Raw genomic sequence first — 144179 nt, forward strand, 5'->3', positions numbered from 1 at the left:
CAGCCTGTCACATATATGCTGGTAATTACATACAGAGAATCAAGGACTCCTAAGCAGCTGAACGGTGACATTATATTCGGACAGAAGAGAACCCAGCTGACCATACTCGAGGTCTAGATGTTAATGGCTTGCACAAATCAACTTTGCTTAAAGGCCCTACTTTCTTAAGTAGAAAAGATCTAACAGTCCCTGAGATGAATGAATTGAGTATCACAGCAGATGACCCAGAATTAATAAATACAAGAGTGCTTGCCACCACTTCGAGAGAAATACCCATGCAACTAAACTATTAAACTATTTTTTTCGGATAGGTCTAGGGCTGTAAAGGCAATCATGATACTGAAGTTAAATAAGCAGTTAAATAAGCAGCAAATTATGTCTCCAGTGGAAGCCAAGCAACTAGCAGTATTAACAATAGTGAAGTGGGTTCAACATGATGCATATTCTAAAAAATAGATTTCTTACAACGTAATGACATGAAGGATAACTCATCAACAGTGAACAAGTCAAATGATTTGTTTTCACTGAACCCTTATGTCATATTGCCTCAAACCCTGCAAATAGAAGTGTGCATGGGAAGAATCGGTATGCATTGCCGTGTGATAACTAAAGGTAACTGACAGATCATACCTGCTTACAACTCTAGAAGGACAATTGTAATCTACCAGGTGTGCTTGTGATTTACATAACAAAGTATGCTTGCAACTGACTGCCTTTGTGAGACAGCTGCTAGCAAGACCACATTCTGATTGGCTCACGTGGAAACCCACGTGGTGTTCCTGAATCTGAGCCATCTATAAATAGGCTATACTGAGGATAGTTGTGGTCCACCATTTCAACCGATTACTATGTGTGTTGTTGCTGCGATATTGTGGGACAAATAATACAGACTTTAATCTTCATTCTGTGGGACTTGTATGAGCTGCTCTGCAATCTGCTGCTATCAGCGGTGCCCTCCAGAATAACAGCAATCATCGGTAAGCAAGACTCCTGTATTTCTTCGCCGCTGTGTTGCAGAAGCCATAGACTGTCATCATTTATTCATTGTATTATTCTGTGTTATGTTTCTTCTAATTACTTTGAGAGGTATTAAAACCAGAAGCTTGATATTTTGGTGTGTGTGTATTACAAATTTTCATTTCCAGTACTATTATCGTGTCTACCCTATTCTAGCAGCGAAAATGGTGCAAGAACCCCCTGTCCAGTGGGATTTCTATGGATGACCCCTCTCAATTTCACAGTGTATGGCTTGCTTATTACTATTGAGAATGGCGTCCACAGAACTCACACTGGACTAGGGGTTCTTTCACTGCTCTGAAGAATCATTGATGACATCAAACTTTGACCTCTTCTTGCTTCTCTTTCACCTTATTAATATTTATTTTTTCATCACTATGTAAATTTGTAGGATGTCTTTTATTAAATTTCTTACATGTGCTTCGAATCTGACATTTCTTAGACACATGTCCAATATTCAAACAACCAAAACAATGGCCACCCTTTTCTCTGAGTCTTGCAGCAAAGGTATAGCATTCTTGAATCATGTGTCCTCCCTTGTGGCAGAAACGACATTGTTTGCCACTCGCTGTAGGTTCAGCATTGGTTGACAATGTACTTCTGTCAGTGTTACTTTGTCATAAGATTTAGCGCTTCTTCATGGTCCCTATCGCTTGATAACCTCAATGTCTCAACCAAGGTTAATGGTTGCAAGCAATATTTGCTTCTTCTCGCATGAAGAACACAAATCTTTCAAATGAAGGTTACTTCAATCATGCATCTTAGTTTCATAAACTATACAGCCCATCTGTTCACAAGCCAATCTGGTAGTTTTTGTCTTACTTCTAAATGCTTGTGTCACTGCAAATGGATTTTCGTATCTTTTCTCCAAGACTGCCCTGGCTTCGTTATAGGCATTTTCACTTCTAAGGATAGAACATTCTGCTATACCTTCTGTCGCTGGACCACCCAAATATCGTTTCAAATAGTGAATTATTTCATGTGGAGGTGAGCTTCTAGACTCAATCAGAGTAGTGATAGATGTAATCTAAGCAGGAAACGCCAAAGGGTCTCCAGTAAATATCACTGGCTCTTGTGCAGGCAGCCATGGATGCTGCAAATACTGTGTCTTGAGCTCATCTTCCTTCATAGCTGGATGGAATTCATTGAATGCGGAATATGACTGCATGCTCCTCACTCACGGATAGTTTCACTGGGGGTGAGCTTGGAGGCTCTGTTTTCACCGTGGATTTATAGAATATTTCTTTACTTTCTACTCTACTCTACTCCCTGTCTTTGGTAGTTGTATCTGATGGCATGTAGCTCACCTTTGGTTATTTGTTCTTCTTATTTTCTTATCCTACTTTGTCTCTCCTCTCTCTTTCCTCTGGCTTCGACACCAGCTTTATGACGCATTTCAGCAGCTGTTTGGCTTCTACTTCAGCTTGCAATGTTGCTGCTCTAGCAGCCGCTTCTCTACGCATTCAGGTAATGCCAGATGATTTGGATCTTTGTGAAGAAACGAAACTACTCGATTTTCTGCTTCGTGTATGGAATAAACTACTGAGCGACATCACACGTTGATAGTCTGCTTGTCCTATCAAATCATTTGCATATGTGACCATATCTTGAATATTTTCGGTCCATAGCAAGAAGTATATCCTCTACTGGAATGTGATCATAAACTTATAACCTATAAACTCAGTTGAGAAATATGTTCATAATACCCAAAATGCTGCTTATAATAGCAGTGCAAATATTAATCTCACAGGTTCTAGCAAACAAAATTTCCAATTCCACAAAGAATTGCTGTAAAAATAGGTAAAACAGGCAAAGTTAAATATAGGTTTCTGAAGATAAAAGAATGTTTGCATAAATACATGTACCTGAAAGAATAACAAAATACAGCGTTCTTATATTGCCAGAGTTCAATTACTGTTAAACACAAAAATGTTCACACTATTCTTTCATAACAGCTAGCAATCTAGCACACCTCCCAGTCGTGGTTAGTGTAGGTCATATCAGGAAAATGTTTAACTGTTACTGCACTGTATTGTCCAAGGGAGTTCTTGTTTTTTGCTAGTATAAACCGTATTCTTGTGTCTTCATCGTTTCCGTGTTTTTACTGTATCAGCTAGAGTTTTATCGTAATAAAGGGTCAATAGCGGTTCCATATACCGATGTTCAGGTTTATTTCGAACTGTAATAAAGAGGATGAATCAGAGCGTTCGTTACAAACGTTGCTTGCACTGTCATATAGCGTATGCAATTTCAGCGTCAATAGGCATCCAATTTTACACCATGAACACCGTAAGAATTGTGAAATATAACATAATATAGTGCTGAGTGCACACATATGCACCTTACATGTTCGAAAAGTGAAAACTAGAAATAATTAGTAATTAATTAATAATTAGTATTTTCAAACAATAAACTGTATATTTCCAAACAGCTAGCAAACACTATGGTGTTGGGGATTCATTTTGCAGGTCACTTCTGTAGACAATGCTGTCTATCATGAACATTTTGCAAACATCGCAAAAATCATACTGAGTGCACACTTATGCACCTTACATGTTCAAAAACTAAAAACTAAAAAGCACACGCAAAATTGTGGCAATTAGCCGTCGCAATGACAACAATAATTATGAACACAAAATGCGGTTCAAAAGAAACAAACAATACAGCGGAAAAGATAACACTTTGATTTGATGATACTGTGTAAGACCGTATGTGAGCCGTCGCGCTGCGCATGTGCGAGGTATATGGGTCTCATATAAACAAAGATGGCGACTTTGACTGTTGCGCTGATCAACGAGTACAAAGTGAGACGTTTCCAAGCTTTAATTAGGTAATTTTCATGTGATTGGAAGGTATCGAAATAGTTAACGGCGGTAAACAGTGCATAACGCACCCAGATCAAACCTCATACTTGTGATTTCCATGTGTAGTGCGCATTGGATTGTGGGAAAATCAATGTTTATCAACACAAATTTCGCACATGCGCAGCGCGACGACTACCGCGCTTTAAACTTTGACCAGTGAAACTCTGACAAATATGAGTGTACATAACATAAAGTTCAGACACTTCTAACTAAGGCCTCTAGTATCCGCCACTTGGATCTAAGTTCACTTTACCAAATCCCAAGAAAATAGGAATCTATAGCTGTTGTGAACAACCAAATGACGGTACTAAATGAACGCGTCATAATACATGCATGCAAAAAGGCGTTGTGTCGTCACCGGAAGCGCTGTCCCAGCACAAACCTGTGTCATATGACGCCTTACTAGCCGATTTTGGCTAAAATTCCGCTCCGCCGCCTCTTTACAACAGTGTTTATACGCGGAACTTGATAATATTTTTTCCAATTTAAGTTGTTTTTCAATCACGTATTTTAGTGAAATATTGTTCAGTGAACGAAATATTTATATCATTAATAATCCAATCTTCGAAACAACAGAAACTAACACATAATAACGATAATCAAATTTGTTTTTGAAGTTCGAAAGTACTTGCGTAATTTCCGGTTTCAACTAGTTCGAAAATAGAATGCCCACCCTCACGTTTCCCATTTTAGATCTGTATCCCACTGAAATTGGCAGTTATTGATTTTAATGCTGAAAATGATTACTCGTATCCAAGTAAATTTGGGATATTTCTCGTGTTGTAGCCACGCCCACCTATCCTGAAACGGTCGACTGTTTCCGGATTTCCGACTCTCGCCGAAATTGCGCCACCAAATGCCAAAATGTCATTCAGTATACTTTTAAACGATATACATTTTTCAGTCGGCGTTTTTTTTTTTTTTTTTTTTTGTCTATTTTCTTTTTTTGAGAGAGAGACAGAGAGTTTTTAGATGTTGTGTTGTGGGCAGTTGCAGTGAAACATATAGTCATAGTGTAAGTATTCACACGCTTCTAATCGATCCGAAGGTGCGACATCAGTGGACGAAAGCCACTTAACCTCAGATTCAATTTTTGGAAAAACTGTACTGTCCTCGTCCATGAAGAAAACAACTAGGTTTAAAGAGAAACGCCGACAACATAAACCTGGCGCAACACTTTTGAAAGAAATAGATTCCGGACCATGATCACCGAGGCGGATTTCAGAAGAGAGAGAGACGTCCGGCAAGTGTTTCAAATGAGTTGACTTTTTTGTGATCCTGATTATCGTTTTATAGAGACCATTTAGTCCCTGTTAAGTAAAAGGTAGCAATAATGTTGACAGTGACACGAAAACGAAGCGCCGGACAAATTACACAGCCCTTGCACACTGCTAATTGTTTTCATTTTCGAAGGCTAACAGTTTCTGAATTGTTTGGTGGTTTGTGTTGAATGTCAAATTCACACCTCTGTTCTTTTTTTACCTCCATGCTTGCAGCTTGATCTGCGTAATAATTTCTGAAATAAGAATCCGGGCTTGGTCAAGGTGTTTCCACCAAATTAAGTTTTAATATGATGTTATAATTATGACAATCACGCCATGTATCACGCTAACTCGAATCCACTCTGAATTTATCTGTATGTGTGTCGATCTCGATTATTTTTGTTATCCAATTAAACGCCGATTTTAACGCACTTGCCCTCGTCGTGACCCGACGCGTTCACCTATTTCAACAAAATTCCAATTTATTTCCACGCGGCTGTCATTTATTTAGTAACTGTGATTTGTCGTTTTTTAAATTATTTTATAGTGATCACTATGGTCTAATGTTTAGAATGTCAAAATATGTTCTCTTTTATTTTAATTTTGAAAGTTTTACTCAGACGATCGTACAAACGTGCGCCGCTGACGATCACGGTGACCAGCTACACCAGAACGAACATATCTCGCATCTAACTCAACCCCATGCAACAAAAATTGATACTATGTGTTCATTATGGTCCATTCCTCCTCGAGGAACAAGTACATAAGTGTAAATTTAGTCAAAGACGAGAAAACTGCAGAAAAAAATTGCTTTATTTACACGTATCGGCAATGCAAGCTGCCATGCGACTTCCCCCTCTGACGTCACAAGGGGAATTTCTGTATGCAAATAAGAAGCTAATGAGGAGCCTCGTTTTAAAATACACAAAAATAAAGTTGCCGTAGATTGAGTTTAAAACACATTTTTTCACTTAAAAAAATAATTCATGCTTAGAAACTTAAAAAAATAATAATATTTATGTATCAATGGATAATTTTAGGCGTGAAAATAGCAGCCATTTCACAGGCACTTTAACGTGAAAGTTCACACATGGAACGCCTTCCGAACCAGACTCTAGCAGCGTAAACTTATTGCAAATTTGAGCAGTTTGTTCTTTACAGTTTTCTAAGTTTCATTTATCATTATTTAGTAAACAGACCCATGAAACTATTTAATATATCCGTAAAATACGTGACAATCGACGATTGACTTCGAAACGTTCTAAATTTCGAACAAACTCCCGACACACCTTGCGCGATATGCGTCAGATCGGTGTAGAAGACGCCGACCTGCAGCGTCAATGTGCAAAAAGGTCAATGCAACAAACTCAAGTGAAAATACAAAAACGAAGCGTCTATGCAAGCTTCAACACAGAGGGCGGACAGCACACGTCTTGGTAATTCCTGTCAGTCTGCTACGGCAGAGACACTGTATACAAGTTTAAAGGTGTTACATGTACATATTCAACCAAGCAATAATACTTCACTTCATTGGCATATTAACCATTTTTTCTTATCTCATAGGCACATGTGGCCCAATAATTAAGCATAACGCTTTCATGCTATTCAATCTTTTGTCAATTAGTAGTTTCGGCTCAACATTAACGATGTCAACACATTTTGTTTTCCATCAGAACATCTACTGTTTCATTACTTACTCGTTGTGCAACACCCAAATGTCAGTAAAATCCTGCCGTGAAACCACGCGTTTTTAGATGCAACTTAGTGTTTATATTATTCAATTGTAGGTGTGTTCTACTTTAATATCATAATTTTATTTATTATAAAGCTGAAAATGAGAATTATAAACAATTAAAATGCAGCACATAAAGATGAGTTAAAGACATTGGTGATAATCAACCCATCGAGACATAGCCTTGTATAGTTGTACTTGAAAGTCCCCCCCCCCTCGACCATCCAATATGTATGCAGAGGTACGCTGAAATTATATATACAATACAAACTCAAACTATCAAAAGAAAGTACCACTCTCATCAGTATTATATTTACGAAAAACAAAATAATTTAATTAAAAATTAATAAATAAATAAATAAATTGATCAATTAAAATAAACGAGCAGAGTAGCATCCATTTTAAAAACAAGTTGACACTTCTGACCCCTTGGGCTTTTGAGTGTCCTACATTTGAGATTCCGAAACGTCAACTCAACCCAACAGATAGTTATGCATGCTTGAATACCTCATTTTCTGTACAATGCGAATAATACCTTGAATACCCCCAACTGACCACTACAATAGGACAGGGTCATGCAGACGTGTCATCTAGGTATATCTGGTTTAAGTCAATGTCGCAGTTGGCAAGTCATACAAGTTGATCATTTATTTAGCCGAGGCCAGGATGTAAGTACTATGAATATATTTATATTTATAACATAGAAACACTGACTAATTTTAATGATATTGGTACAGGATTGTTGTTGAGAGGTGACAAATCGATTAAAGTTGTCATGTTGTCCTGCAGACAAGAATGTGTGGCTTGTTTGTCTGTCTGTGAACATGTCAGATAAAATGACATTGAAAATACTCATTACAGTGGCCGCCTTTCCTAAAAAACAAATGATTATATTCTGGGAGAGATACGAATTTTGAAGTTGTTCATCATCTATAAGCAAAATAACTTTTGCATAAGTTATGGACAAATATTCTTCTAATGTTCAGAAAGGGTTGCGACAGATTTTGGAAGAAAAAAAAGATTTGTTGGATGAATTTATTTTAGAATGCCTTTTATGTTTTGCTTGCCTTTGTAATTCAGTGTAAATGTTAGAATAAGTTGCACTCAAGACAAGGACAACTTGATTATATGTAAGATGCTAATCTAGTAATTCTAGATTTGTTATTTTGTCTGTGAGCAAGATAACTCAAGTGATGAACACATATTTGTTGTTTTTTTTGCAATCTATAGCTTTTGTGAACAACCAAATGGCGGTACTAAATGAACGCGTCATAATACACGCAGGCAAAAAGGTCAATGCAACAAACTTAAGTGAAAATACAAGTCCATGCAAGCTTCAACACAGAGGGAGGGCAACACACCCATTGGTAATTCCTGTCAGCCTGCTACGGCAGAGACACTGTATACAATTTTAAAGGTGTTACATGTACATATTCATCCAAGCAATAATACTTCACTTCATTTGCATATTAACCATAATTTTTCCTTAACTCTTAGGCACATCATTCGATCAGTAATATATTTACGGAAAAAAAAAACAATTTAATGTATAAATGAATAATTAAATAAATTGATAAATAGCATCCATTGTAAAAACGAGTTGTTTACGTTTTATTTTATTTTTTTGGCACTTCTGGCCTTGAGCTTTTCAGTGTCAGACTTCTGAGCTACTGAAACGTCAACTTAACCCAATAGATAGTTATACATGCATGAATTCATTTGCTGTACAATGCGAATAATAGCTTGAATACCTCATTTTCTGTACAATGCGAATAATAGCTTGAATACCTCATTTTCTGTACAATGCGAATAATACCTTGAATACCCCAACTGACCACTAAAATAGCACAAGGGTCACGCAGGGGTATCATCTAGGTATATCTGGTTTAAGTCAATGTCGCAGTTGGCAAGCCATACAAGTTGATCATTTATTTAGCCGAGGCCAGGATGTAAGTACTATGAATATATTTATATTTGTAACATAGAAACACTGACTAATTTTAATGATATTGGTACAGGATTGTTGTTGAGAGGTGACAAATCGATTAAAGTTGTCATGTTGTCCTGCAGACAAGAATGTGTGGCTTGTTTGTCTGTCTGTGAACATGTCAGATAAAATGACATTGAAAATACTCATTACAGTGGCCGCCTTTCCTAAAAAACAAATGATTATATTCTGGGAGAGATACGAATTTTGAAGTTGTTCATCATCTATAAGCAAAATAACTTTTGCATAAGTTATGGACAAATATTCTTCTAATGTTCAGAGAGAGTCGCGACAGAGATTTTGGAAGAAAACAAAATTTTGGATGATCAATTTTAGAATGCCTTCTATGTTTTGTTTGCCTTTGTAATTCAATGTAAATTTTAGAATAAGTTGCACTCAAAACAAAGGACAACTTGATTATATGCAAGATGCTAATCTAGCAATTCTGGATTTGTTATTTTGTCTGTGAGCAAGATAACTCAAGTGATGAACACATTTTTTTTTTTTTAGGAAACGTTGCACTTGAGACAAAAAAACAATCAATTTGTGTTCCACCCCACTCCATCATAAATAATTAGTATTTCCAAACAATAAACTGTATTTTATCTAACTGCTAGCAAATATACAATGCAACCTAAGCCAATTGGAATATATCAACAGTAAAGTTAACATGAGTTACACAGCTGTGACTCAAACCTCACTCAATATATGAAATTTCTCTACAATTAAGTGTAAACAAGCAATAAAATGTCTCTTTACAAATATGAGTATAAAAGCTACTACTAGTATTCAATACTATGCTCTGTGCTAGTATTGTCTCGGTCAGCTGCGAACTGCATGCAACTCCTTATATGGTAATAGTTTAATGACATCACAATGCTTACCAATCACAACGCGACATGCAATAAAACAACTTGCGTAGAAAAGTAGCAAATCAAAGGTTCAACATAAGTCAATGAACATGAAAGCCAGTGCACATCAAACTGAATCAATGGAAACCAGCAACCATGTTGTTGACATATTTTCCGTTCAATTTGAGCGAGTGTCTAAAATTCGTGCACTGGCAAATTCAATTTTATATCTGATTTTCTCCCAAAAATTACATTTTGTAACTAAGATTCGACACGAACAATATCGCGGTATTGCGAGGATCGAAATCTGTACTTGCGCCACCTGAATGCCCCAGCACAAGCAATGTGCGCCCAATTGTTGTACCATCATTCTGCGTCATATTCTGTGCCTTTATTCTGCTCCATCTATAAAATTGAAACTTGGCGTCATTCTGGGTTCAAACTTTTAAAAATATGTGTTCAACTTGAGCGAGTTAAACACTTTTAATGAAAATGAAAAACCGACTTTTGTAAGCACTTACTTACTTTTACAAAGCCTTTTTAAAGTTCCTGCAACCCAACCACTGAGCATTTCACAAAAAAATTCACCTGGCGGATACAATGAAACAACACTCCGCCGAACAGACATTACATGTGGTGTAGTAATACAATGTTACTTCGAGATTCAAACTTACCTTGAATTCGATAAACAATTCATGCGACATTTGAAAAAGAGGCTCAATTTATACAGTACTCAATTATCATGAATTAACGCAAAAAATCGTGAACTACATTATTTATGTTAAAGCGCGGCAGTCGTCGCGCTGCGCATGTGCGACATTTGTATTGATAAATATTGATTTTCCCACAATCCAATGCGCTTTTCAAATGGAAATTACAAATATGAACTGGGCGCGATTTGCACTGATTACCGCCAGTGACTTTCGATACCTTCCAATAACATGAAAATTACCTACTAGTAATTAAAGCTTGAAAACGTCTCAGTTCGTACTCGTTGTTCCGCGCAACAGTCAAAGTCGCCATATTTGTTTATATGAGACCCATATATCTCGCACATGCACAGCGCGACGACTACCACGCTTTAAATACACTATTTATTATAAAAAACATAAATGTAAAATATAATAACTATAATAATTATAACAACTAATAGCTTGTGCAGAGACGAAAACTAAAATTCAACATTTTCTTACATCAACAGTATTGTTATATAGTATAATACATTGAAATATTGTTCTGACAATATTTATTTGTTAGAAAATCCAAGAAGATACATAATACTTATGTTTTTTAAAATAAAACATGTTTTTATTATTTTAAACAATACGTGACTGTATTTCTGTTATCGATTTATTCAGGAAACAATAGGTATGATTCTGAAATGTAAGTAGAAATAATGGTCCCCTTTTAAGGCTGTGCATGAACAAGGTTATTGATAACCAGACATAGCAGAACAAACTCAGTCATACAACCAATTTAGTTAAGTGTGGAATTGATTGGCATGTTTATTTTACAGAAACCATGAAAAGCCTACAAGTGTGGAGTTTATTGTTCAGTGTTTTGCTGGTGTTAATGCTTGTCACTGAGTCTACTGCTATAACAGTACATCGTCGACGAGCATCAATTAATAAGCTGAATAGGTACGTTGCACGTTCAACCGATACCTGGTATCTTTATTTACTGGGAATGTACAACTGTCAACAAGATCTTAAATAACATTTCACTTACTGTTATACATACAATATCAATCTTAACCAGACAAATTATCATTTCACTCGATTTTCATTAGCAATATTGGAATGCAAATGCTAATTGCTATAGAAATTTCTATTTCTCAAATAATTTTCTAAAATGACAAGGATTAGTAAGATTACAACAACATTAGTTCACTAACAATTTTGTTCAACTTAATATATATAATATATCATTTTGGTCTATTTTCGAATATTCAATGGACTAAACTGTTTCATTTGGTCGTCGGATTTATTTTGCTGCCCCACCACAGTAAATTGAGGCAAAGCGTATACTAGATGCAGTGTATCAGGTTTTTTGTGATTTACCAAAGTACCGTTTTCGTATTTACCATTTTTCACACTCAAAATATGGGTTTTCAGTACAATATATAGTTTGCCCGACATTTAATTAACTTGTGTATACCAACTTGAGCAGGCCCATTAAAACACCAAATGCGACAACATGATCGTATCCTTACGATCGCATACCTGGTTTCAATTTTCGAATATTCACATTGTGTGTACGTCAAGTCATTCATTAAATGGCGCCACCACGGGTTTACTGGTAGTTGTGGTCACTATAGATATGTTTTAAAACTCGACACAGGCGCTGAACACGCATTCTTATCAAATATCAATATAATCTATGCTTGAAGTATTCCTTAATTTCGGTTAAATCTAATGTGAATTTTCATATTGAAGTCGTCACCTGCGCATGCGTCAGATGGCCATAGCGTGTCATTGTTTACAAATAAGCGTCTACCCATGAGCCTTTGCGTTTTAGCGTGCGTTGTTATCGTCGTTTGGGACTGAATTCCCGCGCGTGCGCTGGTGACGACCCTCCCGCTTTAGGTAGTCATTTTTTGTAACATTATGGATAGGTTTACTAGGTAGAGTGGTTTCGTTGACCAGCCTCAAATCCCAATTGTAGTAGCAAAACATATGCTCCGCTCATTCATACATGGCGTGAAAGAATAGAGAAACAATACTTCAGTATAGGTTTACACAATTCACTAAAAGTGTTAAGGCATGTAGAGTGCCTCTCTCTAAGACAAAAAAAAGGAACATAAGAGTATCCTTCATTGCATAGGATTGACAAAAACTACTAAAACCTGCAGCAAGTGTGTGATGGCGTCACAATCCGACAAATGAACGCATACTTGGATCTCAATTAAAGAATATGCACTGTCTGGAATTGTTTAAACATGTACAATGTCATAGACATTTTTGAATATGATATTAAACATTAGAAAATAGAACTATAGACCAAAATCTGTCTGCTTGGTTGGCTACCCAACCCTAACACCTAAGAGTCAGACCAATCAGAGAACAGTTTGCTTGCCGACAGGTTTTTTTCGACAAATCAAATTTGGCCTTGTATATATGCTTTGAATCATCTGCAAAATTGAGTTTATTCAAGTTTATATAATAAGTGGGATGAATATAGTTTGAAATAGATTTGGCCGTTAGGTTAGCCTAATTGGCAAGTCTGAAAAAATTAAATGTCAGACTTTCGTGTAATTTATTTAAAACTCATTACCGGTACTGAACTAATGTTAAATACAGAATATAAAAAATATTGAAAAATACAAAGAGGCTAAGAAATAATATCACGAATCGTATGTTACACGCTAATCATAAATTGCTTGGCCGTCATGTACTGAGGATTATATCAGTACATGAAGGGAATGAGTCTAACAAATTGGATTCTAAATTCTAATTTAAAGTATCTGAATAGGAATATTTGTTTGTTTGGTTATTTATACACCTTTTTTTTTGTCATTTGTTTTGTGGGATTAGATTATTGGAAGTTCGATTCTTCGTTTGGTTTTCTTCATATTTCTACTAAATAAGCATTTCCTGAGCTTTTGTTTTTGACAGACTGACCACTCAGTCATTCACTCAATTAATATGTTTTTCTTAAATACAGAGCTGATAAAATAGATGTCGGAGAAGAATATCCACACTTGCATAACTTGAGACAGAAGAAAGAAGCTGTTGCCAGGAAAGACCTTTATGACATGCTGGATGATATCAAAGAATGACACTGAAAATGGATATCTTGGTCTTATTATATTATGCAGACCTACAGTTACTAATCTTTATGTAAACCATTACAGTCATATGAATGTTTAATAATGAAACCCGACACAGCTAATTGAAATATTGATTTGAGTAAATGCTAATAACCAAACTAAAATAATTCTTTAAATGAACTTGTAAATGTAATTGTGCCAAAAAAATAATGAATAATTTTCGTTGTCGTGTATGTTTTATCTCAGCTAATCTGATAAACGTTTGTTAAAGTTTTAAAGAAGAACTGTGTCATCATTCAGTGTCACTTGTTTATATGTACGTGTATGTGTATATAAACCATGTTCTCAAAATTGTTTGTCAATTTCCAAAATATCGTATATTATATTTAGACGAGGAAGAAACAAATCTTTAAATTTCTTAGGGGGGGGGGAGAACGCTTTAATCAAATAATCGACCTGTAGATGGTGATTTATAGCCTGTAGTGGTCAATGCCAAACAGAACTTATTGAAATACCTTGCGATGCAAGATTTTCCCACTATTAACGATCCTCTATAACCCCATACACAGAGGGGAGAAGCTAAATCCCTGCTGTTAAAGATATCAGATATAAAATATGATATCAAATTCATGCATCTAAATATGACTAAAGTGAGAAATAAAAAATCTCACACAATTACCTGCCAGATTTTCATGACCCACGATATAAATTGTGACATAGGACAAAAACTGATAATTGACAAAGTGTCCGTACTCATCAACCCAACATATAGGACATTGATACACTGGTCATATATAAGATTCCTCAGTGATTATTAAAGGATGGTTGTCGTCAAGCCGCAACATAAACAAAGCGTGTAAAATACATTATTTGTTCACATATACGCAGACGGAAAGAATTCGAGACACAAAACTCGCTGATGGGATAAACTATTACAAAATTGCTGAAAATATTAGAACAATGGTTGCAAATTGCAAAGTGTTATTTTTACGTCAATAGCCACTTTACGAAATGCGCAATACACATGAGCTAGTATAGACGTTTGACTTTTTTAAGTTAAAAAGTGGATGTGATAAGTTTTCAAGCTCGTCTCCATTGATATATCTACTGTTTAGTTACTTACTCGTTGTGCAACAAAATGAGTAAAATCAACCCATCGGGACACAGCCTTGTATAGTTGTTCATGGAAGACCCCTACCCCAATCACCCGGATTACAACCTGTTTGTAGAGGCACACGCTGAAATGATATATACAATACAAAAAGTAAGTACTACTTCGATCAGTAAATATTTACGAAAATAAATGAAAAAAAAATAATTTAACAAAAAATTAATAAATAAATTGATAAATAAACGAGTTTTATCCATTCTAAAAACAAGTGGTATCAATGACTACTACTGAGAAAGTGATAAAGACTCGGACATAATTCCATGTGGTTAAATTCAACCATGACCAGTAAACTGACGAAAAAAGTCACTAGAAACAGTGTGAGCCGCGATCAAAGCAAAATCGACTCAGACAGGGAAGACCGTTGGGGAACATGATATATGCATTAATACTGAATGCCTAGAGCATACGAAAGTCGTCCACGTAGAGTTTGCTAAGTGTTCAACTTCAGGTTAATCGTGCAGCCCGGAAGCATGGTGTCATGGCCTCTCTTTTGCAACCATTTGTAAGGGTAGATTTTATTAGATATAATAAACTTCACAGTTCATATCATTTTTATGTGGCTTATATTTATTCAGAACAATTTATTTTCATTTTATTTGTTGGCACTTATGACTGTGAACTATACACAAAGGATTACTGATTCATCTATAGAACAATCAATGCGAATCATAGCTTGAATTCCTCAACTGACGACTAAAACAGAACAAGGTCATCTGCAACGTCAACTCTACCCAATTATGCTTACATGAATTCATTTCCTGTTTCATCTATAGAACTATTCTTTACAATGCGAACAATAGCTTGATTATCTCAACTGACCACTGAAACTTAAGACAAGGTCATCTGGACGTATGTATATCAGTTGTAAATCAGTGTTGCAGTTGGCAAGCCATACAAGTTGGTATTTTTTTTAGCCGAGGCCGAGATGTAAGAAACACTGAAATATTTGAAGTATATTAAATTTAGAGATTGTTGTTGATATCGATTAAAGTCTGTCTTGAGGACAAGAATTTGTGGCTTGTTTGTCTGTATGTGACACGTTAGTTAAAATGTCGTTGAAAATTCCCATTACATTTCGGGAGTGGTTGCCTTTCACAAGGACAAACTGATTATATTCTGGGTGAGATAAGAATGCGGAACTTTGTTCGTCATCTATAAGCAAGATAACTCAAGAAGTTATGCACAAATATTCTTCTAATATTTATAAAGGGGTGTGGCTAAGGGAAAACAACTAGACGTTTTGGATGAATCAATTTCAGAGTGCCTTCTATGTTATCTATGTTTGCCTTTTTAATTTGATATAAATTTTAGGATGAGTTGCGCTTATATGTGAGATGCTAATCCAGCAATGTTGGATTTGTTATTTTGTCTGTGAGCAAGATAACTCAAGTGATGAACAAATATTTGTTATTCTTTTTAGGAAGGGTTACATCTGGGAAAAGAAAAACAGGTTATATATAGCTTTCTGAAATGAAACGATGAAAGTATGTTTGCATAAATACATGTACCTGAAAGAATATAAAAATAAAGTGTCCATATATTTGTCAGAGTTCCATTTCTGTTATAAACACAAAAATGTTCACACTATTCTATGTTCATAACAGCTAGCAATCTAGCACACCTTCCAGTCTTGGTTAGTGTAGGTCATATCAGGAAAGTCTTTAACTCTTACTGCACTGTACTGTTCAAGGGAGTTCTTGTTGTTTGCTAGTGTCAACTGTATTCTTGTGTCTTCATCGTTTCGTGTTATTACTGTATCAGCTAGTTTTAACGTAATAAAGGGTCAATAGCGGTTTCCATATACTGATGTTCAGGTTTATTTCGAACTGTAATAAGGAGGGCGAATCAGAGCGTCCGATACAAACGATGCTGGCACTGTCATATGGCGTAGACAATTTCAGCGTCAATAGGCTTCCGATTTTATGTGTGCACACATATGCACCTTACATGTTCGAAAAGTGAAAACTAGAAATAATTAGTAATTGATTAATAATAATTAATAATCAGTATTTCCAAACAATAAACTGTACATTTCCAAACAGCTAGAAAACACTATGAAAACTATGGTGATGGGGATTCATTTTGTAGAAAAGACGGAGAACCAGATAGTATACATACTTCGCGTCAAGTCAAAATAACTCGATTGGTTGAATCAAACCGTGGGAGTTCCGTTTTTATCAGAGGAGTTACGACAACAATAATTATGAACATAAAAGGCGGTTAAAAAGAAACAAACAACACAGCTAAAAAGATAACATTTTGATTTCATGATACTGTGTAAGACCATATGTGTGTGCATCAAATGCATATTTACCAAGGTGGGACCAGTAAAACTCTGATAAATACGGCTGTACAAACAAACATAATCATAAAGTTAAGATACTTCTAACTACGGCCTCTAGAACCCGCCACTAGGAGCTAAGTTCACTTTACCAAATCCAAATCCCAAGAAAATAGGAATCTATAGCTGTTGTGAACAACCAAATGGCGGTACTAAATGAACACATCATAATACACGCATGCAAAAATGTCAATGCGACAAGCTCAAGTGAAAATACAAAAACGAAGAGTCCATGCAAGCTTCAACATAGAGGGCGGACAACAAATCTCTTGGTAATTCTTGTCAGTCTGCCACGGCAGCGACACTGTACATAATTTTAATGGTGTTACATGTACATATTCAACTAAGCAATAATACTTCCCTTCATTTGCATATTAACCATTTTTTCTTAACTCATAGGCACATGTGGCCTAATAATTAGGCATAACGCTTTCAGGCTGTTCAATCTGTTGCCAATTAGTAGTTTCGGCACAACATTAAGGATGTCAGCACATTTTACATCAGAACACCTACTGTTTCATTACTTACTCGTTGTGCAACACCCAAATGTCAGTAAAATCTTGCTGTGAACCACGCGTTTTGAGATGCAACTTAGTCACGGTAAGTGTTTATATTATTCAATTGTAGGTGTGTAATATCATAATTTTATTTAATATAAACAATAAAATGCAGCTCACAAAGATGAGTTAAAGACATTGGTAATAATCAACCCATCGAGACATACCCTTGCATAGTTGTACTTGAAAGTCCCCCCCCCTCGACCATCCAATATGTTTGCAGAGGCACGCTGAAATTATATATACAATACAAACTCAAACTATCAAAAGAAAGTACCACTCCCATCAGTATTATATTTACGAAAAACAAAATAATTTAACTAAAAATTAATAAATAAATAAATTGATAAATTAAAATAAACGAGCAGAGTAGCATCCATTTTAAAAACAAGTTGTTTACGTTTTATTTTGTTGGCACTTCTGACCCCTGAGCTTTTGAGTGTCTGACTTCGTAGCTTCTGAAATGTCAACTTAACCCAACAGATAGTTATGCATGCATGAATTCATACAATGCAAATAATAGCTTGAATACCTCAACTGACCACTACAATAGGACAGGGTCATGCAGACGTGTCATCTAGGTATATCAGGTATAAATCAGTGTCGCAGTTGGTAAGCCATACTAGTTGATCAATTTTTTAACCGAGGCCAGGATGTAAGTACTATGAATATATTTATATTTGTAACATAGAAACACTGACTAATTTTAATGATATTGGTAGAGGATTGTTGTTGAAAGGTGACAAATCGAATAAAGTTGTCATGTTGCCCTGCAGACAAGAATGTGTGGCTTGTTTGTCTGTCTGTGAACATGTCAGCTAAAATGACATTGAAAATGCTCAACACAGTGGCCGCCTTTCATAAAAAAACAAATGATTATATTCTGGGAGAGATAAGGATTTTGAAGTTGTTCATCATATATAAGCAAGATAACATTTGCATAAGTTATTGACAAATATTCTTCTAATGTTCATAGAGGGTCGCGACAGAGATTTTGGAAGAAAAAAAATGTTTGGATGATCAATTTCAGAATGCCTTCTATGTTTTGTTTGCCTTTGTAATTCAATGTAAATTTTAGAATAAGTTGCGCTCAAAACAAAGGAAAACTTGATTATATGTGAGATGCTAATCCAGCCATTCTGGATTTGTTATTTTGTCTGTGAGCAAGATAACTCAAGTGATGAACACATATTTATTGTTTTTAGGAAACGTTGCACTTGGGACAAAAAAACAATCAATTTGTGTCCCACCCCACTAGTCATACGCCATCATAAATAATTAGTATTTCCAAACAAAAAACTGTATATTATCTAACAGCTAGCAAATATACAATGCAACCTAAGTCAATTGGAATATATCAACAGTAAAATTAACATGAGTTACACAGCTGTGACTCAAATCTCACTCAATATATGAAATCTCTCTACAATTAAGTGTAAACAAGCAATAAAATGTCTCTTTACAAATATGAGTATAAAAGCTACTATTCAATACTATGCTCTGTGCTAGTATTGTCTCGGTCAGCTGCAAACTGCATGCAACTCCTTATATGGTAATAGTTTAATGACATCACAATGCTTACCAATCACAACGCAACATGCAATAAAACAACTTGCGTAGAAAAGTAGCAAATCAAAGGTTCAACATACCGTAAGTGAATGAACATGAAAGCCAGTGCACATCAAACTGAATCAATGGAAACCAGCAACCATGTTGTTGACATATTTTCCGTTCAATTTGAGCGAGTGTCTAAAATTCGTGAACTGGCAAATTCAATTTTATATCTGATTTTCTCTCAAAAATTACATTTTGTAACTAAGATTCGACACGAACAATATCGTGGTATTGCAAGGATCGAAATCTCTACTTGCGCCACCTGAATGCGCCAGCACAAACAATGTGCGCCCAATTGTTGTACCATCATTCTGTGCCTTTATTCTGCTCCATCTATAAAATTGAAACTTGGCGTCATTCGGGGTTCAAACTTTTAAAAATATGTGTTCAACTTGAGCGAGTTAAACACTTTTAATGAAAATGAAAAACCGACTTTTGTAAGCACTTACTTACTTACTCTTACAAAGCCTTTTTAAAGTTCCTGCAACCCAACCACTGAGCATTTCACAAAAAATTCACCTGGCGGATACAATGAAACAACACTCCGCCGAACAGACATTACATGTGGTGTAGTAATACAATGTTACTTCCAGATTCAAACTTACCTTGAATTCGATAAACAATTCATGCGACATTTGAAAAAGAGGCTCAATTTATACAGTACTCAATTATCATGAATTAACGCAAAAAATCGTGAACTACATTATTTATGTTAAAGCGCGGCAGTCGTCGCGCTGCGCATGTGCGACATTTGTATTGATAAATATTGATTTTCCCACAATCCAATGCGCTTTTCAAATGGAAATTACAAATATGAACTGGGCGCGATTTGCACTGATTACCGCCAGTGACTTTCGATACCTTCCAATAACATGAAAATTACCTAATTAAAGCTTGAAAATGTCTCAGTTCGTACTCGTTGTTCCGCGCAACAGTCAAAGTCGCCATATTTGTTTATATGAGACCCATATATCTCGCACATGCACAGCGCGACGACTACCACGCTTTAAATACACTATTTATTTATTATAAAAACATAAATGTAAAATATAATAACTATAATAATTATAACAACTAATAGCTTGTGCAGTGACGAAAACTAAAATTCAACATTTTCTTACATCAACAGTATTGTTATATAGTATAATACATTGAAATATTGTTCTGACAATATTTGTTAGAAAATCCAAGAAGATACATAATACTTATGTTTTTTAAAATAAAACATGTTTTTATTATTTTAAACAATACGTGACTGTATTTCTGTTATCGATTTATTCAGGAAACAATAGGTATGATTCTGAAATGTAAGTAGAAATAATGGTCCCCTTGTAAGGCTGTGCATGAACAAGGTTATTGATAACCAGACATGGCAAAACAAACAGTCATACAACCAATTAAGTGCGGAATTGATTGGTATGTTTATTTTACAGAAACAATGAAAAGCCTACAAGTGTGGAGTTTATTGTTCAGTGTTTTGCTGGTGTTAATGCTTGTCACTGAGTCTACTGCTATAACAATACATCGTCGACGAGCATCAATTAATAAGCTGAATAGGTACGTTGCATGTTCAACCGATACCTGGTATCTTTATTTACTGGGAATGTACAACTGTCAACAAGATCTTAAATAACATTTCACTTACTGTTATACATACAATATCAATCTTAACCAGACAAATTATCATTTCACTCGATTTCAATTAGCAATGTTGGAATGCAAATGCTAATTGCTACAGAAATTTCTATTTCTCAAATAATTTTCTAAAATGACAAGGATTAGTAAGATTACAACGACAACATTAGTTCATTAACAATTTTGTTCAACTTAATATAACCTAATATATATCATTTTGGTCTATTTTCGAATATTCAATGGACTTAACTGTTTCATTTGGTCGTCGGATTTATTTTGCTGCCCCACCACAGTAAATTGAGGCAAAGCATATACTAGATGCAGTGTATCAGGTTTTTTGTGCTTTACCAATGTACCGTTTTTCGTCACTTGCACATTCGTCACATTATATCACTTGCCCGACATTTAATGAGCTCCTGTGTGAAACACCAAATGCGGCCAAATGATTATTTAAATTGTATCATTACGATTGCATACCTGGGATATATTTTTGAATATTCAGATATTTCCTTGCATGTACGTTGATTCATTCATTAAAGGGTGCCACCACGCGGTCACTGACAGTTCCCGGCGGCACAGAGATGTCTTAAAGTTCAACAAAGCTTTAGACACGAATTCTTACTGAATATCAATATTATCTATGATTGAAGAATTCTTAAATTTTGGTGAAATCTAATGTTGGCTTAACAACCCTAACAGTCAGACCAATCAGAGAACAGTTTTTTTCTATGTATCAAATTCGGCCTTGTATATATTGCTTCGATTCATCTGCAAAATCGACGTTATTCAAATAAATCTAGACAAATATAATTTGAAAAACATTTGGCCGTTAGGTCAGCCCAATTAGCAAATTGAAAATAATTAAATGTCAGACTTTTGTATAATTTATTTAAAACTCATTACTGAACTATTGTTAAATACAGAATATAAAAAATAGTAAAAAATACAAAGATGCTAAAAATATCACGAATAACATGCTACACGCTATTCAGAAATTGATTGGCCGTCATGTACTGAGTATTATATCAATACATGAAGGGAATTAGTCTTACCAATTTAATATTAAATGTACTTTAAATAATATTTCGTTCTAATTTCAAATTATATTCGAAGTAATAGTATCCAAATAGGGATATTTTTTTTTATTTATACACCTTTCTTTGGTCATTTATTTTTGTGGGATTGAATTCTTAAGTTTGATCTGATGGCTCTTCGTTCGGTTATCTTCATAATTCTACTAAAAAAGCATATTCAGAGCTTTTGATTCTATAACTGACAGTCAATCAATCACTCACGAACTGACCCAACCCCAACCAACCAACTATACTCGCTTACTCACTCACTCACTCACTCATGTTTTTCTTAAATACAGAGGTGATAAAATAGATGTCGAAGAAAAACACTTGGGTAACTTGAGACAGAAGAAAGAAGCTGTTGCCGGGAAAGACCTCGATGACATGCTGGATGATATCAAAGAATGACACTAAACATGGATACATTGTATCTTGGTCTTATTATATTATGCAGACCTACAGTTACTAATCTTTATGTAAACCATTACAGTCATATGAATGTTTAATAATGAAACCTGACACAGCTAATTAAAATATCGATTTGAGTAATTGCTAATAACAAAACTAAAATGCTTCTCTAAATAAACTTGTAATTGTGCAAGAAATAATAAAGAATGATTCTTGTTGTCATGTAGTTGTTAATAGTACTTTATCGTAAAACCTTTGATGGATTGTATCGTACACATACATTTATTGTTAAAGAGGGCTGAGGAATAACTTGGATTTGTTTTAACATATTTAAATTTTAAAACAAAAATATTATTATAGTCTAATTCATCGTAAAATGAAAATAATGTTTTGTATGGAACCTAAAAGAATGCAGTACGTATTGTTACCTGTACGTATAGGTAGATTCATGATGCAAGCACTTTAGATTTTGATCCCTAAAAGAATGCAGTACGTATTGTTACCTGTACGTATAGGTATATTCACGATGCAAGCACTTTATATTTCCCACTATTTCATTAAATTAACATGTCATTCCCATTGCCTCTTTAGCCCCATATGCAGTATGTCTATTTTTTCCCTTTATTGAGTATTATCACCGATTTTTCCCCAGTGGAGTGATATACCAGGCAAATCTTATGATGGTTTGTGAAACAAAGAAGTGTGCAGATGCAAGCAAAAATGTTATGTCTCTGTGCCATGTTTGATTGAAAATGATTTATTTATGTCTGAGAAATGAGGCTAGATGAAAAGAGTACAATCTACACAAGTCCCTGGTTTGGGCAAATGTGTAAGACAGGAATGTTACTGATGATATCGTGAACACACTTTTCAATCAGTCATTTGAAACTTTTTTTATGAGCAAATCTGCCTGGTATCAACATTTATTGAATTTCCTCAGCAACAGAAATGTGGTGAATGCAAATTTACAAGAAATTCATAGTTCTTTTTGCAAAGAATTGATATTTTGGATGATTGAAGTCTTCATATCTGGATTTTTGTCTCTATACAGTGAGGTCCATTTTGGTATCACCACAGATTCAATAGATCTATAAACACTGTAAAGGAAATTACATGCAAGCAAGCTAACAAGCGAAATAGCTCTGCTGTCTTTGTCTTGTCATTTTGTTGTTGTAACGGCAATTACAAGCGTTAGATGTTATTGCTAAAAATCTCATTAAGGCAATTGAAAATACTATTTTCTTACCACAAATATTCACCAAAAATAGAGAATTTAAGATATTGCTCACCAAATAAACAAATCTGACAAAGCTCCACCCAAGGTACCTGTCATCATTGATGTAAAAGCTAAAAAAGTTTTGATCGATAAATATCTGCGAAAAATACAGCAAACTATCGTAACAGCGATAAAAAATGTGTACAATCTCGCCATCAAATTTCTGTACTAGAGATACCAGTGGGCACATGTATATAATACTAGAAAGTCAAGGATACAATGTAGTTTGTGGTGATGTATTCGCTTCATCTTCTGGATATTCTTGGAAAATATGACATATCTTCTCTTTATTCTGCAGTCTCCAATTCTTTGCAAACTCTGGGAAAAACTCAATCTAGGAAAGCACATACCAGAAGCATGCACAAATTCAATTACTAGCATTAAAGATGGAAATCAAATAACAACAAGCAGCCTGTCGGCTGAGATAGCTCCGCTGTTAGCAATACACATTTCAATTAAAGAACTGAAGATATCATTAGAAAATGTATAGTATCAAAGCAATCGGGCTTGCTGTTTTCACAAAGAAGTTGAAAATATCACTTTTTACCAAAAATGACAAAATTATTCACCAAAATTAGAGAATTGAAGATATCAATAAATTTAATAATTGTGTGATGTCCTGAGAATTCACTGTGGATGGAATAACATACTTACATTACAAAATAAGTTGATAATAGGTGTTGGTATAGACTTGGTATGAACACATAAATCCAACACAAGCTGCATTAAATGAACATTCCATGGTTGGTGCACTAAATGATTATCTGGAAAAAATTACAACATTTTTAACTATTTTTACATACATGTACACTTCCATACTTTGCCACCATTTTTCAAAACAATTAATCTGTCATCTTCGATCAAAACTTGATAAGTTAAACTCTACTGTAAAGTACTTTATTTTCACTTTGAATTTACTTTTATTATTTTCACAACAGGGAAGAAAGAATCAGCGATCAGTGAATGTACAGTCAAGTAAAAATACCTTTTTTTTCTATATTTTACATTTAACTCATCAAGTAACAGTGAAAAAAAACTTCATACAAAACAGCCAAGAATTAATTCCAGTTAAAATAATTATTATACAATACACTGTCCAAAAGTTTTATTATACCATTACAGTAAATTTGAATAAATTACATAGTCTATGTTACCTGAAATAGTATCTGATATAGTTAAAGTCTTGCACAAATACACAGGAACTCTGCGACATATTACCTAGTCATGGTATTCATGTATACGTATATTCATAAAGGCATCAACATTATGAATCTCATACACACACATGTTATTGGATAAAGGTCCATCTACTTGTACTAAAGCATGTCTGAACTGAACACCAAAAGGACTTTGAGAATTGCTCGGTATAATTCTTTTAATTAAAAAAAATGAAAAGACTATAGTGTTTCGTATGCACATTTTTTAAAAATTGTTTGGTTTAGACAGGTTACAGTGTTTAGTTTTCTACAGGTTTCTAATTTACACATTACAAGTATTCAATTTAGACAGATTTAACTACTTACTAAAATCTGTGTCTATATCTGAAGTATACTTCAATAGATGATACAAACAATCAACACCTCTGGACTGTAATAACTCATTATTCTAAAATAATACAAAACAAATTTATAGTCAGTGTTAATAAGTAGTAGTTAATCAAAAGTTCTACGCAAATCATCCAACTTACTGGTAATATACTTATGTTCAATAAAACATTTTGAATGTTAGTAAAAACAAGTAATTGTATTACAAGGTTAAAAAATACATAACATGAACAGTTTAAGAGCATATCAGAGATATGGCTCCAGTTGGCCATTTTAGTCCAATCTGAAAAACAAAATGATGACCATTAAGGTTCACTAAAGTTTGATAAGCCAAGTTTGAATTGGTTCATGACCAAGATCCAGATCGGCATTACAGAAATTAAAACAAAATGGCTACCAAAATCCAACCGAAAAAAATGATGAAAAATCATTATGAAAAACGTCTATACACAAACAAAATTTGATGAATTCATAACATTAAATTGGCCGCCATTAAGCAATCTTTTATTGGATTGCCAAATACATGTGCATATGTGTGACATGATACATATGGGTGGGAAGATGGTTACAATTTTAAACCCCCCAAAAAATAATCTTTTCTGAGGTGGTCCTCGAGTATAAGCCCACCCCCTAATTTTCCTGATTTTATATGTTCAGGCCCCTGGGCTTATATTCAGGGAAGTACGGTATGATTATATATATAATTGAATATGATCATTCAAGGCATATCACAGTGATATGGCTCTGGAACAGCATTTGTTGAAACAACTGGCCACCAATCAGCCATTTTGAATCAAATCTGAAAAACAAAATGACATTCATCAAAGTGCCATAATGATACACACCTGCATAATATACAGAGTACATATGGACAACCAATATATACCAGTAAAATACAAGAAGTATGGGCTAACCAATATAAGCCGACATAATATACAGGATATGGGGAAACCAATATATGTATACATAATATACAGGGTATGGGGCAACCAATATATGCATACATAATATACAGTGTATGGGGCAACCAATATATGCATACATAATATACAGGGTATGGGGAAACCAATATATGCATACATAATATACAGGGTATGGGGAAACCAATATATGTATACATAATATACAGGGTATGGGGAAACCAATATATGTATACATAATATACAGGGTATGGGGAAACCAATATATGTATACATAATATACAGGGTATGGGGAAAGCAATATATGTATACATAATATACAGGGTATGGGGAAACCAATATATGCATACATAATATACAGGGTATGGGGCAACCAATATATGCATACATAATATACACACCTGTATAATGATATTTTGTAGTAGAATATAAAGTTGTTGTAGTTGTTTTGTTGGTATTGGTAATCTGACATCTCTATCAGCAAGCTGTGATCTACAAGTGCTTCTGTATAGATGTATTATATTGCTTTTACAACCCACTGAGAGCATTGCAATCCAAACGTGCAGGGCACATGCTGAAAATAAAACTTAGAATGTAAAGAAGATGTACACTGAGAGAATGCTAGTATGATTGATATTTCATGCAACAAGGCTACTAAACAGGGATGAGAAATGAGAATTTTAATTTTCAGCTGAAAGTAAAGTAGCCAGTGTCAGAGAACCGTAGTTGATCAAATCGTTACAATACAGACACTGCGCCTTTCCCGGGACCTCGCACTTGCTGATGAAGTCACTCAATTTTTCAGTTACCACTTGATTTTTCTCCCAATTCGCACGGTCAAAGTCACTTCCTTGTCAAGCCATCGATCTCTCGCAACAAACAATAAAATGGCGCCGTTAGCGAAAAGAAAATGACAGCTCTTCACTGATTGGCCCATCAGAGCAAACCCAGCCAATCATGTTTAATCGTTACATATTACTTCGAACACTTCAAAACCACTTCGGATTTTACGATTGCACTGATGAAAAGAGTCGCGAACATTCTACATTGGAGACATCGTGAGTTGTCTCCCTTCGACCATACACTGATACAGGCCTCTTGCAGCCGACAACAATGACCCAACAGCATGTTTACTTCCGGTGAATGAACAAGATTTGTATTCTTACCCCCCCCCAAAAAAAAAAATTTGCTCCTCGAATTTAGAAGTTTCAGAAAATCGATCCCTAAGGCTTAGAAAATTCTCATCCTTGACTGAAAACAGTGAAAATAAAGTCTTTTTTTCTCTACAGGACAGTGATTTGTAATGTTACAAGGATGAAGTAATAGACAATAATCTGAAGAGAACTATAAAAAAAATTGTGTTTACATACCTTGGACCAATGTAGGATGTTGTCCGCTGACCAACTTGATCAGATGTTCAAGACATAATGATACCATCTGTTCTACCTATTGAATAAACAATTTTCATACTCTGAATCACTTTAATTTTGTTAGCATCAAAAAATACTGTGTCATGCAAAGGAATTTATTTTCACTGAAGAAATAGACAGAATCATCCAGTGTACAAGTCTGATCAATATAAAAGCAGTCGGGCATATTGTTTTGAAAACAAAAATTAATTATTGGCTCTATTCAAGCATTCATTTTAAGCCTAATCCAATTATAAAATAATTTTTTGTTAACTATCACAAAAGAAAATCTACATCTAAAATGTCACATCTTTTCTCGAAATTTGAGCAAGACCTGTCTATTTGGTCCAAATACTGGTAGATGAAATAAAAATAGGTTAACCCAAGTTTTGGCAAGAACATTTTTTTTATTTACTTTGCATGCCATCATTTTTACAACGAAAAATTTGGTCCAACATTTTTCACATTTATATGACTATTTTTTTTTTATACTTTATTCATTATTTTTTAACCAAATTAAAATAATTTCAAAATAGGTACATGTCTTGATCAATATTTTTGTAACAAGGTGAGACAAAAATTATGCAGATTTTTTTTTTGGTGGATGATGACAGAAGATGACTCAATTCTATCAACAAGGGGAAAGACATACCTGTGACTTGTACTGGTGCACTAGTTTTATGAGTAATGCTATTGTAGTTAGGGATGTACACTGATAAGATGGCAAACTTTCTAACTTAGACCAACCTTCTATTAGTCTAATTATATATCTATTAGATAGTATCATTGATATTACTGTAAATAAAAACATAGACATCAGTTAACATATATTAACTTTTGTTGCAAATGCAGCATCACTTTTTTTTTTTAAATAAATATTTGTGCTTATAATAAGGAATCGTCTTGTCAGAGTAACTTAGCCAAAAATCCAATCTGAAAGTTTCTGCGTTTGCGAGTTAAATTTCCAAAACCTGATAGGCACACATTTTGCAAATTTAATCCAATTCATCAATAGAGGGCTCTGTGCAGTGGCTAAATATGTTAGAGGGGGACAATCAACCCAAACATTTTTTGCTAGTATGGCATTATTTTTTTGGTAGGTGTAAGTAGAAATTGTCATTTACCTGGACTATCTGATTGCTTGGTGGCTTGTATTAGTATAAAATTAAGATAATTTAAAGAATGAAAATGAACTTCAGTCTCAATATCATTGTCAGCATTGAACAGTTTACAAACTGAAAAAAACAAGAAAAGTAACACTGCAAATGTATACACACACCATGCAAAAACATCTTATTGAAACATCTCCATAATAGTAAATAGGACTTTTTTTCCTCAATTGCTAATTTTCTTGACAAGTTGCATTCCCATTTTCTATTAGATGCAGAACATCTCCTACTGATTATTGTGAGATCATCTTCGAAAATGATAAAATGTGTTGCTATAGCAACAAATCCTGAAATGGTTACAGCAAGAGACCATCACTATGAGCCACTATTCTGAATGAGAAATGCTTACAGCAATGGACCATCAACATGAGCCACACTTCTGAATGAGAAATGGTTACAGCAATGAACCATCGATATGAGCCACCATTCTGAATGAGAAACGGTTACAGCAATGAACCATCAATATGAGCCACTATTCTGAATGAGAAATACTTACAGCAATGGACCATCAACATGAGCCACACTTCTGAATGAGAAATGGTTACAGCAATGAACCATCGATATGAGCCACCATTCTGAATGAGAAACGGTTACAGCAATGAACCATCAATATGAGCCACCACTTTGAATGAGAAATGGTTACAGCAATGAACCATCGATATAAGCCACCATTCAGAATGAGAAATGGTTACAGCAATGGACCATCAACATAAGCCACCATTCTGAATGAGAAATGGTTACAGCAATGAACCATCAATATGAGCCACCATTCTGAATGAGAAATGGTTACAGCAATGAACCATCAATATGAGCCACCATTCTGAATGAGAAATGGTTACAGCAATGAACCATCAATATAAGCCACCATTCTGAAAGAGAAATGGTCACAGCAATGAACCATCAATATGAGCCACCATTCTGAATGAGAAATGGTTACAGCAATGAACCATCAATATGAGCCACCATTCTGAATGAGAAATGGTCACAGCAATGAACCATCAATATGAGCCACTATTCTGAATGAGAAATGGTTACAGCAATGAACCATCAATATGAGCCACCATTCTGAATGAGAAATGGTTACAGCAATGAACCATCAATATGAGCCACCATTCTGAATGAGAAATGGTTACAGCAATGAACCATCAATATGAGCCACCATTCTGAATGAGAAATGGTTACAGCAATGAACCATCAATATGAGCCACCATTCTGAATGAGAAATGGTTACAGCAATGAACCATCAATATGAGCCACCATTCTGAATGAGAAATGGTTACAGCAATGAACCATCAATATGAGCCACCATTCTGAATGAGAAATGGTTACAGCAATGATCCATCAATATGAGCCACCATTCTGAATGAGAAATGGTTACAGCAATGAACCATCAATATGAGCCACCATTCTGAAAGAGAAATGGTTACGGCAATGAACCATCAATATGAGCCACCATTCTGAAAGAGAAATGGTTACAGCAATGAACCATCAATATGAGCCACCATTCTGAATGAGAAATGGTTACAGCAATGAACCATCAATATGAGCCACCATTCTGAATGAGAAATGGTTACAGCAATAAACCATCAATATGAGCCACCATTCTGAATAAGAAATGGTTACAGCAATAAACCATCAATATGAGCCACTATTCTGAATGAGAAATGGTTACAGCAATGAACCATCAATATGAGCCACTATTCTGAATGAGAAATGGTTACAGCAATGGACCATCAATATGAGCCACCATTCTGAAAGAGAAATGGTTACAGCAATGAACCATCAATATGAGCCACCATTCTGAATGAGAAATGGTTACAGCAATGAACCATCAATATGAGCCACCATTCTGAATGAGAAATGGTTACAGCAATGAACCATCAATATGAGCCACCATTCTGAAAGAGAAATGGTTACGGCAATGAACCATCAATATGAGCCACCATTCTGAAAGAGAAATGGTTACAGCAATGAACCATCAATATGAGCCACCATTCTGAATGAGAAATGGTTACAGCAATGAACCATCAATATGAGCCACCATTCTGAATGAGAAATGGTTACAGCAATAAACCATCAATATGAGCCACCATTCTGAATAAGAAATGGTTACAGCAATAAACCATCAATATGAGCCACTATTCTGAATGAGAAATGGTTACAGCAATGAACCATCAATATGAGCCACTATTCTGAATGAGAAATGGTTACAGCAATGGACCATCAATATGAGCCACCATTCTGAAAGAGAAATGGTTACAGCAATGAACCATCAATATGAGCCACCATTCTGAATGAGAAATGGTTACAGCAATGAACCATCAATATGAGCCACCATTCTGAATGAGAAATGGTTACAGCAATGAACCATCAATATGAGCCACCATTCTGAATGAGAAATGGTTACAGCAGTGAACCATCAATATGAGCCACCATTCTGAATGAGAAATGGTTACAGCAATGAACCATCAATATGAGCCGCCATTCTGAATGAGAAATGGTTACAGCAATGAACCATCAATATGAGCCACCATTCTGAAAGAGAAATGGTTACAGCAATGAACCATCAATATGAGCCACCATTCTGAATGAGAAATGGTTACAGCAATAAACCATCAATATGAGCCACCATTCTGAATGAGAAATGGTTACAGCAATGAACCATCAATATGAGCCACCATTCTGAATGAGAAATGGTTACAGCAATGAACCATCAATATGAGCCACCATTCTGAATGAGAAATGGTTACAGCAATAAACCATCAATATGAGCCACCATTCTGAATAAGAAATGGTTACAGCAATAAACCATCAATATGAGCCACTATTCTGAATGAGAAATGGTTACAGCAATGAACCATCAATATGAGCCACTATTCTGAATGAGAAATGGTTACAGCAATGAACCATCAATATGAGCCACCATTCTGAATGAGAAATGGTTACAGCAATGAACCATCAATATGAGCCACCATTCTGAAAGAGAAATGGTTACGGCAATGAACCATCAATATGAGCCACCATTCTGAAAGAGAAATGGTTACAGCAATGAACCATCAATATGAGCCACCATTCTGAATGAGAAATGGTTACAGCAATGAACCATCAATATGAGCCACCATTCTAAATGAGAAATGGTTACAGCAATAAACCATCAATATGAGCCACCATTCTGAATAAGAAATGGTTACAGCAATAAACCATCAATATGAGCCACTATTCTGAATGAGAAATGGTTACAGCAATGAACCATCAATATGAGCCACTATTCTGAATGAGAAATGGTTACAGCAATGGACCATCAATATGAGCCACCATTCTGAAAGAGAAATGGTTACAGCAATGAACCATCAATATGAGCCACCATTCTGAATGAGAAATGGTTACAGCAATGAACCATCAATATGAGCCACCATTCTGAATGAGAAATGGTTACAGCAATGAACCATCAATATGAGCCACCATTCTGAATGAGAAATGGTTACAGCAGTGAACCATCAATATGAGCCACCATTCTGAATGAGAAATGGTTACAGCAATGAACCATCAATATGAGCCGCCATTCTGAATGAGAAATGGTTACAGCAATGAACCATCAATATGAGCCACCATTCTGAAAGAGAAATGGTTACAGCAATGAACCATCAATATGAGCCACCATTCTGAATGAGAAATGGTTACAGCAATAAACCATCAATATGAGCCACCATTCTGAATGAGAAATGGTTACAGCAATGAACCATCAATATGAGCCACCATTCTGAATGAGAAATGGTTACAGCAATGAACCATCAATATGAGCCACCATTCTGAATGAGAAATGGTTACAGCAATAAACCATCAATATGAGCCACCATTCTGAATGAGAAATGGTTACAGCAATGAACCATCAATATGAGCCACCATTCTGAATGAGAAATGGTCACAGCAATGAACCATCAATATGAGCCACCATTCTGAATGAGAAACGGTTACAGCAATGAACCATCAATATGAGCCACCATTCTGAAAGAGAAATGGTTACAGCAATGAACCATCAATATGAGCCACCATTGTGAATGAGAAATGGTTACAGCAATGAACCATCAATATGAGCCACCATTCTGAATGAGAAATGGTTACAGCAATGAACCATCAATATGAGCCACTATTCTGAATGAGAAATGGTTACAGCAATAAACCATCAATATGAGCCACCATTCTGAATGAGAAACGGTTACAGCAATGAACCATCAATATGAGCCACCATTCTGAATGAGAAATGGTTACAGCAATGAACCATCAATATGAGGCACCATTCTGAATGAGAAATGGTTACAGCAATGAACCATCAATATGAGCCACCATTCTGAATGAGAAATGGTTACAGCAATAAACCATCAATATGAGCCACTATTCTGAATGAGAAATGGTTACAGCAATGAACCATCAATATGAGCCACAATTCTGAATGAGAAATGGTTACAGCAATGGACCATCAATATGAGCCACCATTCTGAAAGAGAAATGGTTACAGCAATGAACCATCAATATGAGCCACCATTCTGAATGAGAAATGGTTACAGCAATGAACCATCAATATGAGCCACCATTCTGATTGAGAAACGGTTACAGCAATGAACCATCAATATGAGCCACCATTCTGATTGAGAAACGGTTACAGCAATAAACCATCAATATGAGCCACTATTCTGAATGAGAAATGGTTACAGCAATGAACCATCAATATGAGCCACAATTCTGAATGAGAAATGGTTACAGCAATAAACCATCAATATGATCCACTATTCTGAATGAGAAATGGTTACAGCAATGAACCATCAATATGAGCCACAATTCTGAATGAGAAATGGTTACAGCAATGGACCATCAATATGAGCCACCATTCTGAAAGAGAAATGGTTACAGCAATGAACCATCAATATGAGCCACCATTCTGAAAGAGAAATGGTTACAGCAATGAACCATCAATATGAGCCACCATTCTGAATGAGAAATGGTTACAGCAATGAACCATCAATATGAGCAACTATTCTGAATGAGAAACGGTTACAGCAATGGACCATCAATATGAGCCACCATTCTGAAAGAGAAATGGTTACAGCAATGAACCATCAATATGAGCCACCATTCTGATTGAGAAACGGTTACAGCAATGGACCATCAATATAAGCCACCATTCTGAAAGAGAAATGGTTACAGCAATGAACCATCAATATGAGCCACCATTCTGATTGAGAAACGGTTACAGCAATGAACCATCAATATGAGTCACCATTCTGAAAGAGAAATGGTTACAGCAATGAACCATCAATATGAGCCACCATTCTGAAAGAGAAATGGTTACAGCAATGAACCATCAATATGAGCCACCATTCTGAATGAGAAATGGTTACAGCAATGAACCATCAATATGAGCAACTATTCTGAATGAGAAACGGTTACAGCAATGGACCATCAATATGAGCCACCATTCTGAAAGAGAAATGGTTACAGCAATGAACCATCAATATGAGCCACCATTCTGATTGAGAAACGGTTACAGCAATGGACCATCAATATAAGCCACCATTCTGAAAGAGAAATGGTTACAGCAATGAACCATCAATATGAGCCACCATTCTGATTGAGAAACGGTTACAGCAATGAACCATCAATATGAGTCACCATTCTGAAAGAGAAATGGTTACAGCAATGAACCATCAATATGAGCCACCATTCTGAATGAGAAATGGTTACAGCAATGAACCATCAATATGAGCCACCATTCTGATTGAGAAACGGTTACAGCAATGAACCATCAATATGAGCCACTATTCTGAATGAGAAATGGTTACAGCAATGAACCATCAATATGAGCCACCATTCTGAATGAGAAATGGTTACAGCAATGAACCATCAATATGAGCCACCATTCTGATTGAGAAATGGTTACAGCAATGAACCATCAATATGAGCCACCATTCTGAAAGAGAAATGGTTACAGCAATGAACCATCAATATGAGCCACCATTCTGATTGAGAAACGGTTACAGCAATGAACCATCAATATGAGCTACCATTCTGAAAGAGTAATGGTTACAGCAATGAACCATCAATATGAGCTACCATTCTGAAAGAGAAATGCTTACAGCAATGGGCCATCAACATGAGCCACACTTCTGAATGAGAAATGGTTACAGCAATGAACCATCGATATGAGCCACCATTCTGAAAGAGAAATGGTCACAGCAATGAACCATCAATATGAGCCACCATTCTGAATGAGAAACGGTTACAGCAATGAACCATCAATATGAGCCACCATTCTGAAAGAGAAATGGTTACAGCAATGAACCATCAATATGAGCCACCATTCTGAATGAGAAATGGTTACAGCAATAAACCATCAATATGAGCCACCATTCTGAATGAGAAATGGTTACAGCAATGAACCATCAATATGAGCCACCATTCTGAATGAGAAATGGTTACAGCAATGAACCATCAATATGAGCCACCATTCTGAATGAGAAATAGTTACAGCAATAAACCATCAATATGAGCCACCATTCTGAATGAGAAATGGTTACAGCAATGAACCATCAATATGAGCCACCATTCTGAATGAGAAATGGTCACAGCAATGAACCATCAATATGAGCCACCATTCTGAATGAGAAACGGTTACAGCAATGAACCATCAATATGAGCCACCATTCTGATTGAGAAACGGTTACAGCAATGGACCATCAATATAAGCCACCATTCTGAAAGAGAAATGGTTACAGCAATGAACCATCAATATGAGCCACCATTCTGATTGAGAAACGGTTACAGCAATGAACCATCAATATGAGTCACCATTCTGAAAGAGAAATGGTTACAGCAATGAACCATCAATATGAGCCACCATTCTGAAAGAGAAATGGTTACAGCAATGAACCATCAATATGAGCCACCATTCTGAATGAGAAATGGTTACAGCAATGAACCATCAATATGAGCAACTATTCTGAATGAGAAACGGTTACAGCAATGGACCATCAATATGAGCCACCATTCTGAAAGAGAAATGGTTACAGCAATGAACCATCAATATGAGCCACCATTCTGATTGAGAAACGGTTACAGCAATGGACCATCAATATAAGCCACCATTCTGAAAGAGAAATGGTTACAGCAATGAACCATCAATATGAGCCACCATTCTGATTGAGAAACGGTTACAGCAATGAACCATCAATATGAGTCACCATTCTGAAAGAGAAATGGTTACAGCAATGAACCATCAATATGAGCCACCATTCTGAATGAGAAATGGTTACAGCAATGAACCATCAATATGAGCCACCATTCTGATTGAGAAACGGTTACAGCAATGAACCATCAATATGAGCCACTATTCTGAATGAGAAATGGTTACAGCAATGAACCATCAATATGAGCCACCATTCTGAATGAGAAATGGTTACAGCAATGAACCATCAATATGAGCCACCATTCTGATTGAGAAATGGTTACAGCAATGAACCATCAATATGAGCCACCATTCTGAAAGAGAAATGGTTACAGCAATGAACCATCAATATGAGCCACCATTCTGATTGAGAAACGGTTACAGCAATGAACCATCAATATGAGCTACCATTCTGAAAGAGTAATGGTTACAGCAATGAACCATCAATATGAGCTACCATTCTGAAAGAGAAATGCTTACAGCAATGGGCCATCAACATGAGCCACACTTCTGAATGAGAAATGGTTACAGCAATGAACCATCGATATGAGCCACCATTCTGAAAGAGAAATGGTCACAGCAATGAACCATCAATATGAGCCACCATTCTGAATGAGAAACGGTTACAGCAATGAACCATCAATATGAGCCACCATTCTGAAAGAGAAATGGTTACAGCAATGAACCATCAATATGAGCCACCATTCTGAATGAGAAATGGTTACAGCAATAAACCATCAATATGAGCCACCATTCTGAATGAGAAATGGTTACAGCAATGAACCATCAATATGAGCCACCATTCTGAATGAGAAATGGTTACAGCAATGAACCATCAATATGAGCCACCATTCTGAATGAGAAATAGTTACAGCAATAAACCATCAATATGAGCCACCATTCTGAATGAGAAATGGTTACAGCAATGAACCATCAATATGAGCCACCATTCTGAATGAGAAATGGTCACAGCAATGAACCATCAATATGAGCCACCATTCTGAATGAGAAACGGTTACAGCAATGAACCATCAATATGAGCCACCATTCTGAAAGAGAAATGGTTACAGCAATGAACCATCAATATGAGCCACCATTCTGAATGAGAAATGGTTACAGCAATGAACCATCAATATGAGCCACCATTCTGAATGAGAAATGGTTACAGCAATGAACCATCAATATGAGCCACCATTCTGAATGAGAAATGGTTACAGCAATAAACCATCAATATGAGCCACCATTCTGAATGAGAAACGGTTACAGCAATGAACCATCAATATGAGCCACCATTCTGAAAGAGAAATGGTTACAACAATGAACCATCAATATGAGCCACCATTCTGAATGAGAAATGGTTACAGCAATGAACCATCAATATGAGGCACCATTCTGAATGAGAAATGGTTACAGCAATGAACCATCAATATGAGCCACCATTCTGAATGAGAAATGGTTACAGCAATAAACCATCAATATGAGCCACTATTCTGAATGAGAAATGGTTACAGCAATGAACCATCAATATGAGCCACAATTCTGAATGAGAAATGGTTACAGCAATGGACCATCAATATGAGCCACCATTCTGAAAGAGAAATGGTTACAGCAATGAACCATCAATATGAGCCACCATTCTGAATGAGAAATGGTTACAGCAATGAACCATCAATATGAGCCACCATTCTGATTGAGAAACGGTTACAGCAATGAACCATCAATATGAGCCACCATTCTGATTGAGAAACGGTTACAGCAATAAACCATCAATATGAGCCACTATTCTGAATGAGAAATGGTTACAGCAATGAACCATCAATATGAGCCACAATTCTGAATGAGAAATGGTTACAGCAATAAACCATCAATATGAGCCACTATTCTGAATGAGAAATGGTTACAGCAATGAACCATCAATATGAGCCACAATTCTGAATGAGAAATGGTTACAGCAATGGACCATCAATATGAGCCACCATTCTGAAAGAGAAATGGTTACAGCAATGAACCATCAATATGAGCCACCATTCTGAAAGAGAAATGGTTACAGCAATGAACCATCAATATGAGCCACCATTCTGAATGAGAAATGGTTACAGCAATGAACCATCAATATGAGCAACTATTCTGAATGAGAAACGGTTACAGCAATGGACCATCAATATGAGCCACCATTCTGAAAGAGAAATGGTTACAGCAATGAACCATCAATATGAGCCACCATTCTGATTGAGAAACGGTTACAGCAATGGACCATCAATATAAGCCACCATTCTGAAAGAGAAATGGTTACAGCAATGAACCATCAATATGAGCCACCATTCTGATTGAGAAACGGTTACAGCAATGAACCATCAATATGAGTCACCATTCTGAAAGAGAAATGGTTACAGCAATGAACCATCAATATGAGCCACCATTCTGAATGAGAAATGGTTACAGCAATGAACCATCAATATGAGCCACCATTCTGATTGAGAAACGGTTACAGCAATGAACCATCAATATGAGCCACCATTCTGATTGAGAAACGGTTACAGCAATGAACCATCAATATGAGCCACTATTCTGAATGAGAAATGGTTACAGCAATGAACCATCAATATGAGCCACCATTCTGATTGAGAAATGGTTACAGCAATGAACCATCAATATGAGCCACCATTCTGAAAGAGAAATGGTTACAGCAATGAACCATCAATATGAGCCACCATTCTGATTGAGAAACGGTTACAGCAATGAACCATCAATATGAGCTACCATTCTGAAAGAGAAATGGTTACAGCAATGAACCATCAATATGAGCTACCATTCTGAAAGAGAAATGCTTACAGCAATGAACCATCAACATGAGCCACACTTCTGAATGAGAAATGGTTACAGCAATGAACCATCGATATGAGCCACCATTCTGAAAGAGAAATGGTCACAGCAATGAACCATCAATATGAGCCACCATTCTGAATGAGAAATAGTCACAGCATCGAATCATCAACATGAGCCACCATTCTGAATGAGAAATGGTTACAGCAATGAACCATCGATATGAGCTACCATTCTGATTGAGAAATGGTTACAGCAATGAACCATCGATATGAGCTACCATTCTGATTGAGAAATGGTCACAGCAATGAACCATCGATATGAGCTACCATTCTGATTGAGAAATGGTTACAGCAATGAACAAGTCATGAATGACACTGCCTTCGCTAGTTGTCATTCTAAAGTTGCATGGACATAAATTGGCAAACATGATTTCTATGGCATTTTCAAGTTTATAGCACTCTCCATCCAGGTCAGCATTATTCTCAGCAAGGAAACCAGATAGCACCAAACCAGTACAACAGGTAAAATGACAAGGAAGTATACAAATCAGATCTGCAAATATGTAGAGTCAGTGTTGTGTCTGTTTAGATAAACTAGTTTGTGGCCCTGGATCAGTTTCAATATCTCTAATAAGGACAAGATTACTTCTCATACGACAATGATACAAATAAAGTGCAAAAATCCAGAAGAAAATTACCAAGTTTTTATTATTATACATTAATATTAACAAATCGTGTGAAATTGTATGTACAGAGAAAACACATATTTATGCTTTGGTTGACAGAACTTCTCAAAGTAAAAAATAAAGGACCTGCGAAACTTTATACAATTGTCAGACACGCAGTGAATAGTACCGATATGTTTTTGTAATACATGTAGTTCCAGTGCCTTTGCTTTCTGAGAAAAAAATCTGGCTCTGCACCTGAAAAAAAAAAAAAAAGAACATTTAGTCCAAAGTAAGCAGAGGTTGTAGCATATGTGCTCCCATTGGCTGTTAGATATAATTAAAAAAGATATTTGAGTCTTTTTAGTACGAAAAAATATTACTTAATAAATTTATACCAGCCAGAAAGAAATTGCAGTTCACACTGTACTATTTTAAACATGTTCTACCAAAGTCTAGGATGAACTAATTCAACAGTTTCCACTCTACAAAGTTGTCAAATTAATATTCACAGGATTCTGCAAAAATAAAATATTAAGAATGTGCAAAAAGCCAGAGTACTTGTGCCGAAAATTTCACTTGAGCTGAACCAAATGGATGCCAAGCTATCAAAAGTAATAAAAAAAAACTATTGAGAAAAATACAAAAAAATACATTTAATATAAAAGCAGATAGAAGTGCATAAAAAACTAATCAGCAGAGGTAGTGATCATGTAACCTAAGTGTACCGGTATGTCAAATTTCCTTTGAACTGGATTGCATTGTCTCAGATTGGCTGCTAATTTGCATATTAATTTGCATACTAATTAACATATTGTAGTTGTATTATATAAAAAATAAAAATATTATATAAAATAATATCCGGAGTTTTTAAAAAAAAAATGAAATATTAAGTCAACATCATTAAAATTGAGGATTACGTGAATTTGACCCCCTCCCTAATATTATTTCACATATCCCTTAAAAACATGGCCGCCGTTAAATCCATCTCAATCGAGGTCCGTAATTTATTTTCATGCTCATAATGGAGATAAATTATGGTAGCTAAACATTGAAATTGCCACCCTGACTTCAGTACCGAAATAAATAGCTGATTCCAGTGATTGGGAAAATGTGTCTCTGTTGACAGAGGTTCGATTTACCGATAAACTTCCAACACCGCATGGAGCATCATTGGAGGTCCCATTCACGAGTGCGTTATTGCGTTATTGGTATAATATTTACTTCAAAGGTAATTTAAAAGTGATGATAGATTCATTGATATTGAATTACAGTACTTTTCAATTTCATTATTGCTTTCAAGCAGTCACAGTTGGCCGAACTTGACTTGTGTTTTCTCGATAATTCTAGTCTAATGTGTTGTCACGAAACCAAGTTTCTGCTACAGTTGAACACCGGAAATAGCAATCGTACATAACAGAATCACGATCAGCGTGTTCTAAACTTTTACGTTTTTATTATTCCAGTATTTTATATGCCAAACGTTATTCCCAAGCCTCCTAAATGACGAGATAGACTTTCAATTTACACGTTTCATAACCAGTTCTTGAACTAATAGCAGGACTGTTTTTCTGGCAAAGTGTGACCAGCACTGTGCGATCGCGAGTTTCTCACCAAAATTAGGACACAAAAGGATAAATCAAAGTTCATAATAAGTACCATAAGCACAGTTTCTTACCTTTGAGATAGAATTTAATCTATGTAAGCCTTGTGCAAAGAAAGATACAGTCCGGAATAAAATATCCTCAGACGAAATCGCCGCCGATTTCCTCAGTGGTTGGACTGGCGCATGCGCAATACGGTATGCCAGTTCTCTTGCGAGATGTCGTTAAAACTCGGATTTTTCCAGCAAATTTCGGCATTTGTACTAGTGAAATGTTGAAAATCACAGAAAAATACAATGAAACTTTGGCGAATCAAAAAAATACTTGGCGTGCATATGTATGGCATTGAGATATACATTTGCACCAATTTGGAAAAAAATTGGACAGAGCATATCAAAGTTATAAGAGGTGAAAGACGGACGGACGGACGGACAGAACCCAATCTATAAGCCTTCGGCAGACTTCGTCTGCGAAGGCTAACCATCGATATGAGCTACCATTCTGATTGAGAAATGGTCACAGCAATGAACCATCGATATGAGCTACCATTCTGATTGAGAAATTGTTACAGCAATGAACCATATCCTTTAAAATAATCTTTAACATATGCTGAACTGCTAGGGTTGGACAGAATGCAGTAACACACACTGAACTTCCTGTGTACAACAGTAGAGCTACCCCACCCAAACATTGAGCTGTTATGTTTTGTTGTTGTTACATAATAATCTCAATTTACATATACCAAGAGAATGTTGACATACCGTGATAAATCAATTTGATGTTACTAACATCTGCTGGTAGTAGTTGTTGGTCACATTGATGATACATCTTTATCAATAATGGTAATAGTAGTTTAATATGACCTATAGTAGTAAAACAATTCAGAATTATAACAAACCACCATCCACACAAACTACACTCCTTGTGTTCAATGCAGCATTCAACATGGAATGTAATAAGAACCATTGGCATATATTTCCATCAAGGTGTTCACAGACATTTGCCCTGTTAAATAGGGGGCAACATATTTGTCACATTTGTTTCAGATGAGTTTCATAATTATTGATTTGGACATAATTTTTTTTACCCTGCGTGAAATATCTTTCGAAGAAAACCTGTCTATCCATGTTAATTAATGCATTAATTCATGAAAAATAAATAATAATAATAAATAAATAATATTCATTAGAATTTGTGACAACCACAAATAAGTGATTTGTTCACCACATGTTACCAAACAAAATATTGAGATATGAGACCCTTGGCTCATAAATCACTGTTTACGCACATTGTATATGTTTGACCCACTTTTGAGTGACAAGTAGTTCAGGGATCATGTTTTTATCTATCTTATGTGAACAACAGCATAAAACAGAAACATATTGTAAAAGTCAAGGAAGTCTTGTACAGTGCACGTTTTAACCTTTTCACTAACAGACTTTCTTGTCCAAATTTTTCTGCACTTTAATCTGTGAGCCAACAGACAAAAGTTCAGTCAATTTTCAGTTTTTTTATTTTTGTCCCAACCTTCGGAAGGAATAGACAGACTATAAACAGGACTATTTTGTGAATTTGTGATGAAAAAAGGGAACTAGGTAAAGGTAAAGCAAAAAGGTAAAGGTAGCAAACTAATTTTAATATCTAATTCATAAGAATTATGATTCCACCAAATAAGTCCTAATTAAAATTTAACAAAATTCAACAAAAGCCTAACAATACAGAGATGTTATAAATTTGCTGAAGTTACCAATGTTACCAATATATATATTTGTGAGGTGACTGGGGTCACATATCTATTGTTTCTATGTCAAACATACACAATTTGAGAATACTATAGAGTAACACCCAGAAAAGAAAACATCACAAGATTGAACATACCTGTTTTGGGTTTAGATTGAAGTATCATTCTTTGTAAGACATCAGTTAGTCTACTATTTAGAAGACTGAATGTTTCCACCTCAATGGTTTTCATAGACAGAAAGTCTTGCAATAAAGACACAATAATCTCCACAGTGTCATTAACACAATCAGTCAGTAATTCCTGAACAGATATAAAGTATAGCTCAACCTAAGCTCCACTCGCTGGTTTACCAAGACGATACAGTTTCTTTCAGAGGAGATACATTTTTGTAAGTTAACTCATTATGAAATTCATGATAACTGAATTATCTCACCATTCATTTCTTTGACATTTTTTGCTGACATTCAAAGCGGGAGAGTCGTCACCTGCGCATGCGGGGAAATTGAGTTCCAAGCGATGTTAACAACACACGCTAAAAATGCAAAGGCTCATGGGTAGATGCTTGTTTGTAAACAATGACACGCAATGACATCTGACGCATGCGCAGGCGACGACTCCCTCGCTTTAAACTTTTTTTCTAACCAAATCATTATTATCATGTATGAATCAAAAAAGGAATGTCAAATTTTCTTTACGGTGATAATAAAGTATTCTATTCTACAGATGCAGTTTAATGCAGCAAATACCAAAACTGAAATGTCAAATTTCATTTCTATTCATTAAACAGCTTTCACTCAACTGACTTAGCTTAGCAGGTACCTCCAGCATTGTATGACCCTACGTGTGTATTATGATTTATGTAAAATTAAACAGCCAAATTGCTTGAAAGTTTTAAACCTCAAGGTAACACTAAGTACAGCTTGAGAAAATTGATATAATAACCACTCATGGCAGTGCTGAAAATGTTGGCAACTTACCAACAACACTTGTAGGCATGTTGGGTTAGAAGAAAGCAACTCTTTGACTAAAGAGAAATCAGCACCATCTTTAGATTGAATTGTATTCAGCCACAACTCTGTCTGCAGTAAAGAAAAGATAAAACTAGCATTTAGTTAACAATAAAGAGGGTTTAATTCAAGTTCATGTTCTTAGTAAATGTATTAAGCATTGAAGAAAAAATATCTACACACTAAATAAAATAACAATTTGTAAACAAATTGTAATATGAGGTTATTACGAGGATACCGAAAAGTATGCAGGAAGACAGTACAGCGGGAGTATCGACCATCATGCAGCAGAGGTCGGTGCAACGGCATACTGTCTGAATTCATACTTTGCGGTATCCTCATAATAACCTTATTATACATCTTTCCCTCCCTATGATACATCATGGGAATGCTGAAATCCAAAAAGTTTAGAACAGAATCAGCAAACTTCTTTGTGTGGAGTCCGGTCAAAACCGTGGGTGTTTTTATTATTAGAGGACGCTTATGCGCGTTATCATTCCATATTTGGAATTCGCATTTCCTAATATGGTAAGATGAAAATACCCCGTAAAATACCGCAAAATTATGGCACATCTATGGCACATTATTATACATCTTTCCCTCCCAATGATACATCATGGGAATGCTGAAATCCAAAAAGTTTAGAACAGAATCAGCAAACTTCTTTGTGTGGAGTCCGGTCAAAACCGTGGGTGTTTTTATTATTAGAGGACGCTTATGCGCGTTATCATTCCATATTTGGAATTTGCATTTCCTAATATGGTAAGATGAAAATACCCCGTAAAATACCGCAAAATTATGGCACATCTATGGCACATTATTATACATCTTTCCCTCCCAATGATACATCATGGGAATGCTGAAATCCAAAAAGTTTAGAACAGAATCAGCAAACTTCTTTGTGTGGAGTCCGGTCAAAACCGTGGGTGTTTTTATTATTAGAGGACGCTTATGCGCGTTATCATTCCATATTTGGAATTTGCATTTCCTAATATGGTAAGATGAAAATACCCCGTAAAATACCGCAAAATTATGGCACATCTATGGCACATTATTATACATCTTTCCCTCCCAATGATACATCATGGGAATGCTGAAATCCAAAAAGTTTAGAACAGAATCAGCAACTTATGACTTGTGACTTATGGCGTTACGGTGACAGATATATAATAATAATATATATCAGTGTATGATTTTATGTTTATTGAATTGCCTATAGCATGTAGTGTGTGATATCAGTAAAAACCAACCAGAGAACAAAGAAATACTAGAGTATGTACACTTCTGATGACAGTGTCGGTATAAATGAATTGGTGTTTTTGCCAGCTTTATTCATTATGAAATTAGTTGTGTGTGAAAGTTTTTCACACTTGAAAGTATCAAACCAAAAAAAACATTGCCATCAATGTTTTTTTGGAATATTTCAATGTACTGGAAACTGATACAGAAAAATGTTCCCATTGTACCCCACTCTAATCCTAACTCCAACCCTCACCCCAAGCCCCCAAATCATTTGTATATGCCCCTTTAAATAACTATAGGTGTCCTCCGGAGGGGTTAGTGTTAGGGTTAAGGTTAGAGGGTGGGAGGTACAAAAGTATATGGGCCTGAATAGGTATTTTTTCTGCTGCCTGCTGGTATGCCATGCATTCATTATTTGTTTTTGGGTATATTTTTTGAGTTTTTGATTCATTTCAATAAAAGAATTCAATTTAAATTGTATCTTTTATTTTGATTCTACATAAGGTATTTTCAGCAATCAACCAACTATGCTTTTTGCATTAATAATCTTGGTGTCCATACTTACTAGTCTTTTGGTTAGATGCAGGGGAATAATTGGAGTAGAGTAACACCAACATAATACATCTGAGTGGTGGGTAAAAACAGCAGAGATTTCAGATACCCGATTCAATCCTTGGATTAACAAAGCACACCCTGAAATAAAATGGTGTGTAATAAACTTGTTATTGCACCCTCTAGTGTTCACCAAATGTGTTTACATTGTTTTTACATGCCGTGCACTTAAATTGCATATCGCATCAGTTGCATACCCATAAAACTAATAAATCTTTGCTTCTACAAAATAATAAAAATTAAAATATATAATCTACTAGGCAAACAGAAAAAAAAAATGAATGCATCATTACATAGACACATGCAAGCCAAAATATGTTTGTAAAATTTAAATACATCAAACTCTCACAGATCTATTTATGCTAATTTTTACATTTATTTACAAACATAAAATGCATGCGATTCTAAAAAAAATTAATACGGTACTGCTGTAATTCCTGTTATTATTTAAGCACACATACAATATTGTGTCTATTTTCACCCTGAGTTTTGACTTACCTTCAGTAGATGACTCTACTTGAGTGACATCATAGGAACCAGCAAAGAGAAATAAAACAAACTTTATCGCATATAATGGTAGACTTGAGATATCAGCATGGTTTCGTATAAAGGTTTCCAAGGCATCAACTAAGGAGTCTTTATCAACCAACCTATATATGGCAATGGGATAAAGACTATTCATTTAATCACCATGCTATATATAGAATAGAATAGAATAATGCTTTATTACATCCTTAATGAAATCTGACATTTCAGTTTTGGTAATTGCTGTATTAAAGTTTTTTTGAAATAAACTACAATCAAACTACACGTACAATACAATAATAGACTTCAAATAAACAACAACTAAATCACACTGAAAATATAGCACAACAGTACATTAATTAATTATCATCTTTTCTTTTCTTATTTTGTAGGCTTTCTGTATGTATAAGACAAGATGGTTCATATTATTATATATAAGACAAGATCGTTCAGCGTGTTTGAAAATTACTGTCACTGCTGTATTGTTTTACACTCCATAACGATAACAATCCAGAAAAGTTGTTGACTGTTTTACAGGACTGAAACAGGTTAAACCATTGTTACAAGAACCCAGTGTTTGGCTAAATATGAAAGTGTATTAAACACAAACTCCTAGTTTTGCTGAATTATAAGAACATGGCGTATCAACAGAAAACAAGGAGAGTATATATATAAAGAAACTGTTAAAGTTATATATTACCTGTCTCCATGGAGATAAGCTATGTATAAAAGTGAAAGAGACACAATTTGTTCTGATGTTATTCCAATGCTATCTTGTTCTAGATAACGTAGTAAATCTTCAACATTTCCTGAAAAAAAAAATAGAAGAAAAAGTTAAATAAACATGAGCCTGTTACCATACACATTAACGTCAAATTCTCTTCATAAGAAAACCATTCTTCATTTTGCAGAATTTTACCGTGGCTCAAATCCTTTTTTCAGGTGAGTTGGAATTACAAAAATTTTCGTAGTCATGTTTGAAGATGCATGTAACAAATAGTGTTTTAATTATATTCAGTCATAATCACATAATAAAGTAATTGCAATCACAACACTCTTACAAATCAATTCATGTATACAGACAACAATCTTGAGAAAATGATGATCAGGGGTTTCATTAAGAGCCGGTCGCCGTCCATATGGCTGGCTACAAGCCCAAATTGGCCGTCTACTTTCTGTTCCCTGACTGCCAACACCGGGCTCACTGCAGCGCTTTGCACTGCCGAGGGCCTTTGCATTTTATTTGTTGGCCTGTTGTTACAGGATGATGGCCTGCTATTAAATGCATTTGTGAAACCCCTGAATGATGCTCAGTTGCCATGCCAACCAAATAATATGAGATCATGATTGGCATGATGGGTGGAAAATAATACATACCTGTCAATGTAGGTAAAGTAATTTGTAATATAGGTATGATATTCTCAATATCTGGTACACTTTGATCATTCAGTAATTTACCACACAACAACAGAAGAAAACTGTTCACTGAACTCTCCAGACTGTAAAAATAAACACAGATACTTAGTTTTTGGTTTTCATTGCTGAACAGTTTAAAAAGAAGATAATAAACCTATTTTATTTTAATGATTATAAAAAACACTTGCTTAAAACATGCACATGCTGTTATTAATATGACATAGTCCCTGTCAGTTATAAATATTATAGTTTATGTTCATTATGTGACAAAACAGTAACATTTCCATAACTTCACATTTGATTAGACTACTAGTAATGTACATTTACAGTATTTTTCAAAGTAATACTAAGTAAAAATCTACAAAAGGCCTTTTATAAGAGTTACTAACCCAGTCACTTCTTGATATGTTAATTTTATGTCCATGGTTATATGGAGAAAAGATGCTGAAACTGACAAGTTGACAGAGCAAGTTACTATTTTGGATGTCTAACTATTCCCCCATCCCAAGATATGAGTGAAAACAAACTTCTCTCAAGAAAGCGCCACCTTTTCACAGATGGCTATTCAATCTCACCACGATTGGTGAAAACATTTTCAATTCTAGCATTTATTAGAATTGAACAGACTATAAATAATCAGTGAGATTTGACAACATAATGCTTTTTTGGTAAGAATACTAAGCTCAGAAGTTTTACCAAGCTTGAGAATTTAGTTTTTAAAAACCAAGTAGTTTGTTAGAATATTGAGTTATTTACATCAAAATTAGTTAAGCTAGTTAAATTCTCACCAAGAGATAAAATTTACACAACACAACATAATGGAGAAGACAAATAATTTCCAAGAAATTTGAGAAAGTGGTAGTTTCTGAATTTGTACACATAGTGATACGCCATGTTCTTAAAGTTCAGCAAAATGTTCTCACTGAGAAACACAAGTTTCTCATCTTTTTTATTTACATGCATTTTTTATTCAAATATAACCAAAAGTATTTTGGAGAAGAAATCACAACATTTCCCTGTGCTAAACTAGTGGTATTGACGTCAATCTTTATAAAAGCAAAAACAATTTAACCTTTCATTACAGATTAAAAAATAGTCCCATTTATAGTCTGCACAAAAATAGCCAAATTTTTGAAGTTAAAACTAAAAATTAACTCAAATTGTGCCAATTGGCTCCAAAATTAGGGTTCATTTCCAAAAAATATTGAAAAATATAAGAAAAAAGTGCAGACAAATTTTTAGGGAAAAAGTCAAGTGGTGAAAAAGTTGAAGAATTTCAACGAGTTCAGATCACGAAGCTTATACACCCAAAAGTAAAAATAGATCAATCTCATACAGTGATACATGTAATCCAGTTGTACATTCTGAAAAATAACAACACCATTTATTCTTACAATATTTGCAATCTCTGCAGTTATATGTTTACCACTTACCTAGTTTGCTGTAAAACTTGGAGACTGCCTGTTCTAGTTGTATTTGGTTCAATTTACTGAGAATGCTGAACAAACAGGCAAAAATATCACCACATCTTACTTTGTCGTAATTTGCCTATAAACAAAGTGAAAGAAAAGATGCTTATTCATAGTGCCACTCGAGATATTAAGTATCCTTTTCATCCTTTCTGAAGGATGTTGTGTGTTCTCAATAAATGAAATGTTGAGATATTAAGAAATGCAGTAATAGCAGCAGAAACAAATCTAAGAAGTTCAACTAATGGTATTTTGTGTTGAGGTAGAAGCCTTATTTCTGGAGCAACGGTTTTGTTAAGTTCTGAACTAAGTTCTGAATTCAGAAAGTACCAGATAGGAGCCAAAATGTGACACTTTTCTCAGGTTGTGGGTCTTGAAAATACAAAGTACTCGGTAGTTAGCTTTCTAAAGTCTGAGCCCTATATAACTATATTCTACCTTCAGATTTAATAATAATGTCATGAATTATATTGCATGCATTGAATCCCCCATAATCTCATGTCCAGAAAAATTGACAATGATTATATTGATGGAATTTCAATTCTACGAAATCAAATCAAATTTCAGTAAAGAACTGATAGTAAATGCATTCATTGACATTGTGCCTAATCATACTACTGTAGTCTCACACAACCTGGACATGCAGAGATTCACTGCTACAATCAAATGACAGAGGAGGTGGTGGTGGTGATGATAATAATAATACAACACTTACTAATATCACAGGCACACAGCTTTCATCACACAGATTTAACACAAATTCAGCAAACATCATCAATCCTGTATCACTATTAAACTTGACTGAAGAAGTTTCTTGCCACAGTATTTTTAGTCTGTGAAGTAAGAACACATAATTCAGAGATAACAAACACCAAATTGATCAAGGAATATATTCAGTTTACAGAGGTGTTTATAAAAGTCTCTATTGGAAGATCAATAGACAAGGGACTGAATGATGTTCTTGTTTTACTATTTTTCTGTTTAGACAGGGTAATTTAAAAGAAGGCATGTTCCACACCATACATTTTATGTTGACACAAAGTGGCCAAAACTGTATAAGCCATTTAGTAAAATTAATGAAATGAGTAAAACAGTGAGTAAAACATTTTGATCAATCACTGACAGACTCAACTGTAAATTGTCATGACTTAGAGTTCTGACTAGACCTCTACTACAGCTCACTGGTCAATACAGTTATAAGCGGGGGATTCTTCACCTATGCATGCGACAGATGGCCATAGCATAACATTGTTTACAAACAAGCATTTACCCATGAGCCATTGTGGTTTTACCGTGTGTTGTTATTGTCACTTAGGACTCTAATCTCGTGCATGCACAAGTGATGACCCCTCAGCTTTGAAATACCAAAAATGATTGAAAGAGTAAAATATAATATTACTTGATGGCTTTCTCCATCAGTTGTACAAGACACCTAAGGAAAGATTCTTTGACAGCTGTCTGTTGCGATGTGTTGATGTAGTGTTTTATTTCCAGCAAACAGCATTTCAAAGTCTTCTCTAATAATTCTAAATCAACTGTATTTCCCATATGATGCGGTCTGAAAATTTATTTTAAAAAAAGGGTAAACATTGGATGAAACAAAAGTATACACCTTACATAGTTTTTATAATTGTGTATGAACCTAATGTGCAGTAATATTGGCTGTTATCTAGTACCCCGATATACTGTTATAATTATATTATTATTACTGTTATGTGTGTGAACTTCAAAAAAGTTTGTCCTGTTTTATTGTAAGGGTACTTGTACATGTACACTACTGTAATACAGTGATGGGTTCAATTCTGTAATAAACATTGTCTAGTTTTATCAATTATAGCAGAGTAAACTGATGCACATTCAGTCTTGAAATCTTTTTTCGTGCATTTTTAATAGCAAAAATATTGTTGTTAATGCAACTAAAAATGGGATGAATGTAGAATATTTGTGTCCCTTTGAAGAGCCCTTCAGCTATCAACTGGTATTGTAGTTGGTGTATCATGTGAATGCCTACTTCAGTCTAGTTATATATATTCCCGCCATAGAGGGCAGAGTACTGAAACAAACATTCAATCTGATTTTGTATTCCTGCATAGTATTATTACTGATACACATTCAGTAAAATTTTATAGATTTTAAGTAAACTGAGGCAAAATTTGTTGCATATTTGATTACACTCAATCACTATTGTTACAGGTAATCATGAGAATCACGCCCTGAACCATGATTAAAAATAGGACAGATGATCAATTATGATACCCAAATTTCTTCAATCATGATATAGTCATTTTGTAAATTTGAACGAAATTGTTTTGATAACAGTAATGATGTCAAGCTAATAATCATGATAGTGAAAATCAAATGCACTATGATCAGTCTACTCTACAGATTCCTACCATAGAGGGCAGAGTAATAGACATACACAATATCAGTCCAGATGGATTTTGGGGAATGTCATTATTGTTGGAAGTGTTAATTTGACGTCTTCACTCACCGTAGGACAGCAATAAGTGTTGATGACACGGATAGAGCTACAGTTTTATTGTGTTGCTGTAATGCACTTGTGATTAAAACCAGAACTTGTGGCAGTAAAGTAACATTACTGAAGACGGGAATGTTCTCAGGTTGTCTGGAATTTGGTCAGAAAATAGATCAATCAATTAGAAAACAATGATATCAAATAATTAGAAAACAATAAGATTAAACAATTAGAAAACAATAAGATTAAACAAATAGAAAACGATAAGGTCAAACAATTAGAAAACAATAAGATCAATCAATTAGAAAACAATAAGATTAAACAATTTGAAAACAATAAGATTAAACAATTTGAAAACAATAAGATCAAACAATTAGAAAACAATAAGATCAAACAATTAGAAAACAATAAGGTCAAACAATTTGAAAACAATAAGATTAAACAATTTGAAAACAATAAGATCAAACAATTAGAAAACAATAAGATCAAACAAATTGAAAACAATAAGGTCAAACAATTTGAAAACAATAATATTAAACAATTTGAAAACAATAAGATCAAACAATTAGAAAACAATAAGATCAAACAAATTGAAAACAATAAGATCAAACAGTTTGAAAACAATAAGATCAAACAATTAGAAAACAATAAGATTAAACAATTTGAAAACAATAAGATCAAACAATTAGAAAACAATAAGATCAAACAAATTGAAAACAATAAGATCAAACAGTTTGAAAACAATAAGATCAAACAATTAGAAAACAATAAGATTAAACAATTTGAAAACAATAAGATCAAACAATTTGAAAACAATAAGATCAAACAATTAGAAAACAATAAGATCAAACAATTAGAAAACAATAAGATTAAACAATTTGAAAACAATAAGATCAAACAATTTGAAAACAATAAGATCAAACAATTAGAAAACAATAAGATCAAACAATTAGAAAACAATAAGATCAAACAGTTTGAAAACAATAAGATCAAACAATTTGAAAACAATAAGATCAAACAATTAGAAAACAATAAGATCAAACAAATTGAAAACAATAAGATCAAACAGTTTGAAAACAATAAGATCAAACAGTTTGAAAACAATAAGATCAAACAATTAGAAAACAATAAGATTAAACAATTTGAAAACAATAAGATCAAACAATTTGAAAACAATAAGATCAAACAATTAGAAAACAATAAGATCAAACAATTAGAAAACAATAAGATTAAACAATTTGAAAACAATAAGATCAAACAATTTGAAAACAATAAGATCAAACAATTAGAAAACAATAAGATCAAACAATTAGAAAACAATAAGATCAAACAGTTTGAAAACAATAAGATCAAACAATTTGAAAACAATAAGATCAAACAGTTAGAAAACAATAAGATCAAACAGTTTGAAAACAATAAGGTTAGCCCGTGCTAACGACTGGCCCTCCCAGTGCATGGACACAATTGAGTCTAGCCGAAATGCAAACATGTGAGATAAGCCTAAATCAGCTTAAATCAGCCTGTACTTCATGTAGTGAACACTACTTTTGTCATCCCTTTAAGAACACAAATATCATTATATTAGTTATTAAACACCATATGGTCCAGTTACAAGATGTATTGTAATCCATATCATTTGTGTGCACTCTTTGTCCTTTGTTTGTAATTCAAAATCCCAAAAGTCTATTTGTTCCATGCTTGATTTGAGAATTAAATGACAAAAGTTTTTAAGTAGAACACATTTTCTGTCTCTCCTGAGATGCAAAACCCATTTTACGTATGTTTTGAAACTAGTGCCAGCTAGTCCCTTACAAAAAAATCCAACAAGATTCCCATAGTACCTGTTCAATAGTATTTTGAAACATTGTTCCAAAATCCTATTGTACCTTGCCTATTAGGATACAATAGAACAAATTCTTATATGTGGAAATCCTACGAGGATTAAACAGTCAGCTTCAGATCGAACTTTCGAGATGTATACGTGCAAGATACTGCAACATTTAGAAATGAGAAGACAAATTCACTTTGCTTTACAGTGAATTACATCTGGTAGAAATCAAAAAGATTTATTATGGAAATGACAAAAGTATGTCTATAATCAAAAACAATTTTAAATTAATGATCCACCATGCACTAAATAGGGTTCTGTTTTTGAAGTGTTTATAAATAAAATAGAGCAAAAACAGTTTTTGGTGAAACTTGCAGAGAAACTGCAGTGACATTGCAGATTCCTTTCATTGAGCTTATATGCTATATGCTTGAAACGAAAATCATACACAGATGTAAATTTTATGCTTTTTTTTTTAAATTCGTGATATTATGCAAGCAAAATATAATACAGAACAGACACAGGAATTTATTTCAGTTGATTCACCGCTCAGGTGCGACGTGTAAATTTTAAATTTTTTTTTCAAATTTGCGATATTATGCAAACAAAATATAATACACAACAAAAATAATTGACACTGGAATTTATTTCAGTTGATTCACAGCTCCAGTGAAAGTAAACTGAAAATATAAACTACTGGTAATTCACAGTACAAATAAAAAGATAAGGCTACATGAGCTCACTATATTCATGTACCAGCTGGACACAAATGGTAGATACAGATTGTACATGTTTTGCTATAGTGGTTTAAAATGTTCAGATGTATCCAATTTAGGCCGTGTATTACTTCTCGAATGTACAACTGTTTTCGAACATGTACACCTAGAATTATAGCAAAGGTCACTTCATCTCAAAACGACAGTTCAATTGTTTTTACAAACATAACACTGATGAATAGAGGCAAGAATGTCCATAGTGAGGAGGATGTGGATGAAGCCCCCAGCAAGGGGATGATTTATTAGAATCTTTGGAAGGGAAGATGATAGAAAAACTGCGCAAATTATTATAGTTTTTCATGTTTTTCTAATATAAATACATGTATAACAAATAAAAAAACAAGTCTCAAATCCAGTTCTAATGGCCAATCCCTAAATTCGACGATGTTTATAGTTTATTATGAAAAACACATTGATCATGACTCTCTGTAGACCTACTTACTTATCTAGGATCTCTGCTAACATCTGGAATCTGTACAAGAAACAAAATAAACAATGAATACCATCAATTGTAAACCATTCCAATACATGCAAGAAAAGTCAGCTCAGCGTGGAATGATTTACAGTGTGTACAATTCCTAACTTACAGGGTTTATCTATACCAGTACATTGAATCTGTCAACTGGGTTTTGTATTTCAGTCAAATTGAAATGTCTCCCTCTAGTGGTGAATAATTGTAACTTGTCTCACCAGCTTTTGCGTACATGACCTTTACATGTACGCAAAAGGATAATATAGGACAAGATAGAGTACTGTAAAATCTGTATTAAAAGCCACAGCTTCTATTAAAATGGTACAATGCAACAGCGAGGATGCGGCTTCTAACATTAGAGCATCTACACATATGAGAAATGGTGAATTTTTGGGTCTCAATTGTTCATAAAGAATGGGTGCGGCTTCTATTAGGGATGCGACTTGTAATACAGATTTTACGGTATATAGAGACACATATTTAATCATGGACAGCCACACAAAAAAACGGTATGTCATAGGGCATATTTCACAGACGAAAGTACAGCCATTTATTAGTGAAATCAAAAAATGGAAAGTTTTCAAATTTACAGCAAGATTATAGTTGTCATAATTAATTTCCGGAAATAAAAATGAATAAAAAAAACTTTAGAGAAAAATTGATTTCAAATATTTGGGGGTGGGGGTGTCTCTTGCTATACCAGCAATTCATATTTGATTGGTGACAGGAAAGACGGAATGACATAGTGATGGATTTGGACAATAACAACATAACACAGGCTGTAAATAAGAGATACACAGCATCAGATCACATGATAACAGACACATATTTGGGACTGTTTATATAGCTGGAACAGAGTATGGTGCTGTATCTCGAGTTAAAATGTTGAGTTTTTGGCTATCAGGTCTTAAAAGAATGAATAACTTTTTTTTTATAGTAAGAATTGATTGCTAGCTAGTGAAAATAAAAAGGGTAATTATTTTAATGATGAGGTGTAATATTAACATCTTAAATGACAAGTACTAATTAAGACAATAAAACTGTAAGCTTTGTTGCTCATTTTGTTTGTTTTGTCATGTGGTCTTTCTTGTGGTGAGCAAAAAGTCAGGAAAATCATACCCCAAATGACATAAAAAAAAATTGTCATAGATGGTGAGCATTTAACATTTTTCCCTAGAAAAAAAAAAAACAGACCCACACAATGAAATTGAAGGGGTCAGTAGAAGAGTCACATGGCTATAATTCATAATTAGTGAAACATTTTCAAATCACGATCACTATTCACAAACACTCACTCACTAGCAAAATTTATCAAAAAAGGCAACATTCATGCATCAGATCCAATGTGATATGATGTCAGATAAATTATTCTCTGAAGATTATTGCAAATCTGATTTGCTAGAGTGAGCACAGTTTTACAATACAATCTATTTTGGGTGTTCAACCCCCATGGAAGAACTCTCAACCTATTGAATTCCCACTGGCCTAGAAATCACTTTTGTTTTATCAGTACATCTCTTAGGACTATTCCCAGAGCCTAAGTCTCATTGATTAGTCTAGCATCAGTTGTCCATGCCTCATAATTCATACCTCATTGATTTTCCCCTGTAGTTTTTCAAATTTCACCCCCCTGACTTTCTAATGGTCAGCCCTTAATACAATCTAATTTATCTATTGGCATTGACGGTTTCTTCCAAAAAACTTTCACTGATTTTCAAAAAAAAAATTACTTTTATATTATAATTGTTTATATTATTACTCATTTTTCTATAATTAATTTTAGACTAAATGAACATAATTTCATAATGCTTACAGGGGTTCATTCAAAATTTAGGCAGATTTCATCCCTGAAACATGACATACCTGCTACACAGCAAATGGGTGCAATACCGTTGATTATGCAATCACATCTACTTTTATTTTTGAAAATGTTCAGTATCTCAAAGTGCATGACCTATAATTAAACCTGCATCTCAGACCACTGCCCCATATCACTGTCTCTGTCTTTTAAAATTGATATTAACAATATTAACATAAAAAAACGTGAAGTCAAAATGAACATGAAACCACTACCAGCAAAATACATCTGGGACAGTGAAGCAAAACTAAAATATAGGCAACTTCTTGAAATTGCTAAAGAAAACGAAATTAGCGACATTATAAACAAAATTGATTCAAACAATTGTGATGATGTTGTTACAGAATTTAGTGCTTTGCTGTCATCAGTCGCGGACAAAACTGTCAAAAAAATAACACCCAAAATTAGAAAAAAGAAAAAAAGAGAAACCAAATTATGGTTTGATAGAGAATGCTGGGAAATTCGAAATGAAATTTAAATCTGCTAGCAAATTGTTTCAGCAATATCCCCTTGATCCGTTCACCAGGGGAAAATACTTTGTCATAAAAAAAAAAATATAAAAAATTAATTAAAAGGAAAAAATATGACTTAAAACAGCACCAGTTATCAAAGCTAAATGATTCGGAAGGTGAACCATCAAAATTTTGGAAGCTGTTACGAGACTTAAACTCAGATTGTTTAGATAACAACAACAATTCAATTGAGCCCAATGAATGGCTGTCTTACTTTAAAAAGCTTTTAAACAATAACAGTCTATCAACTGATTTAGAAACAAATCGCCTTAATAAAAACAATTTAAATGAAACTAGTCAAACTGATTGGACTGTTGAAAACAAAACAAACAGCAAAAATGATTTAAATGCCCAAATCACTATACCTGAAATCAAAAAAGCAATTAATCAACTTAAACTAAATAAAACATCAGGGGAGGACGAGCTCTGTAATGAAATGTTTAAATATGGTGAATTCTACATTCTTGAAGGGCTTCAAAAATTGTTTAGTCATATACCGTATATAATTCAGGCATTTTTCCAGCCAGTTGGAACACGAGCTTAGTCGTTCCTATTCACAAGTCAGGGTCCAAGACAATTCCTAATAACTACAGAGGGATTGCAGTATCTAGCTGCTTAGGAAAACTGTTTACCAGTATCCTGAACACTAGGCTAATAGCATACTTGGACAAACAAAATATTATTTCAAAGCATCAATTCGGTTTTAGGAAAAACTGCAGGACCACAGACAATCTCTTTATATTAAAAACAATTGTACAAACATATCTCTATAATAATAGCCATTCAAAAGATATAACCTCCAAGTCTAACAAAATCTATGCTTGCTTCATAGATTTTAGAAAGGCGTTTGACAGTGTGTGGCATAATGGTCTCTATTTCAAACTCCATAAAAATGGCATATCAGGTAAAATGTTTGAAATAATAAAAAACATGTACGAAAACAACAGGTACAGAATTAAAACAAAAGAGGGTTTAACTGAGAGCTTTAAATCAACAGTTGGAGTCAGACAAGGGTGCAATCTTAGCCCTACTCTTTTTAACATTTTCTTAAATGATCTACCTAACTGTTTCAACTCTGAAAACTGTGACTCCCCGGTTCTTGATAATTTAAAAGTAAGTTGTCTCCTATATGCAGATGATGTTGTCATTTTATCTAAATCTGCTAGGGGGCTACAAAACTGTTTAGACAACTTAAAAATATATACGTCAAAATGGCGCCTGGCTGTTAATACAGAGAAAACAAAGGTTATTGTATTCAATAAATCAAACAGAGCCCTGAGCAATAATATATTCTTCTTCGCTGAAAAAGAAATTGCCATAGTTAAGCAAATTAATTACCTGGATATAACTATAAGTGCTAATGGCAAACATAAAGAGGGTATCAATAATTTAAAAAATAAAGGGATGAAAGCTCTCTTTGCTTTGAAATGCAAACTCGGTTATGACAACTCACTAAACATACCCCTCCAACTATCTTTATTTGACAAACTGATAAGACCAATTATTGTATATGGTAGTGATGTTTGGGGTGATGAAAGCACAACTAAGTCTGCAATTGAGGATGTCCATCTTTCATTTTGTCGGTTCATTCTTGGTCTCTCAAAATTCACACCAAAAATGGCTGTTTATGGTGAGCTAGGAAGGTACCCCATTGACTGTTTTATCAAGAAACAACAACTTAAATATTTCAACCGGGTAACAAACTCTGATAACACATTACTAAGAGAAGCCTACTTAGTAAACAAGAATGTAAAAAGTAAATGGTTTACAAGTGTAGAAACCCTCATGCAAGATTTAGATGTTGTCACCATTGTAAACTCAAGTGAAAAAATAATTAAGAAAAATTTAGACTTTATTCATAAAAAAATAAACAAATCATTTGAGAACCAATGGATCTTAGACATGCATAATGATAATAGAAAACTAACCTTGGCTAAAAACAAACTAAGAACATACAGACTTTTCAAACAAGATTTAAAAATTGAAAATTACCTAATTAATATGCAGAACCATGGTCTTAGAAGGTTAATTGCAAAATTCAGGACAAGCAACCATGACCTTAAAATTGAGAAAGGCAGACGTAATAATGTGCGGCTGGATAAAAGAACATGTGATATGTGCAGCCAAAATATAGTTGAGGATGAGCAACATTTTGTAATGAAATGTCCAGCTTACAGTCACCATAGGGACAAATTATTCCTGACTGCACAAAATAAAATTCCAAATTTTGAAAAAGAAAATAGTCAGAATAAATTCATTTTGATTATGGCAAACCATACTCTAGCACCAGCCTTAGCTGTCTTCTTAAAAAACAGCTATGGAACAAAACAGCAACAACTATCAGTGTATTAGGCCACATTCTGTGTTCATTCTATATTCTGTATTCACCATTGGCTGTATTTTTTGTTTTTGACTTGTTTTTTTGTTTTTTTTTAGAAAAGTTTTTATTTTTTGTTTTCTTTTTTAGATTGTAGTTTTTTTTTTTTTTTTTTTAATTTCTTTCTGTAAGACCCTTTTTATCCTTTCCTAAGGATTTTATGCGTCTATTAAAAAAAATATATAAAATATATATACCGATAAGCTGACTTTGGCCTGTAGCAACACATTCATTTTATATCAAGACATAGTATAGTATATTTTATTTGACACAAAATAATGCCTGCAAAATGCATCATCTATGGCCAATATACATTACTTTATATTACATATATACAAGCATGATGTTTTTACTTTTTAAGTGTTAATATTTTTCTTTTATATCCTATATTGAGTATTGACATATGATGAAATTCCGGTCCGCATCACAAATTACCCCAATTAATGGCAATTAATGTGTTGTAGGTTCCATTAATAGACCTGACCTTAAAATTTGTGTCTGTTTTAAAGTTTAAAATACTTATTTTTGTCAAATACTGTTATTTTGCAGCATGTGGCAATAATTCCTTTCTGGAAAATTACTTTACAATCTGGAGAATTCACTTAAAAAAATGACCATATGATTCTAAATACAAAGATTTTATTTAACATTGTGGGGGGAGGGAGGGGGTAAGTAGGAATAAACAAAAATTAGACAGAAACGATTAAGGATGCTGTAAATAAGATGGAAGTGTTGCTCCCTGATGTGCACATGCCTAGAAAATTATCAGGGTATGTTGTCTTATAAATCTTAATTCTTCCAAACAGCGAAAATTGAAACTATTTTTACAACATTTTCTAACAATATGTGTACATATCGGTATATATATCTATTAAAAGCTGTCAAATGGAAGTACACCATCACCCCACCCCATCCACAAATCCATAAACTCACCCCTAACAAAGACCATGGGTAGTTGATACCTTTAGACATATGCCATCCATTAAAAATTAATCAGGTCATGACACATATCTATAAGCCAGACTATGTGAAATAAACACTACCAACATTAACTCAACTGTATACACACATGAAAACCATTTCATACACATTCAAAAAAGACTTGTGTGATGGTTTAAACATTTTCTTAGGGTTTAAAAAATACCAAAAACATTGTTGCAGTTTGTTTATTTATTTATTTATTTGTTGCTACCCTTTTACATCAGGAGCTCACTAGTAAGTAATTAGGAGCTGCAATAAAATTATTGGAAAAAGCACATACTATATAAATGAAAAAGAAACAGAAAATTAACACAATAAATAAAAGTTGTTTATATTTTTAAAGTTTCTAACAAAAATATGATATATACATTTTATGTTATCAAGTTTATTTACTTGAAATACTGACTTTGATATACTTTTGTATATTATCTGGTTTATTGTCTTAAATTAAAATACGGTACACATATTATTTTTTTTTATTCTTACACCACAGTTAAGTTGGATACATTACAATGTTTATTGGAAACTGACACAAACAGGGTTTTAATATCATCCTCTACCCCCACTTTTTTTACTGCAAACACACTCAGTAATGTAGCAACCATGGAACGCGCACAGGGGACTCGAAGCATGTCCAAAGCATTCCAGATTTCACATTACTTACCCCTCAGCAGCAACTTTCAGTCGGTTTGATTGCAAGCAGTGTTGAATGGACCTAATGATAGCTTCCATGCCATAGACACTATGACATTTACTGTAGAAGTCTTCTGAGTTACTTAGTAATAATAAACAACACAGCACAGAACTGTAATAAAAAGACAGTTTAAGTAACATACTGTAACTAAAATACTTTATATTTTATAATTCACTTTCAACAGAGGGGTAAATCAACAAAAACAAATCACATGACACAGACAATGAGTCAGCCATTTTGAATCAGCAGTTGAAACAAATACATGTCAATATGTGTCACATGATGTATATGTTTAATGTTGTAATTTGATTGGTCCATACTACTACTTTGAAATATTCAAGGACATTACCAATACTGTAAAATGACTAATTTTCATGAGTTTAAATTTCACTGACTTAGCATTTCAGGCATATTCAGTAGGTTTTAAGTTCATGATTTTATAATTTAGATAATGTGTTCTATGCTCAATTTTACATATTCACTGGGTTTTAATTTAGGACATTTTCCAGTCAGCGAAATAAGCAAAATTAAAACGCAGTGAATAATTAACCTTTTTACAGCACAGTCTGAGACGAACACTGACCAGTTTCTTCACAAACATACTAGAAATGTATGTTTTTGTGATCATCTCAATTTATACAACACATCTTCAATTTGATAAAATCCTAATATACATGAATGATGTTCATCCATTTTTCAATTGTGCTCGAGTATTAATAAATAAAGTTAACAAACTTACCCAATTAGTAAATGATCAGTTGTAGCGAGGGTTTCGTAAAGAAACTCTGCAATATCAGCTTGTAAAAAAAGTGCCGCATACTGGTCGTTTTGAACCAGTAGTTGACATAGACACTGAACAGCAGCAATCTTAATACTCACAGCAGAACACTGTAACAATATCTATGGATAAAGCAGGAGTTACTTAGTCACAAGAAAGTAAACCTTAACAGTAGATGAAACAGGTGAAAACATAAGTCATAAAAAACACCTGATAAGTTTATTCGGTACCCGCGGTATATGTTTCAGTTAAGAGAAAGTATTCCGGTCCAAGGTCCGGTGAGCTTCAACTTATTTTAAAATCAATGTTTAAACCATATCAAAATACCACAAGTAAGAAATATTATTATACATCTGTCACCGTAACACCATAAGTTACAGCGTGTCGTAATTTTTCGGTATTGCACTGGGTATTTTCATCCTTCCATATTAGGAATCGCAAATTCCAAATATGGAACGACTACTAATAAAAACAAACATGGCTCCCAGGCTTTGACTTGACCCCTAACAAAGTTTGCTAAATCTGTTCTCAACGTTTTGGATTTTGGCATTCCCATGATGTATTCCTGGGAGGAAAAGACGTATAATAATAAGGTTATTACGAGGATACTGCAAATTATGCACTAAGACAGTATGCTATCACATCGACCTCTGCTGAGTGTCGGTCGATACTGTCGCTGTACTGTCTTTGTGCATAATTTGCAGTATGCTCGTAATAATCTCATATGTATAAGCATCTGCACTGTGCAATGTTGAGCGGTATACCTGGATTGAACGATAGCCTAATTATGATTATATTAATAAAACACAAAATATACAGCAACAACTGTTGCAAATACATGCATCACATGACAATATAATCATAATTAGACTGATGCCTCCTAGTATATGACATTATGATATCATTATTAAATATTACCTTTTTGAGTACAGATGGTAGTGATACATCTCCATGATAATTCATAAAACTTTCTGCCAAAGATTGATTAGCCAATAGTTTCTTAAGCAATCCTGCAACATTCAAAGAACAACAAATACCCATATTAAAGAAGTACTGTTCAACACTGGTCTCATATTATTTTCTGAATAATCTTTATTTTTTCCAATTTCAAATTTGGTTCAAAAAACTGATTTCGCTAGGCATTCTCCTGGTGTGGAAATACACATTGTGCAATTACATAGAAGTTGAAAATGACTGTGAGGGAATATGATAGGTTTTCTAAAATTAGAGGGTCCGCAACATTTTGTTGAAATATTCACTAGCTATCCTAGTCTAAATTAACTGACATATTTCACTGACTAATGACTAAGTTAATATCATCTTTACTATAATGTGCATTTAAAGCACCATTAACCTAGGAAGTACATAATGTTTGGTATCCAAAATCTCCCTCTATTTATTGTATCAGACTAAAACAATGCACCAATGAATTTCTCTATAATTATCTCAAATTCCATGTAAGGTTTCTCATTATAAAGCCAGCCCAGTGATTTATATACCAGTACTCACCCACAGTATTTGTGATAAGTTGTTGTGACTGTGTACTCTCTAACACCACTAATATATTGTGGCACAATGGTTTATGTAGTTGACTTGAGATATTATCAACGTCGCTATAAACACTGCTCAATGTATACATAATGGAAGACTGAATCTCTACATCCTCACTGTGCAGACCAGATAATAAGTAGTGCAGAATCTCGTCTAGAAGAGAAAACAAGGGTGGATAAACATAAGGGTTTGCAGTGTCAGTGAATGTATACATCATGGAAGACTGAATCTCTACATCCTCACTGTGCAGACCACATAATAAGTAGTGAAGAACCTCGTCTAGAAGAGAAAACAAAGGTGGATAAACATAAGGGTTCGCATTGTCATTGAATGTATACATCATGGAAGACTGAATCTCTACATCCTCACTGTGCAGACCACATAATTTCAACATTCTCACTGTGCAGACCAGATAAAAAGTACTACAGAAACTCGTCTAGAGTAGAAAAGAAGGGTGGATAAACATAAGGGTGAATGAATGTATACATGATAATGGTAGACTGAATCTCTACATCCTCAGTCACTGTGCAGACCAGATAATAAGTAGTGAAGAATCTCGTATAGAAGAGAAAACAAGGGTGGATAAACATAAGGGTTTGCAGTGTCAGTGGATGAATGTATACATAATGGAAGACTGAATCTCTATATTCTCACTATGCAGACCAGATAATAAGTATTGAAGAATTTCATCTGGAGTAGAAAACAAGGGTGGATAAACAGCATAACTAAATATATACATAATGGAAGACTAATTTCAACATTCTCACTGTGCAGACCAGATAAAAATTAGTGCAGAAACTCATCTCGAAAAGAAAATGCATGCATGCACACATAGAGGTCAATCTTGTTTGATGTTTCATACATCGCATGGAGCCTGTATCGAATAATACATGGTACAATGACTGTGTAACTTTAAATTACATGACTTACAGTTGAATGTAAATCACACTCACAAAAATTCTCCGCTTGATTTCATATATTAGATATACAGATGAACAACCAATAACTACTTCTATCAATTACGTCAATCAATTATGTTAGTAAATGCTAGTCAAGTACAATTATTTAATGAGACACATATGTGTATATTATCATCCCTGAAGGCCAAAAATATTTGCCGCTCTAATTTGTTGGAATAAATTTTAATTCACCATTCTGCTTATAGTTACCAAATGAAAGTCTAAACCAGTTTTAGAAGAGTTGTTCATTGACAGGTACTAACTACACTGAGCGAATATGAATCACCAAGCTTAACAACAACATAGCGCCCTCATAAGATGTATTTGGGAGAGGTCATATATTCACCTTTGCACAACCAGTTTCCTCTTTTCATCACAAATTCGCAAAATAGTCGCAATTGCACTTTCTTTCAGAAGATTGGGACAAAAATAGTAAACATTTTTTGAGTAAAAATTAATTCAAATTGTGTCTGTTGCCTCCAAAATTAGGGTCATTTACAGAAGAATATAAAGTCTGGTGGTAAAAATGTTAACGTATTGAGAGGGGTTTAAACCAGCCAACATGGTCAATCAATTTTGAGATAGTTTCAGTAAAGTTTAATTTAATTTACAGAATATAACTACCATGTGGAAAACAATTGATTTGAGTTGCATACAGCAAAGGAAAATCATCAAAATGATCACCAGAGTTTTACTTCTGGAGTACCCAGTACAATAAGTCTCTTCATCAAAGTGTCATTATGTGTTTAGTCCCAAGATAGTTCCATTCAGCCTGGTAATGTTTAATCCTTTCAGTCTATGCCCCATCACACATACTGTCTTGTATGCTTGGATAATAAATGACTGATTAACCAGGGCTAACCTGAGAATCCTGAACAAACACTTCAATTTTTATATTTTTTTTCAACAGAATACTAGTGTAATTCTTACCCTGCATTGTATCAAAGACCCTGTTTGGCAAAAATAGTTAATTATTTATTAATCCTTTTTTTAAACTTACAAAACATTTTTCACAATTTATTTTTAGAGAGCACCTACTGTCTAAAAAGTTATACATGTCTACTTTATACATGTGCACTTTACCTAAGTTAACTCCATGTTTCTGTGACTACTTTTTTTTTAACTTAAATGTATTTGAAGGAATCATTCATCATTCATCATCATCACAGATCACATATTTATATAAATAAAAATGGATGTGGCAAACTTAATTTTTCTTTTGACCTTATTAATCTGGCAGGGTCTGATATTACCTTGATTAATCAGTAAAGGATGTACTATTGCAGGTAGACTTTGACACAGATGACTCAACAGTGACAATCCTGCTACAACTGTACCACATGGCTTCGTCTGCAGAATCTGGTAGAGTAAAAAAAGGAATGATTTTTTTTTTTATATTTATTCATAACTTAGTTTTGAGTTAGATTGTTTGTCTCAAGATGATGTTATTCTTTAGATGTAGTTTTTTTTTTTCATTGAATTGCTCCTGCAGCCCCCCCCCCCTCATTTCTCCCTATGCGTTTTGGTGAGGGTTACAGAACATAAACCAGTACATGCTACTTACACCTGTGATTTAAAAGCTGAAAACGTCACATGACCATGATTTATCTATTTCTCATACATTTGACGGCAGTTACATGCACCACACAGTGCATTTATTGAGAAAACACATCCTTCTGAAAGGATGAAAAGGGTTTCATTTCTTACATTGTAAAACTAACAAAATTCTCACAATAAATTGACTAATACTAATAAGCTAACAACTATACTACAACTGTACTCTTTCAAGATATCCTCGATAACAAAAATACTACAAAATAACAACTATAAAATGGTCTAGAACTAAAATAATAACAAAAAAGACAAAAGCAAAAAAAATATGTATATATAAAAAAAAGATAATCATAATAATGTAGTTGCGTTAAATACAGAGCATGGTAACCACATTGTGAATGATATTTTTTTTGGAAACTGATAAGCATAGAATAAGGTAGTGATAAATTACATGTGATTACATGTCTAATATTTCACAAAAGAATACTATCACATGGTCAACATCAATTTATAAACCTTATCATAATAACAACAATCAATGTTTACGGCCGATATACTTCCACTATTTACAATTCATATCATAACAGAAAAGAATGTTCACTCAACAATATTAAACTAATTTGTTTTAGTCGTTGAATCTGAAATATAAATTTACTTTTGACAACAATGTGATACCAGTGTATGTGTAAACTGATAAATATGATTTAAAGGTCAAACGACAACACCGATAAGAGAATCTTGAATAAATACACAGAAGATCAGGTCATGACAGTGAAATAGTGCATCCTTGCAAACATCAGTCGAAATATATTCATGTATTCAAGTATGTACGCTTACAATTTTCAGGTGTGAAAATGTGTCATAGGGCAAAATAAACAATTTACAACAGTGCAATAGTGTTACAAGCAATACCACTTTAAAAATATTTCATGTTAAGCCTGGTCTGGACATCAAAATTACTACAAGTCTATTTCCTGCATAATGACACGCCTACTTTTTATGCATCAAAACTAATACACATACATCAATTTTGTTTATCACTTCAATGCAAAGTGCAGTGACACTGTGCAAACATAACTAAAGGGGAACGCCATGTAAGGAACACTGATACAATTTCAGTAGGCTCAATCTATGCGTGTGATGATAGTCACAGTTTGAGCAGCACATGGCTGACAGAGCACATCAATCCATCAGTGCATATAGCAAGATCTGGAAAGCAGGTGTCAAAAATGTCACTTCATCTAACACTATGTGTACATGAGACTAATGTGGTTGGGCAGCCAGAGCAAGAACACTGAAATTCTCCCACCTGTTGCCTTGTAAGAGCAATAACATAATTGCTATCAACACATTTTCACACAGGAATTTCCTGAGAAGTTATTCTAGGTTGTAAAGTCTGAAAATGTCACACTACAAGTGTATGAACACCACATGAACTACCAGTATATTTTGAAATATAGACTTTAATAGTGACTGAATTTTGCATAATTTTCAATTTCAAATGATCATCAGATTAAGCATAAATGCAATATGTGAAATCAAAAGCGCTTTGCTTTTTGTCATTTATTTGATGTAACAAGAGTTCTTTTTTTTTTATAAAGACCTTATAATTTGTTTTTTACTACTATACCCTTATTATTGGCCATATTTGACTGCTGGGGTTTTATGTAAATAAATATTAAAATGAATGAATAATAAATTAACAATATGCTTTTATAGCAAAATATCAAAAATTTCAATTTACTCTAGCTTCAACTTTTCTTAGACTTTTGGTAGTTAAGAGTTGGAATTATAAAAATTTGGGGAGAACTCAAATTAGAACACAAAATCCTGGGAATAAATCCATACCTAAAAAAATCCATGCACAATGACTAGCCAAAAACATGTGTTCTCAGCGACATCATCCAAGAAAAAGAATCTAGCTAAAAACTAAGTGAGAAGATAATTATTTGCAAATTATTCCTTTTATCTTCTCTCCCAGAGTTTGTAACGGCCCATCCCTCAGTGACATGTATGTATAATAATAATCATAACTTTATTATAATTATAAGGATGTTGACTTGAAAAGTACAAAAGCTGTTGAAATTATATATACATCCTCTACATTATATATACATTCCGTCCTTGAGTTTGTAAATTCACCTAGAATTGCTTCCGAACCACACACACAGATTCAAAAAGTTCACTCCTCCATACACCTACCCTACTTGCCCTTGAAAATAGCCTTTATTAAAGTATAAATAACCTGCTGTCAGCTGGGGTAGATAGACATGACAGTATTGTAACTAAGTAAATAAATTCTGTGACAACAATCTACACAATATCAATGACCTACATATTGGTGTATAGTATAGTATAGTATAGTATAGTATATTTTATTTGACACTAAATAATATATTTTGTTACATTATCTGTGGTCAAAAGACATTAAATATAATAAAACACAAGTACACACACGAGACAAAGAAAATACATAAATAACTAAAGTCTAAGTAAAATTACTTATAGTGTATCTGGTACATTTAATTACATTTTAACATTTCATGTCAGTATACAGGGTTTGAACTTGGCTATTCTGAAGGGCTCTCGATTTCAAGACCACAATTCCTAAAACTGCCTTGGACTGATTCAAATCATGAATGAAATAGTTAAATATATTGATTTTTATGCAGGATTTTAGGCAATGCCTCAATTTCCAATTCCGAACATATAGTTGTAACGTATGAAAGCACCAATTCCAAGTTTGAAATTTGTGTTAATAAACACATTTATTATGTTTTTCACATTGTTGCATGTGAACAGTATCGACACCAATAATGACATAGTGCAATCAATGACTGTTGGAATTTGAAGGCTGTTAACTGTTTCAAAAGGTTTCCTTGACTGTTAGATACACATCAAAACTATGTCAATTTTACAAATAAACATTCAAGCTATAAACAAAGTTGCCAACTTTACTAGGTTGTGGCTGTTAGAGATTTGGGTCATCATAGCTTCTTCAGTGGAAAAAGGGAATGTAAATTAGTACCAGTTTACTAAATTTACAAGGCTAAAGAATACAAAGTTCCTCATCACCATAGCCACCACCCTTGGCTATTAAAATGAAAACTGTGGCAGGTACCATGTCAGAGTTCAAGGTATCAGCTGTTTACAACTTTATTTACAATTGGTCTAAACATGAAACATCCATAAATACAGGTTACGCACCACATTTATAAATTAGTCATGCATGATATTATAGATAAACTAGAGGAGTGTACTTCAATTCAGTTGTTGAAACTGCCACGGACCACATCTTCGGCTTTCGACACTTCAATCAGGATAGCAGTAAAATTTTTACAGCCGAAAATTACGGCAGTGTGACGAAAATGATGTGTCATTTATAAAAGTCAACAATGTTTTTCCTGTTTGAGTATCTTTTATGTCTTTACTAAACGTAAAAACTTATGCAAATACGCAAACTTATAGATCAAAGTTTCTCCTGGTACCTTCAGGTGATGATTATCAGAGTCTTATGTGATAGACACAGAGAATCCTCGTCTGGCTTACAATTCGTAGTCACCAATTTCAAATCTAAATCAAAAGATGTCACTTCAACCACCAATTACTACAAGACAAACACTGAATTCTTCGGAAATATATGGTTTAAATCATTTAAAACCATTATGTCATTCCTCTTAGATGAGTAAAATAAGGTAGAACACTACACAAAGTGAAAATATTGTCATTTTCTTCATTTTTACATACCAATGACAACGTACCTAATTTCGTAATTTTATTTTCCCTCAAAGACGTAATATCTCCCTCAATCTATCACACGGTAAATTAAAATTGTCATTTGCACTCTTTTCCGAGGGGGGTGCTTGGGTAAGTGCCCACCCCTAAAAAATCCTGAGTTGAGGACCATGGGCGCTAACGCCGTCGAGTACGGTATTTGATATTTCATGTCACAAGGATTAAGAAAATGGAATAAAAATATGGGGTTACTGTACTCGGTTCGGTGAAAATCGATGTACATGGAGTGAAAGTAGCATGTTTCGTCTATTTCAGGGCATTTTAACATTGTTTCTTATGGCAAGGATATATCTCAATATCTCAAAATTTTGCTCGATGACATATGGTGAAAAAAAGATCAGGTCTTACAAGGTTTTTTTTGATGTCTAGAAGTATTACAAAATTGACAATATTTTTAGTGGGTTTTATCGTGGGAATCTGTTTTCATTGCGGTCTATGGAAACAGCTACTGAAATGACATTTTATGCATAATCATTTTACTGCTCTTCTCAAAAACAGATTTAGAGTGAATCAAAAAAGTTCATACTGTTGACTACTGGTAATACTAAAACGAATAATTGTAGACAGATCTTGACACAAAATATTGTCACTGCTGTATGCGCTAAAATATGCACACATGTCAAAGTCATAAGGGACGATGTCAAAAGATCGATGTCGGATAAAAAACTTATTTGCTTAAAAATTTTCTATCCTACAAAAACGATTTTATTTTTTAATGAAGTCAAACAAATCTTGGAGTATTTGTAGTTAGTTTTTTTTCTATCCAATCATGGACAAAAATAACAGAAAATGAAAAAAAAAACATCCAAGATGAGAAAATTGCTTGGTCTGAGTGTAAATATGTGCGTCAAATGAGGTCAATTTCAAACTACTGTCCGATTATCAATTTGTATTTAATAGTAAATGTAGTCTGATGCCATGATCAATATTTATCAATTAAGTTTCAGTGGGGGGGTGGGGGGGTTGGGGAAAAAACGAAAGGAGTTTTTTATTCTACATTGAACTTTTGATGTTGTCCCTAAGTAGCATTCTACTTTAATAAACACAAGGAAAAATATGTTTGTGTAATCTTTGTTAGCATATTTCAATTTAACTACATTAATTTGAAAAATATTATGTTGCAGAAATTGAGGTGCATTCTTGCCATGATGCCTTACATAATATAGGTCATCGTGGGGTCACCAACCCCCAAAATTCTTGGGTAGGTCTAGGTCACAGTGGGAATAGGCCACAATTGTCGATTATACAATAACATTATCTAATTAACAACATAAACTTGTTGCTTGTGTACCATCATCGTATTTTTCAACAAATACAATATTTGACTTCTATACATGCCATGGAAAATTACTAAGCAGTACAATGCAGAAACATTTTAATAAGCAAGGACAAATTCAGATAGGCAAATTAAAAATGGTAAAAAGTGAAATACAATTTAAAAAAAACACTGAAACTACTGTAAAACATTTCTTTTTAACTAGCATTTATTTTAGCCAATTTAGCTAATTAAGCTAATCTAGCTATTCTATAATTTATTATAGATAGCTATTAATTCAAGATGTGACTAATTTAATAGACAGTATATTGCACAATGAGATAGTTGATACTTTAGCTAAATCAAGATTTTGTTTTTTCATGCATGGAGTCAAATTTATCAAAATCGTGCGCAGCAATTTCAAAGATTTTACAGTATATTTAGAATTACTACAATTTCAAAACATTCTTTAATATATTTATTGTCTGGGCACCAATAGAGTTTTGCGCATTTCAGCACTTGCCTGTCGATGAGCCAAAAATCTAAACATGTAATATATCGAAAAATACTCAATGGCACAGCAAACATTCAATTCATTCAAATATCTAATGACCACATGTGTGTATGTAGATGGGATAGAAAAATATATAAAAGTGCGCTGGATGACATGTGATCCAGATTACACTTTGACATTTAATTATGGATTCATGGCATATAAAGCCTAGGGTTTGTCTGTGATCTGGAACATAAATGGTAAAATAAATCCTAGCAATGGTATATGCTATCAAAAGCTCTGCTAGTATTTATTCTTTAATCAAATAGAAGACACACAGCCCTATATATTCTAGACACCCAATCTGATACTGATGGGATACATACCTATAGCCAGTAGGAGGGATGGGAACCAATAACGCGTAAGCAAATGCATTACAATGTTCCTTGGTCAATGAACTGGCCATTGACGTCATCCCCTTCATTGCTATCTTAGTATTCGACATAGCTAACCGATTTGACTTATTGAGATTACGACACTGACGTTATTAGACCTATTACATCTGTCTCAGTGCATGACATCACCAGACATTTTCAAACTCAATGAATACATGCAAATAAATAAACAATCCAAGATCAACATTTTTTATAGAAAGACTCCCATGAGAAAGTTGCTCAGTGCACTTATTCAACTGCTGTGTATTAACATATGTTGAATAAAGACTTTGAGTGTCATCCAGAACCAAATATATTAACACTACTATAGTTGCTTTATTAGCAGTGTATGCGTAAATAACAGAGGTGTGTCTATGTTTTAATGACCGAGTTTACAATATTATATTGATAAAGTGACATTTCTTGAAATGTTTCTTCAATAAAAAAAGTCTTTTAAGTAAGCTAGCTTGTTCTATAAATAAGAAGATAAATTGTGACTATTTGGCTCAGTTCCAGATGGTTTTGAGTTACAAACTTGTAAAAGTTCACCATCTACAATCTGTTAATAAAATAGTTTATATTAACTATAAAACAGTGTTCTATTATATAAAGGCTAGTACATTAATATATCTATTTCATTCACAAACTCACTCATACACGCTACTCATACTGATGACACAAACTCACTCATGGTCATTATCTCATTATTTTTCTTTCTCACTACTCATGCTCAAACTCACATATACCAAACTCATTCATTCACTCTCTCAGTCATTCACCACTTATTCTCACCACTCATGCTCAAACTCACCCATACTCACTACTCATACTCATTCTCACTTCTTGTTCTCAAACTCATATACTACTCATACTCACATTCTCTAATCATATTCACAGATTCATACTTATTCACAAAATCAAATCATTCACTCACTCTCTCATACTCATCCACCACTCATGCTCAAACTAGCCCATACTCACTACTAATACTCATTCTCACTACTCATATTCAAAAATTCATACTTATTCACAAATTCATTCACTCATTCTCTCTTCTCTCTCACCAATCATGCTCAAACCCATACTCACTAGTCATACTCACTCATTCTCATTTTCACTCAGTACTTATAATACTTGCTCATACTCACTATTCACACATACTCATTCTCTACTCAAACTCAATTTCACTACTCATGAAATTCATTCATACTCACAAACTCATATTCATTCTCACTAATGTACTCATTCTCACTCACTACTTATACTCATTCATACTCACTTATTACTAGTTCATCTTTTGTTCATACATACAATGGCCACCATTCGGCCATACACAATAGACCATTTTCCGTTCACTGCGAGAATCACGCGTGAAATCGAACGTAAAAACAGGACAAACAAAGGTCATAGCGTCGTAGTGGCGTCAAACATCACGTGGGATTCAACAAACGCGAAAGTATTTTGGGGACATTTCCATGCTTAATAATGTGCTGTCCACATTTGATGATAGACAATTTCGATTAAGTGAGGGTATTCGGATGCAATATTCCTCTGTCAAAGATCGGCCGGTTGATGTGAGCTACGAAATAAAGAAATTCGAGTTGAAAATCAAATCGTTCGATTTTTACAGCAGACGTTCGACGCACGTCTTTCATGCATCTCGCGAGATCTCGCAATTGTACGGAAAATCACCTATTGAATCATGATTTTGTTTTAATTTTGTTATTTAATGCATTGAGGAGACAAGCGACATGGAGCTGCTGATAAATAAACTTAGTGCTCGCTAACAAGTACAACAACATCCATCTAACCCACCAACATCCAAGGAGGAGAGGCTCAGGAAGATGAAGAATGCAAACAGAGCCTGACATCGAAAAACAAATAATTTCATAATTATAGATTAAAACAGAGAAATAGCTGAGTTTAGTGTGTCATAAACAGGATTTGTTTTCATACTACAGTTAAAGATCTTCGTGGGGAGCCAGCCATTGGCAGGAAATATGTTAATCGTTTTATTTCCGCCACTACAACATTTTAAATTTTCGATAATTTGAGGCATTTTTGTAGACAATATTGCACAAAAATCACAATTTGAAATGAAATGTTCATTGTTACAAAAATCGGGCAGTTTTCTCTGATTCATTTGTTTTATGAAATGAAAGGGCAGTGGTTGTTGCACAACACATGTTCAATATGTACATACAAGACTGTTGATAACATATAGATCACAAAGCAATGTGCATACCTTCACAGAAACAACTTTCAGGTTTAGAAGATCATAGTTCACACAAATAGAGATGATCTCAAGTTAAATAAATGTAGATAAATTATGATTTGTTGCGTGTTTCCTAACCAACTTGAGCACTGCATCCATCTCACATACACATACTTTCCACCTAGGGCACCATATTTATGTTAGTAGGGGGGGGGGTGAATTTAGGAAAAAACCAATGTGATTATCAAAACAAATCTTGCACATTAATCGAAAGACCAATATAGTATTTTTAAGTACTTGTACACCAAAAAAACATGGGCCTTCAATATTTTAGTACTTTTGAAGCCTACATACAAGGCATTTCTTTATATTCATGGTTTTCTAGTATGTTGACTTTTGTGACCCGATTGGTATTTGATGCGCTTCAGTGTTAACTCATGTGAATATCAATGTGTTCATGACGTCTGCAATTAAACTATTATTAAATTCAAATGTTGACAAAGAATGAGATGTGAACTACTGTAGAATACTTTATTTTCGCTTGGAATTTATTTTCGCTATTTCTGCTGAAGGGATGATTCCGTGAAAATAAAATCCAGCGAATATACTTTTTTTCCTATATTTCACATTAAACTCCTCAAAAATCAGTGAAAATAAATTCCATACGAAACGCCCAAAAAGCCTTTTCAGTGAAAATTAATTCCAGCGAAAATAAAGTATTCCACAGTAAATGCCATTTGCACAATATTAACTATTTTACTGTGTATTCCATGACATTTAATAAATTTTCTAGAGGGTTTCACATCGGTAAATTGTCAGTCGGCTTTCGTACAGGTCAGGATTTCTGAATATTGCTGTGTGCCACATCACATTCAATACCGTAAGGCCGCCCATCTCAAATATAATACCGGTATGCACACAGCGGGATGAATGTGTCGCTTTAATTATCCATCACATATGTCATTTTGAGAGCTATGCAACAACTATGAAATGAATTTGGTAAAAAATGACTTCTCATCACTAAAATTCTTGAATTTTGAAGAAAAAAAAAGCAGTTGTAAGTTTATGCCAGTTCTAGTTATCTTTGCAACATAAATAATAACGAGTCAAGATACATGGTTATGTGTATACCAAACACATGTACACATTGTATACAAAAAGCCAAGAAACTCAGTCCTAAACATACATGACATGATTGCAAGATTTCATGCCTCTGTAACTGTCACACCTGTGTCACTGCTAGCTTCACTGCATTGACAGAATAGCACCTGTAAACCTATATAATTTCAAGGTCAAAGTTCTCAATCAGTATCCACAAAACATGTCACCATGTAATCAAAATATTACAGACTATCATGATTTTTCATAAACTTTAAAAGCTAATAGCCATGAAAATCAAGTTTTGAACCTGTCACGTGGAGTTTACTGTAGACAAGGGCATTGATCCCCATTGCTCTTTCTGAATGCCTCTTTTAGTTAAATTCAGTACACGTTCTCTCCAGGTGTTTTTAACAAAGGAGCAAAATGAAAGTTCACCAGTTGAGATGATGATAATTCTATAGCTAGCGCACTTGACAGCTGGAGCATAACTTACAGTGTTTTTGATATTATTTGGCAAATTCCATTCAATTTTCAGCATGATTACACAGACTCCTTTTCATGGTCAAGAACGCTGGAAATCTGAAACACAGTCCCAGGTGTCTTTTCACACTAACTTTAATACAGGTGTTTTTCACGGGGTGAGGTCTCTCACACATTAGTAGTATAACAAAGTGGTTAGTATATTTCAGGCAAAAAGTTAAAAACGAATCTCTCTAATTGTCCATTCAGCAAGCCTAAATTACTGAAATGAACAATTTTCAGATTTACATTGTTAGATTTGACCAAATCACACAAAATGAAGGTCAACATGACCCCCTTTTAACAATGATGGTAAAACTGACCCTCTACCCCTTGACATACTCCAATAATTTATAATTATGACTATTGCTAAAGCTATATACATGTAGTTGAATTCAGCATAAGGAGAAACACCACACAATGGTAGTAGAAGTTCATGTGCAGAACACTGTGATTATTATTATTAGTAAATACATTAGTAAACAGATACATTGTTGTATATTAGACATTATTTCAATTTCCAACGCAACAAATTTGATCAGGAAATATTAAATTAAGCCAAAATAGCTAACAATAGTTTTACAGATATAACAAGAAAGTAATTAACATTACATTAATTCACCGTACTTATCTGGGTAAGAGCCCATGAACACCCACCCCCCACTTTTGACACAATAAAGAAGTTGAGGTCATATCCGGGCACACGCCCAGGGGGTCTTTTTCTACACAAAAAAAAAAATATTTTCTATTCGTTGACTGTGGTTGTATTAACAGTTGACTTTTTTGAAGTCTGTCGTGATACTCATAAAAATTGTTAATTGCGTAAAACAAGGGGTGAATACAAAATAGCTGTGACAGCTTTCTGCCTTCAGGGCAGCGCGTTCTGAATCATAACAGTCAGCTAGTCTATAAAAATATATATTAAAGCAGAAACGGTAGTTCTTTTTTTGAAATATGTCGTGGCCCTAAAATGGCTGGTCGTTTGGTTTGTGCTTCCTTGGAAATGATTCAGGCAAATTGTATAAAGAGAGCCGCTAAGCAAGTGTCGCACTCGTTCAGCTTTAGCGCCGTCGACGATGAAACCAATGTTGGAATATTGTAGCAACCCGTACCTGGGAGAGTGGTTGAAATCACGTTATTTTGGCTTTATAAAATATTTTGTAGCAGCTTGCGAATCCATAACTAGGGTCAGCAATATTGCAATGTCACGCCGAAGACTGCCAACTTTTTTACCATTTTTCATCACCGTCATGAAAACTATTCTTCTGTCGTTGGATAAAAAAAAACTTCCTATTTCAAGTCCACCACACTATGCATATAGTGAGACATTCCAATCGCCGGAACTTGCTGAATGATAACTTTCACCGTGATTAATAAGCGTCGAGTCTGATAAAAAAGCAATGTCACGATTTGACCTTTATGATGAAATACTAGTAGTGATGTCATTCTTAGCCAATCAGTAAAAAGCAGATGCATAAAGATCAAAGATGATTGCAAGACTGTAAACAAAAGCAACGTGTGCCATTTTTCTTGTCTCTTTATTATGATTAGACATGAATGAAAAGTGCCAAGCTGACAGACTGCGAAATCCGTGGATTAAAAGTGCTAAGTCCAAATTGTGTGGGACGATATCGACGAACTTCAGGAATAAGTTGTAGGGCTTTTGTTCGACGGCAACAGTGTCGCCGACTTGGACTTTGAGGGTTTTGAGTTTGACGAAGATGGCAATGAACGTACAAATAAAGATCTGAGAATTGTTTTCAAACAGCTATGAATTTTTATAATTTTTACTGTGTAAATTTGTAAATTATTATTGATCTTGTATGACGGTTGATTCATAATTTGTCGAGACCGGAAATCATTTTACGCAGTTTAACCCCTGACATTTTAATTCATTTTGAGTTCACGCGTATTGGGCGTGTTTGTCGGCAGGAAAATCCGAATTCAAATGATTCCTCACTGTCGATTTTTATTATTTCTGGTTTATTTGTCACATTATAAGCAGTACATTATTATTGTTCTACTTCTAGTGTTGCATATTGTTCATTTATTTCCGTTGCATGTTTTCATTTGCCGTTTGCGTTTGCGAATTTTCGTTTTTTTTGCCGGGGATCTCCTGGCAAACACCCACCCCTTCTTTTCGACAATTTTCCATGTTCAAGACCCTGGGTTTAACCCGGATAAATACGGTAACATTACTGTATTAACAAAGTACTGACTTTACCAATTTGAAAACTTCTGTTTATAAGCAGCCAATTAACTATTTATAAGAAATTTTCGTAGAATTCCTCTCTATATAAAAGCAATAACTTTCACTGGGATTTAATTTTGATATTTTGAGCATCTTCAAAGATTTTCCAATAAAACTATGAGTTCTTTTGCAATTATGCATGAAAATAATACAGCATTTATAATTATATATTTCAAGATTCCAGCCAGAACATATTCAGTGACCTGTTTATAGAAACTACCAATAGATTATTAACTATATTAATTGGTCCAGTACTGTTTCTATATTTATATATACCAAGCTTTTAATTTTTGTTTAATTTATTTATCTCCGTGTTCAGAGAAATAAAAAACAGCAGTATTATTAATTTGTTATTGTTTATTATTTAAAACAAAAATAAAAAAAAAAAACGCCAAAAGTGCAGTTAATTTCTCATTACTCATCTACAATCTCAACTCAACATAGGTTCATAGAGGTCACAAATCTTTTCAGCTACTTATTCTAGAAGAACAGCTAGTTTATCATCTCAAGTTTGGAGCTACTGTTTTGTTTTCAAAACACAAACAAAACTAACAAACAAACCATTGAGAATACAAGAAGTTTACAGGTTTGTGTTTTTGGTGAGTAGTTGAATGAAGGTAAGCGGATTACGTAGAATGAATCAAAGCTCCAAGTAGACAACAGTCAGCACACATATAAGGGTTACCTTAAGAAATCCAATCAACTGTGACTAGCTCTTTGTTAGCTCAAAGACCACATGTACATATGACACGCCTTTTTAGTGTATTTGTCAAGTCTTAAGTACGTTGACTATACAACTAGTGAGAAATATAAATAAAAGCTTCCAGTCACAACACAACATGCTTTAACCTTTTTTCTTAAACCCTATAGCGTAAGAATAACGAGCCAAGAAAAGCAGTGAAGAAAACTGGAAAGAAAACCTGCTATTAAAGAGTCATTGTTATCACACCCATTTGGGTCATTTATCGAGTAAACAACATGGTTCAAGTATGTACTAGTTGAAAAGATCTTTTATTATTTCCACAAGGTTCATTGCGTTTCCATTTTGTAAGAATATATATATAACGGCTACGGTGTAATGACTATGAATATAATCAGTGTTGCATTATATTCCATTAACACAAGGCGTTATTGTGGTTCCACTGGTAGGTGTCAAAACATGGATAACTACAATATACAAAACAAAATTAAATTAAAAAGTATCAAGAGTTGTTTTTACAATGTGAATTCCAGCATAAAACAAATATCCAACAATATTACTGACAGCTTGATATCATGTTACTAGGATATGATAAGTCTGACGAAAACTAAACTTGGCAATCCAGTCTACAGAACCACTCATACTGACTGCACTCTTGACATTTGAGCCACAGATTATAAGTAAAATACAAGCCACTGATAATATAACAGCCTCTTTTGTTCTTGTACTTCTTCACATATGAAACACAATAATTTGCATAATCAATATGCAAATTAAGCTAAATTACTTTGTACAGAATTATACAAAAAATAAAATTATCTAATAGTATCAGACTGTTGAATTTCATTTGAAAAGTTTAAATTTTGACAGAAGTCCTGTACTCAGGTACAACCCATATTGGGTCAGTAATTACACTAATGTTCTCTTTCATATTTGGCATGTACACGAGAACAGAATTCAGCCGAAAACAAAAAGAACAGAATTTACAATGCTTCAACTGCCTTTTTTATAAAACTTTCATAATGCAATCGTAAATATTAAAAATAATCACTGTAACAGTAAAAATATATTAAAATATAGTATGATTTTCATATTTTAATATTAGTATTTATACACATGTATACTATTATTATACATATGTCACTGTGACGCCATAAGTTACAGCGTGCCGTAATTTTGCGGTATTGCACTGGGTATTTTCAATCTACCATATTAGGAAATGTAAATTCCAAATATAGAACGACTATGCGCGTAAGCGTCTTCTAACAATAAAAACAAACATGGCTGCCCCCACACAAAGAAGTTCGCTAAATCTGTTCTCAACGTTTTGGATTTCGGCATTCCCATGATGTATCCCTGGGAGGAAAAGATATATAATAATAAGGTTAATACAGGGATACTGCAAAGTACGCACTCAGACAGTATGCAGTTGCACTGACCTCTGCTGCGCCTCGGTTGATACTTTTGCTGTACTGTCTTCTTGCATACTTTGCAATATCCTCGTAATATCATCATAATATTAAGAATTTTGAAAAAAAAACTTAGTTCGCAAAAGCTGAGATAGCGCCCTCTACAAATATCTTCAATCACATGTTAAACATGTTTAGCAATAAATTACTTTTTTAGTTGAAACTAAAATTTTTCTTTAGTTATTATATTGTGTAACTGGCACAACTTGAAACTTAATATTGAAACATGAAACTTAAATATGAACATATATCCTACATTAGCACTTTCGATTATCTGCCTTGTGGCAAAACAAGCCATAACATAGTTATGACCAAGGCAACAAAGGGTTCCCTAGGGAAGTCATACAATCAACATAATCAAGAAAAAAAAAACTGTTATACTGTCTTACAAAAGTAGTTGTCAATTTTCAAAAAGTGATTTCTTGTTAGTTGTCCGACAATGAAATATTGATTATCGTAGTCGAAACTATCTAGAAATTTTTTTTTTTTGAGTTTAAAGGGGGGGCACCTTCCAGTTAAGATTAATTTTACAACAAATTTACTTTCTGGATTAAAATAACAATGGATAACAAAAGATAGATTAACATTGTAAACAACATAAACAATAGTGTCCCATGATTCTTTGGTGCAATCCAAGGGATTGAGCGGTTCCCCTTTAAGTTATGAAATTTGTAGAATTTGGATTTCATTCATTCACGGCCATTTTTCTTATAGAAATCCCTTAGATGTTTTTTTTTAAAGATTTATTATAATCCAAATAATGTGAATATATGACTATAAATATGTAATAACTAGCCAATAATCCTAATAATACAGTAACCTCAGCTGTAAACACGGTATAACATTTAATTTTCATCACCAGGACAAAAATTTGCAAAATTCACTGTTATGCAGCTGTTGTGTCTTTTGAGCAATTTATCATTGGTTGCTATGGTAATAAGGTTTCATTCTATCTCAAAATGTTGTTTGCGTACATACAGTGAGAAAAAAGTAAGCAGGAATCAATTTTCACTGAAAAGACATTTCAGCTGTTTTGTATGAAGTCTATTTTTGTTGTTTTTAGATGAGTGGAATGTAAAATATAGAAAAATTTCATTTCGGCGGAATTTATTTTCACTGATTGAGCAAAAATAAAGCACTTTACAGTATTAGTTATGTAAAATTGATAATTATGGTTGTCCTGAATTATTTGTAAATTCTAATGAATTCTGTCTTTTTTTTTATAAAATAATTCTGTAACATTTCTTATAGAAATAGTTCCAAAATGACTAGAAATTTTCGAGACTCACTGAATTAGCAGAAATTTGTTCTCACAAAATTTAAAACATTGAACGTCAAAAGAGGCAGGCAAGATCTAGAGCAAATATTTAATAATTTTGACCTGAGTTTAAGTTGTAAAGCATAATTATATCATTGAATACAGAAAGTATAATAATGACTGGAATGAACAGCAGCTGCCAAGATTCCTCCACTGTTCAAGAATAGTAACATGACTGATTGAACTGTGTAAACAGGTGAATATCACTTACTAAATCAATCAATGGACAGAAAGAATTTTTAAAATTGTGTTGTGTCTTAAAACTGACTTATCCAGTAGCTATTAAAAGAGCTGACTATTAACAACACGAGGGGGGGGGGTTAAAAAAACTTGGAAAATTATTCCTTCACTTAAATTTAAGCTAGATAATTTTCAGGTTACTGTTTTTTGTTTTTTTCCTTTCCTTTCCTTTTCCCCTACATAATTTTTTTTTCCACAAATGTTTAAAAACCTCTCTGAGAGTTACTAATGTTAACCCAAATCCCCCAGCTGAGTATGTTTGCAGAACCAATACACAGTCATTAAAATCAAGTATATCACTTGACTTTAATACCAGGTCTATTATAAAAGTACTAGGGAGATAAAGCCCTGCAACATTATGTTCTTTCTTGCAACTCCTATCTATTGAATAGTGTCCTGATTCAAATGGGTTGCAACAAATAAATACATTAATTAACACCCCCCCCCCTCCCCATTTTCATTGAAAGAGTATATAATTGCAATTTACAACATACGAGACTCTAATTCAATAGTCAGGCAATGTTCTAGGTCAAATACACCCACTGTTGGATCTCAGGCTGTGATCAATTAATTAATGTGCCATTTTTAAAATGACTGGAGAGTGGACATTTGATGTTCTTGTCCATAATTGACCTGATTGCCGAGATGAAATCAATCAATGCAGCCTTGCAGAGCAATGTAAGTGTTGTAAGCAACTGGGTTGGCCAGAGGGGATTCACCCTATGGAATGATCAGAACGGCCATTGCATGTGAACTCAGCAGACATCTTATTGTAGCTAAAGATGTACCCTCCAAAGTACATGTTAATTTTATTTGCAGGCTGCATGTCACAGTCCCTATTATAAACATGTCAGAGATATGGATGCTTGAATTATGATTATTTTTCAACATTAAAATGATTGACAATCAAACGAGTACTTGTCCATATTGAGAGATATTACTCTGGAACAGCATTTATTAAAACAAAATGGCCACCGATTGGCCATATTGAATTTGATCGGAAAACTAAAATGACATGCATCAAGGTTCTGTAATGTCCTATATATGTACTAAGTTTGAACGAAATCTATCTGTAAACAGCTGAGATCCAGTTTCAGAATGCCAGAAATGCTTGATTTTGATGATTTTTCAGCACAAAAATGGCCGTCATTCAGCCATTTTGAATTGGATCGACAAACAAATCTATCTGTATATCTAAATGTATGACATGATGCATAATGATTATATAAAATTTGAACATAACAAGTCATTGTCAATGACACGTCCCCGTTCCGTTCATATTTGAGTGACATATACATTCAAAGCAGATCATGACCGAAATGCACCTGCATATGTACAACACATTGTGCTAAATCTGAACAAAATCCATCCATGCATGACTGAGATCCGGTTCTGGAATTGTGAAAATATGTGATTTTGATGCATTTTCGGCCTTAAAATGGCCATCATTCCGCTATTGTTAAGCAGATCATGAAACAAATGCACATATCTATTTGTGACATGATGTACCATGTGTGTGTGAAGTTTGAACTTGATCAATCCAGACATGTCTTGGATACGGATCCAGAACTGAATTCTTTAACAAAATGGCCGCCAGTCGGCCATTTCGAATTTGATCCGAAAAAAAAAAAAGACGTGCATCAAGGTCCTATTATGTTTAATGTATGTACCAAATTTGAACAAAATCCATCCATGCATAACTGAGATACGGGTCCGGAATGGTGAAAATGTGCGATTTCAATGCATTTTCGGCCTTAAAGCGGCCCCCATTTGGCTATCGTTAATGAGATCATGAAACAAATGCACATACATATTTGTGACATGATGTACCTTGTGTGTGTGAAGTTTGAACTTGATCAATCCAGACATGTCTCGGATACGGATCCAGAACTGAATTCTTTAAAACAAAATGGCCGCCAGTCGGCTATTTCGAACTTGATCCGAAAAAAAAATGACGTGCATCAAGGTCCTATTATGTTTAATGTATGTACCAAATTTGAACAAAATCCGTCCATGCATAACTGAGATCCGGATCCGGAATGGTGAAAATGTGCGATTTCAATGCATTTTCGGCCTTAAAGCGACCGCCATTTGGCTATCGTTAATGAGATCATGAAACAAATGCACATACATATTTGTGACATGATGTACCTTGTGTGTGTGAAGTTTGAACTCGATCAATCCAAGCATGTCTCAGATACGGATCCAGAACTGAATTTTTTAAAACAAAATGGCCGCCAGTCGGCCATTTCGAACCCGATCCAAAAAAAAAATGACGTGCATCAAGGTCCTATTATGTTTAATGTATGTACCAAATTTGAACAAAATCCGTCCATGCATAACTGAGATCCGGGTCCGGAATGGTGAAAATGTGCGATTTTGATGCATTTTCGGCCTTAAAATGGCCGCTATTCGGCTATCGTTAATGAGATCATGAAACAAATGCACATACATATTTGTGACATGATGTACCTTGTGTGTGTGAAGTTTGAACTTGATCAATCCAGACATGTCTCGGATACGGATCCAGAACTGAATTCTTTAAAACAAAATGGCCGCCAGTCGGCCATTTCGAACCCGATCCAAAAAAAAAAATGACGTGCATCAAGGTCCTATTATGTTTAATGTATGTACCAAATTTGAACAAAATCTGTCCATGCATAACTGAGATCCGGGTCCGGAATGGTGAAAATGTGCGATTTTGATGCATTTTCGGCCTTAAAATGGCCGCTATTCGGCTATCGTTAATCGGATCATGAAAAAAATGCATGTGCATATGTCCCATATAAGGTGTGATGTATGAGTGAAGTTTGAACTTAATCGGTCCATGCATGTTCAAGATACAGGTGATCACGGACGCACGGACGCAAGGACGCACAGACGCACACAGGGCAAAACATAAGTCCCCGTTTTCGGACTGCGTTCGAACGGGGACTAATCAGTCAAAGCATATCAGAGATATGACTCAAGAACAGCATTCATTAAAAACAATCTGATCTGAAAAACAAAATGATGTGCATCAGGAACCCATAATGTCTAATACCATCCATACCAAAATCCATACATAAACGACCAAGATCCAATTCCGGAATGCAAGAAATGATATAGATTAAGACACACACACACACACACACACACACTCACTCACGGACACACACACAGAGGTCAATCCATAAGTCCCTGTTTTTGGACAACATCAGAATGAAGACTAATAGGCAAAATCACGCACCTATCTCGATAGTACATGTGGTGATTCAGAAAAACAATTTAATACAAATTTTGCTTTGTTTATAATTGTTACTTTTATCAATCGTATAGCATGATATCACTGGTATTTCAGGACCATATTTTTTCTGCTTTGTTCCCCAAATATTTAGTCAATTGATTCCACAAGCAGTGTAATTTGAATTATTAAATAAAAAAACACTTCTCAGTCGTTAACCTCTTTAATTAAACCACTGCGAAATCCACTAACTGCATAGTCCATTTTTACAGTGAAATATCTCAACAAACGCAGAATGTAAGTTCAATCCAATATTCATTGAAGTCTCATGAAAGTTTAATAAAGAAAACAAGATATAATCAGAAAATTGATGGACACCGAAGAGAAGCAATGTTGTTAAAATGGTTTTCACAGAGCACAGGTCACACACAGCGTATCACTAGTAATAAGAGGAGTGGTATCGTAAAACATTATTTCATAATTACTTCACACAAATATTTTAAGAAATTTTTTTTTTACACAAAGGAATCTTTACTTTATCTTCTTTTCTTTAGAAGGGCCTTGCCCTAGTTTATGATTTCATTGGAAATTTACAACAACAGAATGCAAGCATCCAGCTTGTAAAAACATTGACTACTTTGGCGTTCGGACCATGCTCTTCAACTCAAGGCTCTAGAATTTTTACAAGACCATGTTTTTATAAACTAAAGCCATAATTTCCACTATATTTCCACTATATTACCAGCACACATTTTGCTACACCGTTTTAGAAAAAGTTAAGTGCAGACTAAAACTTGACGTAGTACCAACAATATTCAGCAAATCACAACTTGCATGAAATTGATATTACACTGATTCCATGAAAAAATTAAATTTCATGTCCGGGCAAGGTCTCACATAAACTGTGTAATACCGTACTTACATTTCCAAAATGGCATTTAAAAATTCTGATTCTTTTTAATCAACTTTAATACACCCGTTTGATTTACAAACAATTTATCAACTAAGTGGATAATGTACATTTATATCATGATCAAACAATTTGTGTTTTCAAGTCTATGCTCGATAAATGAATCCGAAGGTTTGTACTCAACAGTGATTATACCAGTGAATGTCAGTGTTCATCATGTGATGTCACAAAACTGTGAAAATGATAGAAATATTTCAATAATCCAATGTACAATAAATATAAAGGCAACTGTTTATACATGGATCTATATATGAAACAGTACTGTTTTTCATGAAATTGTTCGATGATATAGCTTACAATAAAGTAATTTCAGGTTTATTATTCCTGAAGAGGAAGGCAAAACAGAGAGGGGCGGGTGAGCATATTTTCGAAAGCCACAAGGGGGGCAGCAGTGATTTTTATCAAGGCTGAAGGAGGAGACATTTTCCTCTTAAAGATTGAGACACATTTTTTTTTACTTTACGCCTTTTTCGAAAATATATATATATATATATAGAGAGAGAGGGGGGGTTACAAATTTTTTATTTTTTCTAAAGAGGGGCACCCTCTTTTACAAAATAAATAAAAGGGAGTCCATTGATTTTTTTGAAAAAGCACTGAGAATTACCCGACTCCCCCTTAGTAATAATAAATGGTCATTCCCTAAGTTCACTTCTACTGAAGATGTACTTCTGATAGAACGAACACTGAATCATGGATTAATAATCAATATCAAATTAGTAAATAAAAGAAATTTTCATGATTTACTTGACCTTACATTTACACTTGTTTCTGAGCTCAGACAGGATAACAGATGTCAGTAACCAAATGCCATCAGGTAGAAGCAAATGCAGTGATTGACTATTTATTGACGTACCAGCTGATAGAGCATGGAGCATTTGTTACCATAAATTAAAAATAATAGTATAGTACATGTGACCCTAATGTGGGACTGTCTCTGTACATCATTTCAGTCCATCAGTGCATTCCAGTACTCTCAGATATTTATAACACACTGTGCATCCTGAGCAGTCAAGGATATGGGAATTTTGCCAACCAAATTCTGTTTTTTGTTGGCAAGAAAAGATATTTTAAGAAAAGTGAAAAGATACTTTAATATATATCAGTCTATCATTGAGTAAGCAGCAACTGAGAAAATAATCTCCATGCTTACTGCATTGAGCTGAGAAATTCTTGACATTCCAGAGTTTTACCAGTGATTTTCTGTTGGTCATGACAAGTTTTTATTTGATACACAAAAAAAAACAAGTGTCTTCAAGTAATAATCAAAGAAAAGCTTAGAAAGAACTCCCATGTGCTGAGAGTTTGGAGACATATTAAAAATGAATTAGCCTTACAAACAAGATGCTTGGCAACTAATATTTGTCTGCTATTTAAGATTCACATTTACAGATGTACTTTTACAACATAAAAACAATGTAATCCGCATTATTGAAATTTATAATACTTACAGAAAATACCGGTATATTTGATTTTACATCTGTGGTTTTACAGTCTAATTTATTCCAGTGCACCTCTACCACAAATTTGATTTGAATCTGATTCGTTTGAGATATTAGAAATTGGTTAATAATAATTAGTTAATCAATATAAATGCCAAACTATTTAAATAGTTGCATTGTCTTAAGAGTATATATGTACCAAGATTCTTTGAAATAATATATCATGGCCATGAGATATTGATGGAAAATCTGTAATCTGACTAATTATTATGCAAATCATGTAATTAATATACAGATTGTAATGTAAAGCTAGTGTGCAATGTAATATACCATCAATGTACCAAGTTTCATTAAAATGTGATTTTAAGATATCGATGGAAAATCATACTATTATGAAATATCATGCAAATTAGGTGTGCATTGTCCAAGTATCCATGTAACAAGTTTCATTGAAATGTAATGATTAGTACTTGAAGATATCACGACGAAATTAACAATCTGAAAGAGGTCCACATATAGTACCTATATATGTAATATCAAAGCAATTGTACTTGCGGTTTTTAACAATAAGTCGAAAATATCACTTTTCACCAAAAAAGGCAAAAATATTCATCCAAATTAGAGAATTGAAGATATCCTCATGAAATGAACAAATCTTAGAGAGGACCACATTTAGTGCCAATATATGTAATATCAAAGCAATTGGACTTGCGGTTTTTAACAAGAAGTCGAAAATATCACTTTTTTACCGAAAATGACAAAAATATTCATAAAAATTAGTGAATTAAAGATATCATCATGAAATGAACAAATCTGAGAGAGGTCCACATGTAGTATACATATATGTAATATCAAAGCAATTGGAATTGCGGTTTTTAACAAGAAGTCGAAAATATCACTTTTTACCATAAATGACAAAAATATTCATCAAAATTAGAGAATTGAAGATATCATCATGAAATGAACAAATCTGAGAGAGGTCCACATGTAGTACCTATATATGTAATATCAAAGCAATTGGACTTGCGATTTTTAACAAGAAGTCGAAAATATCACTTTTTACCAAAAATGACGAAAATATTCATAAAAATTAGAGAATTAAAGATATCATCATGAAATGAACAAATCTAAGAGAGGTCTACCCAAGGTACATATACACCAAGTATCAAAGCATTCAGGCTTATAGTTTTCAAGAAGAAGTCGAACAAGTAAAACATTGACACGGACGACGGGCGACAGACGACGGACGCCGACGGACAATCACTCATATGATAAGCTCCGCTCGACAAAGTCGACAGCGAAGCTAAAAATGACAAATCATTATGCAAATTAGGTGATTTATATGATTTTTATTCAAAAATAATTAGGTCTACGCATACCAAGCTTCATTGAAATGCAGCTTGGAATATCAGGGGAAAAGTACTAATTAATATGCATGGATTTTTACCCAAAACTAATCAGGTCGACGCACTGTCCCAGAGCACCTTTGTACCAAGTTTCATCAAAATCCAATGACTGTTTTTTTAGATATCAGTAAAATAGTTGTGGAATGGCTGAAAATTAGCTAATTATCATGCATATTAGGTAATTAATATGCATGGCTTTCAACCAAAACCTAATAAAATCTGTGCATTAGCCCAGAGCATTTATGCATCGAGTTACATCAAAAACCAACATGTGGTTTTTGAGATACCAGGGTATCAGTGGAATGAACAAACACACACACACATACATACAGACAAACTGCAAAGACTCCCATTGTGTGCTTCGTACATGGGAGTAAAAAATTTCAATTATTGATGGCAATCAATAATAATAATCTTGAACAATAAATCCATGTCACATCTTACATATTGATGATGTTGTATGATCATATCAAATTTTGAATTCCCAAGTCTTCTATCGTTAATTTTTTTGTTTGTTTTTTTTTTAGCTTCGCCATGCCTTTATTTTTCTTGTTTGCATTTTTGTGTGCATTGTATTCATTCCAATTAAATTTAATAACTTCCCGTCCTTGAGAAAGACATGAAGATTCACACAGAGCATCTAATACACACATGTATGTCAGTGATTCCATAACCATGTGCAGATCCTGGACCTTTGACTTAATTTGTTAGTCACAAATTGTTAAGATTGAGACACTAAGTGTGATCTACATATGTCACTCGCCATCCACTACGTTTTGTTGAAAATAGTTAGCATTGGCAGGCAGACTAAAGGGTTTGATGTAAAATAAATCAAATATAGCTGATAGATTCTGCGATTAGAGGTATAATAAACTGGCCATTCAATACTACATACATGCTACATGTACAGTATGCTATGAAAAACCTTGAGTCAACAATGAAATTATATGTAATATATGCTTGGGACCGCACTATGACTATGAAGTACTGGTGTCTTGACGTGTGATAAGTATGTACCGGTATACAAAAAGGAGTTCTTTAGATCTACTAGCAGTAGGACAACTCTTAATATAAGTAGGTGTGGCCATCTTAGTTGACAGATATATTATTATTATTATCACCTATTATTTTCATGCACAAAAGTTGTGGGGTTTTTATAACACATACCTACTTCAAAAACAGGCAGGGTAGGTTAAATCATACATCACTTTAAATACTGTAAAATACTTTATTTTAGCTGGAATTAATTTTCGCTAACAAGAATCTTTGGGTGTTTTGTATTTTCACTGAATTTTTAACGAATTGAATGTAAAATATAGGGAAAAAGGTATATTCGCTGAATTTTATTTTCAATGAATCATTTCTTCAGTGAAAATAGCGAAAATTAATTCCAACCGAAAATATAGTATTTTACTGACAGTACATTGTGTTTACTTGCTGATCACTTCAAACCATGTTTACCAGTAAGGATATTTACATTTGAATAAAAGTTATTCAATTTTGCAAAATTTCTGGATAATAAATTAAGTTTGTGTGTGATTTTGCACCATGTTTGGCCAACAAAATTTTAGGGAAGTCGAAAAATTTTAAATAGGGTAGAGTTATCTGAACCATGTATTCTTCTCGCTAGGGCTAAAACAGAGCATCAGTGAAATAATATAGAACCTGAAGTTCGATCACAAACTGGTTTTCAATTTCTGACACTACAATTGTTTTTATTTACAGAAATATAAACCAGAAATTCAGTTCCTATACCACATTATAAACAAATTTGTGGTTACCTGAAGATAAATGAGATTATCGACACAAGGGTTAAAGGGTGGAGGCAAACCAATAACTCTCACTGGGCCAAAGAGTTCTCAAATATTTAAACAACATTTAGTAATCTTAAAGGCTTGAAACATAAATCAATATTTAGTATGCACACCCAAGAAGCAAATAAATGGTTGCAAACCATGGATGAAGAAGAAAGCGATTATGTTTTAATTGATTCTTTTGAGGGATTAAGGGAGTTGAGCTTTCTTGCTTTTAAAAATAGCATGAACATCAATGTATTTGTAATAAATACAATATTTCCAACCACTTTAGTTCTCATGAGAAGTATGCAGTATTACAAATAGACTTTTCAACCTTTTCGACACCAGACTTTCTCAGCCAAATTTTTCTTCACTTTTTTTCTTATATTCTTCAATGTTTCTGGAAATGAACCCTAATTTTGGAGCCAACAGACAAAATTTTAATCAATTGTGTTTTTATTCAAACTGAAAATTTGGCCCAATTTTTGTCCCAATCTTCTGAGGGAAAGTGCAGACTATAAACGGGACTATTTTGTGAATTTGTGATGAAAAGAGGGAACTGGTGATGAAAAGATTAAGCATTTTTTTTTATATAGATTTACTTTTACATGAATGTCTGGACATTTAATATTAATGTCGGTGTCACTTGACTTAGCAAACTATTAATAGTGAAAGTATATAATTCTTATCTCATATGAATCATAGCAATTTAATGTGATATGCAGGTCCAGAAAATACAAATAATTAACCTATGTACAAAGTTGCAATGGCGAATGAATCTCAGGAAGAATTTCTCTCATCAAAACTGCAAATTATATTATGTATGTCATTTCTAAAAATAATATTGAATTTTATTTCGAGTTCAACTTGATAGGCCCTGCATGCGATGAACTCTTTCATGTTAGCAGCAAACGTTGCCCATGATCAGTGTCAGTATGACGTTGCTACACTTCCAACACAACCATAATCATTATTGTCGGTCTGATGTAAACTCCAGTTAGATCAAATATGGTACTCTGATAGAGCATATGTTTGTGAAATAGGTTAACCTACTTCAGGTGGCAGTCCATCACAGTGAGTATTATCACAACTTGAAATCTACAACAACATAATTAACTTCAAGTTTTCGACAAACTCAAATGAAGTTGTCCTTCACAAGAGAAAGCAAAGCAATTCAATGTAGTGTGTAAGCCTGTCACATTTTAGATACTCAGGGTACTCAGTCAGGTAGACTAGGAGAGTAAATAACTAAACAGAATCAAGACAACCCTCCAAAACTTGCATTTATTTGTGTCATTTCATGCAAATACAAATCTCATCAGAAAATGAACAAATCTGACTAAGGTCCCACCAGTGTGTCTAATCTGGCTAGTCGTTTTCAAGAAGAAGTAAAAAAAAACATTTTTTACCCGAAATATTCACTAAAATATTAAAGAATTGAAGGTGTGCACACACAAAAAATAATCTGACTGAAGTTCACTAAAGGTGTCTGCATATAAAATATTGAAGAAATTGGGCTAGCCATTTTCAAGAACAATAGAAAATCAAAGAAAGCTTAGAAAGAACTCCCGTGTGCTGAGAGTATTGAAGACACATTAAAAATTAATTAAAAATTACCTGTACATGAGATATTGATAGAAAAGCTGAAAACTAATTATGTACATCAGGTAACTAATATGAACAGAACAGAAACCCAAAATTAATCAGGCCTGTCTATTGTCCTAGAGCATTTATGTACCAAATTTTATTCAAATGTGATGATCAGTAATTGAGATATCAGTGTTAATTAATTATGTTAATTAGGTGATTAATAGGCATAAATATTTACCAAAAACTAATTGGGTTTCTGCATAGTTCTCTTCTCTATATACTGATATTAGCCTAAAACTATCAGGTCTGTGCAGTGTCCTATGACATCTATGTACCAAATTTCATTGAAATGTGATGATTACTACTTGAAATATCAGAAGCTGAAAATTAATTAACTATGCTAATTAGGTAATTAATATGTACTCGTATTACCCTAAAAACTATCAGGTCTGTGCAGTGTCCTATGACATCTATGTACCAAGTGTCATTGAAATGTGATGATTACTACTTGAAATATCAAAAGCTGAAAATTAATTAATTATGCAAATTAGGTAATTAATATGTACTCATATTACCCTAAAAACTATTAGGTCTGTGCAGTGTCCTATGACATCTATGTACCAAGTTTCATTGAAATGTGACAATTACTACTTGAAATATCAAAAGCTGAAAATTAATTAATTATGCTAATTAGGTAATTAATATCTACTGATATTACCCTAAAAACTTTCAGGTTTGTGCAGTGTCCTATGACATCTATGTACCAAGTTTTATTGAAATGTGATGATTAGTACTTGAGATATCAGTGGAAAAGCCGAAAATTGATTAATCATTATGCAAATTAGGTAATTAATATTGCACAGATTTTTACCCAAAACTAATCAAATCTGCGCATTAGTTTGGAGCATCTGTGTGCCAAGTTTTATCAAAATCCAATGAGTGGTTCTTTAGATATCAGTGGAACAGTCATGAAACAGCTAAAAATCAGCTAATTATCATGCAAATTAGGTAATTAATATGCATGGATTTTTACCAAAACCTAATCAAATCTGCGCATTGGCCCAGAGCATCTATGCACCAAGTTTCATCAAAAACTGATGTATGGTTCTTGAGATATCAGTGGAACAGACGGACACACATACACACACACACACACACACACACACACACACACACACACACACGCACACAGACACACTAACTGCAAAGACTCCCTTTTTGCACACGGGAGTCAATGACATTTTTTTTACCAAAAATATTCACTATAATTCGAGATTAGAAGGTACCTTCACAAAATGAACAAATCTGAGTGAAAGCCATCCAAGGTATATTTAAAACTTTACATTGTAGCTAATAAATGTATACCAAATTTTAACAAATTTAGTAATGAAAATAAATTCATATAATTACTAAGTGACGAGAAACTGTCAATTCCTTTAGCACAATATTTAAAAAACTGTTTTAATACAAGACAGCAGTACATTCCTTGTATACAAATTTTAATCATTTTTTTTTTCTTTATGCTTTACTTTTTATGTAGTTATTTTTCTTTTACTAATATCTGATTTGTAACCCTTTTCATCCCCTCCGGGGGATGTTGTGTGTTAATAAATAAATCTGTTAAATCTGTAGTAAGTATGACACCTACACAGCTGATGATTTTTAAGAAGTTAAAAATGAAAAGTTGACGACAATGACAGATGATGGACAAACTCCCCACATAAAAAGATCAGTAATGCATATGTTTTAATAATTGATAGCCCCTGAAGTGGATCTATTATAGATTTAACTTCTATAGACAAACCAAAAAAACGTGAAAAGAAAGGATGACTATTTTAAAGAGCGTTATATACATACATTCAATTATACATCCATTAATATTTAAACTAGAGGTTTCTGGTCTATTCCAACCTGAGAAAACCAACCAATCTATAATCTACTAACCTTAGTGATTAAACAGGTCAATAGATGTGACACCAGATCCTGGCATTTCAAATGGCTGCATATGTGGACGATAGCTGAAACAATAATAAACCAGTAAATTTATGCAACATATGTAATCACTTTCATGTATCTGTTTTACCAAAAAACATTAACAGCATACAGTTATGCAATACTGCCTTCAGCCCTTTAAAGTGAAAAAAAAATCTTTTTGAAGATGACTTATTTTTGTAAGTGCATATATATTTGAAACTGGCTTTGAATACCAAACTTGTGTGCATTTCTCTATAATATTTATCTATTGTTTCATTCGCTTTCAAATTTTGAAAGGCAGTAAAAATTATGCTGTTTTATTTGGCGAAAGAAAGTTAACAGAACCAAGGATATAGGTTTCACACCATAATTAGAATTTGTATCAAAGGGCAGGGAGTCACATAGGGCCAAAAAAAAATAACTTGTTGCCCTCAAGTCGGAAAATTAAAAAATAGGGTGGGTAGGTCGGTCTTTTTTTTTCTCAGAGAAATACAGATCAACCCGAGGTTCAAAGTCACCACTCATCCCTCCAGGGACCCTGGGGATCAAACAACGGTCTAGGATCGTTAATGTTTAGAGGAAACACTTTTTTACTGCTTAAAATGGTGAGTTTTTAATATTTGGGCCTATTTTTCAGTCGGTTGCTGAGGGCCACAAAACAGATTGTTTTTTTTTGGCCTAGGCATGTAATCCCTTTTATACATTTAGAATGAGTACTCAGCTGGGTAAACTTTTCTCATATTGCTAATACAAGTGTGGTTCAATCACCTAGGAACATTAAACTCCTGTGATGTGACACATGATCATAAGGAACATACTGGGAGTTGAGATCAAGTACAAAGGCCTACACAAGTGTACACTCTGCACAAGTCAAACACTCAGGTTTTAAATGTACTGGGTAATGGGCATAAATTTGGTAATAAATTATATTACGATTTATAAACAGATTTTGACACTGGAGGTTTAAACAAATACATGTGATAATGTAAACTGCGTAAATTGAGCAAGAGACAAAGCAGTGAGTCAGTGAACATTTCCTAAGTAAGACAGGCAGTCAATTTTGCAAATATTTTTTCAGGTTTGACCAAGTTACTCACAATTAAAAGGTCTTTCAACTAAGTTGTGTCAACAATACAACTTTAAAGACGAAATCAATGAATTGCTTTTAGGTCGGACGCCAAATGCATGTCAAATTTGTTTTACTTATATACATATATACCCTCTGAGAAAAGATGATCAAAGAAAGCTTAAAAAGAACTCCCGTGTGCTGAGAGTATTGAAGACACATTAGAAATTATTTGAAAATTACTTATTAGTGCCAATGGTAAATTTAAGGATGGCCTAAAAAACCTTAAACGTAAGGCTCAAAAAGCTCTGTTTTCAATGAAAGCAAAGCTTGGCTCAATACAAAACATAAGTATAAAAGTTTCAATTTCCCTTTTTGACAAACTCATCAGACCTATCCTCATTTATGGTTGTGATGTTTGGGGTGATGAGTTCTCCACTAAATCACCTATTGAAGACGTTCAATTAAGTTATTGTCGGTATCTACTGGGGGTGTCACAACACACACCAATTATGGCCATGTATAGCGAGTTAGGCAGATACCCCCTAGACGTATTTATAAAAAAACAAATAATTAAATATTACAGTCGGGCCATGAATTCTAATAATGCGTTACTCAAGGAAGCTTTTGTGGTTAACCAAAGCATTAAAAGTAAATGGTATCTAGAAGTGACATCATTATTAAACAATATCCAACTATATCATTCAGTTAACAACGGTGATAAACTAACCTCGGCACAAATGAAACAAATTGATTTAGGCATCAAGGATTTATTTCTAACAAGATGGAAAGGTGAGGTCTATAATGATAACCGCACCAAAGCAAATGAGAAAAACAAACTAAGAACATATCGGCTAATCAAATCAGATTTAAAACTTGAGCCATATTTAGTCAAGCTAAAAAACTTTGAACTGCGTAGTGTGCTTACCAAATTCCGTCTTAGTGACCATAGTCTCAAAATTGAAATGGGTCGTCATAAAAAAATCCCACTAAACAACAGGGTTTGTGACATGTGTAACAAAGGTCTAATTGAGGATGAAATGCATTTTCTGCTGGAATGCAACAAATATAATGAGTTGCGTGCCAAACTGTTCAATAAAGCTAAGGATATGATCCCAGCATTTGAAAATAAACCTGCAGAGAAAAAATTCATGGAATTGTTACAGAATGAAAACATTATTATACCAGTAGCACAGTTCATAAGTAAAAGCTTTGAAGTCAGGAAGCAGGGTCTTACTTGACATCTTAATGCCTGCTGTCAATTTTGTAATTTTATATTAGATTGTATTTTAGAGATTTTGTTTTATTTAGTAATTTAGTGATTGTATTTGTTATTTGTTTTTTAGTATATTGTGTTTTTGTTTTGTTTTTTATATATATATATTTCTCCTTGTACTTTGTGACCATTTTCTTTCCCTCCGGGGATTGTGTAAGAGTCAATAAGTAAATAAATAAATAAATGTACCTGAGATATTGATGGAAAAACTGAAAACTAATTATGTAAATCAGGTAACTAATATGAACAGAACAGAACAAAAAAATTATGAAATATTATGCTAAATAGAGAAATAATATGAACAAATTTTAACCCAAAATTAATAAGGCCTGTCTATTGTCCTAAAGCATTTATGTACCAAATTTTATTCAAATGTGATGATCAGTAATTGAGATATCAGTGTTAATTAATTATGTTAATTAGGTGATTAATAAGCATAAATATTTACCAAAAACTAATTGGGTCTCTACATAGTTCTAGATTCATTGAAATGTGATGATGAGTACTCTTTAAAAGTTTCATTAAAATCCAATTCATGGTTCTTTATATATCAGTGGAACATTCATAGAAACAATTAACTAATTATGCAAATCAGGTAATTAATATCCAATTAAAACTAATCAGGTTTCTGCATAGTCCTAGAAGATCTATGTAGCAAGTCTCATTGAAATATGATAATTAGTAATTGAGATATCATGCAAAAAGCTGAAAATTAACTAATTATGCTAATAAGGTAATTAATATGCACAAATATTTACCCAAAAACTAATCAGGGGTCTGCAGAGTCCTTAAGTAACTATGTACCAAATTTCATTGAAATGTGATGATTACTACTTGAATATGCAAATTAGGTAATTAATATGTACTGATATTACCCTAAAAACTACCAGGTCTGTGCAGTGTCCTGTGACATCTATGTACCAAGTTCCATTGAAATGTGATGATTACTACTTGAAATATCAAAAGCTAAAAACTATCAGGTATGTGCAGTGTGCAATGACATCTATGTACCAAGTTCTATTGAAATGTGATGATTAGTACTTGAGATATCAGTGGAAAAGCCGAAAATTGATTAATCATTATGCAAATTAGGTAATTAATATTGCACAGATTTTTACCCAACACTAATCAAATATGTGCATAAGTTTGGAGCATATATGTACCAAGTTTCATCAAAATCCAATGAGTGGTTCTTTAGATATAAGTGGAACAGTCATGGAACAGCTAAAAATCAGCTAATTATCATGCAAATTAGGTAATTAATATGCATGAATTTTTACCAAAACCTAATCAAATCTGCACATTGGCCCAGAACATCTATGCACAAAGTTTCATCAAAAAACAATGTAAGGTTCTTGAGATATCGATGAAACAGACACACACACCTACAGACACAGACAGACAGACACACTTACTGCAAAGACTCCCTTTTTGTGCTTCGCACACGGGAGTCAAAAATATACGTCTGAAACCAGAATTGAATAATGCTTACATGTAGCGCTCACGCATATTCACAACTCATTAATTCACATATTCGCATAAAATGAAGTGAATGTATTTTAGCACTTCAGTTTCAAAGATTCAATAAAGGGCGACAATATTTTATTGTGTAAGATTGAATGTAATCGAGCCCATCATTTACAGGAAGTTAGCAAGCTTCCTAGGTAAGCCCCTATGAACATTGCAATACAGCAAGGGGCTTTCTTATTGACGCTATCAAATGATTAAATGTTATGGAAACGATTTGCTACATTTTGTGACGATCACTTACTTCCCTTGGTGCCACTTGATTTTGGATTAAAGGGGAACTAAATAGAGCCTATTTTGGTGTTTGTATTTATCAAATTATGTATATTGATTATAAATTTGAAAAAAAAAATTAAAAAAAATGATTATCTTCAGAGTTATGATTTAAATATGAGAAACCATAAACCTGCGAAGGACTTCCGCTTGCGCCATCTTGCCATAAAAAAACGCCCTCATGAGGTATAAACAGGTAAGGTAACAAAGCATGATGACGAAATAGTATCTGATTAAATATAAGCAACTTAGGGAGCCATAGTTGGCTGGACTGGTGAATTGACTTCTAGTCTAGGTTGTTTCGACTTTTACGTTAATATTATTTACAAGCATATCAACATACAAACATTATGGATGTGCGATTGATCGAGACAGGCATTTTGTTTTGTTTTTTGTCTAACTGTCTAATAAATGCTGTTTCCAGTACTGCACTGTGCGGCGTGCAAATTATTTAAAGTATGGATGCTGGAGTATGCAATCTTGAGTTCGTGGGGTGGTGGTGGAAACATTTTCGTCCATGCATTCATGGGGCTGCACTGGCAAATCATGGCACAAGTGTCACAGGAACACCAAGCAGATTGTTCACAGACTTCCGTGTAATTTGAAATAAAACTATCATCCGAACAAGGGGCATCGTCGATGATATACTCTCATCACTCACACTAGACTGATCTGAATCTCCACAGAATATCGTACTCCCCTGATCATAAGCCCGGAGGCATGAACACGTAAGGGAAAAGTAAGGGATAAACTTGTACTCGAGGACCAACTCAGAAAAAATGATATTGTTTTTGCGTTAAACACTGTAACCATCTTGCAAACAACGAAAAATTATCCAAAAAAATTATTCGGTCACCACGCCGGGCTCGAGAAAATAATACTTATTTTTGAAGAAAAAAATGCGTCATTGATTTGAACGACACTTACAATGAAAAAATAAACATGTTCATAAAAAACTTACACATTTTTTATTACAATACGATTTACATACTGCCTGAATTTACGGTGTAATAATGGGTAGGGTCTATGAGGAAACAGTGGACGAAGGCATTTATCATTATCTTCGTTTTGGTATGTTTTCGATCGTACGCAAACTCTAGACGCAAAGCAATTTTCCACCATGAGGTTTTTCAGCACGATTTGACCTGGAACAACTTTCTTTGACATAACAGGTCATGTCTTTCATTAACCAATCAAAATTATGTGTCGTAATGATGAAATTTTCCGATTATTGACGATGATTTTTTAACGCAATGCGGAAGTGAATTACCGCAATGTTAAAATGCGATCTGTAGCACTGGTTGCAACAAAAAAACGATGATTTTTTCCCTAAAAACTGGCGATTCACAATTTCCGAAATATACACGATGGTTAATAGTAACCGTGGGTAAACTGAGTGTGGAGGAAGAATTTAAACACCTTTCTCGGTCGCCAACATGTCTCATCGTTCAAACCCTAGGCCTTTCATGATAGTCTCAAAATAAACCATGCCCAATAACCAGGTACGCGACTTAACGATCACATTTTTGGCTTTTCGAAAGCTACTACCCAAAAAAATATGGATTACTCCAGAATTGCAACATCGGGGTTCATCCTGAGTAAATGACAGAATAGAAAGGATGCGAACCATGTTGTGTACGTTCGCCATGCACTCTGAAATTAATGCGAGTTTTCTCATAAAACTAAAAGCATGAACCAAACTACCATGCCAAACACGATTATTATGAAATGAAACACATCTTTTACAAGCATATTTTAAAGAACATCGTCGACGCCCAGTAAAAACACTCTGGGCTTATACTCGTGAATGCTCTCAACTCGATAAATACCAAGTAAAAATATAGGGATGGGCTTCATACTTGGGAGGGGCTTACGATCGGGGAAGTACGCAATTGGGCTTTCACTCTCAGAATACTGTGGTTCAAACACATAAGGCTCTAACACAAGTTTTAAAAAGCACATTGTGCATATAAAAGTTGAGTTTATACTAGTAGTACACAATGCTTGGCAACATGAACGGCTATGTACAATGGCGTATACGAATGCGATCAGATACTAAAACGTCATAGCTTTGAAAAGTACCCGGATGTTAAATATGTTCGTTCGTTATTTATTCCCCTCCATGAATGGCCTCCATGGTGTTTAATTGCAAGCACTTCAAATGCCTATCCAAGCTACAGTTATAATTAAAATAAAATTAAACCACTGCAATATTATTTTGAATACAGTTTAGAATATACACAACTATAAATTAAGACCGCATTTAGGTTCGCTTTAAGTAATTTTTGCCTAGGTATGTACTATGGCGAAATTGTTGCCTGTTTTTTTATTTTACAACATTGTTGTGACTAGTATACAAAGATACATGTAGTTGTAAATTATCCGTACCAATCCTATTTGCGGTCGTTTCAGTCATCTAGAGAAAGTTATTGGAACATTAATGAGGACATTCCCAAGTACTAGTAAGTTGCCAGTTATCAGACGATAACTGGGCTGCATGGGGTACCGATCTACAAATGAGAATGCGTTCTTCAACAGCAAACTTACCTTCCACTGCTAATGCTGCAAGTCGTCGTTCACCATACCATATAGTTCCTGTGGGAGTTAAAATCAAGTAATTATTTTTTGTTCATGGTATGCTGGACATTGCCTTTAATTGATCAACACTGAACATCAAAGTCCCACTTTCAACCTTTAGATTAATTTATACAAAAATGATGATACATAAAACAAACAAGTGATGACCAATATAGCAGTAGCATTCACGCAAAGCTTCTTAGCACATTTGTATATATTCAAACAAGTTTGGGCGTTCCTTAGCTTGTGCTAACCACTGTTTCCTCCCATGTGTGAACGCATATAGATCTATCCGATATGCAAACATATGAGAGTAGCTTAAATCTTAGCCTGTAAATCGTGTAGCAAAACACGACTGGTGTCGTAAGAGGCCAGCCCAGGTTATTGCCCAGATTTAATATAGAGCAAATAAAATGTTGGGATTTAGTTTCAGTGACAAACATGAAATGAATCCAGACTACATCAATAAATTATTCTTAGTTATCTGTTTCATACAGGCATGCTTTTTGTGTTTACCTATACACTGTCCTAAAGGGGGATGGTCATCGCGCAAAGTCCTGTTCGATATGGGACTCGTAGCCACGTACATGCAAGTAAAATACATTATCGGTTTACATGAAATTCGAACAGGCACTGTGCGACGACCAGCACCTTTTAACACTTTAACAGCCACCAAGGTAGCACCCTGAATTTAAATAGCCACACCATAATAATAATGCCCAAGGCGCTTCTTGAAGGTCTTTAAGACATTTGAAAGACAATCATTCAGACAATAAGGCCAAATGTTTCAATACACATATACTGGCAACAACAAAATCAACCCAACCTCCTTTCCAGGTTTAATGAGCTCTGCAAGAAATCAGTGATGTGTTTAAGATCTTTCAAATTTAAATGATATTGCTTAAAAAAAATCCAAATCTATTGTGCGTCCACTTTGAAACTCAACTAACATAACAGTACACTTGAAACATGTTAAAGCCCTTGAAATCTTTGTATAATGGCAACCTAATCAACCAATATTGATTTCTTTCTTTTCAGATAGACAAATGTACCACAGCTCTATGGAAAACACTGGTTGAATAATCGTATTACTTAAAACGAGTTGGGTTAATAAGGGTCAAGAAAGGCATACTCACAGTGCTATGAGGTCTATTATAGTAAAGAACTCAAGTGTGTCAAGCAGTGGAGATTCAATTACTTGTAGAAAAGTTTCAGTATATAGATGAGATAAATCACATTTGAGGAGAAATGTTTACAAATGTGTTTCTTATATAGGGAGTAATGACATTTTCTCCATGAATATTTTATGAGGCTCCCTACTTTTTACAGCCTTAGTACTATAGTCTGTCTGGTAGTGTAGCATACAGTAAAATCCGTCATGTTTACAGCAACAGGTATTTTACATTATTAGCACTATTATATACAAGATGGAACAAATTTGGAAGAGAACAGTATATTTGCTTTCTTTAACATACTGTAAAACCATTTATTTTCATTTAATTTAATTTCACGATTTTGATATTTTGAACATATTAACTTTACACAAAAGGTGTGTCAATTTAACATTGTATTTAATTTAAGACCTAGGAAAAAATATGTTTTAAAAATATGGGCGAGTTTTTGTTTTCAGGTTTTTTGTCAGAATTTAAGAAAAAATTAAATTTTATTCTTTTTCTTTGCCTAAAGTGCCACAGTTGGTATGCTGCATCGTGTTATGTCTCCCACGTGACATATACAATGCATGTGAAATGTACGGTTTATTTATTATACACAAAATTCAAACTCACATTGCACAAAACTGTGTGGCGTTTTAATGCACCGCAATAATATAAAAATTCTTATATTCTATGATCATTTTGAATCAAACTAGCATGGGTTGGTACTAATTAGAAGTTTTGCTTAAAACATTTCAATGAACCTTTGCACCACTAGAATTTTTTCCAGCAGTAATATGAAAATATATTATATATCAAGATATTATATAACACCTACCCCCACCCTTTAAGACCTCCAACCTCACTCCCATTTGCTTTATTAGAAGCACATCTCAGATTAAGAGACTGCATAATATCGAAAAATGTTTTAATATGCTTTAATAAGAATTTAAAGAAATCAAACTCACATCGTCATAGGCTACTGCTAAATTTTTGAAACAGGGAAGTTGCTTTCTTTTGCCCAAGAACTATAATCAATGGGACATTCAGTTACCCAGTACAGACAGGACAGAGAATTTTATTTTTATTTTCTAACCATATACTGTATTAGCTACAGTTTAGTGAAATAGCAGAGCTTTGCCAACTGTTAAACATAATTCATACTACACATCGCTGCCATCTATGGAGGCTATCAGATGATGGTGTGTTAATATTCCAGCATGAAATAAGTGTAATTTTCAGTTTATGTGCACTTTAATTAGAGATGGCTTCTTATAGAGCAAATACAATATTTGTCATTGTTGTGTAAGGTCACTGGAAATCAGCTGTTGATGGTAAAACAAAAATTGTTTACCATGGAGAAGAGACAGGCAATGTGCGGTAGCAGGATCATCAGCATGTAAGACATTGTATACCTCCGCGGTTTTACTTCGACAGATGCTCAGAAACTCAGATAAGGCATATTTTTTCTTGATCAACGTTACATTAGAATCTTCCAGTATTTCCACTAGACATCCAATGCAAATTGATGTGTTGTCTTTACTAAGAAACCATTTCTTGTCATGTCTAGAATGCTGTGCTGTGAAATTTGCTGACTCTGACATAGTAAACAAACGTTTCTCAACTACTGAAAGAATCAAAAAATATGTATAAAGAATAAGAATTAGTTTTGTCAACATCAAATATTATAAAATAAAGAGTCTAAACATTTGAGTCCTAATTATTATATAAGTGTACAATTGTTGGCAATTTCCTCTGTAATGTGGTTACCTACACAGTCAATAATGTAATCCCCCCCCCATACCAGGTCTCAATATGATGCCAAGGGAACATGTATTAACATTTAAAAGCAAACAAACTGATGCTGAGAGTCCTCCAAAACACAAATGAACTCAATGACACGTTGTTAATTTATTTATTTGCATTGAAATCTCACTTGTAGACACAGTTCTTATTTCAACAGCTATCAGCATGTCAAATTTTTGTCCCTTGGCAATATGTGATAGCCAATAGTAGGCAGAAAATTGCATAGCAATGAAAAGCAATATGATCCCTGATTATTTTGTTCGGCTCACATAGGGATTATTAGTTTAAGCCGTAAAATACATGATCTTTGACCAATTTATATTAGACACAGTGCTCCCATTGCATGAATCTATCTTCTGAGTTGACATAATATTCACAATGTTACATTATGTATTATTACTGTAAACACATTAACTATCCTCTGGTTTTTAATTTCGCTATTTTCACAGATAAGTACAATTCGCTAAATTACCCCCCCCCCCTCCCCGTAAACGTATAGAATAACAATAGAACTCATTGTTTCCTAGCCAAATTTGTAAATTTAAAACCCAGTGGAATTGTTCAAAATTGTGAAATTAAAGGCCAGTGAAATTAAATGGTTTTAGTTATATATTGAATGCATCACAGAAATAGCACAAATTAACTGACCACCAATAGATTGTTTCTGAGTCACCTGAAAGGGAAAACATTGCCTGGGGTAAGGCACGGTGGTCATTTTTAGCCAGTATCAGGCTCCATCACGGTTGCTTAGTAACCGCGGCTTCATTGACTACATCATGCAGTATTCTCGTAATAACCTCATATTACTCCCAGACTCTACATTTGGCCTTGAGAGCAACATGTACTACGCCCAAAAGAAGCTGTTATTTACTGTAATAGCGTTTGTGCTAAAACCGCAGCTGTAATCTCAAACGCGTCCAACCATCATGGAGTCCCATGGTTCAACCAATATGGCTAATCATGGAACTATAAACCCCAGGAAGAACAACGAAACTAAGAGGATTAAAAAAACCTTTGTCTTAATTTATCTTACAGTGCTTTCGCTTTTGTTTCCACAACATTAGTCATACTCCATGTTAGTTGCCGCCGATACGCCCGTTTCAACCGCTTTGCTGGAAACGGAAAACTTGAAAAAAAATTTTCATATCTGCGCAGTAAAATATTTCGTTCACTACGCATGCGCAAACAAGTCGGTCTGCAGGGTGACCTTCAGTGTACCGGAAATCATGCAACGGGTCGGAGTTTTAGCGAGTTTTCATAATTTTTAATGTCGTTTTTAGATTACTTCTTGTTTTTTTCAACCCTCGAAAAAATAAGGTTGCGAAAGTTTGCGAAACATGGGGTTTGGTGAGCTGTTTGTTGTTGAGATATCCCGACTAATTCCGTGTTTCCCTTCGATCGCCAGAAGTGGCAATGTGTTTTTTTTTCCCGTTGAATGTCGATCATTTATCAGTGTTTTTGTCTTGGCGCCATTGTTTTTTTATGCTATAACCGGAACAACTCGGTCACGTGATCTCCCGGAGTCGTCCGGTTGACTCCGAAAATGACCGATAGTCGGAGATAAACGTTCATTTGCGTAAATCGGCTTATTTTTTAATGCGACAAAATAAACAGTCAAAATAAACATTCGACATCGCGGCAACTATCATAGTTCAAAGGAAACGAAGTGGTTGTTCTTCCTGGGGTTTATAGTTCCATGGGCTAATCTAGACAACATTTTTAAGAGTTCGAGTTAGGTTTAAAAAAGGTAAAAATGTAGACGAATGACTACGCAATCACACACCTACATGTTGGTCTTGAATACAATTACGACGAGACAATTTCGAGTATCAATATACAGCCAAGCGTGGTATGCAAATATAACATCAAACCCCTTGCCTGGCCTGTTTACATATCAATTTAAATTTCTAAGCCGATCGGAACTGACGGGGTTTTAACACAGACATACGAAAATATGAACGGTTATGTGACATCTATTCTATGGTTGTTGACGTAGTGAATGGGTCAAGTAGATGAACTTACATCAGTGATTTGCGCAATTCACCGAAAATAACACAATTTTACCGCAGACATCGAACGACCACCTTAAAAGACCGCCATTTTGTTTCTGCCTTCCCGCATGGTGATATGTGATTGGTTGATAGTTTTGAAGGCTGTTCCATTCACGATCTGTTAGTTTCGGAAAGGACAATCTCTCAAAAAATGTTCTGATGGCATTTCTGTGAGCTTGTGCGTGTGAACACACTATCAGCGCAGATTCAATGTCACTCCGAATGAATTTCGTGGGGAAAATACGTGTCTACACACTCATATGCCAATTTCGTGACATACATAGCTCGATAGTCACGAATCACTCAACACGCCGTGAAAAAATCGCTAATCTTTATACAGCAATTGCCAACTTGAACTTCAACGGGTTCAATCAGAACATGCATTCAATCACACCGGCTGTAGCATGGCAGTACTATTAATTTGACCCGTTTTCACCGTGGCGAGCATCGTTACGGCTTTACTGACTTACCTGTGACGTCATGTAAACATACCCTGGCAGACCAAGATGACAGAAAGGGGTTACTCATCTGACAATACGACGGGATGGTGTGTTTCGGTAACTCCGCTTACCCACACCGTTTCTCACAGCTATCTGAGCCTTACCATGCAGCAGTATCGTGCACTTTTTGCAGAACTGTATATGTTCCGCCAATTGAGGAAATCTAGTTAAGACTGGAGTTCTTTTTAGCATTTGTTTTGCTTGATATGTGTACATTTCCCACCAAAGATAGAATGCAACTTATATGTGGGCAAATGTGTGTTTTTATTTTTCAAGAGATGCTTTTCTCGAAGGGGGCAAAGAGGTAGCTGGTACAGGTTACAGGAAATACAAAAGGCATTTTACGTTTTTACAGGAAATAAAATAAAAGTTCCATTTACAGTAAAAAATAGTTTTTTTTACATTTTACAGATAAAGATAGATAGTAAATTCCTAATTACATTTTACATTATATAATATTTTTGATAATTTGTGTTAAGAATAAAAATTTGAAATTGCGTACAAATTGCGACATTTAATGTGGGAAAATGCTTTATACGCTTACAAAAAATATGATCTTTGTACAGATTACGGACAAATAAAATAGCTGATTACGTTTTACACCTTGCCCATGTCTATAAATTTACGTTTTTTTATTTAAATAACATTATTACGAAAGTAAAAACAATTGATTACAGCTTCCAAAAATACACCTTGCCGACCCTCCTTATCAGCGTAGCGCTGAATGTAGAGCTCTTTAGATGACACACATACTGAATTATACGAGAATTTTCTACTAAAAGTTCGAAAGCAGGGATTGAATTTTAGTCGAAGTCGAAGGAAGCACTATGCCGACTCACTGTGTGTCATGACATGGTTTCGCGGGTTTTGAAAAACTGTTGAATGAAGAAGAAAGCTGACACCGGAAATTATCAAATCCAACGTGTCTGTTTTCTAGAATTTGACGTTTGGTAAGACCAATTTTCTCTAGTAGTCTAACACTGCCGCGGTATTAACAACCATGTGCAGAACATGTTAGTTCCTGTGTTAACTTATTTATTACACCTTGCTGAAGATCATGTATCGGCTTTGATTTGGAGGTCTGTGCATTTACTACCCTGGGGACAGATGGGCGTGGTATTTTCTAACATCAATATAATAGCAATTTCCCCTGAGATGTATTTCTTTCTGGTGGTGTATGTGATGAATTCAGTCCTAGTCTGCTGTCACAATAAGGAATAAAATAAGCACTGAATTTATGGCTACTCCGTTATCGTGGTAGCGCGGCACTCGGTCAGAACGGAAGAGAGAGGTGACCAGCTGTTGATTATTCCCATTGTGCTGCCCAATTTCTATATTTAATTCGATACACATGGTATTAAAATTGTTAATGTTACTGGATATATTGGTTACATGTTTCATAGACACTACACCGTGTTCTTTGTTCAAAACAGGATGTCAAGTACGTCTGGTAAATTCTAAGAACTGAAAATGCGCTGACTTACCACATAGTGTCCATGGCAACGGTAACCGAAGAGAATCAGAGTATAGAGAATCAGATCTATCCAGAGAAAAACAATTAAAGACTTTAACGTTTTTGGTAAGTTGTTTTGCTTTGAATTGATTAAATTTGTTCAAATTAAACGAAGGCGAAAATGACCAATGACTCACTTGTGTTCAAAAATAACTACCATGACAGAATTGTTGGAACACCACCATGGCCACCGAGAAAATACATGTAAATGTTTGTATTCCAAAGCGTATAGCTCATATTTACAGCCATCTAACGAAGTGAAATTGAAATAATTTACTATTGTCTTAAGTACAACATTTTTCCAGGGTTCTTGGTTGAAACATGTGGGGATTTTATATCCATGTTTCGAAAATATTGAAAAATATTTAAAGGGCGGCAGTCGTCGCGCCGCGTCCTGTTCGATATGGGACTCATAGCGACGTATACAACGCGTGTAAAATACATTGTTTATTTACATGAAATTCGAACACGCGCTGCGCGACAACTACTATCATTAAATAATGATCCTGAGCAATATAAACTGACTAAAACAGAACAGAACTTTCAATAATATAATGCTAGGTGCCAATTTATATACCTAATAGTTAAATTGTAGATCCCTCAGTTGTTACAAATTGTTCATGATTTGGCGACACCTCGCGATGTCGTAAATATTACCGGTAGACTGTTTTGTGGATATAACACGACTATCTTTGAAAGAGAATGAACAAAAATAACGGATTTAAGGACGTGCCCGCACACTAAAATCACGTGATGCCCGCAAATGTAATTCATTGGAAGTATATTCATTAATTTCCTTGTTCATATGTGTACGTATGTGTTTTAGTCCCAGTTCGTCTCTGCGTCCGCACCTGTAGCTCGGACGTGTCTGGGCCAATCTTGTTCCGTTCAAACTTTACACATAACACTATGTACATCCTGCGCCTGCTTTTGTATTGTGATTCAACTGAGATGGCCATATGACAGCCATTTTAGTTCTAAAAAATCAACAAAATCAAGCATTTCTTACCCGATTGTGTTCAAACTTCACTCGTGATACATACGTCTTCGTTGTCTCTAACACATATGTACATGTATTTGTTTCACGATTCATTTCTAAAGCTTCAAAATCATCAAAAAATCAAAAATTTCAGAACCGAATCTCGCCCAAATGTTGTTCAAACTTGGCGCTTTGAACATAATGTGCATTGGTGCATGCAACTTTTTTTTTGAGAACAGATTCAAAATCAAGTATTTCTGCCATTCTGAAGTGCGTCCTTTATCAAAATCGTCCTTTATACATAAATTATATATCCAGCAAGTTCTAATTCCGAAATGGCTGACTGATTTCAGTTGTGTTTACTGTCGCACGACGCTGTGTAAGGTTGATGACTTTTTAAATCATGCTTATTTGTACAATGGGGACATGTATGTTTTGTCAAGCGACAACTCCAAACACTGTACGTCATTGTTGACTATTTCGTCCTGCTTTTTGTGGAAAACAAAACAATTTGGCCTATCTCGGCCGCAGAATGTTGAGATACGGATCAGGCCATTATTTCGGTGGGGTGAGTAAGTTGTATGGAAAGTATATCTTCCGTGTCCAGCTGATGGCGGAGCGTCTCCATTCGAACGAACAAGTAGCACATTTGTGATAAGTCTGTCATTTTATGTTCAGAAAAACGCTGCTGCTTAGTCCCTCAGGTATTTAATCACCGTGATGACCACGTGACCGGATATAACCACTTTAGTTGGTATTTAAAACAAGCACATAAACGGGATCTCTGCCCCAGGCATGCTTAGTAGAAAAAATATAGATAGAACACGGTTAGTAACCGTGGATAGAACGATGCTATGCAGAGATTCAATGAAGTGCATTCACCTGGGGACAACAAGTGCGCAGCCGATAAATACTAAGTTAATAATGTTTAAAAATACTGTAAAATACTTAATTTTCGCTGGAATTAATTTTCGCTGAAAAGACTTTTCGGGTGTTTTGTATGGAACTTATTTTCACTGATATTTGATGAGTTGAATGTAAAATATAGGAAAAAAGGTATGTTCGCTAGATTTTATTTTCACTTAATCATTACTTCAGCGAAAATTAATTCCAAGCGAAATAAAGTCTTTCACAGTATACCTAAATGCTCAACTTCATAGTACAGCTTTCCATGATACCTATTATTGTTTGGGTCAGCATTTTTTGTTTTTAAAAATCATTAACCACGCCATCAACTTGAAGATTATACCCTATCTTAGACAAATTATTTGAGTACCCGCCCCTCCAATTTAAATAACGTCGTAAACACGGTGATACGATTCGTTGAATCTTAGATACTACTAACTATAAAAAAGATTAGTTTCTTGTTATCGAAGGTTGAATGTTAGCACCGTATGTGCGGAGCTGTACTGGATAATAAAACTTCACAAATAGTACTCAAGCCTAATTTATGTTCATAAACATTTTATGAATGAAATCGCATTGTACTTACACACCTTGCCACAACTGTCATTTAGTATGTGTGACGGGCATACGAAGCGGTGTACGTCAACGCAGTTGTAACGGTCTTCAAGTTGTCTATGACAAACTTGACGCAACATATAGTTTTGATGGTCTTGGTATTCTGACTGAGGATTCTTCAGAAAATCTAGAAAACGTGGTCTGGGTGTACTCCAATCTAAGGTTAATTTGTAATATGCTGAGCCAATAATGTTTATGGGCATATACCTAGCATCTTAACCTTAGGTGACCATTATGACATTTTCGATCTCGAATAATCATACATTTCATGATGATTTCTACCACATAAATTGGTTCATTTGCATCGGAGTTATACCTACTTCAAACACTGTCGATTTCAGGGGTTGGCCATTAGAAACTCGGGAAAAGACAGACAAATGTGCAAATTATTTTTTGCTATTTTTCTTACGACTTTGAGCTATTATTTGTTTCGGAATTTGTACATTTTTTGCTTTCCTCTCTAAAACGTATCGTTTTAAATTTGTTTTTCTTGTGCATCTGTTCTTTTTCAAAATATACCCCCGTTTGTGTGAGTGGTCAGCCCCTGGTGGCAATTTTGAACTGTACATTGGCACACGTAATGATATCGCTTTGACAGACTACGGGGCATGGTGTCAATTTGCTACCAGCTGACATCTTATGTCCCAGTCATGCCGGGCAACCGCTGTACATTCATGACACACTTACAGCTCATTTTGAGACGAGAGGAAGAAAGTTGTTCACATTTAATGAAGAATTTGATTTTGAATTGGGGTCTTATTTTATGAAAGAACGAGCTAAATCGACTGTTAATGGTGAACCAGTCTGGGTTCCTGCTAGTTACGTGAGCTGCTTCCCAGGGACTCGTATCTGACAACTTAAATATATGGGAAAAAAACTCCAGAAAGCGTGAGTGCCCTAGTACGAACAAATTCAAGGAAGAATGTGGCCAACAAACTGTTGGGACAGAAATTTCACGAAACTTTGCTAAATTATTCATTGTGATTTGACATTTTACTCATCTTCCAATATAAAATGGCTGCCAAAGGAAGGGTGTAATGATTTGAAAACAGTTTACATGGAAACAAGTTCGGGTTCTCCTCATTTGTATTTGCTTTTTTCGTTTGTTTGATGAAACTTGTCAAATTGAAGTAGCAAAATATCGACTAATGTGCAGTGCTTTAACAATTAGTCTATTTTTTACTAGTTGGCAGTGTCCTTTCATAGAATTTAATACGACAAAAATCAAATATAGAGATAAAATCATAACTGAGAATTTATATTGTAAAACACCGTGAACTTTAAAGCTAGCGTCAAACCAAGTCACGTGGAATAATAATCTGTGATCCGTGTTACATTGACGAAACTGGAAGAGCCGATATGTCTGTGATTATTGAATCAATGCCCGTAGTCATGGTGATAACCCCGGTGATAGTCGTTTAGTTGTCTCAAGCTTGCAATCTCTCGCAGGCAGCGAACGGTGACCTGGAAATGTTCGGATATCAGTGAGTTCAAGATGTTCAAGTTCAAATATAAATGGTGTTACTTGAATTGCAATACATTAATTAACTAGAAACTTGAACCAAATGCAATAATCATGATGGAAAGACACTTGCCGTTGTCTACGCTCGAAACCATGGGATGTATTCCATGTTTGAACTCGGTTCTGTCGGTTCCTCGAATAAATATCCCGGTTTACTGTTCTCTCTGCAATAAAAAAATATTCCCTGAGACATGATATTTTGAGAAAGCGTAAAAAGTACTACAGGTTTTTATAGAGTATTATGAAAAAAAAAGAAACAGATATCCCTTCTAATATCTCTTCCCACCCACGCATCGTTAATTATAAATTCATTATAGCCATGTCACTTTCACTTATCAGGGCTATGGTCGGCCTTTCCTTATTAGGACATTTTGAAATCGGATATCGGATGACCGGCAGAATGTCTCTCCATTATCATATCTCACACGTGTTGTATGAGTGGGGCCCTGGTATTGTCTGGGGATTATACGTTTCTGGTATTGCACAAAATTGACTTTTTTTTCTCTCTTCCGAATGCATGAAAATTAATCATTGGTAAATGCAGTCAGACTTTAAAATACAGTAAAAATAGATGATTGAGAACTGAGTACTGAGTTATGTTGTTATTTTAAGACGTATTTCATAGTTTATCGCTAGGAGGCAATTTTAAACCAGCTGTCGTGACCTTGCGTTGGAGGTGTCGATTTGTTATTTTTGACCCGTCTCGGGTAATGTTCTGACCAGAGTTATTCAGATTCTCCCAACTATGCACATTCCTATAGTGGTTTGCATTCTCCAGGACATACCGGGGCGGAGCTTGTGACGTCATCGGCCGGTCGACTTTTAACTTATTACAATTCATGCAAATAAGCGGCGATTCCGGGTCCGTGATTGGCCCAGAGTAATTAGTCTGCGTCGTTCCGATGACACCGACCAATTGTAAAATGTCACGGAATAAATCGATCCCCTGTATACGAGGTACACTAGTTATAATAAGCATTGCAGTCAGTTTGCATTCGACAGTAACTGGCTGGTCTGCGGATATTCCTGGCTGTATCCCACTTGTTTCTTGTTTCTTCTTCCAAGGTGTGACACTTTTATTGATTTATTTTTCTTTTTTTTCTTTAGCGCAGTATTATGTTGTTCATTGAAGTTAATTTTTTGCCGGCTTTTTTACGTCAGTTTCTGCATATTTGCTTTGACATCGCACTTTGAACTGAGTTAGACTTTACTTTATTTTAACATGCATGCAAATCAAGTTCGTTTCACTTTGCGGAGGGACACATTTTGAATGTTTTAGTTTGTCTACTATTTAACTCTATGGTCTTCTAAGAATCGTCGATCTTTGTAGTAATCACATCTGTGTCGGTTGTGACATGCACTTGACATAATTAAATGCGTGTTCACCTGTGAATAACAACTTGACGGACCCTGGACGGGATTACATTCACTCCGGTGAAAGGATACTAAAGTTTGTGGAGTTGTGATAAGGTTTCATTGACAGCGAGGGACTTGTACACTTAGTGGTTACAGGAGGGGAGTGTGGACTACTAAATTTTAAACCAGCTCTTCGCCCCTCCTATATCGAGTTATTTCACCCATTTCGCCGTTACCTGACCGGTTCTTGTCCGTATCCTACTCCTTTCAGGTACACGTAGTACGACGCCGGCAAATCTGCCATCATGGGGGACGATCCGGAGCAATATTTGATGGTGGACAAGAAAAAGCAGATGGAGGACTCCACCAAGGCTTTTGATTCAAAGAAATTCTGTTGGGTTCCCGATGAAAAAGAAGGTTTCGTTAAGGGAGAGATCGTTAGCACCAAAGGTGAAATGGTAACGATCAAAACAGGTACTGGAAAGGTACGTATAATGTTTATAACTGTCCGACTACCGGTGTCAATAGACTGCCTCGGGACGATCAAACCTTCATGTTTTGGCGTTGAATACCTCCAACTATTGAAGATGCTTGAAATGGCTGCCGACGGGTCATCTCCTAGGAAAGTGAAAATAGACGTGAAATCTGATGGATACCAACAACTGAATTATATGTTGATCCCTTGGACAGAGATTTTTTTATTAAAACATTGAGATCACAAATAATCGCTTTTAGGTTTTAAATTTGGCTGACATTTAAAATTGCATACAAATTATGAAAATACTTTTTTTTTTTAAAGATTTGTTGACAAACATTTTTGTTCTTATATTTCTTCAGCAAATCACTCTTAAAAAAGATGATATGCAACAGATGAACCCTCCCAAGTTCGACAAAATCGAAGATATGGCTTCCATGACCTACTTGAATGAAGCTGGTGTGTTGCACAACTTGAGACAGAGATACTATGCTGGTCTCATTTATGTAAGTACATTTAGACTATTTTAAAAAAATCACATAACCATAAGCATAACCTCAAGCAGTGTCTCCATAAAATGGTTGTTTTTAGTGTCTAGAAATATTTTAATGGTGCCAGTTAATGTCATGTACAATACCCCAGCCTTGGACTTTGGTGTGACCAAAACATTGTTATAACACAGTCTTTATGAAAAAAAGTCATAACTTTGATGGGAGCTATTGAAAGAAATTCCTAATGTAGTGCAGGCTTTCAATGGAATCGCCAGAGCAATGTTTTCACTATTCCAATTCATTCCAACCTGCAGGACGTGGCTTGATGCATGTTTTACGCACATACAACTCTTGGCGCTACCCCCTCTGATTCGTTTTAATGAAATCTTTATTGATAAGTTTGGTCGGGTTTAAAAAGTCGAATCCTACCCTAATAAAGTTTCTTTGGCGACTGTAGAAATGCTTACAATTATACAAATATGTATGTGTGTGCACCATTGGGGTGTCAGCACCTTTGTGTCGACGATAACAAGTTGTACCTGTACGCTGGAATGCCTTTGAATAGGCCTGTTAACAATAGCTACTAAGATTCTTAAAGCACGTTTCATATTCAAATGGTGGGACCCTGATGAATAAACACCAACACACTTGAAATGGAGAATAGTTCAAGCATTAAGCAGAGTTGTCCCACATAGTCAACATGGGTTGTGTATATTCAAAAATGGCATAGCTGTTACAATGGTCAATTAAAGTCACACAACACCGTGTTGGTGTAGTGTCTTTATAAATGCATGTTAGGGGCACACATCCTGTCAAGTTCAAGTAAATATTTGATACACACACCACAACTACATGGCTGACGTGGAAGTATGACATTAAGTGTGAAGATGTCCTCATTTTGCAACAACAAAAATGTAAAGTGAAAATATCCCCATAGTGACAGGATTATATTATAGCAACCATTTTCATCAATCTCTGAAGGAGAGAGAAAATATAGTGAGGCCTAGATAGGAAACTTAATATAGCTCAGTGGGTGGCATACTGAATTATAATGTGTTTCCTATTTTAGTTCAGCATTAAATCTTCAGAAGAACACCATACATTTTTATGTGTTTTTCTACAATTTCTTTAATAATTTTGGACCAAAATGAGATGTTTTCCCATCAGCAAAAGATGTTGATCAAAAATTTGAAAAATAAAGCAAAAAATTTAGATAGGTTTTATAAATGAGAAAGTCAACAAAAGTTATTGACTTTTGGCGTTCTAAGGGTTGACATGGTATATTGTTTTTGTTCTGTTATTTTGATTGATTAAATCCATATGAATGTTTCAGAAAAAACGTATCCACTCATTTTGACTGGGGTTGATCTTTTGTCTATATCAGTTTATCAACATAAATAGTCATTCTACTCTTGAATGAGTGTTTTGGGAATTCAATGTGTTTATTGGTCCACTTTGACCTTTGTACATTAGGGTTAAAAGTTACTCAGTAGGGCATGGTTATTTAACAGCTGTGCATCTCCACATTTCTAAGATTCTTAAAATGAATTCGGTCTCATAAGACCAATTTTCTCTTAAAACTTTTCAATTTTAAAAATTGTGTCATTTCTTGAAGACGTTCTTATATAAAATATATTTTTCGTCTCTTCTAAGTCTAAATTTGTGTGCAGGAGTTGAGATGATAATTTGAGATATTTTGAGAATTTCATGCTCTAGAGGCACTATCTAGAGTCCTGGGGTCTGGGTAATTTATTATCAGAGATGGTTACAGATGAAGGAGGCTAGGCAAAGGGGTTATGGTTGTATTGTGGTATGTGGATGGAGTGGTGGAACATTCCATGAAATCTTGGCATACTGACGAGACAGTATATCCACAATGGGTTGAAAAACAGTATTTTATAGAATGGGCATTAAAATTAATTTTGGTTCATAGTATATAGCTTTTATGGTGTAAGTAAATGCCACTGAAGTCGCGAGTTGCTGGGTCTTTGTGTGTAGCTAAATTACGGTAGATAAATGCTGTCATCATTGAAACATGTCATTGCCTCTAAAGTACAAAGGAAATGTAGGCTATTTATCTAATAGTAGTGAGTTGTCTTGCTGGGGAAGAGACTAGATGGAAAGGATGGGGGGTTACTACTGTTATTGGGAATAAGAGGGCAACTTAATAAGATGTTGTAATGGCAATAAGGAGGAGTTTTAGAATCTATCAGTTCTTAGGCAGAGTGAGAAACATAAATTGATGGCATACATTTTTTGTGAGAAGACCAATACAGATATCAATCGTTAGAAATCCCCATATTTAAATCGCAACAAATATAATTTTAGGATTTTCAATTCAATTGTAAACTAATCAAGAGATATACAAATGTGGATTATCTTGTGATTAGGTCTCGAGATATGCATATTTAATTTGTGCATGTAGTTTTATAGATTTAAAAATAGTGCTAGTCAGACTGATAAAAGTATGTATGAGAAAGGTATTTGGTATTTAGTGCTATGTATAGAAGGTAATTTGTACGTTATAACCTTTCGACATAAGTTCAATGGTTCGTATAGCGTTCAAATACACCTATAAATTAGAATTTTACAATAGAAGTCTTTCAGTGGTATGTGACATCGCTGTGTTCTGTCATAAATCTGGCAATCAGTAAATCTGTTTCAAGAGGGAGGTGTGGTATATTCTAGATAACAACATGTTTGAAAAGAATTCAAGTTCAATGACTTTATCAGTTATAAAAAACAAACAAATTAGTGGATTATATGTATTTAGTATTGTGAGTTACTTGTAATTTAAAATGATTCAGTGAGAATAAAAAACACTGATTTTTTTCCCCTATATTTTACTTTCAACTCAACAAAAATCAGTGAAATAAACTCCATACAAAACATCCAAAAAGTCCTTTCAGCGAAAATTAATTCCTGCTAAAATTAATTATTTTTAAGTTTTGATATGAAAGACAGCTTGTGCAATTGATCTTTGTATATTGTTTTGTTATCCATTAACAAGTAAAGGTCTGCAGTGCAAGCTAGTATTATACACATGAGGGTATTGGTTCTGTGATTGTCATTGTATTTAAATTGAGGAATTTAGAAAACTGTGCCCACTCTACATAAAGTATTCCCTCATACCAGGATGAACACTGCTGGAATATAGTCATGCTGACTGAGCAAGGGATTGCAAAGATTTGCATAGAAAGCATCACTTAAAATCTTTATCTAAAAATGTTGACCCTGGCATATAAATGGGATCCCCATTTTAGCTTGTAATCTGATCTAAGAAGTTCTTACCAGGAATGGTTAACAAATCTGGTGTGATTTCACTCCAAGCAGTGGGCTGGCCCAACATGAGCAAAGATGCAAAAATAGGTGCAAGGCTCAGTACCATGTTCAGAAATATCATAATCTCCTTAAAATATAATTTTCTAGTCAATTCAAGTTTTATCTGTATAATTACACATGTCAGAGATGTTACATTTTTTTAGTTTTTTGTTTTTTTTTACATTTGAGCAGTCATATGGTACATATTTTCCAACCTTCTTCTATTGGTTTGTATAAATTATGCAAATATACTCATGAATATTCATGATTGTGTGGTATCACTAAGAACTGGTTTTAGATGTTGTTTATTTGTAATATGTATATACCTACCTCTGTAGTCAGATCAATAACTCAAGTAAGATATTATTAGAATATTATTCTCTAAAATTAACTCCTTTTTCCTGTTTCGTTTTTAAATTTGAGTATTGGTGTAATTGATTTGTTTTAAATATATTCATTCACTAAAGCTAATGAATAGTCATACCATTTATCTCCAAAGACATAGGATGAGTATCATTTTCTGAAAACTTTTGTTGGATGTTAATTCATCGAAACATTAATCAAACAATTAATGTCAGAAAGTTTCTGTTTGTGGTTTTCCAAAATTGACTTATTCAAAGTTTATTTAAAGGGTCAGACATTTTAATACTGTTTATAAAAACCCTGGCATGTTTTACATGCAGTTTACTTTAAGCTTACAGTATATTTACATTTTATCCTGTCAGGGTGGGTTGATGGCTCTCATTGATGAAAACATTGCTGACATCTCTATTTGACATAGACTTATTTAATAAATAATCACATGTTAGTCCCTCAGTGGCAAATGAAATATTGCTTACATACCCATTTGTAAATAAAATCAGATGTATTTAGCGGTGTCCCACATTGGCAAGTGAAATATTGCTGGTAATATTTATTAGACACAGAATTGTAAATATAATTTGATGTATTTAATGGTGTCCCCACCCTGGCAAATAAAGCAATACAAGTCTTCCAAGCCACTAAGAAGTGAGTAGTCTTGTTAAGTCACTTCAGTGAAAGTTCATCCAATGAATGGTTATTGTTTGCTTTCTGATTATAATGCAGTGAGGGAAATGTCAGACTTTTGACCCTCTCGTGACCTATGCCCTACTGGTCATAGATAGCGACATACACAAGGCGGTCTCTCCCAAGACATTTAGCAAGTAGGTGAGGTGCAAGAACCATAAAGTCATGTTGGTTGACAAAGCAGGCAAACAATGCTTGTGATTTAAACTGTCATGCGTTAGTGGGTGTGTAAAGGTGAGATATGTTCACAGTGGGGAAAGTTCCTAAACATATTGTTTACAGCCCATAGGGGGTTGGGATGCTGCCTCTAATTAGAGGGGCCTACTCAGTCAGAGACAAGGTTGTTACACAACTGTTAAGATTTGACACCAAATAAAAGAAAACAGATCAGCTGAGGGTCAGAGAGCAGCTGCTTTAAAAATGGAATGTCAGATGACAGGGGTCTTCATTATTGATAGCTGGTTCAGTTAGCTTTGCCTTATATGGTTTCATCCACACTTGCATGCTGAGTGTCTCCGATTACACCATCTTGTAAACTGGTGCTGGGAGACCTTCTGCGCAGCTGCACGCCTCCCTGATGCCAAACACTACATGATATTTTTAGAATCTTTGTGGATCACCTCCAAGTCACCATTCTTTTAAAATGATAATGAAAAAGAAAGAAAGAAACACTGTTAGAAAAAAGTTAGTGAAGCGTTATAAATTTGTACAGTGTATGTAAAGAGATCAACAAAAAGGGGCTTGCTGAATATTCTTGTTTCGTTTAATACACAAACAGAATACATAGAAGGTATTAGTGTTCGGTCAAATTTGATGTAAATAAAAAGTTTCAGCTGTAGGGCTGTGTTGAACTCATAATGTCACTAAGTTCCTGTGTGAGAATATAAAGACAGCTATATACTTACGGTAGTCTTTTACATGATTCTTGGCACTGGGGTAATCATTGTTCAGATTTTTGAGGTCATTCTAGCTAACTAAGACTACCAGTCTACTTCACTGACAGTGCAACACATTTATTTCACCCAGGGCAATGCTACAAAAACTTACGAGTGAAATGATAGTGTCACCAATTAAATTATAGAAGAAAATCATTATTTATAGTTAAATATTTCTAGTATATTATTTAGGCTCACCTAAGGGTTATTCATATATTGCCTGATTCTGATCTCTCATCCGAGAAGTGTCATATAAAAATTAATTATCAGATCTCGTCTCTCAGTGCAAAATACCTTGCTCACTGTAGTGCCTCTGTGGGCGTGGAGTTTTTAAAAAGTTGAACATGTGTAAACTTTGACCTATTGGTAATAACTTAAAATCAATTCAAGCAGGGATTTTTGCTGGCTTCTCTTAAGCTTCATTTGTATTTGACAATGAATGGTGTAATTGAACAAGTCCCTCACAATTTTCTCGCCCAAATATTTCTGCATCCTTTTTTTTTTTTACCACAATGACTTGTGGGAAATTTTGTCTCTGTAAACATCCTGAAATGATCAAATCACAAAAAGTTTCAGAAGAAAAGTTTCAAAATTTAATGGTTTTCAGGCTTTCATTTCATGAAAGTCACAGCTATAAAATGTTATTTAAACTCCTACAATTCACCAAATTTTGTCACGCTCATGGAATTAAATGTACAATCAACAATCTTACTTCTATCTTTTTTCTCATCATGAGTCTTTCATATTTTATTTATTCATTTGAAAAAAAATAACTTTTTTTTTTTATTCTCGTATATTTTTCTGTAGACCTACTCTGGTCTTTTCTGCGTGGCTATCAACCCTTACCGTAGACTGCCAATTTACACAGAGAAAGTAGTGATGCTGTACAAGGGAAAGAGGAGAAATGAGATGCCTCCCCACGTCTTCTCAGTAGCTGATAATGCCTACCATGACATGTTGCAAGGTAAGGTTGGCTCAATGCCAAATATGCCTCAAGACCTTAAGTAGATCTGGCTATAGCAATACTGCTGCTCTTTTGATTTGGACTTAACTGCTGGTCTTTTGATTTGGACTTGATGTTCTGTTCAGCGGTTTACTGTTCATTTTAATCTGCGGGGTTCATTGTCGTCCCATGGTGGATTATCTGAAAGTGCAGTCTAAGACAAGGAGTAAACATGCTAGGGTTTACTATCTTGTTGATAGGAATTGAGGCTCGACCTGTTAGAGATGGTAGTTATTATTTATAGGAATGCCAAGGTGCTTCCGATTGCTTACATCATATTTGGCTTTTATGACTAAGGTCTGTATTAATAGCAGGTGAACAGGCCCCTTCTAAAAGGAAATTTAAGGGAGCTTAGCGGGGTGATGAGCGAACGAGGGGGATGTTACATGTAGGAAAAGTGTTGATTATTAAAAACTCTGGATGAGTGTGGAGGTGGTCAACTTGCCGAAAAAAAATATGCTCAGAAAATCTTGAACACAAAATTGCCAAGGAACAAAACCAAACACATGAATATATGAAAGCAAAAATTTACAGTTACATCATTCCAGAAAAAAAAAATTCTACCTCGAAAGTAAGTTAATTGAAAAATAGTTTTTCTAATCTACCTAATTGCAAAATAGAATTTAAATTACTATAGCAACTAAACACTTATGTTGCCTTTGGTGCTTGCCCAGCCTTTATAACTGCATTTTCATCTTTCCAAAAACTCATCATTTTGGTATTCTCATTTTTGGCTAATAAACTCGTATGTATGCTTAATTTTCATGTTGGCCTTTGTACCATTTGCCACCTCACGGGAAGTCAGTATGGCCTCTTGTATCTTCAGGACTTGTCTTTGAAGTGTTAAATATCTGTGAAAAATGACTGGAATTTTGAGAAGTTTTACTTCAAATTAGTGTCTGACCTTTCTGATAGGTACTTGGACTCCTCAAAAACCAATCATGATATCTTCAGTTAAAGTTTTACTATCATTTAACTTCATCCATAAGGTGGCTGTTTTACTATGGGTTTTTTTTTTACAGATCAATTATTGAGTCTTGAGTTAGAACGTGATTTACTGGCGGGACTAGCCGACGGCAGTGGAACTGTCCTGTCGTTTGCACACAATGCCAGATTCTAACTTAGCTGTAATGTACAAGAGGTCGAGTGCCTGATAATAAGAAATTGCATGTTAGGCTCCCGAAGATAAAGCTAGCGTACAAGACTAGACAATAGACGATTGACAAAGCATAGTAAGGTACAAAGAAGAATAGGTTTAGTTGTCAGGTAAAAAGTAGCTAAGGATTGTACCAAGCATTTCGATTGATCCGGGAGGGGTATGGTTCACAGTTAAATAATGAGTGACTGTTTACCTGATTGATGTAATTATCATGGATGTCCTTTTGTTGAGAGGGGATAAAACTATATGTGAGGTCAGAGGTCAAGTTTGTGGAAACTATTAAACGTTATTACTACTCCTCTTGATGCCCAGGAACCAAATTGTTTGTGTGAATTGCATGACAAACAAGCTGCTTATCAGTAGATTCAGTTTTCTGTATTTTATTTTGTGTGTTTGGTTTTTCCTTTTTCTTTTTTTTTTTAACTACTGTGGAATACTTTTTTTTCGCTGGAATTAATTTTCGCTGAAAAGGCTTTTTGGGCGTTTTGCTTAGAATTTATTTTCACTGATTTTCGATGAGTTTAATGTGAAATATAGGAAAAACAGTATATTCGCTGGATTTTATTTTCACAGAATCATCCCTTCAGCGAAAATAGCGAAAATAAATTCCAAGCGAAAATAAAGCATTCTACAGTACTTTGCATTTTTTTAGTGCACAGTCTGAGCAATTGTTCTAGGTACTTCTGTTGAAACTTTTTTTTCACTTTTCATTGCAGATCATGAGAACCAGTCTATGTTGATCACGTAAGTAGAGACAGCTGCTCATTCCCTGCAGGAAGAAGAAAAAAACACAAAAAAACTCACAGACCAAAATGAAATGAAGTTGCATATGCATTTCAGATTTGTGTCACAGTATTGCATATTTGCGCCGTGCACGATGTGTCCTGCAATTCTGATATTATTCAAAGTCATTTGCATGTATTTAATGATATGTATATATATATTGCTTCTTGTTATATGTTGCATCTTAAATGTCTCTGCGCTATGTGTATGTTTGCATGTCATTATATGGTAGCAAAATCTGTACCTAAAATATGAATTTTCAATTCGTGAACTTCAAAACTTGCATCTTGACATGCTATGAAATGTATTGATACGATGAAACACAAAATGCATGCTCTCTCATGGAATGAAAAAATAGCAGCAAAATAAGTGAGCATGATTATATCTATTCTTCTGCTCCCCATTTCCATATTGATACAAGGCTAGCTAAGCTACCATGCTCGTATGGCTATAGTGAAAATGTTATAAAAATTGCATTTTGGGGGATCTCCATGTATGAATGAAATGTGGCCAAGTACAAGTTCATTATATATAAAGCATGCAAGCATTTTGAGACTGCAGAAATGATGCTAGATCAAAACCAAACTAACTTAGAAAAAACAAAAATTTTGGTTCTTCAAATTTGGCCTTTGACTTGAAATAAAAATTGAAAAAAGTTACACAATTTCTTATTTCCTCATAACTTGATCCAATTTAGGTGGAAAACATACAAAAATATAAATATCATTGGTTTATTACTCATTGATCAATATACACAAATTTAAATGAGGAAAACAAAAATTTCTAGTGTTAGTGTGAAAGTTGTGCATTTAATTTTGTTGCAGACTTTCATATTTCATCAAACTTTAGCAAAGTTTGATGTCACCAAGACCAGAATGACATTTTAGATTTTGATACCAAAATGTTATCAAATTTTGCAATGACGATATTCGTTAAAGTTGAAAGTCACTAAAACCAGAGTGACACATTTGATATAGAAGACTATAGGAGATGGATGTCGTTGCATGTGATTAGTATATTATAGTGTTAGCTGCTGTGAAGAGGAGTTTTTCACAGTAAATTGCAACTATATTTAGCATAAAGAAACTTGGGTTGTGGCCGACCCCTGCCCCATGCAATCGTTAGGCATCATATACCCGCCCACAGCCATTTATACCCCCAGCTCTGCTATATGCAGTGCTCAATTATTCAATCTGTAACACCTATGGGTGTCAAGACAGATTATTGTTGAGCAGTGCCTTGTTTCCAATAAGCTACCTTCCTACCATGGTGAATGTCGTCTTTTGTTGTCTGTTCTCGTAAACCTCTGTCCTGTGTTGTAACCTTTTCCTGCTTATATCATGTGTTTTTGCTTGACCGCATTATGTCTCTTTCCCCAGTGGTGAATCAGGAGCAGGCAAGACAGAAAACACCAAAAAAGTTATCCAGTATTTTGCCAACATTGCTAGTTCAGCGGCGGCCAAAGACAAAAAACCTGATGTCCAGGAAGGCAAGAAGGTAGTGATATTATGTGGCCTCCCAATGCAGAACACGTAATTCTCATTCTCTGATCACATCGCCTTCAGACAGACATATCAAATGACCCTAACCCTAATATCTACACACTTCATCCAACAACGCATTCATCTATCTAGTTTTCAATCAAATACAGTATCCACATACAATCTATCCATCTTTTACCTTCAAAACATCCAATCAGTCCATATCGTAAAATTTTGTCTACTCTAAATTCAACCACCTAATTATTTAGCAGATTTTTGTAATTTATTGCGCCTCATTTATTGGCTTGTAAAATTTAGTTCAACTCAATCCCTCTTTTTAGACCTGTGGCTCAACTTTAGGCTTTAATTAATAAAAAAAAACTTGTCAATAGAAAAAAACAAAACATTTTGTAAACTCTAGACCTACTCATAACAAGTTTTTCGTAGCTTTGCATGCTTATTAGGTCATGGTTCAACACAAAAAAATGTTATTTTATTGGTTTGAGAGTAAATTTTAGCATACTTGATCAATGCTGACACCACTTGTGGTGCCACCGACAATTAATTAAAATTGGTCAAAGTTTTTACCATAATGCCAACAAACTGATCAATCCAATTCAACTGAGAGTTGATCATCTAATACTTTCTATTTATCATCATCGTCATTTTCATTATCATTGTCAATATCAAAATCAATATCACCATCTTTGTCATCACCTTTGAATCATTTCTCTTGTGTCATACACTAAACACATTTATCAATTTATAATTTTGTTGTATTACATTTTCATTTATCCAGAGATCATTGCCAAATGACAGTCACTACACAACCAACACTATTCATTTGTCATTTGTCACTTCATCACCAAAGTGTCAAATGAACAGGGCATGAGAATTAAATGTGAACTGTTTCATTATAAATTCATTGGTCGGCTTGAACACATATACTGTATTGTGCTCTTTTCAGTTCCAGTGTGTGTTTTTTTTAATGGAATTGAAAAGAGCACAAATACCTTCTATTAGCACTTCTGGTGCTCGGATGATGTTAGTTGAAGCAATAAATTAGAACTGCCATAGATCGCATGCTTTATTTAAATGTATGTTGTGATTAATTCTTGTGTGAATTTATAAGTAATATTGCACGTAATAATTAACATGTATGTTTCTGAATTGACTGTGTGTGTTAATCGAGGGTGCTATTAAACTGCTATGTAGTTATACTAACGTCACCGAGTTGTAGTCTTTGAAAAACGGTGAATCAGCATGCCGGCAAGGTATTCGATATCCTAGCATGGATTTTTACAGAAATAAAATCAGTCTCCCCCCATGTGTGAAAAATTAACCCAAAGTAAAACCGAGTGACCACTGACAAGCTTGGTGTGGACCAACTGACCAATATGTGTGGACCAAACTGACAAGGTACTATACCAGACCTCTTCGGATTAAACGTGCATGGTGTGTCCCTAGTCTTCTCACCAACTTGTACCAGAGTGTGGTATCCTGACTTACAACCAGATGGACACTTCTGTGACCTGGTGTGGTGTTCTTTTTATAATATCAGCGTGAAGTGGAGTGGTTTGTTTTGTTAAAACACAAAGGCAGTAAGAAATTATCAGTTTGAATGTGGACCAGTATCTCCGCAACAGTCATCCAATCATCAATTTTTGTGCTCTTTTTTTTACCTTTTTTTTTTTTTAATTCTTTTTTTACTTTACTTTTTTGTGTGCATTTTGATGGTGGACATCATGTTTTTTTTTTATCAGTGTGTATCCTTTTCAATAACAAAGGTGTGAATTTGTTTTTTCCTGTCCACATTTTCAATGTATTCTTTCTATTATGCTATTCAATTAAACCTTGCCGCAGGCTAACTTAGAAGATCAAGTCATCCAAGCCAATCCTCCCCTGGAAGCTTTCGGTAATGCAAAGACTTGCAGAAATGATAACTCTTCACGTTTTGTAAGTAGTCATTATTTTGATTTTCTCAGTGTAACGCTTTTGAGCATTTGTTTCATCTTTGCCATATGGGATGTGAAAAGAAATTGGTTGTAGGCGTTGTTACCATCATCATGGTTTGTGGAAAAGTTTATACTTAAGGATAGACCAAGTGAAGAAGAAAATAATTTGCTCTCCTACCACATATAAATTATATTAAGCTTTTAGCTATAGAGCTTATGTATTAGCATTATCATGTTGGTATTCTGAATTATTTAACCCCAACTGTGATTTAACTTGTCTGTGTTGTCCTACAGGGTAAATTCATCCGTATTCATTTTGGTTCAAATGGTAAACTAGCTGGTGCTGACATTGAAACTTGTAAGTACTTCATAATTTCTGGCATTTTATTCATTACATTATTCATTAGACAAACATTTACAGGGCAAGCCATGTGTAATTTAACTATGTTTCTTTCTTTTCTTTTCTTTTATCAGACCTGCTAGAGAAATCTCGTGTTATCAACCAGCAAGAAGGAGAGCGTGGCTATCACATCTATTATCAGATCTTTTCTGGAGAACTGGAGGGTCTGATGGACAAAATGTTGGTTACTGGTAAAGTAACAGATTACCACTATGCTTCTCAGGGTGCCGTTACTGTTGACAGCATTGATGATGCCGATGAGATGAGAATCACTGATGTAAGTGTCATTCTCTATTGCTCGTTTTTTAGTTAGTTAGTAAAGACACAGTCTCTGTTGCTCACTTGAGAATGGCGCTTACTTAGCCCCGGCTAACTCTTCCCATCTTTGTTTTTTTCTGTAGAATGCTTTGACTGTTTTGGGTTTTAGTGATGATCAGAAGAATGCTATGTACACAATCACAGCATCTATTCTTCATTTTGGAAACGTGAAGTGGAAGCAGAGGCCACGTGAGGAACAGGCTGAAATTGAGGACACTGCTGGTAAGTGTATATGCTTCGCAAAATTTGAGGTATATTTATCATTTTCGGCCTATATTTGAATTTGTTATTTAATATGTGTATATTTATATTTCCCAAGATATTGTATATTTTAGCATATGAATAAACTTGTAAACTTTTTTTTTTAAACATTTGGAATACATTTTCACTAATTTGGCAGAAAGGATGAATTAGTGAAATTACCTTTTTTCTTATAATTTACTTTCAACTTATCAGTGGAATACATTTTCACTAATTTGGCATAATTTACATTCAACTTATCAGTGGAAATAAACATCATACAAAAATTATTTCCAACTAATAAAATAAAAGTATTTGACAGTACTAACTCAGCAGGTTCATTATAAATTTGTTAATGCTGCAAACCCTCACCGCCTTCTTATGTTCTTTTGCAGATATTGACAAAGTAGCTTATTTGTTTGGTGTGAATTCTGCTGATTTGCAGAAAGCACTTCTGCGTCCTCGTATCAAAGTTGGTAGTGAGTGGGTTAACCAAGGAAGAAACAAACAACAGGTTCGTTGAATATAATTTTTTTTTATATTATTCAATATATAAATGTGCTAATGTATATGTTACAAGTGTTAATTTTTTCCCAATAACTACATGTATATCTGGACTGCTTAGTGAGTTATTGAAAAATTACATTTATTTTTTTGCTTGGGCTTAATTCGGAAAGTAATCTTCCCTATACTTTGGGGTTCCTAACTAATGGCTCAAAAAACCGCAAAGAAAAATATTTTGGCAATTTGGGGTTAAAACCGAATTATGATCATTGCTATTAATTAATATTTGACACAATAATTAAAAATTATTTAATGTGTATATCCTCATTAGGTTGCTTACTCTGTTGGTGCAATGGCCAAGGCAGTATATGACAAAATGTTCAAATGGATTGTGGTACGTGTTAATGAAACTCTGGCCACTAAAGCCAAGAAGGCCTTCTTTATTGGTGTCTTGGATATTGCTGGCTTTGAAATCTTTGAGTATAACAGTTTTGAGCAGCTGTGTATCAACTTGACAAATGAGAAACTTCAACAATTTTTCAACCATCACATGTTTGTGCTGGAACAAGAAGAGTATCGTCGTGAAGGTATTAACTGGGAGTTCATCGATTTTGGTCTGGATTTACAAGCTTGTATCGACCTTATTGAGAAGGTAAGTGCATTGAAATTAACCATCAATAAACAGTTGTTTACCACTAGTATTGCCTGTAGAAATGTTTGCTATTTTAAATTTTTTAACACAATCTTGTAATTTTTATTGCAGCCCATGGGAATCTTCCCCATCTTGGAAGAAGAGTGCATGTTCCCCAAAGCCACTGATAACACCTTCCTCAGCAAAATGATTTCTCAACACAAGGGCAAGTCTAAGAACTTTGGTGTACCATCTCTTGGTGGTAAGAAGAAGGAAGTTGAGCATGAACCTCATTTCTTGATTCATCATTATGCTGGCTCTGTAAGTTGGTTCAACTTGTGTCATTACATGTGTCTGTCTGTCTAAGAGGCCCTACTTTTATTAGGTCGATTCCGATGTGTGCATATATATTGAGAGGGGGGGTTATTATTTTATTGTTCTTTTCTTTGAACAAGTCTTTTTCCCAGGATTCCTCAAAACAATCTTTTCATGTACTTTTTATTAAAAACCATTTGGACGCCACGTTTTGAGATCAAAATCTGATGTCGACTGAAAGATAGCTTAAGTCAGTTCACTTCATTAGCTTTAATAGTGAGCATTTTTTATGCAATTGTCTATGATTGTTGTATTGGTTTTCAACCAACCAGATGTAATTTCTTATATGACCACAGTTTATACAAAAAAAAAATCCGAAAAAATTTTAGCAAATTTTTTTTCATGAAAGGTGAATAAATTTCCTAGCATTCAACATACTTGTTCATATATGTTTTTTAGGTCGGCTACAACGTTGAAGGCTGGCTGGAAAAGAACAAAGATCCCCTCAATGACAATGTTGTTGAGCTTTTGAAGAAATCAACTGTGCCAGTAATGGCCACAATCTGGGAGGATCACGGTGCTGCAGGTGGTGGTAATTGCTTTTTAAATTCTTGTGTGGTGCCAAGACAGTTTGTACTCTTTCTTACTGCTCGATTCTCCACTTACCAACACAAAAAAAAATATTTGGTATTTCTTAATCTATAATGCATTATTAACATTTTGTTTTTGGGTTTTGTATTAACATTTCTACCACTTTCGTTTTGTTTTAGTCATCACTCTATCCAACTCTTTTTGCTTCAGTTCTTTTTCTGTGGTTTCGAGTATTATATAGGTAAACCAGTATCCGTATGTACATCACTTTATATATGACCAGTCTTGGCGAAACACAAGATATAGATCCGGTTACAACCGGTCTGAAGGTTTGAATCTTATCGCAGAGCTCATTGATAGCTGCCAGTTTTCTGTGCTGTCGACTGATATGAGAATTCTACAATTTTTTTGTGAGATAAGATGTCTTTAAATGTTACTGACGACCAGTAGGTTTTCGAGTTCTACATTTTGATCGAGATGGACAAAATATAAACTGCATAACAAGGAATAAAACTTTGTGAAACCTTTGATGCACATCACTATTTTTGTTTTTTTCAAATGAAGAAAATAAAAATAATTTTTTTCAAATGAAAAAAAAAAATTTATTGCTTCTCGGATAAAAACTGGTGAATAACTACTTCCTTTCCTATTAGTATGTTTTTAATCTACACAGTGCCATGATTTTTCTTTATTTTCACGTTTCACCACAACTTTCAGTTAAAAGTGTGTGACTATGCTAATAACTAATAAAATCACTCACACACTTTTCTTTCTGGTGCTGTGATTTTCGTTTTTTTTTTTTGTATCCTAATTTTCAATCTCGCCAATAACTTTAGGAAAGCGGAAGAAGGGTAAGGGTGGATCTTTCCAGACAGTATCTGGATTACACAGGGTAGGCATTCCCTTCAATTTTACTCATGTGAACTGTACTGCATGTTATATTTATATTGCCATGTATTTTTTGTCTTTTTTTCAATTTTAGCTGGTAAAAAGCAGAAAAAGATCAAGACCATCAGTGGCGGCCATCTGGTTTGCATGATGTTCATTCTCTTTTGGCGTGGCTGTGGGTGTGGTCCCCTTGACTTCCAGTATAAATGCATGCTTGATTATTGTATTAAAATCATTTGCACATAGTTGACCTGTCAGTGATAAAACATTGCTGGCTCATCAACTAGTGGTTGATGTTGCCTTATTTGGGCATGCTCATTCCTAATAGAGGAGTGCATGCCCATATTTGGATATCTGAAGCATCACTATGGGGGGTATCCATTCATTTAATTCATGCTAACCAAGTTTAACTCCTCTACACTCTCTTTCTAGGACTATTTACTATTTAATCACACATATATGGAAGCAGAGTTAAATGCCAGAGACACCACACATTGACACTTCACATCTAATACACTCGTACATCCTACCATGTGCCTTTTCAACTTTGGGTGTGGTCATTCATTCTGAATATACACATCAAAAGTTGGGGTACTATATAACAAATTGAAAAAGAAAAATTATGCCGTCATTCTTATTGTGTCTCCCAGATCAATGTGACTTTGTTTTGTTGTCCTCTACACCAATGTTTACTCGTTAATCCACCATATACATTCTATCATTCATCCCATAACCCAGAATACCCATTCATGGTATCTTATGCCATTTAGTATACCAATTCACTCATCCCATTCATAGAAATCCAGCGAGCACTTGATCACTCATCCCATTCATACCCATCCAGCAAGCACTTTGATCACTCATCCCATTCATAGAAATCCAGCAAGCACTTGATCACTCATCCCATTCATACCCATCCAGCAAGCACTTTGATCACTCATCCCATTCATAGAAATCCAGCAAGCACTTTGATCACTCATCCCATTCATACCCATCCAGCAAGCACATGATCACTCATCCCATTCATAGAAATCCAGCAAGCACTTTGATCACTCATCCCATTCATACCCATCCAGCAAGCACATTGATCACTCATCCCATTCATACCCATCCAGCAAACACATTGATCACTCATCCCATTCATACCCATCCAGCAAGCACATGATCACTCATCTCCTTCATACAAATCCAGCAAGCACATTGATCACTCATCCCATTCATACCCATCCAGCAAGCAAGCACATGATCACTCATCCCATTCATACCCATTTATCCCAGTATTTCATTGATGCAATCTATTTATTCCATCTATTATGTATCATTATAAAATTATTCATCACAAGTGCTTTTCTGTCTAACAACCTCAAAACAGTTAATCCCAAATAACCTAATAACAAAAATATCAAATTTGCCCTGTGCTATACAATTATATTTTTATTTAGATTGACTTATGAATGGGAGGCCAACTGTTAATTCTATCTTCTATAAATAAACCATTAGTATAATATTATTTAAGATTACATCATCTCATTCAAATAAAATTAAACTTACAATGTATTTATCTCTTTCCCTGGCCTCAACTCACTTATACTTGTGTTCAATGTGATATGGGCCTTTTCATGGCAAACTGTTTGATTGATTGACTGTAAATCGATTGACATGGGAATAAAACCTGGCAAATCTGAACGTTCTGTTCATGCCCCGGCCAATGTGGATGTTTATGTACTTTAGGTTGCACGACAGCTATCAGGTAGCGACAACGCATCTTGTTAATAGTTTCTGCATGTAAATGGGAAAGCTTATTCTTCTTGGTGTTTAGTGGGAAATTCTTGCTTTCTTCTTGCATGTTGAATTAAGTTTTGATCGTGCCCCATGCCATACAATACATGACGTTAACAGATTTGCCAGGGAACCTCGGGAATGACATGTTAGTCTGATGTTAACTGTCAATCAAAAGCACAGTTTGTAATAGTGTGTAGTTTGTTTTTACCAGCACCTACAATTTGCATTACCTCTTTATTTTCGGAGATTCATTTTTTTTTTTTGTATTTTTGCTCCTTGTACCTATGTAGAATTCTAGATAATGTGTAGGGTTCTTATATTTATTTCTCTAGTGCATGCTCCCCTTTAATAGCCAGCATGTTATATTATGAATAGTTACCACTGGGTGTTTATTGCGGTGACATGGATTACATATGCTAGTTCTCACTTTGCACTCGTGTTAGCTTTGTCTGCAGTTGAGAAAATACCCATATCACATTGTTGTTGGATTATGTTGTGTTTAAATACTTATTATGCCTTAAAGTTGCTATCCGTTATTCACAGACTTCTAGAGTTTTTTCGATCTAGTTTTCTGACAAAAATTAAAAAAGCTGTAGGTGAAAAAAAATCATTGAGTGAAATTGTTGTGATAGCACCTTGTGACATTAACTAGTATTTTAAGATCATTAATACACTCATTCAAAAAAAAAACAATAAATAAAACAACAGGAAAAATATTGTTGGACATGCATATTAAAACATGTTTTACTCACTTACAAAACATTGTAGGAACAATTGAACAAACTGATGGCTAACTTGGAGAGCACTCAGCCCCATTTCGTACGTTGCATCATTCCTAATGAAGGAAAGAAACCAGGTGTGGTACAGGCAAGCCTCGTATTGCATCAACTGTCGTGTAATGGTGTGCTGGAAGGTATCCGTATTTGCCGTAAAGGATTCCCCAACAGGATGTTGTTCGCTGACTTCAAACAGAGGTTTGTTATTTCTCAACTCCAAATCCAGACTAATTTTGAAGAATCATTGGACGTTCAGCAAAAGTAGTTCGTAGTATAAATTTAATACTCATTGGTTCATGAAAAGTAAATTAGCACACAAAAAATAGTCTCCAATTTTTGAAAGAAAAACTTTTGGCGAAAAATGAAAAAAAAAATTAGCAACATTATTTTTTTTTTGGCAATCAGTTTTTATCCTCTTCCAAATTACTGCATATGTTTCAATGATAATTAAATAGATGCTATCTACCCATGTAAATGATAGAGCTCATCTGGAGTGGCTTCAATGGTTGATAACAATTGCCTCATGACCCTCTACCTTTAAAGCCTGGTGTACGATTGTCATTCATTTACATGAATCAGTCAAAAACTGTATTCAGAGTGACTGCAGATGTAATGAGTGAATTTCTGAACATCAATAGATTTTCCAAAATTTGTATGGATGATAAATGTGGTAGCTGAAAACATGTGTTATGCAGACATGATGGATCATAATCACTATATCTACTTAGGTGTGGAAGGGTTGTAATCTTGACTTTAGCATGCAAAGGAAAATCTATATAACCAGTGGATTATTGCTTACCATGATTTATTCTGCAATTAGAATAACTCCTTTTCTTCCTTTGCAGATACCAAATCTTGGCCCCAACTGCTGTCCCAGGTGGATTCTTGGACAACCGCAAAGCTTCTGATAAAATTCTTGAGGCTATCCAGCTTGAAGCAAATGAATTCCGTCTTGGTCATACTAAGGTAAGAACTAATCAGAATGAAATTGGGCATATTATTTGTCCGACACTTCTTTGCTTGAAGCATTCTAAATTGAACTATGGTTAGTGTTTTATATCTCTATGTATGTCTACAACCGTCACTCATCATACTACTCATCATTTATAGGTGTTTTTCCGTGCTGGTGTACTTGGTCAACTTGAGGACATGAGAGATGAACGACTTTCAAAGATTCTTTCTATGTTGCAAGCCACCTGTAGAGGTTTCCTCATGCGCAAAGTCTACAAGAAGATGTTGGAGCAGAGGTTTGTAATGAAATTCACCTTCATGAATTATACATGACCCCTGAGGGTCACACATCCTGGTACTTTCCCCTAGATGAGCAATGATTTCTAATAACTGCTTGAAGATAAATTGAAAAAATTCTCATTGATAGTGAATTTATTTCCTCAGAAAGTACCAGGATGTGTGTCCTCTACAAGTCATGCATAAGAATGATTGCATTGGTGTCGCTATGTAATTTAAATAATAGTGTAAGGAGAAAATATCCATCCTTGATGTAACTGTTAGTGTCATCCTTGTTGTGGGCGTGGTTAACTTACAATCACATTTAATACTTAGGATTGGAATTGGTGTAATCCAGCGTAACGTGCGTAAATACCTTATCTTGCGTAACTGGCAATGGTGGAGACTGTACACTAAGGTAACTAAATCGTTTGGCTAAATTTTTACTTATTGATTTTCTCTACTTTGTCACAATTTTAAAATAACTTGTTGTTAATACTTACATGAAAAGGTATTTTGCCTTTCGCTGTAGGTCAAGCCTCTTTTGAATGTTGCTCGTGCAGAAGATGATATGAAAGTGAAGGAGGAGGAATTAAAGAAAGCCGTAGAAAAGGCTGAGAAAGAAGAAAAAGAACGCAAATTATTGGAAACTGCTAACACAGCTTTGTTGACAGAGAAAAACAAACTTTTCACCGAGCTTCAGGCTGTAAGTTTGCTTTATTAGTAAAGTTTGCTATACTTAAATAACAGAATTGTAACTATGGTCATAATAAGTCACTTAACAACCCGTCCCCTGTTTTATAGATGGCATTAAGTTAATGTGTATTGTCTTTTCTTACTGTATACCTGGACATAATCAAATTCTTATAAAATAAAAATTGGTAATCTTTGTACACTGTATTGAGGATGAATTGTGTTAGATGAAAATTGATGTCACTTCTCATTGAATGTATCAGTTTTAAATCTGATGTCTTATTTCCTATTCTTTAGGAGCAAGATAATGTTGCTGATTTGGAGGACAGAGTCGCCAAGCTGGAAGCTTTGAAAATTGATATTGAAGCACAAATGAAGGTAAACTAAGAGAAGATTTTTTTATATGGGCTTTTTATCAGCCACACCCAATCAGATACCCTGGAAATATGGGCTTTTTCTCTATCACACCCAGATACCCTGGGAATATGGGCTTTTTCTCTACTTTACCCAATCAGATACCCTGTAAATATGGGCTTTTTCTCTACTTTACCCAATCAGATACCCTGTAAATATGGGCTTTTTCTCTACTTTACCCAATCAGATACCCTGTAAATATGGGCTTTTTCTCTACTTTACCCAATCAGATGCCCTGGGAATATGGGCTTTTTCTCTACTTTACCCAATCAGATACCCTGTAAATATGGGCTTTTTCTCTACTTTACCCAATCAGATACCCTGTAAATATGGGCTTTTTCTCTACTTTACCCAATCAGATACCCTGTAAATATGGGCTTTTTCTCTACCTTACCCAATCAGATACCCTGTAAATATGGGCTTTTTCTCTACCTTACCCAATCAGATACCATATAAATATGGGATTTTTCTCTACCATATCCAGGAAATATGGCCTTTTTCTCTACTGCACCCAGTCAGTTACCTTGAAATATGGGCTTTTCCCCTACCATACCCAGTCAGATACCCTGAAATATAGGCTTTTCCCCTACCATACCCAGTCAGATACCCTGAAATATAGGCTTTTCCCTTACCATACCCAGTCGCCATACCCAGTCATCCATGTTAATGCCAGTTGGATAACAGATAGACCCTGAACAAGAGCCATGTATCTTAAACCAGTGGACAAACTTAACCAAATTGTTGCCTTCATGTTCCTTCTTAATCATTTTTGATATTTGTAACTCTGTAGGATATGAAAGAACGCTTAGATGATGAAGAAGACAATAACGCTGAAGTCAGTGGAGCAAAACAAAAGCTGGAAAAAGAATGTGCAGAAATGAAGCGAGACATTGAAGATTTGGAGATCACATTGTCTAAGGTACTATAGCTATAATCGCAGACTTCAATTCAACATGGCTGACATCAAAATCTTTCTCTACATAAGTCTCCAGCTTCACTTTCATTTTCACATTCACATTATTTTCCTGATTTGTACACATTCTCTTCAATTGTTATGATATTCTCAAAATGTCATCTCTATTCTTGTCACTGCCTCAAACTTTCTTCTCCAAGATATCACATCTGTTCTTGACTATGTCTTATGTATCCTGGCAACTGCCTTTTATTAGACTTTCTTTGCTTGCTAGCATGCTATGAATATTTATCATCTTGCAAATCTTATTTGATATCTTGCATGCTATTGGTTATCACTTTAAATTTTCTCATGAATATTCATCATCTTGCAAATCTTATTTGATATCTTGCATGCTATTGGTTATCACTTTAATCTATCTCATGAATATTCATCATCTTGCAAATCTTATTTGATATCTTGCATGCTATTGGTTATCACTTTAATCTATCTCATGAATATTCATCATCTTGCAAATCTTAATTTAAATCTTGCATGCTATTGGTTATCACTTTAATTTATCTCATGAATATTCATCATCTGATTTCTTTCTATGCATCTTTGCATGCCATTCTGTTTCCATGACAGCAGTGTTATATTGGGTCATTTCAAAGTGGTTAGAGTTATAGTGCATCAGAAATGTATTTCTAATTTTAAAAATTATGTTTTTTGTTCTTACGTTGTAACATAACATAATATAACAATGCCAGGTAGTATTTAACGATACTAGTGCTTGATGTATTTTTGGTTTTATTTACTGACCTTAGCAAAGGCCAACTCCATGTAGAAACTTGTTGACCAAAGACTCAAGGGCTCATAATTAAAGGGCACAGATAGAACTTGATATGTGATAATGCTCTCACTGACATGGATCACATTTTATGTGAGTCATGTGTTTTATGTGGCTCTGGTTGAAATGTGACATGGTGAGATCTTTCTCAGATATCAACACAAAAGTTGAAAGCTTTAAATAATTATAGACCCCTTGATATTTTTGCATAGTATACTTATTATGCATGCCAACAAAGGATCGTCAGGATCACGTGGACAAGAATGGGTAATAATTGGATTACTGTGGGTAAATTGCTCAGGTGGGCAGTATAAGAATGGGGTGACAATGGGTAATAATTGGATTACTGTGGATAAATTGCTCAGGTGGGCAGTATAAGAATGGGGTGACAATGGGTAATAATTGGATTACTGTGGATAAATTGCTCAGGTGGACAGTGTAAGAATAGGGTGACAATGGGAGATAATTGGATTACTGTGGATAAATTGCTCAGGTGGGCAGTATAAGAATGGGATGACAATGGGAAACAATTGGGTTACTGTGGGATAAATTGATTAGGTGGGCAGTATAAGAATGGGATGACAATGGGAGATAATTGGATTACTGTGGATAAATTGCTCAGGTGGGCAGTATAAGAATGGGGTGACAATGGGAAATAATTGGGTTACTGTGGGATAAATTGATTAGGTGGGTAGTATAAGAATGGGATGACAATGGGAAACAATTGGGTTACTGTGGGATATATTGATTAGGTGGGCAGTATAAGAATGGGGTGACAATGGGTAATAATTGGATTACTGTGGATAAATTGCTCAGGTGGGCAGTGTAAGAATAGGGTGACAATGGGAGATAATTGGATTACTGTGGATAAATTGCTCAGGTGGGCAGTATAAGAATGGGGTGACAACGGGAAATAATTGGGTTACTGTGGAATAAATTGATTAGGTGGGTAGTATAAGAATGGGGTGACAATGGGAAATAATTGGGTTACTGTGGGATAAATTGATTAGGTGGGTAGTATAAGAATGTGATGACAATGGGAAATAATTGGATTACTGTGGGATAAATTGATTAGGTGGGCAGTATAAGAATGGGGTGACAATGGGAAATAATTGGATTACTGTGGATAAATTGCTCAGGTGGGCAGTATAAGAATGGGGTGACAATGGGAAATAATTGGATTACTGTGGGATAAATTGATTAGGTGGGTAGTATAAGAATGGGGTGACAATGGGTAATAATTGGATTACTGTGAATAAATTGCTCAGGTGGGCAGTATAAGAATAGGGTGACAATGGGTAATAATTGGATTACTGTGGGATAAATTGATTAGGTGGGTAGTATAAGAATGGGACGACAATGGGAAATAATTGGATTACTGGGAATAAATTGATGAAGTGGGCAGTATAAGAATGGGATGACAATGGGTAATAATTGGGTTACTGTGGATAAATTGATTAGGTGGGTAGTATAAGAATGGGACGACAATGGGAAATAATTGGATTACTGGGAATAAATTGATGAAGTGGGCAGTATAAGAAAGGGATGACAATGGGTAATAATTGGATTACTGTGGATAAATTGATTAGGTGGGTAGTATAAGAATGGGATGACAATGGGTAATAATTGGGTTACTGTGGATAAATTGATTAGGTGGGTAGTATAAGAATGGGATGACAATGGGTAATAATTGGGTTACTGTGGATAAATTGATTAGGTGGGTAGTATAAGAGTGGGACGACAATGGGAAATAATTGGATTACTGTGGATAAATTGCTCAGGTGGACAGTGTAAGAATAGGGTGACAATGGGAGATAATTGGATTACTGGGAATAAATTGATGAAGTGGGCAGTATAAGAATGGGGTGACAATGGGAAATAATTGGGTTACTGTGGATAAATTGATTAGGTGGGTAGTATAAGAATGGGATGACAATGGGTAATAATTGGGTTACTGTGGATAAATTGATTAGGTGGGTAGTATAAGAGTGGGACGACAATGGGAAATAATTGGATTACTGTGGATAAATTGCTCAGGTGGACAGTGTAAGAATAGGGTGACAATGGGAGATAATTGGATTACTGGGAATAAATTGATGAAGTGGGCAGTATAAGAATGGGGTGACAATGGGAAATAATTGGGTTACTGTGGATAAATTGATTAGGTGGGTAGTATAAGAATGGGATGACAATGGGTAATAATTGGGTTACTGTGGATAAATTGATTAGGTGGGTAGTATAAGAGTGGGACGACAATGGGAAATAATTGGATTACTGTGGATAAATTGCTCAGGTGGACAGTGTAAGAATAGGGTGACAATGGGAGATAATTGGATTACTGGGAATAAATTGATGAAGTGGGCAGTATAAGAATGGGGTGACAATGGGAAATAATTGGATTACTGGGAATAAATTGATGAAGTGGGCAGTATAAGAATGGGATGACAATGGAAAATACTTGGATTACTGGGAATAAATTGATGAAGTGGGCAGTATAAGAATGGGGTGACAAAGGTAAACTAAGATTATTATGGTGGAATTGGATAGACAATAGCAATGGCATGATGTGGGAGCCAAAGTACAGTTTGTCTACTGATATCGGTGTTGGTAATGGTAGTCACGTTAGAGAAAATCCATGGTCAAACCATCTACTGATATTGGTGGTGGGAAAATCCATGGGGATTTCTAAATGCTTGCCCATTGACAGGTCGAGGATGAGAAAAAAGCCAAGGAAGACCAAATCCAGAAAATGACAGAAGATATCGCAGCACAAGACGCAGCTCTAGCGAAAATCACCAAAGAAAAAGCCAACTTACAAGAAGAACATGAAGTACGTTGATGATTTATTATCGTCTCATAAAGTTTTTTTCAGTATAAAATTCGGTGTTACCTGTTGAAAGCAGTGACTTAATGCATTATCTTGCCTTCTCTCCACTAGAAAACAACACAAGCTTTGCAGATTGAAGAAGACAAAGTCAACCACTTGAACAAAGTCAAAGCCAAGTTGGAATCCTCCCTTGATGAAGTAAGTTGAAATTTAGTGATTGTCTTATGAGAAAACAAAATCACGTGACAGGGCTAATTATTTTTGCCTTACCCATTGTGCTGTTATCCAGTATCAAAGCGTGGCCTGTGTGTGACCCAATTAAGGTTGCCTATCTGACAAGCAGCAACTAAATTTTCAAATCAGGATTTTCTAAAACTGAAAAATTTCTAAATTGAATCTCTCCATACTATGCCATCAACCACAAGGATTGGACATTCATTGATATCTTTTTCTGTTTGTAGACTGAAGAGTCTCTTGAACATGAAAAGAAAGCACGTGCTGATGTTGAAAAAGCCAAACGTAAGCTGGAAGGAGACTTGAAGATGACACAAGAAACTTTAGATGAAGTGGAAAACCAGAAGCATAAACTTGAAGATTTGGTTAAAAAGTAAGTGCAGATCTTCTTTGTGTGGCAATACTGAACGTGATAATAGAACAAATTTTACACAAGGCCTCAAACTTTTTTAGATAATGTAACAGTATTCGTTCTATGGTCAAAATAAGTATTATTTTACTGATTTAGTATACAACAAATGTGCATCTAATAGAGCAACTACAGTATTTTTTCTAACTTTGTTTTTTTTTTCTCTTCACAGGAAGGATAATGAGATTTCTCAGATGAACAACAAACTAGAAGATGAACAGAACCTTGTTGCTATGCTACAGAAGAAGATCAAAGAACTGCAGGTATGTATAAAACAACCATCTTCTTTAATTCTGTTACTTTAATGCATTAACTATTCTGAAAAACTTTCTTGTTGTCAGTCACTTTTGTTGATGGCAGCAAAGTATGATGAGATATGCATTGAAGATGTGAAATAGATCAGGCACTCATCTCCGTTGATGACAATGTTAGACATTGCTTTTTCTTGATCACTAGTTGTTAACATTGCTTTTTATGGCACGACATGTGAAATAAAGTATCATCAGTACTAAAGCTGGTTGCTATGGTATCTGAGGATGGGACATGCATCAAAGATGTGAAATGAATCAGGCTTAAGTTCTGGAATGTGAAATGCTGTCACGTCTTTTTTTCTGTCTCAAGTATTTCTCCTTGTTATTCTTTCATCAGGGAGATATTTCAGTCAGTTTATTGCAAATTTCTTAACTGAGGTTACCTTGATATTCCTGCTATTTCTGTCTGACCTTTTGAAATAATTTTCTAGAAAAACATCTTGTCTGATCATGAATACATTGCCCAATATAGTTGATTGTTGGTTTTATTGGTGGTTGAATCATTGAACCAGCTAGTTTAACGGGCATCACTCGCCATATCATTTGAAGGGAGGAGCCACATCCTAACCCCATGACACTTTGTCTGACCTGCACAGGATGTATCCTGTGTTTTTATGTGTAGGAATGCGTTCAAATCACATACATGTATCATTAGGTTTTATTATGCTCTGCTGGGGTGTATATTTAAAAAGCAGACTGAAATCAAATACTTGGTAATATTTAAACTGCAGTGTCCACAATGGGGAAGCAAGCCCATTGATTGGTTGGCTGCTGTTACCTGGGCAGACTGGTGCACTATGGGAAAGTATAATAATCAGCCGCTTAAGCAATGAGTAATGTTAGAAATTACAAACATATTGTGGAGATATGCGTTAGAGTTTGGTGGCTTTTATACCTTAACTGGCAAGACAGGATTGAGGGTGTCAATTTTTTCTTACTTGGGCATACTCTTATAGTCTAGCTACATACCTAAGGAGTTTTAAAGGAAAGGCCTTGTTTCTGCTGCTCTGTATTTCGCTCACAGCCGCTTTCATCATGACCATGCCAATTCAGTTTCTTATTGATGTAAGTTTTTTTCTTGCATGCTTATTCTTTTTACTTTTTTTTTTTTTTAAACCATAAGCCACTCCTGATAGTATTGTACGTTATTAATCTGTTATTTATTTGACTTTTGATTCCGGCCACTTGAACTATATGCCAAAGATCTTAACTATCGTAGATTATATCTGCATCATAGGCAACAGCTGGTCGAGAGTTGTAGAAAAACCATGCCAGCCATGTTTAGACTTATTTGATTTGTATTTAATTTTGATCACTATTTAAAGAATTAATTAGTCTTTCTTATAATCGGCAAAAAAAAAAATTCAATTAAATCTTTCTTTCGCCAGATTTCATGACTTTTAAAATTTTGTTAATATTATTGAACACTGCGGCAGAATATGTATTCCTTTTGATGAAAATTTACATGATTTCTATTCAAATTATTCTAACAATTGTGATCAAAGTGTTCAAAAATTGTCATGTCATGTGACATACATGAAGCAGATAAACAAAAAAGCTTTGGAAGGTTACAAATTTGAAAAAAAAAAAGCATTTCCTCCATATTATGTTAATATGTGGGAATAGTCTTTTTTCACAACTTCCATGCAGAACAAATATTATATTATTTATCTAGGACTGCAATTTTGTTTTGTTTCTACTATAAACTGATCAATTTACAGGTATACCTGCTTCTCAATTCGATATGAGAAATACAATTCTTAAAAATGATATTTAAATTAATTGAAAACATTATGACAAATTTGTCTAAGGTTATTATATACATTTTTAAAATCCTTGGAGAGGTCTTGGGGGGTGAGCATATTTGCATGTGCTCATGTTGTCAGATCATTGAAGTAAAATTGATGAGTGCATAACTGACATTATGGGGGGAGGGCTCAAATTTACATATAAAAAGAGGGACTACTGTGCTTATCTGACAAGTCATGCTTGAATTGAGTCATTAGATTGCTATCACTATGGCAACCACCTTTATCCTTGGTTTCCAACTAGACATTGAATCATGTTGTGGACAATGACTTATAAATCACAATAAATTAAAATTGTATGCATTTTTGTCATAAGATAGAAATGCAATAGTTAGAATTCCATGACTTGATTTGGAGGATAATATGCCAGTCTCAGTGTTATGTAATGTAGCGAATTTCTGCTATTCTATTTGGTATATTTGTTGGAATTTGTTCTGTTCTAAATTTGGCTCTTCTATTGCTGGGAAATGTGCTCTGATGTTCTGCAGAATTTGTCAGCTGGTCTCGAGTTACCATTAGCATAATGGACAAGTAAAAAAAACAACTGGGGGGTAGCCTAATAAAGAAAGATTGTGCTGCCTGACTATGCATGCCACTACCATTTATGGCTGCATTCCAATCCTGTTATCACACCATGTGACTAAGTGGAGCTGGTTAATCTTTACCCTTCCCTCATTGGCTGTCATCGCATACTGCCATAGTTGACGGTTCTTCTATATACCTAGCTGATTTGCATTTATAGGTAGTAGCAGCGTTGGTGGCACAGTTGGCAAATCGGACTCTTCAGGGCTTCATCTCTCTTCAGTCTCTCCTCAGTCTGAAGTTGTATACTTGTGGTCAGCCATCTCAGGGACCTTATACTATACACATCTCAGTGTTGTTTGATCCAGTGACTATACAGCAGTCTTGGTTCCAACCTACAGTTGTTGTCATCAAATTTTTTTTTCTACCGCTGCTACTCAACTGTTGTATACACTGTTAACTCAGCTGAACTGATACTACTGCCAGTATGTCTTCTACATCATTGATGGAGTACAGTTATTCTTCTGAGTCCCATGGTCCCGGTACCACCTCATTTGAGAAGCAAGTCTCTCGGAAATCCTTCCAAAATTTGAGCACTCGATCAAGGAAAGTTCTGCGACAGAGCTATGAATTGGGTGATACCAGCCCAAGCGTCCGAGCACTTCTCGAAGTAGGCCACTATTGACTTCTGTTGTTCTTCTTCTGTTGTGCATGCCTTGCTAGCTGGATCTTTATGTACATATTTATCTGCCAGTTTATGTGTTACTATAGATTGTTTAAGGAGCCTTTTGTAGAAATGTTTGAGCTTTGTTTATGGCAAAGATAAAAGCAGTTTGCTTTAGTATAGTGAGTTGATTGATCTCGGAGGCTAGATGGACTTTGCTATGCCTTGTTTCCATTTGCCGATAGATAATATTCTATGTTACATGAAGTGAGTCTTTTCATTCATTGGACTGTTCGGTGCCGCTGGAGCAGATCTGGTTCAATTGTCTGCGTGTCAAATGTTATTTCTGTCGTTACAATTATAACTCTTGTCCTTTTGGCTGCATCTTGGGAGCACTGACTGTGTCTCTATGGAAAAACGTGATTTGTGCCTGACTTAGCGTTGTGTATATTGTTTATCTCCTGATCTTGTTTTGCAAGCTGTGTGTGCGCTTCCGTGCACAAAAATCACAAACAATTTATTTAATATTATAGGCCCGTATTGAAGAGCTAGAGGAAGAACTTGAAGCAGAAAGACAAGCTCGTGCTAAGGTAAGATAAGTTTACTTGAAAACTTTATTGTGAGATTATAAAACAAAGGAATTCCCCTCCTTTTATGGATGAATCAGTGGCCTCTACATGTTATGACTAAACTGGAAAACATGCAGTGAATTCTTGGGGATATAATTACTTTCATCAGCAGTTTAACTAATTAGGGATCCCACATAAAAAACCCATGAACATGTTCCACTGTCAGCAAAGGTCATTGAGGCCACAGGCTTGTCTTGTAAATCTTAAATGTATTTATCTGTAAAATAGACTGCGAAAACCCTCAAGCTAAACAATCGGGAATCTCAAAAGTATGCAGGCCAAAGTGTGAGGAGACTTTTAACTGAGGGATTTAGTGCATGGTTTAAATACCCTGTGTAAACTATTCAGTTCAGTCTGAAGGACACCCCTTTTAAGTAGAAGTGGATAAATTCAAATCTAAATATAGCTGTATAGAAAATGTCAGCAAAATAGTTTGAGACATTTTTTTTTTTGGAGTGAGGTCAAATGTACTTAGAGGGAAATTGACAACATTGTTGACATTTCTTCCATGTTTACTGGGATTTGAATTAAATGTCTGCAAAAATTAGGATC

General features: G+C 34.6%; 3 protein-coding genes and 2 long non-coding RNA genes across 6 annotated transcripts in view; 3 read left to right on the top strand and 2 right to left on the bottom strand.

Annotated features, from left to right (window-relative positions):
* Positions 1-7447: 7447 nt before the first annotated feature.
* LOC144349426 (uncharacterized) lies at positions 7448-13766 on the top strand. Of its 2 annotated transcripts, none has more exons than XR_013419937.1 (3): positions 7448-7543; positions 11230-11353; positions 13377-13766. It is a non-coding gene; the product is annotated as an uncharacterized LOC144349426 (long non-coding RNA). The 2 variants fall into 2 exon arrangements; XR_013419938.2 differs by lacking the exon at positions 7448-7543 and adding an exon at positions 8726-8824.
* Positions 13767-18087: 4321 nt separating this feature from the next.
* Positions 18088-22507, top strand: LOC144349425 (uncharacterized). Its single transcript, XR_013419936.2, has 3 exons — positions 18088-18206; positions 20599-20722; positions 22173-22507. It is a non-coding gene; the product is annotated as an uncharacterized LOC144349425 (long non-coding RNA).
* Positions 22508-23022: 515 nt separating this feature from the next.
* LOC144349424 (meiosis inhibitor protein 1-like) lies at positions 23023-29114 on the bottom strand. The gene is made up of 9 exons (XM_085502732.1): positions 29096-29114; positions 28555-28665; positions 28083-28225; positions 27392-27467; positions 26423-26595; positions 25081-25162; positions 24212-24321; positions 23776-23891; positions 23023-23369 (listed from the first exon to the last, which is right to left on the bottom strand). Exons 1-9 carry the CDS (start codon positions 29112-29114, stop codon positions 23258-23260), a joined length of 942 nt encoding a protein of 313 aa, XP_085358858.1. The 3' UTR covers positions 23023-23257.
* Positions 29115-41644: 12530 nt separating this feature from the next.
* On the bottom strand, positions 41645-105723 carry LOC102801437 (meiosis inhibitor protein 1-like). The gene is made up of 21 exons (XM_085502733.1): positions 105633-105723; positions 103159-103431; positions 100621-100668; positions 93902-93975; positions 65440-65545; positions 63186-63380; positions 62595-62686; positions 61638-61798; positions 60869-61009; positions 54447-54476; positions 51416-51550; positions 50324-50482; positions 49640-49757; positions 48882-49003; positions 47417-47538; positions 46740-46848; positions 46013-46164; positions 45429-45595; positions 43631-43732; positions 42791-42953; positions 41645-41775 (listed from the first exon to the last, which is right to left on the bottom strand). Exons 2-21 carry the CDS (start codon positions 103406-103408, stop codon positions 41645-41647), a joined length of 2577 nt encoding a protein of 858 aa, XP_085358859.1. The 5' UTR covers positions 103409-103431; positions 105633-105723.
* Positions 105724-142564: 36841 nt separating this feature from the next.
* The window catches only part of LOC100313659 (myosin heavy chain protein), a 10517-nt gene continuing 8902 nt past the window's right edge, over positions 142565-144179 (top strand). The window contains 2 exon segments of the mRNA NM_001168119.1: positions 142565-143004; positions 143532-143588. Coding sequence (NP_001161591.1) covers positions 142822-143004; positions 143532-143588 — 240 coding nt within the window. The 5' untranslated portion in view covers positions 142565-142821.

Source organism: Saccoglossus kowalevskii, chromosome 8 (assembly GCF_978046115.1).
Source record: "Saccoglossus kowalevskii chromosome 8, keSacKowa6.1, whole genome shotgun sequence".
In the NCBI taxonomy this organism is placed as follows: Eukaryota; Metazoa; Hemichordata; class Enteropneusta; family Harrimaniidae; genus Saccoglossus; species Saccoglossus kowalevskii.

What these genes read in the sequence shown, in the direction of transcription:
- LOC144349424 (XM_085502732.1), bottom strand. An exon ending in TACAAAATATCATTATACAG is followed by an intron (nt 25,163 to 26,422) that starts GTGTGTATATTA and finishes GTATTATTTTAG; the next exon opens with AATAATGAGTTATTACAGTC. An exon ending in TTATCAACTTATTTTGTAAT is followed by an intron (nt 23,892 to 24,211) that starts GTAAGTATGTTA and finishes GTGCTTTCCTAG; the next exon opens with ATTGAGTTTTTCCCAGAGTT.
- LOC102801437 (XM_085502733.1), bottom strand. Translation starts at nt 103,408, where the DNA reads ATGTCAGAGTCAGCAAATTTCACAGCACAGCATTCTAGACATGACAAG. An exon ending in TTAGCAGAGATCCTAGATAA is followed by an intron (nt 51,551 to 54,446) that starts GTAAGTAGGTCT and finishes ACCAAATTCCAG; the next exon opens with ACAACCTGAGAACATTCCCG. An exon ending in TACTTTACCTACATTGACAG is followed by an intron (nt 46,849 to 47,416) that starts GTATGTATTATT and finishes TTTTTTTTTCAG; the next exon opens with GAAATGTTGAAGATTTACTA.